Source organism: Protobothrops mucrosquamatus, unplaced genomic scaffold (genome assembly GCF_001527695.2).
Source record: "Protobothrops mucrosquamatus isolate PMUCROS unplaced genomic scaffold, P.Mucros_1.0 scaffold13, whole genome shotgun sequence".
NCBI classification, from domain to species: Eukaryota; Metazoa; Chordata; class Lepidosauria; order Squamata; family Viperidae; genus Protobothrops; species Protobothrops mucrosquamatus.
The window spans coordinates 2,375,628-2,519,806 of NW_015386400.1; the positions used below are offsets into that span (position 1 = coordinate 2,375,628).

General features: G+C 37.0%; 1 protein-coding gene across 1 annotated transcript; it reads left to right on the forward strand.

The window, feature by feature from the left end:
- The first annotated feature begins 27,583 nt into the window (after positions 1-27,583).
- SVIL (supervillin) lies at positions 27,584-100,808 on the forward strand. Its single transcript, XM_015810662.1, has 41 exons — positions 27,584-27,656; positions 30,137-30,206; positions 34,609-34,700; positions 38,623-38,680; positions 38,800-38,951; positions 40,399-41,059; positions 44,560-44,643; positions 46,750-47,625; positions 48,049-48,219; positions 48,849-48,883; positions 51,927-51,988; positions 52,155-52,294; positions 52,939-53,034; positions 54,932-55,184; positions 58,385-58,943; positions 61,234-61,423; positions 64,667-64,802; positions 69,867-69,914; positions 70,485-70,562; positions 71,873-71,938; positions 74,838-74,985; positions 77,199-77,288; positions 77,368-77,454; positions 78,532-78,709; positions 79,550-79,722; positions 80,763-80,918; positions 81,686-81,822; positions 82,267-82,414; positions 82,544-82,689; positions 84,736-84,911; positions 85,827-85,968; positions 86,491-86,767; positions 87,266-87,417; positions 89,131-89,236; positions 90,490-90,697; positions 91,787-91,920; positions 92,523-92,678; positions 93,494-93,637; positions 95,886-96,007; positions 99,569-99,724; positions 99,846-100,808. The coding sequence occupies exons 1-41, from the start codon at positions 27,596-27,598 to the stop codon at positions 99,930-99,932; spliced, it is 7,011 nt and encodes a 2,336-aa protein (XP_015666148.1). The 5' UTR covers positions 27,584-27,595; the 3' UTR covers positions 99,933-100,808.
- The last annotated feature ends 43,371 nt before the right edge of the window (positions 100,809-144,179 follow it).

The following is a 144,179-nucleotide window of genomic DNA, read 5'->3' on the forward strand; positions in this document are numbered from 1 at the left end:
GTGCTCATTTCAATTGCTTTCTGAAGGAAGTCATTGTCTACACCCTAATTAGTGTGTGATTGGCTTAAAGACTATCTGTGTCATGTGAAATCCCTGTTGTGGACCTTCATCCCTGCAATATGCCCTTTTTAATGGAGCTAGAAGTGAGATAGCATGGGAGGTATTGGCAGGCAGGCAGGAGCAATCTCTCAGATCAAGCCGTGGCACTGATTTATTTCACAGAGAGTCATCTGTGCTAAGCATTGAGAAATTCCAAAGAAGCTGTGTGTGGCAAAAGGGAAATTTTAACAGCATGCTGTGAAGTCTGGTGGATGTTGCAAACCCCATGATATAGGTTATTGTGTGGCTATGAAAACTTTTTTCTTAATTTAATTTCATGCTGCATACTTTTTTTTTTAAATAAAGGAAGGGAACAGTTGTAAGAGCAACTTGGGTTACTAGAAACATTTCAAACGACTTCCCCAAAATTGTGCAGAGGGTGTGTTATGAGTAAATATTGTTCTGGTTAAATGGTCATGAAGAAATCACATTTGCTGGATGGCTGTGAACAAAGGCATAATATTGTGCTTGTTTTAGAAGGGAATCTTCTGAAGATGGCACTTAGATCTAATTAAACTCCTTGCTTCTAATATACTTGTTTTGTTTTGCTTACATTTGCTTACATGACTATTGTTCCAGCATTAGCTTTTATGATTTTACTTAAAAGTAAATCCATAATGTTCAGTAGGATAACTGTGGGTAAGGTTGTAATTCTAAGCACAGTTGCTGGAAGCACGTCTTACTGAGCTCTGTTTTAACTCTTAAGTAACACTTAGTTTTAAGTAACACATTTAAGATTATTCTGTTAATGTTATTTCATTGTTTTCAAGGGACCTGGAAGTTATGGTCAGAAGGGGAATAGGAATGATTTTCAATAGCCTCCTCAAAGATGAAACCAGTATGGTGTAATGGTTAAGATGTTAGATTGGCACCCTCAGCCATGGAAGTTCACTTTGCGCCTGTCACTCTTGGCCCATCCTACCTGACAAGGTTATGTGAGGAATAATGGGATGCTTAATGGGCTCCGGTGCAAATGACAACATTATTAAGTTTAACAAACTAATAATTATAAATAATGAAGTTGTAATTCCTAATATTCTTCCCAAGAAACTATTAATTGCTGGTGATTTGGGTTCCATCTTGTGCTGAGTTACCTCTACAAATTGTATTAATAAATACAAGAAGACAGTACTAATATGATTCTTGTTATTTCTATGAAGTTTGAATAAATAAAATTCCCTGACTTGAACTGATTTATCCTGTAGAATCATAGAATCGCTGTAGGTTTGTAGAAACATGAGCATTCCTTAAACCCTTTACTGCAGAGGATAACAAGTCTCTCTTAAGATCTACTGTATTTTAATTTGGCCGGGGTATCTCTGAGTTAATCACAGGAGTTTTCTTTCCTATTCTGCTCTCTGGTAATTTTTTTCCTTACCAATAATGATTTTAATGACTAAGCTGTTTCTTAAACTGCGGGGTGCCCTCTGCAACACAGAAACTCTTTGGGCCCTGCATTCTAGAGGAAAAGGAAAGAGTTAGCCATTTTCTATTAATTTGGTCAAGAAGTGACTTAGTAGACATCACTCTGATCCAAGAGTATTAAACTGCTTACTAAAATGATGCAGACCAGATATGCATCTTTTTATTTCCAAGAAGCATTTTCCTTTTGTTAATCTCTTTCCTCATTGTCCCCGTTTCTGTTTTTTAGGATATTTTCCCCTCCCACCTCATTTTTTATTTGCAGAATGGGGAAGTGCACCCACATTTGAAAAAAAGCCTAAGATTGGAAATTTTGACAGAGGAATAGGATTTGAACTTGCTGCAGACTAGGACTGTTATAACAGCTGACCTGATCCTTCTGCATTTCAAGAGCTATTTATGGTAGATTAGCTGGTATCAAAGCTTCAGTGTTCAGCCCATAAAAGGTTGGTCCTGTGTGAAGCTACCACCCTGCATTTGGCTACGGTTCGGGAGCCTATAGTTGTCTGTGAAGGAATTCTAATGATGGATAGAAATGCTAAACCCAGAGAATTGTTCTGTTGAGAGTTTCAGATGCTGGACAACATTTGAAAGGAAGGTTTTTGCATTAATGTTTTGGCCCAGTTCTTTAGCCCTTGGAATATAACTTTTGCACATGAACTCTGTTTGGTGCGCAGACACTATTGGAAAGCACCTTTCTAAATTCATCTGGCACTTAATCATCTTGGCCAGCCACAGATATACTTCCAGAGCCTATGTGCTAGTAACTTGTTATGTGATGTGTCACTTAGACTTAAATATTTCTTTTTGAGATAATTTTTTGTTGACGTTGCAGCCTCTTCTGACTTAGTTCAATTGAAATGTTTTAGAATAGTAGGAGGTTTTTTTTCCTTTGTGAAAGATTCCCCCCCCCCCTATAATTAAGAAAAATAAGCTAGGTTTATAAAAAACAAGACCAACAAGACTTTTGAAGTAAGTAATTTCTATTTTCTTGAAATGTTTGATAGCAAAAGTGTTCAAAGCCAGTTGTTTGAGAATGTTTGAGCTTTGTCAGCTTGTTATGTGAATGAAGATTTTTGTTTGCCCCCTCCAGAGTTTGTGCATGTCAGTCATTCAAAATGTTTTGAATCTGTTTTTTTCTTTTTGTGTATTGGATAAATTTCATTATGGATGGAATGCTTTCCTCAATGCCTTCTTTGTGTGAAGTGTGTTACAATTAATGATAAATGTGTTGGCCTTTAAATACCAATGAGATACACTACATTAAACATAGCATGGGGGGCTAGTATTTATAGTGGAAGATTTGCATGGCCTTTATTAACACATATATAAGATGAATAAGAACTATCCCCTCTGAAGTGTTAGCAGTACACTTTTTATTCTCATTAAATTTAAATTATATTATGCTGAATCACTTTTTCTTGTAATTTCTGAATTGACATAATCTGGTTTAGCATAGTATGCTGAATTAAACCATGTTTAACCATGGTTTGGTGAATGGACCATAGTTGATTGGGTTCACTGAGTTACAGTTTCTGAATAATGAATTACTAAATAATTGGCTGCTTTACATAACATATTAAGTCCAAAATCATGATTCACAGACTATAATAACTATGCTAAGCCCAAATTAAATAGTTTAGAGCAATTGGTAGCGACAATCAGTCAATTGTTCTCCCTCATTTGGCATTTCTGGGAAAAGAAATGAATAAAGTTTAAAAAAAACCCAAAGAATAAGAATAGCAGCATTAATTATGGAACATAGGCTTTGATATTCTGGCATTCATTTCTTACTTCAAGACTGGCAGTGCAAGCATATATTCATGTAAACACTGCATGATATTCTAATTTACTTAATGTGGTGACTAAAATGTGTGCTCTAAGGTGCCCTAAGTTCAAATTTTGTTCAAATACCAACACATTAGATCTCATAGGTAAGCTGTTGTGGCACATTTGCCTGCTTCTGTTTATATCTCTATGTTATGATTTAAAAAAGACTTGTTCTGTCTTGTAGATCTCCTGTAGAGATCTGGAACAATGAGACATTTGAGATACTAAATATATTAGCACGATCAGTAAACCTATTAGCTAAGTGGAAAATGAAATCAGTCCTTTGTAAAACACACTTACCAGAAAAAGGTGTTACGATGATAAACTATAAAAAAAACAGAATTCCTAAGAAGTCAGTATTTTGAAGATGAGAACATTGAGACACTATTGCATTCACATAAACTTGTTTTCTTTCAGTAATCTCACATATACCTGTCCGCAGATTGTATGTGAAGATGGGCCTTTCTTTGCAGTGCAGTGTAAATTGATTCTATAGGGCCATACAACCAACAAGGTTAATTTATTATTTATTTTATTTATTCAATTTCTATAGTTGCCCAACTCAACCAAATGACTCTGGGTGGCTTACAATTCTAAAATTATAAAACAATTAAAAACATTAAAAGAATAAAAACAAATACAAATAGTTGCAATGATGATTAACCAACTAATAGTAAAACCAAGTAACAGGCCCTTAATACCTTCCAAGGCCTGGGTACATAGCCTACTCAGTCCTCTGCAGCTGGCCTTGTTCATATTGTGGATAATCAGGTATAGACATTGCCCCAAGGGGCTTCTATGCTGCTGTCCATACAAATGTCCAAAATACATCTATATTTTATTTTAAAATGACTCGGATAATAAGCTAATTATAGCTAAAAGTTTTTTCATCTCTTCTTTATCCAAGACTGCTCTTCTATTTCAATTGGCAACATATTATACTAATGAACTTTTATAAAAACTGTCTGAATACACCCATTATCTCCCCTAATATTTCCCTTATTGCTAATGTTTTAGTTTTATTTTTAGTTTTCGACTTACAATCACAATTGAACCCAACATTTCTGTTGCTAAGCAAGATAATTGTTAAGTGAATCTTGCTCCATTTTATGACCTTTCTTGCCACAGATGTTAAGTGAATCACTGCAGTTGTTAAGTTAGTAACTCAGTTGTTACTTCCCCACTGACTTGGTTGTCAGAAAGTTGCAAAAAGTGATCGCATAACTCTGGGACATTGCAACAGTCATAAATACATACCAGTTCCCAAATGCCCAAATTTTGATCACATGACCATGGGGATGCTGCCATAAGTGTAACAGATGGTCATAAGTCACTTTTTTCAGTTCCATTGTTAACTTAGGACAATCACCAAATGAATGGTTATTAACTGAGGACTACCCGCATAGCCCCCTTTTTGCCTTGGTTTAAAACCTATAGTACATTTCTCATATTGATTTATTCTATTTAGATAATTATATTCCTCTCTTGAAACAAGCAAAGGAAAAAAAGTCACACTAGCAGCTAACAGTCGCAACATGAAAAACATGTATTTAATGTATAAGGCCTCAATTGATGAATTAAGAAATTAAGCTGAACCAAAAGCAAAGTTGGTCAGAGTTAAAAAGCTTATTAAGAAAAATAGCAGAAAAAACGGAGATCAGAAAAAAAATTCTCAGAGGAAAGAGCTTAAATCAAAGTGCTTTTAAAATCAGAAAGCATGGAAAGATTCTTACAGAAGAAATTTATATCTTGAGCCCAGACATTCTTAAAGACATCAACAGACTTATGTGTTGTAGGTACCGTATATCTAAGTGGAGAAAGCTAAGACAGCTTCTATAATAGATATACTGCTAACTTCCTAGGTCGCCCTTTCCTAATCATAGCACCTTTCATGTTTGTTGAAATAAAGCTCCCATCATTCCCAAACAGCACACCATGCTATCTCATGAATTGGGATTTGTAGCCAAATGTATTTATTTCTAAATACAGACCATTCTTATGTCAAATGCAGATGTTTTGAATTTTGGGTTCCAGATATCAAATCTTCCCATGGCTAAGTTTTTTAAATATCACGTTTGAGTGGAGCAGAAATTGAATGACTGATTTTGACTAATAATGATAGCAGAACGCTACAGGTAGGCAGAGCTGTACCCTCTGAATGTGGCATATGCTCTTCCTGACCCTCAAGTGAGCAGAAATATCTCAAGCCATGTTCTGTCATAGTCTAATAACCTAATGTCTTGTATTCTCTATCAGTTTCACACCAACAAAGGAATCCCCGCCTTAAAAATACACACACACACACACACACAGACTTCAAGATTACAAATTGGAACCCTTTTGTTTAGTCATTATGGTGGCACATGCCAGAACCTGTGTGCTATAAGCAGTTAAGATGTTGCCCACACACTGGGCAGACCCAAGTTTAGATCTCCAGGTCTGTCTAGTCCTAAATCAATACCTTAATTGGTGATGTTATGCAAGTTCACTCTCTTAGCAAAACCTATCTACAGGATTATTGTTGGGAGGAAGTGTAGAGCATAAGGAAAATGACCTTGATGAAGGTACGGAAGTTCCACTGCCAAAGCAACAAGGAGGAAAACATTTTTTAAGTCTAGAACATCCACATCATGTTTGGAAATGGATCAGATAGGCATCTCCCTAATTCATTGAACTATAAGGAAAAGGAACAGCAAAAGCAGAGTTGCAAGATTCTGTTTTTATAGCCAATTGCAGTAAAAGTTTTTGCACTTTTTGTGGAGTTGATTTCTTGGTCTGGTCTACCTAGTGGAGCAACAGTAAGAAGGGAGAGCTCATAGAAGAAAGTCAAGTTACAAATGTAACATGTAAATATAAATAAATACAACCTTCTCACCTTGCCACTTTCCCCAGAAGACAGGATCATGGAGGTGAGTGTCAAATGTCCATTCCGATTATTGGGTCCGGTGCCCAGTAAAAGAGAGGATTTTGGATTGCAGCTGTTTCTGTAGTGACAATTGCTACTTGCATACAGAAGTTGCCTGTTGCATTGAGCCTTAATAGGGTGATCAATCAACAACTTCATGTCACTCTTTGCCATTAAAGAATGGATGGACTGTTTATTGAATACTTCTTCTGGGAAAATGACAATTTCAAACCGTCATCGAAACTAATGATAAATAATTTCCTTTCCCAAAGCAAAATAAATTTGAAAGCAAACTGAAAAGAAATTAATTTGCTTCATAAAGTGGAAAAATATATTAAAAGCAAATTAGATAAACATGAGTAACATTCCCTTTTTAATAGCACTGATGTGGTTCCATGTATTAAATCATATTTATAGAAAAGGCTTATTCTTGGGATGAGAAGATTCAGCAATATTTGAAGAGCTCTTCTTGATATACACAGCTGGTTGAAGGGACATATAGTCAGAATATTTTATTGTTAACTGTATGCTACACCTGTAATCCAGATGTTACATATAGGGAAAAAAGCATTAGGACATTCCGTTCCATATCACAGAACAGTAAGCATGAATAGCACACAAATAAAACATCTGCTGGTTTTTTTTGCAGAAGAAGAAGCTGATTATTCATTACTCCAAAGCGCTGTTTCTCAATTGCAGCATCTGGGGAATTCTGGGAGTTGAAGTCCACAGTTGTTAAGATTGTAAAGTTATTAAGGTTGAAACATGATCTAGGGAGCTGTCAAACACAAAAGATCAGGTGCACATGTGAAGATTTAATTAAGCTGATTTATTGCTAAAAGCCTGTGCACAAGAATCTTCTCAACTAATAGTCAGCACTTGCTTAGATAAGAATCACTCCAGGGGGCTTGGATTTAGTTTGCTTGTGATGACATAGGGATTCTAAGCTGAACCTTCTTTTAACTCTGCACCCAAGTTCTGCCATCCCTTCTACAGGAACCCATCTAACATCTCTTTTGTCGTTAGGATTCCAGGTAGGCAAGTTAAAATGTAATAATATATAATAATAAACTAAATAATGAATAATACTGTGTTCTGCAATACTTCATAAACTGTAGCTTGCCTTTACCAGATTGGAGAGGCAACCTAAGCGAGCCTTGGCTGCTAGAAGCTAGTATTGCTGGGCATTAAGCTGATGGGAACTGGTTCTCCCATCAGAATTTGGCCATCAGATATTTGCTCATCTGTTTTTACATGTGATGAATTACAGTGGGAATGCCTACTTTGGTTTGATAGTGGAGAATGGATAATGTTTGATGAAAAGTGATTGAATAAGCATATAGGTTACTTGGCTGTGCTGCCTGAAGGATTTTAAGAACTGAAGATGGACCCATTTTGAAACCCCCAGTTTGGAAGGTCTTTCTAAACATATTTCTAAATCAACATCATGAGATGTTGGTTATTAAATATTTGAGCCATAGTTTACAAAAATAGGTGTTTGCAGTTGTTCCATAATCACAACATGGATCAAAATTTAAAAGAGGTCAACACATTTAAATTCTTGCATAGCATGATCCTTTTGATCTACTGATTTTATAATTGATTTAGTTTTGCTGAGAGGGATTATCCTCTCAAAACTGGAACTAACGAGCATAAGCATTTATTTCATTTTTTTCTAATGTGCTGTTATTGCTTGCTTATTTTGTTAATGTTATGTGTGCAAAGTGACTACTTGCTCTTTATTAATTATCATGGAGATAAAACTTTGATAATGTGTCACTGTAGTGGCATCTCTGACCTCCCATCCTCCAGAAATGTTGTTGGCAATGAAGAATCCTAACCCTAAGTTTTCATTTCTTTCAATGAATCTACCCTCTTGTCAGACTGAAGGGTATAATTTCTTCCTTTGACCTGAACTAGTAGGTAAGTTTTGAAAAATTAAAATAATTGCCTACATTTGAAAGTTGTAAAAAGAAACTAAAACATGTTTATATCTGCAGCATGAACAAAAAAAATCATTCTAGTTAAAATATAAAAATATAACCACAGATTAACTGTATAATTAACATTCTGCTGCTAATCATTAACAATAAAAATATTAACTGTATTGCAAAGGTTTGAAATATTAGCATTGCTTATATCCCAGTTACAATATTCACATTCATTGTATTGTATAGTAATGCAATCTGAAAATAAAATTCAGGACCCTTTACCATTGCTATGTAACAGAGTTATCTACCATTGTTATGTCTGCAGAAAAATATACTGGCATGATATTTACTGGCCATTTCACTGAATCCAATCTTGCTCAAATTGTGTGTGTTCTGACTTGCTGCCAAGTATCCTAATTTCTTTGGTTGTGCCAGCTCGTGGGAAAATTGTCTGCCACGTTTTGCACTACTCCAACAAAAAATAGGGTGGGTCAGGCTTCAAGACTCAACCATTCTCTAGACCCTTCCTTTGTCTTTCCTCCTGCACCACAGACCTTCATAAACTAAGCTCAACAAAACAAAACAACCCAGATCAGAGTCAGAAGGAAGCTGAGTGACAACAATACTCTTATTTAAAATTTCTTTCTTCCTCTTTTCTTTTCTTTCTTTCTTTTTTTTTTTTTTGAATAGGCAAAAATGGCACTTTCCAGATTCCTATGCATTCAGTTTGGGAGAGAATTGAGGGGCAGGAACTATCATGGCACAGTTTTGTATTTTAGCTTTGTGTAAATGCAAGTAAAAGTAAAGATAAACTTTTCCCTTGTCCAGTCATGTCTGACTCTAGGGGGCAGTGCTCATCTCCATTTCTTAGCGAAGGGAGCCAGCATTGTCTGAAGACACTTCCGTAGTCATGTGGCCAGCATGACTATATGCCAAGGCGCATGAAACGCTGTTACCTTCCCACCAAAGTGATATCTATTTATCTATTCGCATTTTCTTGCTTTCAAACTGCTAGATGGACAGGAGCTGGAGCAACTAACGAGCTCAATCCATCACACGGTGCTCAGGTCTCAAACTTGGACTATCAGCTTTTCAGCTGACAAGTTCAAGATCTTTAACCACTGAGCCAGAACTATAAAATCTGATAGATGATCCGTGTAGTACTGTCTTATCCAATTTCTTAGAGAGACAAAACACTCATTTGATTGTAGGTGAGATTACCTTAATACCTCTACATTTAAAGGACAGTTTAAGCCTGTCTCACTATTGGATTGGAAAAAAAAGAAAGATGCCATGAGCACATAGCCCAGAAGAAAATATAGAGATAAAGTGTTTAATCAAACTTGATGAGAAAGTATTTAGGATAGAAATATGACATAGTTCATAAAATAGTGGCACCAGGCAGACAGCTGAATCATAGCTTAAGTCATGCGCTGGATTTGAAAGCTACATGGCATGAAAAATTTTCCATCGCCATGGCTGAAGCAAACAACAAACTTGAATAATTTTGCTATAAATTTCATATTTATAAGTCTCGGCAGCTTTCAATCTTTGTGATAGTTCTAAATTCTAATTAAATATGAGCTTTACTAATGAGCCCAGATTGGGCCAATTAAAGGACAGGTGTGGTATGATGCACACTATTCTACATCTGTAGATCACATTCATAGTTAAAATTCAATGTACATTGTCTAGTGCAAATTTCTTTATTGTATGATATAATGGGGAAATTTCTTGAGAGCCCTCCTAAGATCTTGATATTATGGATACTATTGAAGAAAATAAATCCATTTAGAAAGTAGAGCAGCTGATGAATGCATGAGGTTTTCTGAAAGTAGAAATGATCTGGTTGCTTCCTGAAGTATTCAACTGATGTTAAACATATCTGTGGTGTTACTAAGATGTTATGATCTACTGAATTTCACAGCATAATGTGTCAAGAGATTTAAATAATTGCTGTGAATGGGCCAGTTCCTGGCATACTTTTTAGTGTATGGCAGAGCAGCAGACAAACCAAAACAATTGCAGGAATTGGCTATGTCTAGTTTAATGAAAAGAAGGACTAGGGGTGAAATGATAGCAGTGCTCCAATATCACAGGAGTTGCCACAAAGAAGAGAGAGTCAACCTATTCTCCAAAGCATCTGAAGGCAGGACAAGAAGCAATGGATGGAAATTACTCAAGGAGATAATCGACCTAGATCTAAGGAGAAATTTCCTGACAGAACAATTAATCAGTGGAAAGAGTTGCCTCCAGAAGTTGTACGTGCTCCAACACTGGTGGTTTTTAATTGGACAACCATTTTTCTGAAATGGTATAGGGTTTTCTACTTGAGCAAGGGGTTGGACTAGATCTCCAAGGTCCCTTCCAATTCTTGTTATTCTGTTACTGTTAATTGGTTGATGATAGTTTATAGTTTCCATGCGAATTGGCAGAAAAAGAGACTGAGGGGAACAGTCCCAAGAATGCTGTTGTCGATTTAAGCTTGAAAACTTGGAAGAAAGTGAAAAAAGGAAAGAAAAGGGACAGGTCTAGCAAAGGAGGCAGAATAGGGAGAGACATTAGACATATTATCACATTAAGCATCCTGACATCTAGCAGGGGATTAAGCAGGATATTTTTAAGACTCATATTTCAGTTCAGTTGCTAATTTTAAATTTGTGCAAGTGACCTGGAGGGAAGGGCTTGCTATAGACTAATTGCAGACTATAAGACTAAATTAAATTTTCAATCATCCCAAGAGAAAGGAAGAGTGCATAAAAAAACTACTTTGCCAGTGAGCTGCAGCTAGAATTATTCTACCAGCAAATTCATATTAAGTATTCTCTTTATAGGCTACTATAAAATGACAAATTATAAATAAACATAAGCATTATTCAGCCCAGTATGACAAATGTAGAATTTTAACATTGGTGAGAATCTTGTGGTTCTTTTAGAACATTTTCTCACATGGTAAACAACATGAGAAGATGAGCAAACTGAGCCCTTCACATGTAAAAATATGTAAGCATATGATATACTTTACCTCTTAGCTCTTTTGAAAGTGAAGGTTGTGGCAACTACCTATATCATATGTGACTTGACTCTCTGTGTGCGGTGGTAGTGATCGCATGAGATCATACAGCCTGTTATCTACACTCTCTCTTGAAAAGGTTTTGATGACCAGTCTTGCAAGTCAACAGTGGTCTTGTTCAGTGAAGGATATTGTTATGAATGTATGCTGGTCATAATAGATGGGGACTGTTAATGATTTGTACTATATACCATATCTGTCATTTGAAATGGCATAATTTCAAAGTTCAACTGAAGTTTGAAAGTTCAAAGACAACTGAAAAGAAAAACAGTTGGACGATCCTTGTTTAGGATTGTCTCTCACTTTAGAAAGATTTGGCAAACCGTTCCCAATCTGATGCCTTCTAAAACACAACACCCCCACATATCTGCCAGAATGTCTAATAGCATCAGGAGGACACAGACTTGCAGAAGAGTTGTGTGTCAATTATATTGTATCAACTCGGCCAATTCAATTCAACAGGATTGATACACTCCTAGTTGTTGTTGTTTTTATTAAACAATGCCATTTATTGGGACTCCAAAGGCATGGTTTCTCTGTTGCATTGCCTGGCCATTAGAATAAGGTTCCCCTGAGATCTGGGTGGCTCCCACCCTAGGAGCTCCTTGCTTGGAGGGCCCTGAAAACTTGACTCCTCACCCAACTTTTGACAAGAATGGGTATTTGTGTTTTGTTGCTGCCCTCTTTGTTTTTTGTGTTTCTTCTTTTAGTGCTACTTTATTTTTTTATCGTTTTAAAGTTTTCATATTTTCCTGGGATCCACTCAGAGTTATTGGGAGTATGATAGTGTAAAACTTAAATTAAGTAAGTAAATAAATAATAAAGTGATGAAATATTGGGAGAATAATCCAAAATAAAGAAAAAAACTTTCTTATTTATTAATATTTGGTCAGATGAGACATCACTGATCAATAAGTCTTTAGAATTTCATAACTATCCAGTCAGCAAGTTCAAAATAACTCTTCACTCATAGCAATTTATCCAACAATTTCAACCTAGTTTGGTGGGCGCTCTTTTCCTTTTCAAGTCAAAATCTGAAGTCTTTTCAATAACTCCTTAGATACAACTAAATTATTTCTAAACATTTTCAATAAATGAGAGAGAAAGAGTATTTTATTTGTGGCATGCAAGCTGTATCAAAAAAAAATTCTTTCCATCAACTGTTTGGGATCTGAAAGAGTGGGAATTTGTTGTAGCTGGTAGGATTGCATAGGAATTGGCAAACCCTTCTGTCCTGATTTTAAATTATTCTACTAGCAAGTATGATTATGATCGATTAAATATATATCTGCAAATTTGTTGAAAGTTTGGAGTATAAGTTTGCTTCTGGTTTAAATAGCATGTTAAAAATTAGAACATTGTTTTGTGTTAGCAATTCATATTAGAACAATACTTTATGTTGTCTAATTTCAGATAACATCTTTTACATCTGGCATAAATTACCTTTTGAAGCAGAGTGAGCCAATCATTGGCTGTGGATGTGGAAGGAATTTATGAAAATGACTGTCCTATGTTCTTGTAATTTAAGAAGCATTATAAACAGAGATGAAATGCTCTGTAATCCTGGCAGGAAAGAAACAAGAAAATAATAAAAGTGACATTGTGGTTTGGAGAAAAAAGCCAAGCAAACTTAAAAACAATTCACAATGTTTCTGTAGTCTGAAATCCAGATGTTTTATTCACTTGAAGCATTCCAAATTTTAATTTTAGGCATCTGTAGAATAGGGTTGGAGGAGACATTTCTTTGATCCAATTTTTAACAAATATTTTTATCATACTTTTGGAACCCTCTAAATCTGACTGAACCAGTCCACATAATTGGAGAGTGAAATCTGCTATTTTCTCAAATTTGGAATATGACTTGGAATTCAAGAAATACATACATACATACTTATATTTATTCCAGATACACATACTGTATATTAAGTAAGTGGCTCACAAAGATCTATAAATAAAAGTAGATAATGTATTATATTGAGGGGGGAAAATCCTTGGAAAAATGAAAAGCAAACTTCTCAAGAATACATGCATCTTTTATGTCTCCTGTTGGTTTCTCCAGGATTTTATTTTCTCCTTTTAATTCCCTATTCTCACATTTCCTAGTTGTCTCCCATCCAAAGATTAGCCGCACTTCACAATGCTTGCTTTGGAGATCCATTCAGTTAAATTAGAGATTTTTAAATGTTAATCACATCACAAAAGTCTAATTGTTCTTTAACGTATTTTAATTATCATTTGAAGCCAAGATGAAGTCTAATTTGAATATTTCATAGAGGCAATTATTTTTATTAAGAGTTATATCTAGAGGAGTCAGTGAAGTCAGTCAAAAATCAAATCCATTGGGTCCACTTTAACTCTAACAAAATTGTTTGCTCAATTTTGTACAGCTTCAGAATATTTCATTTCATGGATAGATAGTATTTTAGAAAATTACGTTTATTTTTAAAATCATGATAAGCAGCATAAGTGTACTGAGTGTTGATGCCAGCTGAAAGGGTCATTTCTTTGCTTGCCTGTATAACACCAAATGCCATTTATGAAAACAATTCCACATGCTGATTGCTCTTTTTTCTGATAAAAGCACAATTGAAACCCAAGCAAACAGGCCCTTAAGTAGAAAGGGGATCTTATTAATTATGGGCTGAATGCAAGTGATTTGCTCTCTGTATTCCTCTCTAGTAGTTGTAAATTACTAAACTTTGAAATACTGATGTTTTAAATACGTTTTCTTCAACTATAGTGGAGAAGATAAGTTGCAGACCTCTATTTGGTATCCTAGATATGACACTGTTGAGAAACCATCTTTGGAATGACACGTTCAGTGTTTGCATGCTAGAGGTACCGTACATTCTTATGATAAGAAAGATTGTCTAAAATGAAGTCCAGTCTGTAGTACACCCTGTAAGGGTTGGACCATCTATAGAATTTTTGAAGAAGTCACAAGTGAAAGTAAAATATTGACATTTCAGGATTTGAAGATTTGTTTGAAGCAGAGTTTCTTAAGAAGATTAGGAAAAAAAATTATAATGAAAGCCACTTACCCCATATAATGGTTTCCTTGTACTTGTAGGAAAAATAAAGAACATTCAGTTGAATTTAAAAATAAGTATGTATATATATATATACTTATTTTTAAGTGTTCACTTAAAAATAAGTATATATAAATAATAGTCTTAGTATTCAAAGAAACTAAAAGTTACATAACCGAAAATATGAACAAAATTATCTTTTAGGTATATTGAATTGATTTATTTATCAGAAATGAAGAATGGGAATAATTTCATTCTACTCCCTAACATATGAGATCTAATTTGTATCTTTGCAGAATATTGTTTTTATTGGTAATACTATCTGGATGAACATAGAATCATGTTAGTATAGATAGGATTATCAAAATATAGTCTATCAGATGCACTGATACTCAATATTTCCAATTAGTATCGTTCAGGATCAGATTATTTGAATATGCACATGACTGGGTTTTTGGACTGATTTTGACAATCTTTCCTAACAGCAGTTTAGGCTTCTAAATAATTTGTAGTGCATTCCAGTTCAAGGTAATGGATAGTTTTGGTTGAAATAATGTTGAATAGTGTAGTTGATTTCAGTGGTATAATGCTGATACATTAGATCTTTCTGCTGTTGGATTTTTAATACTGTTTTTAAGATTATCTTTTAAATAAACAATATAAATTATTATTAGTAACTGTATTTCTGTATCTGTGGAAGCCATTTAATGGAGGACTGGGCCCTGAACATTTCCAAATAAGTAAGGTTTAATTTTTTCTCTGATACTTTTTCATCTGCTATATATGAGAACTGGCCCATATCTCGCTATAGTTTGAGCCACATATTGTTTGCCTGTCTTTGGTTAGTTCCTTTAGGCCTGTTTTAACTAGTTTAGCTTCCATTTTAAAAGTTTGCTGAGCTGTGTTAGATATCAACTGTATGTACCTTATTAGTAAGATTACTATTGTCTGCATACATGTTTTTTCTGAATATTACAAGAGAAAAACAAAAAGGAAATGTAGCCCAAGTCGGATTGCTGTCAAGATCTTATCCCAGGGTCTATGGATGGGGAGGAAATGACTCGGTTCAACCCCTGACCTAATGAAATAAGCAAAAGGGTTGCATCGTTAGAGCGGAACAGGATCCTACTTGCCTCATTACATTTAGTGTGCAATTCAGGATGGGGGTGAGATGTCTTCTTGAATTCTTAGCTCTTACTCAAGGAACAGGTGGCAGCTTGGCCAAGAAAGCCAAGATTAACAAACAGATTAATCTAATGAGCTGATCGTGATCATACTTGAATCAGAAGGCCCTTAGGGCAGTGCCTGATATTATGATCCTTTGTGTGTAGACTACTGCAATGCAGTCTACATGGGGCTGCCCTTGAAGAGCACTGGAAAGCTGCAGCTTGTCCAGAATGCAGTGACACAGGTTGTTATGGCTATATGCACAAATAGCACCCCTGCTTTGTAAGGTGCACTGATTACTAGGTAGGCTTCCTGGTAAGTTGCTTATTAACACTTTAAAGATAGTCTTAGTTGACTTACAACCATTCATTTAATGACGTTTGAAGTTACATTGGCACTGGAAAACTGACTTAGGACTGGTCCTCATACTTACGACCATCAAAGCTTCCCCCTAGTCACGTAATCAAAATGTATTTATGACGGTTGCAGTATCCTGATGTCAAATCCCTATTTGCAAAAAACAGTTAGTGGGGAAAGCCAGATTTGCTTAACAATTGTGTAATTCACTTAACACCTGCTGTGATTCACTTCACAGCCATGCCAAAAAAGGTCATAAAGTCAGCCGTGACTCACTTAACAGCCACCTTGCTTAGCAATGAAAATTCTGGTCCCAATTGTGGTTATAAGTTGAGGACTATCTTCATAGCCTGCTTGTCTGATGCAACATCTTTATTCTCTAATTTGTGCCCATCCCAAGTCACTGGGCATGCTCTGGGCCCCATTAATTAAACAGTATCGCCTAATGGGGCTAAAGAAGTGCCTCTTCTTTGTAATAGCACCTGCCCTCTAGAACAACATCCTGCCTAAGATCTGTAGAGTCCCCACCCTGGCTTTGTTTAGACAAGCTTTTAAAACCTGGCTCTTCCCTGAGGCTTTGAGATAGAAATGAGAGGCTTATAGGATGAGAAGCCTATTGAAGGTTGTGTTATGTCATTTTATAGTGCTTTGCTTTAAACTGTCTTGTATTGTGTCCTGTATCCAGAGTCAGGATAGAGTTGGGTGGCCTCTGAATTTAAGTTAGTATCTTTCAAATGTTTTGGTTTAATACCCAGAATTTCCTCTTAGCATTCAGCGACGATATTTGGGTTGTAGTCCATTATATCTGAAAGTCATTAAACTGGCTATGTGACCTGGTGGGCTGAATTTATTTTTCATAAGGCAACTTAATTCTAGGAAGCTTATGAAGCAATTGATTTATTTTATGAATAGACTTAAAAGTGGAAGATCTGATATTGATACAGTAATTTTGCAGCTGCCATTTTCTGATTCATAAACACAATGTATCTTCCTAAAATAGCAATTAAAAGATTACCAGAATATGTATAAACCTGTAAATTATAATCATTAAAATTACTCAGAAAGCTGTGGATTTAAAAGAAAATATTGCAGTGGGGAAAACATGCAGAACCTTGATTTAAAAGCAGGTGAGAGAAGAAAAGCTAGTAATAAAAACATATATTTCTCCTGTTACTTATTTAGAATTGATAGATTGATTATCATGCCGAACACTCTGTTGTTGTCCTTTGGTCAGACCATGCTGGCTGGATAATTTTGTGAATTAAAGTCCACCCATTTTAAAACTGATAAAGTTGAGAAACTTTATTATAAATTTGGGGGGGCAGGGCTGAAGAAAAGATCTTAAGACCTTTCAACCAACAAATATTTGGGAGAGAAAGTGCTGCATAGTCTCCCTTGCGTTTGGGCTAATGACAAAGAATGTACTTTATTTCAATACATCAATATGTCATAAAGGAAACGAGTTAATACCTAATTTAGATGAGTCACTGATTACTGAGGCAAAGCAGATGCAAGGATATAATGCCTTTAAGCATGTTTCATGTGTTCTCTCTGAACAATTGTTTGGAGAAAAAATGAAATAAATGTGCTTTGGGGTTTAACAGTTTCTGTCCCTCTTACACGTTAAGTTAGAAATAGGATTTAGGTGACTCAGACTCCTTTCCGATTCTTAGAACTGTGAGGAGTAAATGGTTGGGGCAGACATATGTTACATGAAAGCCTTGGAATATTATGGTCTCATGAGTCCCATGCCAGAGTTTATGATTATACTCCCTTGATAAGTCACGACTAATTGAAATGGATTTTGGCAGAAAAACGAAATCCTAAAGGAATTGTTTGCACACATAGTAAATCATTTAAATATGGCTTTATTGTCCAAAGATGAGAAGGAAATTGAACATCTGCGTAATAAAATTATTCTGATGAGGCTATTCTACCTCAATCAGGCACTCCAGTTTTACTGTTTCATACACATTCACACACAGTTACATTCCTAAGCTGAAATCATACCTGTATGTTTCTCATGTGCAAAACAACCTTATATTTTTCCCTGTGCTAAGTGCACAGGGCAAAAGGCTTGGTGACCATTTGAAGTTACAGTGTATCCTCTAAAAGCTACTTATGAACCAGTTCCAAAGTTATGATGTTTGCGCCCCTCTCCGTGGTCACATGACTGCACTTGGGGCAGCCGGCCCATATGTGATCACAATTTACAATGTTTTTTCTGGAAACTGATATTTACTTCCAGTTTCTGGAAAAACCAGCCTGTAGCAAAAAAAAAAAAAAGGGGGGGGGTTGCTTAATGACCGTATCATTCGCTTAATAGCCATGTGTTCATTTTACTACCATGCTGTTCACTTAACAACCAATGCAAAAAAAGATTGTAAAATCAGGTATGGTCATGTAATGACCCATTTTATGGCTATCAAGACCTACGATCGTAATTGCTAGGCTCAATTTTGGTCATAAGTCGAGGATTACCTGTATGTGTTTCCATCCCTGTGAGATACATTTTATCTCTACCAGGTTAGTGTCAAAGATTGTGTAATTACTCAAATAATATAACTATTCTAGTACCATAATTGGGTAATGTGGTCTAATATGATCACACTCTTGTTTTTGCCTTTCTGTTCTCTGGTGGCTAAGATGTTGCAATAAATTGGGCATTACACTGTGTTCTACTGTTTGTTGTGCATGTCTGAGATGATGCATTTTGGATCTCTGTGGTTGTGGCCAATGCTACCACAATAGTTGCTGCTGGATTCCTTACTCCACTTAAACCTGTGGTAGTGTTTGTGCCAAAAAAAGTTTCCAAAGGCTAACAATTAAAAAAAAAAGATTGGGAATAGGAATTATTTTCTGTCATCAAATACTCTTTGTAATATTATGAAAACTTTTTTTAAATGTATTCAGTCTCTTTAATGGTTATCCCTTCATGTATTATTTCAGACTGTCTCACAGTGTAATCTCTTGCATTTATACTTTAAGGAAATATTAAAAGAAAGATATAGATTTCCAATATGATTAAGAAAACTTTAAAATGACATTTGAGTTTCATATATGTGTAAAAAGGTCAGGTTTGAATAGTGCCCAGCCATCATGCTGCTTGTGGAGTGGAACAGAGCAAAATGGGTTATAGTAGTCCTCACAACCACAATTGGGACCAGACTGTCCATTGCTAAGGCAGTTGTTGAGTCGTGCCCAATTTTATGACCTTTTTGCCACTATTTTAAAGTGAATCACTGCATTTGTTAAGTGAAATGCAGTAGTCAAGCAAATCCACTCTCCTCCATTGACTATGATTGTCAGAAGCTGGGAAGGTCGCACATGGCCATCACATGACCCTGAGATACTGCAACGGAGATATGATTGCCAAGCACCCAAATTTTGATCCCATAATCATGGGGATGCTGGGTTCATAAGTGTTAAGAACCGCTGTAAGTCACTTTTTAAAGTGCCATTGTAACGTCACACAATCACTGAACTAATGGTTGTAAGTCAAAGACCACCTGTATTAAAATTCCTCCCCTTGCCACCCAACAATAATAATGAACAAAATTCAAGTCTCCAAAGAGGAAGGAAACAGACTGTAAGGATAAGTGCTGGGGAAAAAAAATCTGGTCCTGTTCTTTAACAATTGCAGGAGGACATACTGCTGACAAATATAGAAAGCCAAACTGCTTTTGCCATTACTCCATCCTAAATATATTGAGTGTTCTCACTGCTGATCTTGCAGAGCAGACATTAGTAGTTTTTGGGATGACGACAGCTGGCAGAATTAAAATGTCTTTGGAAGCAGTCATATTCTAGGTAAGCTAATGACAGAATGTGGGCCTTATCTGAAAGGCCATGCAGTGAATCTAGAGAAAATGAAGTCAGAGTTGGGTTAGAGTGAAAAGAGTGGGTATTTTAAAAAATGTATCTTTCTACAGTAAATGTGATTCTGGTTTTTTTGGTCCCCAATAGATGCAGATAAAAGCATCTACAACATCCTTATCCAGATGCCCTTTCATTACAAGAGAATGCAATTAAAGTAATCTTTAACAATCCTCTTAAAGAACTTTTGAAAATGACTAAATTCTTACAATATTCTTTGTACTTTATTATATATTACATTCATCTCATAAACTGTTTTGAAAAAGAGCTACTAAAGCAAGCTAGAAACTCTTTAAAGACTTTCCTGCTGTTGATCATAAGATTTAGGGACAGTTTTCATAGCAGATTCAGCATCAATGCTATTTCAGGATTACTTCCACATTAATTTTGCCTTTGATATATTTCATTTTTCGTTTCTACATATACATACAAATGCAACTATTGGATCCATTTCTAAATAAATAGCCAATGCCTTGCACTTTTTAAAGCATGCACTGTTGAAAAAGAAGGAGAGGAGGAGAATTTATTCTCTTTTGGGCATTAATGTATTTGCAATCCTGTTTCATCCTCTTAAACAATTGCACTGTTTCACAATATGATTGCACAGTTGTGTCTTTCCCCATGACTGCTAGCACACATTGTTAATCTGAAAATTTTCTGTGACTTGAGAGCAAATTGTCTATGACCGTTGAGAATGGATAGCTGAGCACCCTCTGCCTGCGAATAGGTAGGATGTCAGTTTCTTATGAGGTAAACATTGCATGACCTATAAGCCAGCCAGTCAGCTCATACATTGCCTTATTAGGTAAACAGCTGGGGATTATGTCTGAGGACAGAATTGACTATAGGGCAAGCTGAACATCCTGAGAGAGAGAGAGAGAGAGAGAGAGAGAGCCCCTAAGGGATGTAGCCCAGTCGAAAGACAATCAAGGTGCTGAGATTTGTTTACATTTGCATTTTCATTGAACATGGAATTATATTGTGTGTGCATTATAAACTAATGAAAATATTCATCCAAAATAGCTCATAAATTCAGGAAAGAATAAAACAGCCCTTTCTCTCACTGTACCTTGAACTAGAAAAGCCTATATTATATGCAGTTTTCCATTACAGTGCTAGTTTTGCTAAAAATATTAATGGATTTCTTTTATTCTCTTTGTTAATTTAATAAGTAATAATTGGAACTTGAAAATAATAGATGTGTAGAGACTAAGAATGGAAAATAGGGCTTTTAGACTGTGATCGATAACTAAAATCTGATGATTTAAACATCTTAAAAAACAAACACAAATATGACCTCAACAATGCAGGATTGCATAAGTACAATGGCCCAAGACCAGGCAAAAATAGTACAAAACTATCAGTGTGATGGCAATATGAGTGATTTGTCTAAGTGAAGAGGATGCTCAGGGTTTAAATTACTATAAACATGAATTGTTTTATTCATGCTGTTTGCAAGAGTCTGACCAAGGGCTCATACTGTTACAATGGCACTGATATGCAATAGAATAGATAGAGCTTCCTCTCCATACAAGGCAGAATTATTCAAAATTGCTCTTGAATAGTATAAATAATTACAATCTGACTTATATTTCTTCCCACATATATAAGTACTATCTAATGACATTTGTAGGCTCTTTAACATGTTGCCTTCTGCCAGCTCTTGATAGCTTACTCATGGGTGAGGTGGTTTAAAGGTATCTTTCCAGGATTTCCAGCAAGAATTTTTTCCAATTCCTCTAGCAAATGCCAGAATGGAGCTTTTTGCACAAAACACATGTCCTGTAACTAAATAATGGCCCCTACTTTTACCTTCTCTCCAGCCAAAGAAACCTATTCCTAAAAATTTCCAGGGGCCAGGAAATTCCTATCACAGCAAATGAAAGTTATTAAGCTCTCAACCAATACAAAGGTTGCTATATTTCTACATTATTATAAGGAGATGAATGTAGAATTGTCTTTAGATGGAAGTTTAGGATAAAAATGCATTAGCTTTGATTCTTCACTCAATATTGAAAGAAACAGTTTTCTTCTTTTTCAAAACAAAAATCAATCTATTGTTTCAATAAAAAAATATCCATATGCATAGTGGTTTGTCAAATGAATAATTCCTCAGACCCAATGAATAATACATTAATATCATATTGCTTTTTGATACTGAATACAGAATTAACTGGATTCAGGGTTTGATATACGCTGAATTCTCAACATTACACTTTGTATAGGCCCAAATCCTCTACTGAATCAGATATCATTCACATGTTTCTATATGTGTGAACATATGCACACACATGTATTTTGTTCTTAAAAACAATTTCAAGTCTGTGAATAATTTCATAGCTGGTAAGATTTCTCCTCCTTCCATGTCTAGATCAAACTCTAAACTGCCAGAATGAAGCCACCTTCCTGGCTTTGTCTTTGACAAAAATAAATCATTAAAAAATGTATAGCTAGTAAGATGAAACTTCAATATGGATTACAAAACTTTTAAAATTTGTGTCTAAAATGCTCCTTTGGTAGAGAAAAAACATAAACACTGGGATATTTAACGTTGAAATGTTAGCGAAAGAAATGAATGTGCAAGTCATTTGTCCTGTTTAGTTTAGTTTTCAGTTATGTTTATGTTTTTTGTTTCCCTAATGGTTATTTTGGGGCAGGGAGTGGGACAATACCTTGTAGCCTGTTTGAAGTAGTAGCTGAAATTGGTTCAGCACAGCCAAATATGGTTTAGAGCAGGGGTCTAAACCAGAATTCCCCAAAGAGCAAGTTAGGAAATTCCTGGTTTAAAGTAATACCAAATTCTAGCTGTAAATGGTTTTGCCCAAAGTTTCAACATTCTCTAAGGCAGTCTTGAATTATTGCCTAGCAATAGATCTGAGTGAAGGAAAATAAAATGCATTAAACATGTTTCCCACTGGAGAAATGATCTCATGTCAGGAAACTTTATACCAGAATGAAACTTACATAAATAATATCCAGTAGGAAAACATCATCTTTTGAGGAGTGAAGCAAAAAAATTCTCCATTATACATTTACACACTCAAATATGTGTTATATTTTAAGTGAATTCCTCCCTTTTCCACATTTGATTGAATGCTTTAGTTGTGGTGTGACCCACCACAGTTAACACTTGGGATTGGAGTTGAAAAATATCCAACGTTTGCTGATTGCCAGCAAGCCCATACAAAATGAGTAGAGCTTGTTTGTCAGATGCATGTGAATCTAATTTGGGAAAAGGAAAACTATGAAAAGCTGTTGCATCTTGCGAATATATATTGTGAGCTGCTAGAAAGCATGTAACTGGACATGTTAATTATTATGGTGGGCTAGATGGCTCTTTTGTTCATGTTTATGTACTTAATGGGCAACTGCAGCAATGTAAGCTTATGGATCAGAACAACTCATAACTGAACTGTAGATCAATTATTACTATCTCTAATAAACTTACCTGGAGTTGGAGTCAGTTGGCCAATTCAGCAGCCAAGGACCAGTCCTCTACAAATAAGTTTCATGGAAAAAAAATATTGCTTTGAATTTTTCTAAGGAATAATGGCCAAGAAACAGAAGGGAAAAGGTCACCACCACACCCCAACCCTCAATTTAGAGTGAAATCTTCTAGGGTGCAGAAAGGAATATAACCAACATAGATTTCTAGGTGCGATGACCATAGTTTGAGCTTGTGTTTCTCAAATTTAGTCTTACTCAGTTGCCTTCTTAGCTTTTTGGATGCCTAATTGTCATCTTAAATTATGGATATGTTTATACTTTCTCTTTTGAAGCATTCATCTTTTCCTTCAGTGTAATACAGATGGACCTCAACTTACAACAGTTCATTTAGTGACAATTCAAAGTTTCAGTGGCACTTAAAAATGTGACTTATGAACATTTTTCACACTTATGACTGTTGCAACATCCCCATAGTCACGTGATTTACATTTGGATGTTTAATAACAGGTTCATATTTATGATAATTGCAGGATTCCCAGGTCATGTGGTCAACTTTTGCAGCCTTCTGACAAGCAAAGTCAATGGGGAAGCCAAATTTACTTAACAACCATGTTACCAACTGAACAACTGCAATGATTCACTTAACAAATGTGGCGGAAAGGTTGCAAAATGAGACAAAACTCAGTTAACAAATGTTTCACTTAGAAACAAATTTTGGGCTCAATTGTGGTTGTAAGTTGAGGACTACTTATACTCATGAAAGCCCTACTTTGTAGTTTATTTTAGGGAGTGCCAGTTTGTGTGTTGGGGTTTGTAATCTGGCAAATGCTTCTCCAAAATGACTAGGAGGCACTAACTATAAGTGTTCCTAGGAAAAGGAAATTTGTGTTTTTTCTTTGGAACTTGGTCCCTTTTATTCCAGTAGAGGAGAGAAAGAAATAGCTGACAGCAAAGACCAGCTGAAGGCAATGACTACTACATCAGATCAGGCTCTCTTAGTAGGATGGGGCAAGCCACTAGCTGAGATACCTGTTTCATTATGCTTCAATCTAAAATGAACTCAGTGTAGATTAGTTCTTACATGCTACTGCAACTTGAAGTATGCAACTCAAGCTTTACTGATGTCAAGTAGATGAGTCTCAAGTTCTTCAGATGCTAAGTGCATCTTTACTTTGATTTAGACATTTTTGAAAATCTCTGCATTAAGTGCACTAAGAAGGAAGTTCACTTTCTTTCTGTCCCACAATAATTTTGTGTTCTTGACTCAGACAGTATACAAGTTTAATGTATTATGATTATTGGTCATACAGTTCTTCCACAACTGGATTTGGTATTTTTCACCACCTATTGAATCCTTCTTAAGCACTTAACTATTATTACTATTGTTGTTTTCTGAAGCACTTCTTGATTTTCTCCTTTGGCTTTCAAATGGCCTTGATTTCTGTTAATCAAACTTATCCTTTGTATTCACACCTGATAGGAGTAACAAGTAGTTATATTTCAACTTTTGCAAAGGCTGTCGGCTGATACTAGTAGAACTCATTGTTGCTGTTATTCTCTTCTCTCCTCACTCTTCTTTTCTGTAGTGACATTATGCCCTAATTTCTACATCTTATGCTGATCGTTGCATGCTTAATCCCCCAAGAAAAGGTCGGGTGCTCTAGTTTAAAAGAAAAAAAAACCTGCTGTGATATACTGTGATGTATTAGAGCTGGCATGCCCTGCCTTTGCCGTGCTTATGTGTCATTGAATAAATAAGCGTTGCTCTTTGTATGTGTGTGAATCCATTCTATGTGAGTAGAAGAATTTTGCTAGCTGCCTTAAGATTTGCACTCCCAGGTGGAATTGGATCATGATTTATATGTCTGCATCAGAGAAGTAGGTTTGACATATGTATGAATAAAAAAAATTATATGCTTGCGTAGTAATTGCATTACAGTGAGCTGTCTGAAATATTTCCTCATACTTCAAGCTATGTTATCTTCTAAATAAACAACTATCAAATTGAAAAGCAATTTAAATTAATTCATCTGAAGGGAAGAGGAATATCATCATTTATGCAGCTTTGGGCCTCTGAGTACGGTAGTTATATCATCCAAGTTTCTCACTTGGAAGGCTACTATGTAAAAACTGGCACCCTGGTAAAATAAGAGACCCTAAGTCAATATGACTGAACCAAGTTTTTCTAAATATAATAGGAATCGTTAGTATGACTTCATTAAGCAAATATAATTACTGACCTGAAGAACAATTCTTCATACAGTGGTAGATAATTATTTTAGAAGATGTGAAATAATTTATCTTTATATTCATAATAGATGTAATATTAACTCTTCGGCCCAATGTCCTTCGTATGTATTGAACTGTAGAACCCATCAGCCTCAGCTATTTAGTGTCCATATAAGTCCTATCTATACAATTAAAAACTTGCAAAATGGCACTAATCAGTGTCTGTCCGTCTATCTGTCTATCTATCATCTATAAGAGATCCTTTAATAGTACCATGAAGTTTGCCCCTGTCACAGCCTGGAAATTCTATAAGTGCTATTTTTTTCAAGAACTCTAGGCACATTTTTATCCTTGGTTCTTCATCTTTACACAAAAGAGGTGGGTTTGAATTAAGCACCCAAGCTAGAAAGCTTAAAATCATCTACTTCTTTCTTTCCACTAGGATTTTCCCTTCCCTAATATTAATACAGAACACATTTTTAATTGTCATCCATTTGAGTATAGGAAACATTTCTCAACCATTGCAAAATCTTTTTATGAAATGGTGACTATGTATGAAATATATGGTATATGGGATGTACTTCCATAAATAAGACACTGAATAGTCTTTATTTTTTGTCTTGATCTATAGGAAAAGAAATGAATAGGAAAAGGAATTCAAAGTGCTGCATTTTTTAGCATTACCAGTTTAAAAAGAAAACAATAGTTGTATTCAGTACCTAGCCCAGTTATTACAATTATTATCTGTGGTTTTAATTATAGTTCATTGGGATTTTTGGAGGAAGAGTTACATGTAAAGCTACATGTATGCCAGATTTTCAGGCCAGTATCTGCCTTTACGCTACAGCCTTTCTCTATAATCAACCAATTAAAGCTTGCTGTGGAGAAGTTTAAATAAAAGGAAAGGCTTACTGCCACTTTTTGAACTGTTTAAGTAATTGAACTTGTTCCCTAGTTTTTTGGGAATGTGAACCACTTTTTCACTTCAAATGGAAAATGGAGAATTCTGACCTGGGAGTTGTGCTCTTGATATATTTCAAAGGGCCAGGATGAGTCTGGCCTAAACACTTGGAACCCTGTGCTTAATTTCTTGTGGTTTTGAGGGTCTGTCTCCTACAAAATTAATTCAAGATGATAGGAATGAGATACACATGCCTTCTGCTTTTCAATTGCTGCAAGGAGAGCCATATTTCATGAAATAAAGTATCTGAATTTGAGTCAAATCTTAAATGTAAAATACATAAAACATTCACTTGTCTTGAGAAGAAACTATATTACCTTTTTTTTAAAAGGAAGTGTAAGATTTAACTGCTTAAAAGCAGCTTATAATATTAAGGTTAAAATGAAGTCACAAATCAGATTAATTTTGTTCCTTCAGTTTTTGCAGCTGCATTCTTAATGCCATGTATCTGGAATGTAAAATATTTTGCAGATGGATGGCTCTTAGAAGTTGTTTAGCTTTTATCCTACACTCTCAATCATAGGTTGCTTTATTCGCATGCCCATAAATTTAAACTTTTAAAATATTTTTTGCTAGTAGCATGTTCTCTAGTGAGACATATCTTTGGCATAATGAATATGAATACCAGCATAAATCTTTCCAGAGTGGAATAATTGGTTGTTAAAGTTTTCTGTTTAAGTTATCACTATGGGACAATTGATGACAAACTAGTTCCAAAATCTTGCCAAGAAAATTGCCAGGACTAGTCCTTGCAGTTACCAGGAGTCAATATTGGCCTGAAGGCATGTGTGCGTGCGCACACACATACACACACACGTATGTATGTGTCTGTGTGTGTCTGTGTATGTGCACGCATTCATATTCACAGTTAAGATGCATAAAAAATTATGGAAAAGATTTTTCTTTTTTCTTAGGAAAAGAATTATATACATTTTTAAAATTCTGGAATATAAATAGCCAGTTAACTAACACTTTGGAAAATCTGTGATATTACCAGTCTAGTCACGATTATCCAATTTGTTTTACCATTCAGGTGCTTAATTTTTTGCTTGAAATATGATTACTGTTTTGAGCTGTTCCAGTTTTCCAGCCTATTACTATGCATTTACTGTACTACCAGGGACGTAACAGCCTCGCAGCTTCAGACCTGGGCTATGCACAATCTCCACACAACGTTGCTAAGATAGGCCTGCTTGGGACTAGGGTTGTCTAAGAATTAGCTGTTTTTGTGGTTTCCTCCTTTGCTAAGTGTCTTTGCTTTCTGCATCCATGTTTCGAAAGCCTTGGATATCCAGCTGTTTGCAAAATGTCAGATATTTGGAACAGGAAGGTAAGAATTATATCCACATCAAAAATAATGCAATTCATTGTCATTTATATGCTTTCTAAATGTAAACAAATTGTTTTATCAAGGTATCCCTTCTCTCCCCCCACCCTAATAGCAACAGAACACATTTGCTTATTCAGTTATCAGCATTCATTTTAGCACTTCGTCTTACTGCTCCTTCAAAGGATTGTCTTTTTTTAAAAAAATCAGATTGTATTAATCATGTAATTAGCTTAGCTAGCCATTAAATTAAGTCCTTGCTGATGCCAAGGTACCTTTAAAGCTTTATTATGATACTGTTCATGTCTTCAAGACATGCTTATAATAAGGGAAGGCTCGGTTGCTGACTTAAACATATTTTTTAAAAAAGGATTGTAAGAGTGAAGAGCTCAAACTTGGAAGCAAGAAACCATATAAAAACCTTTAATAAACTTTGCAAATATGTAAACGTTGCTTGCCAGTGAGTTTAATTAATACAGTTTTAATATCTGTATATGAATGATAAATTATACTTATACTTCTGCAATGGAAAAAGTACTCGATTTGCTTTTTGGATTAGCAGTTAAACCTGTGGAGCATTAAACTTCATTCACCACATTTATGTCGTTTAAATGAAAGGAATTAAATGGGGGGAGGATGAGATTTTTTAAAAAAATATGCTATCAAAAGTGCTACATTATCATTAAAAACTTTACTTATGGAATGTTTTGAGATTATAGCAAATTAAAATATTGTGGAATTTGGTCTAGAAAAAGTATACACCAAATTATGGGCTCAACCATTTTAGTGTGGCTTGGTAATTCATGGGTAATAGTGTGCCAGAATAATCACCTAGACCTTTTCTTCTTCATAACTTTTCTTCATCCTTCTCTGTATTGTCCTTCAGGGATAGAAAAGAACCTACTGTGTGTTCTATGTTGAGACTTTCATGGTGGAGAGCGTTACATTCCAGAACTTGTATTGAGTTATATACCATTTAAAATGTGATGCGTGCCTGGTTCTAATTTAACCAGACACAATGTTATTAACAGTTGCAGTACCAAGTAGATAGTTTTAACATGATTTTTGAGGGGATCCTGAGGCCTTTCCCTTCTGCCAAGATGGATTGTTAGTCGCCATCCTTGAACTGGCACCTAACTATAATTGTTGCCTGTTGTATGACTTCCCTCTAAGGTAAGGTAAACACATATTATATACTTCAGGCTACTGTTAGAAGATATCCAAATAGGGAGACACCAGTGTGTAGTTAAAGGCAACTTAAAATTATCTCATGCATGCAATATTATAAAACTGTGGTAGAAAAAAAAAAGTTGGGAAGATATGATTGTTTCACTGTTAGTGTGAATTCAAAAACCATGATTTTCAAACAGAATCATAACTATATAATATGTAATATAATATATAATCCTTAATTTAATGCATGTTTTCTTTGTTATGGAGTAATGGGAAAAACTTGAAACCTCTTACAGTACAGAGGAAATAAAATGGTTTCTGATTATCCAAATGATTTCTCTTCTGATGAACAGTTAACATTTTATTGATTACTTGCTATTTATATCTCTTTTAATTGAGAATCATGGAAATTGATAAAAATAGAAAATGAGGAGTGATTTGCTCTGCTGGTTTGTAAAAACAATTCAGCAATGTCATCCCATTCTAGTACATATTACATGGATGACTTAATGCCAAATATGGATGCAAAATGGTCAGGTGGCACCATTTTTGGGGATTCAGCCATGTCATGGATTATTGCTGATAAAGGCTGTGCAATTTTTCTTCCATACTTTTTCATATAATCTCTTCTGACAGTTTTGTTTACAGCTTGCCTTCTTAAAAATATCTCTTCATAAGAGATTTTATCAGGGCTCAGGCAAATTTATGTATTTATTATTGTCCTAGACACTCTACAAGATAGTCTGGGATCATTTTGAAGTTAGTATAGACACTGAAGTCTACGGAAAGGGCTTTTATCAGATATGCAGTCTGGTAATCTCTCTTTGTAGTGATTTTTACTTCTTAAAGCTATCCCTACCAAATTGTTTGTGTTAAGAAATATCAGCAAATTGCTAGTTATTAATATCTGCTTATTTATCAAATAGATGATTATTGGGGATTATGAAAGATTATGATTATTTTCATGGAAGTACAATGTACTTCTATAAAGAAGTATGATTTAATACACATACACATACACACTTGCACATTCTACAAATAATTAATGTATATGACTGATTTGTACAGACCAAACATAGGTGAAATAAGATTTAGAAGCATTTTTAAATTCTAAGTCATACTTCATAAGTTTCTACTTTCTTTTATCCCTATACTCTGCCCAATGTTGTCTGCTTTGAAATATGAACATTTAAATCATTTCAGGTTATATGCTAATTTAAGGCTCAAAATGCCATTAACTATTTAAGATTTTTTTTCCTTACCATCAGATTGTGTATTGGTGGATAACTTTTTCCACCACTCTGTTTCAGATTTTGACAAAGAGAATTTGTTTACGTATAAAACTCCAAGATTACTCCAGAGCAGGAGGAGGACTTTAAGGTAAAACATTCTTCACACTTCTTGTGTATAATGAGTCAATTTGCAGTGAGACCAAAGAAGAACAGGTTAATTTCCTTTATTTCATGATAAGCAAAAGTCCCACAGTGATTTGGAAAGAAATTGCTCTATAGTGATTGTATATATGATAGGGTCACACTCACCCCTTAATGTGTGTAATCAATTGACACACAAGCACAAAATTGTTGAAGGAAAAATATTATGCATTTCAAAATGAACATTTGATTTTGTGATATTTTTATGCAATTCTCAAATAGAAGTATGGCAAGTCCTTTGTACTGATTTAAGGTCATGATGTTGGAATCCTGTGCATATACCTCTTTCAGGTAAATATCACATTTTAGGTTCTCAAGGAAGTGGCTTTTGAATCCAAAATCTTATACCACAATAAATACATGGTTTTGTGCAGATCTAGATATGCATGTGTGTCATCTGTCCTATGGGAATTGCAGTGGCTGCCGATTTACTCCGGGTCCAATTCAAGGTGCTAGTTGTCATCTTCAAAGCCCTACATGGTTATTTGAGAGGCCGTTTTCTACTGGACCTTCAGAGTGGGGAGGTAGGGAATCTATGGGTCCTCTCTCCTAAGGAGGTACATCTAGCAGAACCAAGAAGAAGGGCCTTCTCTGTGGTGGCTCCCTCTCTATACAATATCATCCCTGCAGAGATAAAAATTTGCCTCCATTTTTTTGCAAGGCCCCAAAATTTGGTTTTGCCAATCAGCCAAGGAGTCCCAGAATGGGGGAGGGAGCCTGGAAGATTGATTATTGGGAGTTGGAAAGTTATTGCTTTTTTGTTGTCTTCATATTGAGTTTTTATTTTTGTAAGTAACCGTAATCATTGAGAGTGAGTTGGGTAGTCATATAAATTTTCATAAATAAATAAATGGTAGAAGAGATGCATACCTGGTATTTTTATATAAGATTCTTAAATGGTTAGACCTTGAAAAAATATTGTATACTGTAGTATGTTTGCTTTCATCTTGAGATGAAATTAGTTAAACTTTGATACTTTTCCCCATAGGAGTTCAAGGTGATAGCATCTTTTGAAGAGAGATAAAATTAGCTATAATGACACAATATTCTCTCCAGGGTTTATGTTAATCACAATTAGGTTAATAGAAGGGATAAAAGGTTGCATATCACAACATAGTGAGCTCTTTGTCACAATTAATATTTGCAATAGCACAAGAATTTGGCAGGATAACTAAGCAGTTTGCTCAAAACTATCTGGGTTTAAAATGGTAAAGAAAAAAAAATAAAACACATAATTCTGTGGGCTATATTTTATGGTCACTTTTAAAAAAAGAAGGAAAAGGGAGAAATGTGTTTTCATGATCTTTTTGTGAACTGTGAGCTTAGAAAATATTCAATCTGTTTCTTACAATGGATGCTGTAACAGAAAAATATATAATCACTTCTGTTTTTATTTATCTATTAGATTTTTTTAAATCCTTCTTTTATTATTTTTTATAAATAACTCAAGATTGGAAACATGCCTAATGTTCCTTTCTCCTCCTATTTTCTGTACAATAACAATCCTGTCAGATGGGTTGGGCTGAGAATGACTGACCCAGTCACCTAGGCTTTCATGCCTAAGGTAAGACTAGAATTCTAGTCTCCTAGTTTCTAAACCAGTACCTTAACTACAGCAAAAACTGACTCTAGAATTTGTATTTTTTTTCTTATGTTTAATTGTGTCAGAATCTTGGACAAGTCCCTGCAGTTTTCTTGACAAGGTTTTTCAGAAGTGGTTTGCCATTGACTCATTCAACATGTAAGAAAAGTGACTGGCCCAGTCACCTAGCTGGCTTTGTGCCCAGGATGGGGTTAGAAGTCACCAACTCCCAATTTCTAGCATGATACCTTAAGCAACACACTAAACTGGGTCTTACAATTTGTAAATAATTACTTCTAATTAATTGTAATTTGTACTTTCAAAAAATGGAATTAAAGTGAAGTTTGTAAGTAAATTATCTAGGTTATTAAATTACAAGACTGAACTGAAATGCTGCTTGAAATATGACCTATACTACAACAAAATATTAATTTTCCAAGTGATTAATATCCCACTTTCATAACATTAAGAATCTGAGGTAAGTTCATTAAGAATGAGGTAAATTCTGCTATAAGAGACTTCATGCATGATCTAAAGTTTTAAACATACATAAATTTAATAAACATAGAGGAAATATCTTAAACTATATGGAAATAATATAATGATAAAAATAAGTTTAGAAGGTTATCTTCCAGAGGAAAGCTAGTTGTTATCCAGCTTATGGCATACTTGAGGGACCAGGTATCCCTATTTCCTCTATTCACTCCATTCGACCTGGCAGGAGAGGCATCCTGCAGGTCCCAGTGATTAAAGAATGACATCTGGTGTCACAAGGAAGTGTGCCTTTTCTGTCATAGCACCTGCCCTTTGGAACATCTCATTACCCATAATTAGCTTAGCTCAACTTTGCTAGCGTTAAGGAAAGTGCTCAAAACCTAACTGTTCTCCCAGGCATAGGAGTCAGGAGATTAGTGGGGCCTGTGAGGTTTTCTTAACAGCTGTTGAGGAGTTATCCTTAGTTGCCATTTTTTGCCTTCTTATTATATGGCTGTTGTTGGGTTTTTTTTGCCTATATATATATTATTCTGTTATTTTCAAATTATTTTTCCCACCTGAACATGGATGCATTAATGAAGGATATATTAATTGTTTAGACTTTATCACTGTTTATATATGTCTTCATATGTATCTTCAATGAAAATCTGTCAGGGAAGTGTAATCAAGATTGACTTCCAAGTCTCCAGAATAGGAATAGTTGTGGGGTTCTTGGTGTCTTCTGATCTTGGTTATTTTCTTGCAAGCATTTCATTACCCAACTAGATAACAACATCAGTGTTAGAAAAAGGTTGGGTTTTCTTTCTGTTTATATTGTTTATATACAAGTTGGCACAGTATTGTTTTCTTTTTGGTAGTTTCTTGATGTTACCTAGTTGGATAATGAAACATCTGCAAGAAAACAACCAAGCTCAGAGGGCACCAGTATCCCCACAGTTCATCCCTGAGCTACAAATATTCTTTTGTATTGATAGAAATAACTTTTAGAAAGGCAAACTTTCTAGGAATATGTGGACATTTCAAAATCTAATTTGCATTCATTTCTCATATACTCAGCTGGTTGCAATCTGGTTGCAATCAGAATTGGCTCCCAACTGATTACATTAATATATCAAATTACAAAATGGTGTACTGCGTTGCAGATACTTTCAGTACTTAAAAGTATTTGAACTTAGTTTCTTTGTTTTCAGTGTATGGATATAGGCTAAATGAGACTTCAAAATCCATCAATTAGGAATAAAAAAAATCCAAGAACAACACTATCTGAGAATTGAACAACAATGATAGGTGCATTTTGACATCCCAGGATTGCTGTCTGCAGATTTCTTGTAACAGCCTTGGTGTCCTCTATACATACCATGCAGGACAATTGCAAACCAGTTTAGAATAACAGAAGCTAAAATCTCCATAACTTTATATGCCATTTTTCTTTAAACTTTACCCCCAAATACCTCCAAGTTTTGTTGTTACAAAATTTATCTTGCATTTTCATTCAAAGAGCTGAATAGAAATTTACAGTAAAATTAGAGTACAGTAAGAATAGATCAATGTTTATGTTAAAACAAAGGTTGAAAGAGCTCCCCACTTCACCTCCTAAACTATAGAGACGCTTGCAAAGACAGGACTTCAACTAAAAAAACCCCTTGTCCTGATAACCTTCTATTAGCTTTTGATAGGAAATATGCATGGTATGCAGGTTTGTATGAGAGTAGACAGTTGTTTCTTAAGCAATCTCATACCAAACCAGCTGATGTCCCCAAATAATTGGATTGAAACCTTGAAAACCCCTAGCTAGTATGGCTGATATTCAATGGTTATATGAATTATATCCAACATGTCAAATGGATTACCTAGGCAGAACCAACATATTTAATTGTGCTTGGAGCTTTAAGAATCGGAAGTTTTAAGAATTGGGAGGTTTAAGAATTGAAAAATGTCTCACTGTGCCAAGCAAATATTTTGGCTGTTCATTGAATATAGAGAGGATATAAAACATAAAAACATAAAAAGAGAAGTTTCTGAGAAGATTAGTATCTGTGTTATGAGATACTATGTTCCATACTAAAATCAAAAGAATTATCAGCTGCAAAACATGATTATATGGACTATAATTTTGTAATCTCACTTCTTTATTTTTTGGGCAATGTTGAGAACTGGTCCTGATCTTCTTTACTCCATATTATGTGTATGATAAAAATAATCTCTGTGTTTTAATATACTGTAACTAGATTAATATCTGGAGCTTTGTTAAAACAAGATGATGATGCTTCAGTTTTCAGAAAGAGTTTTCGTTTGAAGATAAAGAAGACTTTTCAAACAGCACTAAAGATATTGATGCCAGTCTTTTAGCAGTGTTGCCAAAAGGTACGTACAAGGCTTGTAATAGTCATGTTTTCTTTATAAACAGTATCATAATGTATGTACTATAAGTCACTTAATTTTGGAAGTGAATGTATTTCAGTCCATGCTAAATGTGACAAAGCAGAATAAACATTTAATATATATTCTTCCAACAGTTCAGTTTTAGCATCCAAACAATGAAACTCAAATATCCATCAGCTCTTTGCTATGAATATCATTACTTCATCGTTTGGGTGCAAAAACTAAAATTGGGAGAGCGTTTATTAGATGTTTATTCTGGCATGCCACATGTAAGCTATAAAGGATCAGTTATATTGAGAATCATAAATTATTCTTAAAGAGATTTGTCTTTAAAGTCCATGCCTAATTGCAGTTGTTTAGAATCATATATCTTGTTTCATTCAGTGACTTGCATCCAATTAGATCTTTAAAGTGGACATAATATTATGTGATATCACTGGAATGAGCAGACCTGAAATTTTAAGATTTTTTTTTCATCAGAGAATTTGGGGGGAAATTAAATAATGAACATTTGGCCCTTAATATTCCACTAACACATACATGAACACAAACACACAGAGAGGGAGGGAGGGAAAGGGAGAGAGGTGAGGAGGAGAAATTCAGACAATTTGTTAGGAATTGGGATTTGAGAAGTGTGCTTAATACCTATTTCATGTCTTAAAACTCTTCCAGCTCCCCTCCCACATACAAATTGGTGTAAATATTGACTCCATTCAGAATGGAGACATGCAGCCTTTGTGCACAAATTTCTCACACTCAGTTTAAATGTTCACCCTGGACCTCAGTGTGTTGTAACTACAGATCCACTCCAGATAACATTGTTATGTGATTCACTGCTTATTATAGAAGAAGGCAATTGCTGTTTTGCACAGGTGTAGATGATCAGACTGTAGTTTCCCTTAAGTGCAGCTATTCTGTCTTTGAATCTTTTGACTGTTCTTGATAAATGTTTGTTACCACATTGCTTCCCTGAAATGATTGAGGTTCTCATTGCAACAGGAACTAATCATAAGTGGAGCAATGCATAAAAAGAATGTTCATAGGCTTGTTTATATGAATTTATAGTAATTTTTCTTTATTTTGGACTATCTCAAGATATCATTATTAAACTATGCTATATGCCTTTCTCTTGTGGCTGGAATTACAATAAGGCATTCAGTTTTGCTTTTAAAAGAAATTGAAAAATACTGTCCTGAGATCTGTATCTAAGAGGAAACATTTTATGTCTTAAGAAGTTTCTGCCAGATATTTCTTCCTTAATTATAACAGGGAGACTGTTCCTTTCTGTAATTTAAAGCTCCTTTAAAGACAGTGATGTAGGCCAAAATATGCTCTGTCTTTTATTACTTTGGTATATTTGTGGTGTAGTTGGGATATTCCTGGGGCTTGCATATCTCAACTCCTGAAATGTGTCTGTTGGGTTCATTAAACATACTTTGAACAACATACAGCTTTTAAACAAAATGATTACTAATGGAATATATTTTAGCATAACCCAGTTTATATTATGGAGGCAGCATGCTAAATGAAGTTGCTGCTGACATTCCACATGCAAAATCCATAAGATAAAAAGATTTAAGAAAATCTGGGACAGATCATTACTAAGGCACATACTTTTAAAATGCCTTGTCTTTCTTTTCTAAACATTCTGTTAAATTGTGCTGGCTGGGGAATTCTGGAAATTGAAATCCACATGTCTTAAAGTTGCTAAGGTTAAGAAACACTTGGCTAAACTTTATTTAGCATATCTATATGAAATGACTTACCTTTAATAGAATTGTGAAAGGAGTAAATAGGTGATTTGCACTAGTGTCCTATACTGTACACTGTAGGATGTGCAGAAAAAGCACCGCTTAATGTGTCTTCCAGGATAAGATCGTATGTATATTTTTATATGTAACCTGATGTGAATTTTACTTGTATGAACATATTGTAGAAGTCTGTGTATTAACTTGTATTGACATTAGAATTAAAATATATTAACAATTCTCTATGCAGATAGGATCTAAACTAGGTAATTGATACGACCTCTCTGGAATTTAAAGCATGGAAAATTCATAGCCCTAGATAGATTTGGGTGTGCTATTTTTGTCTCAAGTCTTGCTTAGAAAAGATTTGGGAAATACTACTCAAGGCCACTGCTTTTATTTCGGCCTACAAAATTGCACCATATTTGCCTATAGTACCCAAAGCAAACTTGCATTATTGCATCTGTTCTTCAACGACTCAATTGTGAGTATGGACAAGATGACTGTATGCACGCTGGCTGAGGAATTCTGGGAGTTGAAGTCCACAAGTCATAAAAGGGCCAAGTTTGAAGACGCCTGCTATAGAGATTTGTCCAGGGAATTATCAAAAGTCAAGACTGATTTGAAGACACAAAATGTTAGACTCTCCTGACCATGCATCTAATAATGATCATTTTGATAATATTACTACCATTGCTTATATTGCCAATGTAGTAATATTTATTTATTTAATCAAACTTACATAGCAACCCAACTCTGAACAGTGTACAATTTAAGCAATCATAAAAAGTTATAAAAATATAGACAATTATTATTAAAAAAAATAAAAATCATTAAAAGAATTAAAATTACAGACCATAAACAGAGAAGTATTACCCATCATGAGAGCCATAAACAGAGAAGTATTACCCATAATGAGAGCCATAAACAGAGAAGTATTACCCATAATGAGAGCCACCTTAAAATGTTGCTGGCTCCCTGGAATCCCCAAACCTGGCTAAATAACCAGGTGTTGAGGGACTTCTTAAATGTTAACAAGGACAGAGTTTACCTAAGTTCAGAGGGAAGACCCTATGGGAGAGAGGTCCCACCTCCTAGACCCCATCAAGTATAGGTCCCACTCAGACGAAATCCTTAGCAGATGTCTATCAGATCTTATGGGATGGGCTAAGATAATCAGAAATTCCCTCAGATAACCTGATCCCATGCCATGAAGGGCTTTAAAAGTCAAATCCAGCATCTTGAATTAGCCTGGGGAAAAAAACCTTGCAGAGAAGAGGTGTGACATGGTGTTCTAAAAGTCTTTTGTGGATATCTGCTATGGAAGAAAGACAGTTAAGGTAATTCAAAAAATACATGTTTAAGATAAGGAATAGGTTGTAATGTGTTTTGCTTTTATACATCAAGATTGGTGCATGACTACAGATCATTATGGAACATTTTAGGTATAAGTTAGAGCAGTATTCTTTTAACTCAGTGGTTCTCAACCTTTTTAATGCCGCGACCCCAACCGGTCGTAAGTCGAGGACTAAACCGGTCGTAAGTCGAGGACTAAACCGGTCATAAGTCAAGGACTACCCAACCGGTCGTAAGTCGAGGACTTTCCCTGCCCGGGAGCGCCGCGCATGCGTGGTTCCGCCCCCTGCGCTGGCCGAGGCGTAGCTGGCAAGCGGCAGAGACGGAGCAGGCCGACCACCAGCTGGCCCAGCCCAAGGGACGTAAGGCACCCGCTGGAAAAGGGGGAAAAAATGGCGGACAAAAAAAATGGCGGATAAAAAAATGGCGGACAGCCTTGCTTGGCGACCCCCATGAAATGGTCGATTGACCCCAAATGGGGTCCCGACCCACAGGTTGAGAACCACTGTTTTAACTGGACTTCAACTTCAGCCAGCTTCTCTGACTAAGGTATTCGGAAAGTTGAAGCCCACATATCACAAGGTTGAGAAACACTGAGTTAGAGTGTTAATATTATTCTGGTAGAGTTAGTGGCTTGCAAACTTTTGCATAATACAAATCCCATGGAAAGCATGAAAGATAAACTGAACAAGGAATAATTGGTAGGTATCATTTAATTTATATTTATGAAAACACAAGCATTTCTTTTCACAGCTATATTGTTTCAAATTTCAAATGTTTATTTTATTTTTATTTTTTAGTTTCTGAATTAAGAAAACTCTTTGAACCAAACAGACAGGATATTTTGGAAATGAAAAGGTATTTCTCCATCTTTATGTTAAGCAAAGTATAGATGGTTTTATAAAAATCGTTTCGGCTTCCTTTTCCATAGGTGACATTTATGTTATACTCGCTTATTTTTACCCTCTCTTTTACAGGAAAGAGAGGATAGCTAGGCGTTTAGAAGGAATTGAAAATGATGTTCAACCTGTTCTTTTGCAAAATTGTCCTGGGTTGGTCACCCATCGTTTGTTAGAAGAGGATACACCAAGATACATGCGTGCAACTGATCCATATAGCCCTCATTTTGGTAAGAAATACATTTGTGATATATGTTGATGTTGTCCAAGTGCTGTCATAAGTTTGAGCTCCTAGAAACTTCATTGACTAAGGTGTTACGATATACAGGCTTTGAATGTTACTGTTTTTAATCTTATAAAGACTATTAGAACAGGGTTTTTAAAGGTATATTATCATTGGTTAAATTCAGATATGTCTGTCCATATCAGATCTGAAGAAACGTCTACTAGAAGGATGGAGATAATTTTTGGCTGATTTTGTTTCTTCTTGCAGCACTCACTGGTACTCCCCAACCTCTTCCCAAAGGGTTCTTCAGCTCTCTTTTGTAGATACAAGTGGTTCTAAACTTACAACCACAATTGCTACTGGAATTTTGGTTGTAAGTTGTTTTGATTATAGGTTGAGGAAAAGACATATCCAGGTCCAATTTTCAATGGTTTTTATGGTGGTCATTAAGTAAATCACATGACTGTAAGTCTAAATCATGTGAGCATTAAGAGGATCACATGGTTTTTAAGTGAATCTGTTCTTCCAAATGGGTGCTTTTTTTTGCCAGAAATGAACAAAATACACTGGAAACTGGCAAAAAAGTTTGCAAATTGTGGTCACATGACCCTGAAATGTGATCAAAGGGAGGCAACACAATGTTTTATAATGGCTGCAAGTCCTTTATAGGTAGTAAATCAGTCTTTTTTTGAGACCATTGTAATTTCAAATAGTTGTTAAATGACTGGTCTTAAATTGAGGATTACCTGTAAATATTCATGAAACTGCAAGTCAAAGGAGGTTCAAAGCAAATATTCCTTCTCTTTCTCTAGTGGCACATTGTAAATGCTCATCACCCCCAGCTCACAGTATGTTGTGTCGCACAGTTCAGAGGCATAGATGACTTTATAAGGACCTCAAAAAATCAGTTTCCATCAGCATCACAGTTAGCCTGAATATCGGAAGAAAATAAAGTGTTAAAAGTGTAGGATTGAAAAGCTGTGGTTATGTGCTATTTTTTAAAAAAATACAACTCATATTTAGAAATAGCTGTTCTCTAACCTTAAATACTTAAGCAATTTTTAAATATATTTGCAAAAATATATTTTGTTTTATTCTGAATGCAGTAGAAATCAGAGAATTGCTGACTCTACAGACATAACATAACCAAGATCTGAGGGATTTCCTAACTCAAAAGCAATTGGCAGAAGAGTAAAAGGCTTGTACCCTAATTTTGTTAAGCTTTTTCTCAGATGTGTTGAGAATAAAATTCCTAGAATTTCAGCCAGCAAGGCCAGGTATTTGAAGGACTGTAGGTTGAAGTAAGCTGCCCTGCCTATATTTTCACTATAGCTGTGGTAAATAGCAATGCTTTAAATTCAAATCATTACTTGGATACTTCAAAGTCCAGCATAAACTTTATGCTGAGCATTGGGCCTCTGATACATCTGATTCTTTTTGTGTTGTTATAGGAAGAACAAATGAAAAGGAATTTTCAGATTCTCTATTAGAAAATCAGCCTAGATCCAGGCATCAAGCAGAATCCACTGCAGGAAAAACAAAAACCCCTTCTTACAGCCCCTTAGTCATGGATCCCCAAGGACTTGAATCCAAAGCTGAGAGGATAGCTAGGTACAAGGCAGAAAGACGTCGACAACTGGCTGAAAAGTATGGACTCTCCATCGATTCAGATGTGGATTCAGAATATTTATCCAAATTCACAAGGACAAAGAAGGACCAAGATGTGTCTGAGAAGAAAGTATTGAAAAGTGGGAAAAAAGAGGATGAAAGTAAAGATCACAGTTTTCCATATTCATTGAGATTTGAGAATAAGGAGCTGAGGAATGCTGCTTCTGAGTCAAAGGAGTTTCCTGCCCATGATGACAAAGAGAGTTCTCCGGAAAGAGAAAAACTTCATTTGAATGAAGACAGCGAACGAAAAGCCCCTGAATCTGGTTTGAGCAAATACAATATGCCCTCTGCATCAGAGAATTCCACAGGTTTCTCACTTCAGGGCTATGACTTTTCCATAAATGAAGTGCCAAGTTTACCAAAACAAACTCAAAGTGTTTCCCTTTCCTCAACAAAGCCAGGAACATCACTAAGTCCTTCCCTGACTGACCCCAAATTAGGGTAAGTCTGCTATTACTGCCATTGTTCACTGAGCAGCTTTGATATATATGATCCTATCCATATATCGTGCACTCAGATTTAATATTAGAGGTATAATAATACTTGGAAATAAGTCATATTTTATTTAAATTACTAACAATATAGAAAAAGGAAAGGAGAATGCTTCTAAAATGAGTTTTGAAAAAGAAATTAAAGCAATGATACAGATGAAATGTTATGATTCAAAAGCTCCCTGAAGCATTAGCAGAGAATGCTTGAAAATCTACTGAAGAAGAAGAAAAATATGTATGTATTCTTCTTTGTATTTCTATTAAGAGGGTGAAAAACAAGCATAAATAATAGCAGACCCAATCTTGGGTTATGCAACAGAGACTATCTCCTGTTTTTTAAAGCCTTGTTGAGAATGAAAAGAATTTGAAAAAATCAAATTAACACTTCAAAACATGACAACAGCAATGGATAGTCTCCAATCAACAGGGAAAGTTCACTGGAAGTTATTGTTTAAGAATATCTGAAGGATCAATTTTTCTTCTCTGTATCGTATATTATACATGGGAAATGCATGTTTCATTCTTTAATTACCATTTACAAAAATGTTCTTAAGTGTTTTGTTTTGAGGTAAGAGAGTAATCTATCCTGGAAGATTTGAATAATAACCCTATCACAGGGGATTAAAATATTTTAATAGTGCTGAGATTTATTAAAACCACTCATAGTAGAATTAGTAGATGACAGTACAGGTAGTTCTTGACTTAACTGAGCCCTAAATTGTGGTTGTAAGTCATTCCAGCTATTAAGCTGGTCATCATGTGATTATGCTTGATTTTGCAACATTTTTTGCAGTAGTCATTAAGTGAATACCGCATATGTTAAGCAAATCCATTATCTGCAATGGCTATTTTTTACCAGAAACTAGAAGTAAACACCAGTCCCATGACTATGGGACATTGCAAATGGCCATAAATGCAAGCGAATTGCCATGTGCTCAAAATGCAATCATGGGACTGCCGGGGGGGGCAACTATTAGAATGTTAAATCCAGGTCATAAATACCCTTTTTAGTGTCCAATAAAGTTTCAAACTGTTGCTAAGCAGCCAGTCATAAGTCACATTTACTAACTATATAATTATGGCTATATCAAACATTCAGGACATACGAAGTTCTGTATCAATAATGACATTTCATAGAGCAACAGACAGAAATCAAGATTAGGCGAAGGGTTTCCAGATAGTAGGCCAAGACTTAAGATTTAAGAAGCAAAAGGTACAAGATTGATTCAGGAAAACAATTGATCCAGTTCCATGTGGCTGTCAGGCCAGGAAAAAGATTTATGATAAATAGACTCAGCCTACATCTGAACTCAGCCAGGTCAATCCTGATTGTATAAACTGGATTGCACAGCACAGAGCCCCCAGTACACTCCCAAATACATCTTCCCTCTAAATAAACCTCCTTAGAAGTTGAAATTAGGAAAAAAAAAACTTCAACACTATTTCAGTAAAACAAACAACTTTTGGAATAACCTTTGGAGTTTATCATGATTTTTTTAATTTTGATTCAATACATTGTTTCTTATCTAAAATAATCAGTTGGAGAAGCACTACTTTACAGTGCTTAACATTCACTCCTCCATATAAGTGGTTTGGATTCATTGTATTCAGCAAGGGTTTTAAACTGGCTGCAGCAGACATTATCTTTTTATTACTTTATGGTCCTTTAATATAAATTCTGTAGAGTACATTTGAACAACTTTATCATCACTTTTATTATGCTTTCAGAGATAAAGCAAAAGTGCTAGTTCTTAAAACTGTCAATTATTTTGGATATGCTTCTACTATTCAATTAATCAAAAATTCTAAACCAATTATCAAGAAAATAAAGCTCTAACCATAGATTTTGATCTATACAGATGACAGTTACTGCTTTTTTCAATGAAGCCCTCCATGAATTCACTTCTGTTTTATAAAATTGCCCATAGTCTCGGTAGAATTTTATATATGATCTGAAGAAATTGTTCCTAATTGCATTTCCCCCCATTTCTTTGCCCAGTGTTTCATTCTCTTCAGTTTAAAACAGCGGCCCCCACATTTTGGGCACCAAAGGACCGGTTCCGTGGAGAGAGGGTTTTTCACGGACCAGAGGGGGTGTGGTTTTGCATGCTGCCTGCAGCCTGCCAATAGGGTTTCGCTTGTTTGCACAGCCCAGTTTCTGATGCCCAGTGCCACAGACTGGCGGTTGGGGACTCCTGGTTTAAAGTATTTGTAAAGCAGATTTTCCCAACATGTTCCTTTTATATGTTTTGACTACAAGTCTCGTAATTCCAAGGCCAAATACCCAGGAATACATCAAATACATCTGGAGTACACCTTATTTGGAAACAATTGGATCAAAGTTACCTATCCACAAAGAAGTTATGGGCTAAGAGAAGCATATTGGGAACTCTGTTCCTCTTTTTTGTTATCACTTCAGTCTCGTAATTCAGCATTAGCATTTTACCAGTTTTGTAATTTGAAAAAGTGTAGCTTCTAAATGGCTTCAAAAGCTAACAAAACTTAGTAAGACTATGCAGTGTCTGGATTTGAAGAAGAAAAGATAATTTGATGTGTGCATTGGTATATGTATGTTGCATCTTTGACAATTCCTAAAAAACATACACTATAAAATAGTGCTGATGAATGCACCCCAAATTTCATTTTCACTTTTGTATCCTAATCATACACAAGTATTACTTACTTTCACCAATGTCAGCCAAGAAAAAAGTAGTTGCTATGAGAAGCTGGCCTAAAACAGCTATTCTATAAATCTTATTAATAAAGAATTGAGTGTGTGAATTTTTATTAAAATGTAGTTTTGTTTCAGTTTCAAGGAATGACAAATGGGGCAATCTTACGCATATCTATCTACTTAGATAGATAAAATAAATAAAATTTATTCTCATTTAAATGTATATATTTATTTATTACAATTTAGGTATGTGGAGAAGTAAATAATATTCTTGCATCATAGTTTTTTCAGGTACAGGATATTTAAAAGCTTTGAAAATTATGCGTTTTAAATAAAATATATGTTAAAAAATAAATATTTTTTCTAATAAAAGATTCAGTCTAACTAATAATATGAGAGATTATAAGAAAATGCTTAGGTTTTAATTGTCTTATATCTTGATGTTTAGAATCCCATTCCCCTTTTAAGTCAATGTATCATTTGTTAATTTAGTATTAAGTATTGCCTTATTTTTTCATTATTTCTTATTCAGATTAAACATGTAAGACCTATTTTAGAAAAATATTTTTTTGTGCACACTTCCATATTATGGTCTTGTGTCAGTAGAAGTATCTTTTGTAGATGGATCCCTAGTTATATTCACATACAGCTATTCTTAAGCTGAAACCTGAAATCTTACCATGATTTACCAGTCAGGTTACTAGGGTCAATAGAGGAGTTGAGTGTACATGTTTTGGATATTATCTGAACATTTTCTGAAGTTCTATTTTCTATAGTAGTACAGGGAAAACAAAAGCCGATTGGTTTCTTCAGAAAGATTCAGATGGGGACACAACTTCACTGATCAACTGGCCCTCCAGGTATTCTACCATGTAGATGTGTGGTGTAAATAATAACTCAAGTGTAATCTTTCCTTCTTTTTTCATTCATCCATGATCATTTTAACAAATGTCATTAATATTTATTGATGGCATGGAATCATAAAACATAAAACACTGTTTCTAGTTAATGGACCATTTTGGTGCACAGTGTTCCCTTAGGAAATCCTGCTCACTCACAATTAATTGATGATTTGTTAATAGAAATTGCTCCATAGGTATAGATATAGTGGAACTGTCTAAATTTAAGCTTTCTTTTCACAGTTTTATGTCATTAACTTACTTCTTTGCCTTGCATTCAGTAACACAACAGAATAACAGCCTGTGAAAAGTTGCAAGTACTAAACGCAGAAATGTTTCCATACTGGGTTGTTTCCCATAATATTTAACTCAGTAGCTTTTTTTAGAATTATGAAAATCTTCATGTTTACATATAGATGAGATATCCTCAGTGAAGGAGCCTTCATTGAGTAACAAATGCTAGCACGTGGCTAGCTTTAATAAGCATATGACAAATTCACTATGTTTAAGGATTTCAGTGACTCTTAATCACAATATTGATATATTACTTCCAGAAACATGAGCTGCATTTTTTTCAGTAGCACAAGATTAAGAGAGCCAGTTTGGAATAGTGGTTAAGACACCAGGCTAATAACCAGGAGTTTGTGAGTTCTAGTCCTACTGAGATAGAAAGCCGGTTAGGTAGAAAGCCAGCTAGTTACTTTCTCTCAGCTCTAGAAGAAAAGAAAAAGGCAAATGAGTTCAAAATCTTGCCAAAAAACTGCAGAGAGTTGTCCAGGTAGTTGCCAGGGTCAAAACTAACTTTGGGAGCCCCCGCCCAAAAAAGAGGACACAAGATTGGGAGACTGAATAGGACAGTGCCAACTGAAGTGACATGTCCCAGTTGCAGGCATCTAGGCTGCAATTTTGATAATACCGTAGAATTTTTAAATACATATGCAGTATAATATACAGTGTGCAGTACCTTATTTTTTCTGTTATGATTATTGCATATTTTGTAGAACATGTCTTTCACAAATAACACATTTATATATATATTGAAAATATAATAGTTCTACGTGCATACCAAAATTTAAGGTTCTCTTTCCTCTCTGTTCAGAAACTTGGCATTGTTTATATTTGAAGCAATTAGTCCTAATTATACATATGTTGTCCATAATTTTAGAATTTTAGATTCTTATCAGGAAATCTATTAAGCTCCAATTAGGTGCTAAATTGCCTGCCAACACCTGTGTATGTTCACCAGGTTCCTTTCCCAACAGATTCTACTTGTTTTATATTCTTTTAATTAAAAGTAATAAATGGAAAGTTGCCGAGTATATTTCCAACAATGCTTCAAAGCATTGGGTGTGATGGCTAGGTTTCCAAGATACTATTTGCCAGAAATGGTGGTTGACTGCGCCCACGGCTTCATTAGAATGTGTTCATACCTGCTAAGAGAAAAAAGAGACAATAAGATGAAATGGGAGAGGGAAATTCTAGGAGGTTTCAAAAATTTATAAGAAATATTTTTACCAGCTTGCCTCCTCATAAACAAGTTTGGATACACTTCCGACAGCAGACATTTTATAAGAGTGCATATGACAAGCAGTCAAAAGTGCATGTATTTCCACTGTTCCGCAAGAATCTTGGAGTTTTTTCTACTGCAAACATTAGAAAGTGGCATGTTCAACACATTTGAGAACAAATGGCCTAGTTATGTGTTTCAGGGATGTAGGTAGCTAGACTATACATTTAACTATTCTTAATTTGGCTATATTGGGCTCCGTATCTACCCTAGCAAATTAACACTGTAGACCATAAAAGTTAAAAACACCTTGTTTAGTGCATGAAAATAAAAAAATAGATGGAGAAGTGGCTACACTGAAATCACTGACCAGATGAGATGAGGGGAGTGAAATTGGCAACAAGTAGTTCATGGAAAGTTCTCTGCGAATTCCTGTTTTAACAATATCTAATACTTTAATGTTGCTGTCTCTTCCCAAAGTTGGTGCATGTTTATTTCTCTCTTTCTCTTTTTCTCAGTTACAGCTGAACCACTTTTTAATCCATTTTTCTTTCTTAAAGAGTAAAAGTTAGAGAGAAACTGGTGAAAGACGAAAGTGCTCGTGGAAGCCTTGAACTTCTCACAGACACTATGTCTCAAAGAAAATTTCTCCCAGTACCGGTTAATGTTGTGCCTCTTCAGTCAGAAACATCTGCTTTCCATAGGGTTGCCAGTAAGCCATTTGATTTAGCCTGCCAACCAGCTCATGGCTATGTTCAGCCTGCTGGAATTGCTCATACAGCCCAATTGGTGGCACCTGAAGAACCGGAAAGAAATCCCACTAGCAGGATTCCCATACAGGCCAATGCCAGCTTCATAACTAGATTCCCACCAGATGCTATGATGGACAATGAGAAATGTTCCTTGATTCAGAAATATGGATCATCCAAGCTTGATTATTCTGGATTGGAGGCTGAGAAGGAAAGACAAGCAGTTCGACCTTCGGAGTTGCACAGGCAAATGAAGAGTAGAGAGGCCTACTGTGGAGAAGATGGATTTAAGAAGGATTCAATTGTGAAGCTAAAGTCTGTGAAAGTTGAGAAGGATCTAAAGAGCTTTAAGGAGTGGATGCCTGAACCTAAGATGAAGATTCATGAGAATGTTGAGAAAACCGAAAAGGTTATGTATCTTCGAAGTGCTAGAGGGAGTGTTCAGGCCCCTGAAGAAATTACTGTGAAACCTAAATTCCTTACACGCTCCCTATCTGATCACACTGGATCTCCTAAACTAGAAGTTTTCAAAAGTAAAGAGCATGTTGCAAGGAACATCATGCAGTTTCAAAGCATTGAAGGAAAGATCCCCAATGGTGAGATTTCTGTGGTTGATACAAAAGTCTCTGTGGCCCAACTCCGTAATGCCTTTTTGGAAACTGCTAATGCCAAGAAGAAACCTGAACTGTAGGTGACATTTTCTGGTTATTATTGTTATTACTACTGCTACTATTTAACTGATGTGAACACTTGCACGTCCTTGGCATAAACGGCACTCAAAACTCAACATCAGTTGCATTCTGCAGCACTTCAAATACCCGATGTAATTTCCATCTAGTATGTTTGACACAGTGTTGGCCTTCATCTTCTTGTTCATACATGCTTCTGCTTGCTTAGTGCAAGTTCTGATGTTGGGTGGCTGGAATGGAATGACTTTGTACTTTTTCTGTGCATGGTTTTTCTGGAAGCATGCAGAGTGAGCAAAAATGGACTGATTTGATGGGACACTTACATTTGACCTTCATCTTTCTCTTTTCTCATTCTTCTTTTCTCCCTGTTCGTCCTAATTCTTTGTTGTTCCCTCTCTCTGCTTTCTGCCGTATTAAAAAGTGGGTCTCAGTGTGAGATGCAAACATCAGGTACTGATTTGTCGAGCAGTGCTCAAAGCGAAAAAAGGTCACGAAGGCCAAGGCGGTATTTTTCTCCTGAGGAAAATAGAAAGACTTCTGAGAGATTTAGGACTCAGCCCATAACTTCAGCAGAGCGAAAGGAAACAGATTGGTACGCATTTGTACAGCTGAGATCACTGAATAATAGTCTATATATTGCACGTTATATTAGTAAAATAAACTAGACTCTTCAAGGTCTTTTAGGATTTCTTTCTGGGTTTTTTTAATGAAAGTTAAATATTATTCAGCCAGACTAATAATGCAGTTGCAGGTGGCTGATTTGGAGGGAGTGTTTTTATTATACACATACATACATATGCACACACACACATGTACATAACTACATTCTATTCCATATTAGGTACAGGAAACGGGTTATCTTTAAAAGTTCAGCATGCATTCTAAGATAAAAATAGATTCAATCTATAATGTTTTAAGCAATTATTAAAAAAATCTGACATCAGTGCTAGATGTAATCATTGGGGAATATTTTAAAGTGTTTCATTTTTATTATTTATTTAATGAATTATCTGATTTCATTCTCCTTCATGCAACTTACACCTGGCTGGAATTGCTTGCGATCCTGCTTTCAGGTTATTTGCAAACAAAAGATTATTGCAAACTGAAACACTATCTTATTTGTGGTTTCTCCTGTCCTCCTTGACTTCAAGTGGAATATTTTTTTCCTTTGTAAAAAGAAAGACCATTGATTTATCTTTTTCCTTTGTGCAATTTCCATAGGTCCACTTTCAATCCAGAAATGCCATCTCCTGAAGGTAAGAATTTTTTTACCCATACTTTTTTGTGGCTATTTTCATTTTGCTTTATTCTTATTTATTACACTTATATTCCAGTGTAATATGGCAACTCTTCATGGCTAGCATAATATAAAAACAGTTTAACATCCATAGTAAGTTAAAAATGAATAAGACCAAAATGCATCATAAAACAAATATGAATAAAGCAATATAACAAACAATAAAATGAAAGTTCATTAATTGAATTAAAAGCTCTTTGTAACATCCTGCTAAAAGCTATGAGAAAGGATCCAGTCTGATTCCAAAGCATCATCCCTGCATTCCAAAGCATCTCCTGCAGCCCCCTCACTTCCTGGAAGGGGGAATTATAGAGTTTCATCATTGAAGATCTACCAGATAGTCCAATTTAAGGTGGAATAGATGGTCCTACAGGTACCCAACTCAACACCAGCATTTTAAATCATATCTGGAAGCCAATGAGTAGTCAGCTGAGAATCCTTAGCATAAGATATCACAGGCTTCAGAAAGCCACCACTTTCTTAATAATCTTTAAAGGAAGGCTTATACAGAGTACATTATACTAATCTAACAGATGGTAATGAAGGCATGAATTACTGTAGCCAGCTCCTCCAGCACCAGGGAAGCTGCAAATGGCACACCAGCCAAAAGTGAACCAAAGTCCCTCTAGCCATTCTGTTGAGAAGCCATAGTTCCAGAGGCAACGCTTGCTTAGCCAGAGATAACACTGATATCAGTAGCCACCTTATTACACTTCTATTCTGCTATTGAAGAAGTGAAGGAAACAATTTGAAGGATGGGAATGATGTATCCAACACAGAGGTCATCCGACAGTTTGGAGTGTGGTATTATTATTATGTTGGTCTATCCAACTTTATCTCATCACCCTAACAATATAAAGATGCTGTCAAAGTCTTTTCCAGGTGGCTGGAGACTATGACAATCGGGGTGTAAGAGAACTGGCTGAAGATAAACTTCAGGTGGTGAACAGTTTGGAATGTAAAAGACTGTTCTCATTTCTGTCTTTCTTGAGTTCACCTTCAGCCAGTTCTCTTACACCCAGACTGTCATAGCCTCCAGCCACCTAGAGAAGACATTGACAGCATCTTTATATTGTTGGGGTGATGAGATAACGTTGGACAGACAATATAATAATGATACCACACTCCAAACTATTGGAGGACCTTTCCTGTATTGGATACATGAACCGCATCCTGCAAATTGCTTCCTTCACCTCTTCAACAGCAGAATAGGAGTTGTAACTATTATATATGTATTTTGTGTGTATGTATGCTTATTTGTGTGTTTCATATCTTTCTCTCTCCCTGCTTTTGTTTGCCTTTTATCCTGTTTTTTCCCAGTTCACTGTTTTAATGTTTGCTGATACTTAATAAATAAACATCAGGCTATATGTTTTTGCTAGATGGACTGAGTGGCATGTTTTCCTAATCTCATCTGAATTTAGAGATTAACTGGCAATTAATCTGAACATTACACAAACATCCTCTTGGCTCCATATGGATGTTAAAGAGTGGGAAAGGGGATTCACCCAGCCAATACCACATAAGATATAATGAAACATAAGGATAATATATTCAACACCATGAGGGCAGTTAGTGACGTTCTGGTGAACTAGGTAAAAGGTAAAGATTTCCCCTGTCCAGTCATGTCTGATTGTAGTGGGCGATGCTCATCTCCATTTCTTAGCCGAGGGAACCAGCGTTGTTCGAAGACACTTCAGTGGTCATATGGCCAGCATGACTATGCTGAGGTACACAGAACCCTTATTACTTACCACTGAAATGGTACCTATTTATTTACTTGCATTTGCATGCTTTCAAATAGCTAGATTGACAGGAGCCGGGGAAACACAGGTGCTTACCCCATCACATAGTGCTTGGGTCTCAATCTGCCAAATTTACAGTTGACAAGCCGAGAGTAAATGTTTCAAAAACACCTGTTCTGAAAGCAAAGAGAAAAAAGACAGACTAATTTTCAAAGAGGGATATTTTGACATTAGAGAACTATGTAGGAGACAGTGCTTTTATGCTATAGCCATCAAAAAATACATTCTTCTTTTAACTTTCAAGAGTAAGTCAGGCGGGCCAGGTCTTGCTTCTTTGTTGATGTGATAAGACAATTTTTGGAACTAAAATAAAGGATACCATCAGAAGGGTCAGGGTCTAAGGGCTAATGAATAAATCAAACAGCAACTCTAAAGGCCACATCTGGTCTCAACTTGTGCAAACTTGCTGCAAATGCAGACTGCCCTAGATGCTATCAATTTTGGGAATTGATAAAAAAAAGTTAACATGAAAAAATCCTGACTGCCCTGACTGCTGCTGTTTTAAATGCTTTGCCTCTGGGGACATCAGGTAATAAACTTCAATAAAACTTAAAGATCTGTTGGATGATAGAGGTATCGGGCAGAAAAAGGATTGTGTTGAAGCATTGCCTGTTTATCAGCCCCACAGTATCTCTTGTTCCTGAACTAACTGGAGTAGACTTTAGGATGGTGTTCCAACCTATAGGCAGTGGTTATGCTCAGGTGTTCATGGCCTCTGTGTCAGCCTTACAAGGTAAACCCAGATGAAGACATTGATTCTATAGGGAGATTAGAACTCTATTTAAATAGATTGTAGTACAGAATATTGCAAGTCTGTCCATGTTTTCTCTGCTGTAGTCTGAGGATTTAGGAGAGACAGTCTGAACCTTTCTTCAGTACTTTTCCACCTGCTTGAACTTAACATAGATTGTCCTAACAATTTCTAGATGCCTTCTTCAAGGTCATCTCCATGACTCCATACATTCTGTAGTACCCATGGGTTTTCAGCTGGTATCCATGCCATTCTTTCATCAAGGAACCAAATGGATGGAGTTTCTTGTGATTGCTGGTCATCACTATAATAATTCTTTGTCACAGAGTGATGATTATTTGATGGGGCTTACCTACTGAAACTCAGGGCCTATATTGTATGCAGGAGTTGTGGGGGAGCAATTTAAATTGTCTGTTCTAGAGCCTAATACACCATTTTTTCTGTAGATGAAGAGAAATTAGATGAAAGAGCTAAGCTGAGCGTTGCTGCAAAGAGGTTGCTTTTCAGAGTAAGTATTTTGTTTTTCTGAGAAGATCTAAATTTCTCACTACTTAAGTTTAAGGAGACATTGTATGAGTATAAACTCTCATAATGCACTAGAGATTTCTTCTCTACAAATGTATTGACCTAAGACCCAAGACCTCCTTTTAAATTGACAATATATTTCATTTCAGGAAATGGAAAAATCACTTGATGATAAAAGTGTTCCAAAACCACATTCAAGAAACTCTGCTGTGGAGAGAAGGTTAAGACGGATGCAAGACAGATCACACACGCAACCTGTTACAACGGAAGAGGTGGTCATTGCTGCTACGTAAGTCCTGGAAATATGTTAGCTAAAATATTTGCTTGGCTTGGCTAATTAGACAGTTGTGTTTCCATTCATGAAGTATTTATAGCTAGGTAATTATGAAGGGGTTCTAGCAGAGGGGGAACAATTTTTGGAAAATTATGGTAGCTTAAGGGGAACCACAATCAGTTTTTGGAGTCAGTCATTAAATCAGGACAAAGTATATGTATACTACAATTAATAAATCACAGATGATAACAGGATATACTTGATATTACTTGGTGTTATAAATGAAATCAAATATATCACCTTCCTTGAAAAACTCTGCCAGTGTAATTTCATAATCTACCAGAAGAGCAGAAGCCTTCTAAACGCATGCACCCTCCTAATAATGAATACAGAATCCTGTGACTCTCCTTCAAATCTCTATGCTCTTGTAGATAAGATTTTATAAGAACATGAAAATCAGTTAAATTTTTGGGAAACATTCCTGTGAACAGATAACTTGGCCTTGGAAATGCAATTTTATAAAACATTTATTGAACTTATTCAACTCTGGAAAAGCTATGTATATCATCTTGCATAGTGAAAACTATATGCTTTCCTTAATGCTGTTCTTTTTTCTTTCCTTGTGAATTTTTCCTCCACTTGGCTATTTTTTTTTAAAGTGAATCTACCCCTGCCTCATGTACTGTGAATACCCACACTGTAGTGGCAAGAATACCTAATCCCACTATAGTTAAGAGCACTGTACATCCTACCAGGTACTGAAGGATGCAACTTGCATGTTACAGGGAACGCAAGCGTCATTGCTAGCAAATGCATCTGTAAAAGCAAGCGTACTGTATGATTTGAAGACCTTTAAAGAATGGTTGTCTTTCTTATGAAAACCTTTCTTTGTCTACTGCAAAAGCAATCAAACATTTTTGCTTGTTGCACGCTTGATTCAAGAGCTTTTAGATTAGGCACAGTATCTGGTTTCTTTCTTTTTGGGGGGGAGGGTCCCATTCTCAAACATAAAAGGGGGGGAAACGCATGGAGAAAGTCAGATACACTCATGGACCTTCACTTTCCTGTCTCCAGTCTCTTTAACAGTTAGAAGGATTAATGGAAGGATGAGCAATTGCACCATCTATCGGTGTAAGCATAAATTCCTCTTCTTATTTGGGTTGCCCTTCAGCTGCTTAATACTTGTAAAAAAAGAAACTGGAGAGGTGAAAAAAAAAACAGAATTGAAAGATTAAAATATGACGAGAAGAATTTTCCTAAAGCCTAGTGATTTTATTGGGATTTCTCTTTTTGTTGACCATGCCAGATTGTAATTTTTAGATGGCAAAGATTGATTGATAGATTAACAAATATCTTTTTTTACCCACAAGATAGATCATTGTGGCTCATCCTTCCATCACTCTTGACTGTTTTCCAATGTCTTTGTATATTTATTGGGAAAATGTTTGTGAACAAAATTGCTCAAGAGAAAAGGAATTGGTGAATGCAAGCAGGAGGTTAGCGAGATTGAACATTTAAAAGATAATATAATTCTTAATTTACCCTGCCAGCTATGTAAAGGTTGTGTATAATAAAGTATTCTTGAGGACTTTCTAACTTTTGTATTTAATCACAAGAATAAAATATAGGATTAGAGGAAGTTATAATTATACTGATCCCACAAGCTTATGCTGATTCAACCTGTAAGAATTAATGCCCACTGCTACTTTGCTGACTTCCCGTGAAGTGTGAGAAATCTTGTTGCAGTTTCCTAACACACACACTCCCTCCCTCTCTCCCTCTCTCTCTCTCTCTCTCTCTCACACACACACACACACACACACACACACACACACACACGTATATCCCAGACCAATACAGCAAACATAGAGAATTTGGAATAATTGCCACGTAATAGTATTGCTGTCATTGTTGCCTGTTTTGCATGTAAAAATCGATGCATGTGGTGCTCACTATGGATCTTACGAAACATCTTGCTCAGTCCTTCCTGCTCCCCCCATGAATTGAGCATGCTGCACAAAGATTAATGTTTTCCCCACTTCCTTTTGTGGATAATACCAGCTTGAAAGACCACATAAGCAATAGCAATAGAATAGATATTGTTTTAGCATAGTCACTGTTTTTCTTAAAATGTAAGCAGTGAGTGGAAGCTAGATAAGGTGGAGTATATCCCTCACTCTAAGAATGGATTCCTGCAAAGTGAAAGTAAAATGTGGTTCAAAAGTTTGGGCATTGTACTCTTTTATGCATGTTACTATGAAAATGACCACAAATGTCTTGCTATGTTCACAACAGATAAGAATCAAAATGAGAGTTTTAAAGAAAAATGTTGAATTTAATGGCTAGAGAGTTCAGAAGAGCCTCTCATCAAGATTACATACCCTTTGTCTTACGATGATATTTGGCTACACAATGTAAATTGGTGCATGGCATCGATAATGATTGCTATGACTCTTTTGGGTTGTAAAACACTGCCCTTATATAAGTATGGAATATATGATAAAGAAAAGATAATGCAGATCCAGCTGCACAAAACCAAGTTGCCAACACTTTGTTCCAGTCTTTTCCTAGGTCTTGTTTGAAGCTTTCCTGATTTTTTTTTTAAATGTCTCATTTGTTATTAAAGCTGCTGATTCTGAAGTTTCCTTTAAGGTTGCAAGCATCTGCCCACCAAAAAACATCAGCCAGAGAAGAAATAAAGGAAGCCCAAGATACTGCTGAGCAAGATCAGTCTGGAGAACCAGATTCTTCAACCCTGAGTTTGGCTGAAAAGATGGCCTTATTTAATAAATTGTCTCAACCGATAACAAAGGCAGTCTTTGTAAAGAAGAGAGGGGATCTTAGACAGAGGAGATCGAAAGCTCGTTATCAAACTCAGCCTGTCACTCTTGGAGAAGTTGAGCAGGTACAAATGCAAATGTTTTCTTCTGCTCCCAACTCAGCCATGTCACATTTATTCAGTAGAAATTGTCCACATTGGAATTTAATTTGCCTCATTCACCAAACTTGCTTGCATAAAAATGTGGTCCAGCATGTCATCTGACAGCAGCTTCACTGCTGTTAATCAAGCTGTGTGATTAGTGCCTCAGCATGTAGAGATAACCTCTTATCAAGAGGCAGACTTTAAACACATTTTTCTAATACAAGGTAGCTGTCAGTACAAAATTATTTTTAATTTTGCAACCCAGTGAAGACTGTACAATATCGATGCTACATGATTTTTAATAAGATGGTTATATCGGTATCTGATGGCTGGGTTCTACCTAAACTGACATTTCTAAATAGAAAGGCTGTCCCACATAAATTCTGTAAGTTCTTGAAGTACATGAAACTGGCAGTATCAGTTTCCTGTCTTACAAAGGAAAATATGCAGGTGATGTATTGTCCTAAGCAGATCTAAAGTTCTCATTGTCACAATTCTAGTCCTGAACTCCCAAAGCTATATGCTTGCTCTTTAATTCTAAACATGTTTACTAGGTAAAAAAATAAATCCCTCTTGGTTTAGGTACAAGTACACCATGAATTCTTTCCATATTGGAAATTTAACTTCAGAGGCCCAGCTGTTGCATGGAACCAACTTGCCTATAAATAGGATAAACATGGGCTGTGATTATCTTCAGGGCTTAGATGATTTAGTTTATAGGCAAGTTGTTTGCTGCTGCTGTTCTTATAACCAATAATTGAACACAATTTTTATTAGAGTCAGTAACCAGAGCATATTCAAGAATTGTGTCTATCTTATTTTTATCTGTATGTGACCAATACTGCTATGTTTACAGTTTTTATTAGTTTATAATATAAAATACAGAAATAGTAGGGAAAAAAGGAAGGGAAGAGGGAAAGAAGAAGTGTAGAAAAGAAGGGAAAAAAGAAAAAAAAAGACGTTGATTTCTGACTCCCTCTAGTGCAGTAGAATAAAACAGTAACATCAAACTTCAATTTTTTACTTTTACATAATAGTATAAATTAGCCATTTCTATAACAACGAATCTATCTAATCAGTAAAACCCAAAATCAAAGTTTCATTTTTCCCACTTCAGCACAAAGTCCAGAAGTGGTTTCCAAGTAGAAACATAAGTACATATATTATTTTCTTTGATCAAAGCAGTCAAATTATTTATCTCTTCTAACTCTGTTAGCTTTTGCAGCCACTAGTCCATTGTGGAGATCGAAATGTCCTTCCATTTTTTTCCATAAAATAGTCTTGCTGTCATCAACATATATAACATCAAAGTTCCAGACTTTTTTTTCCAAGTCTTTTTCCATTAAACTAGTTTCTGGTTTTATCTTTATATTTATTTTAAGAATTTTCTGTATCAAAATCTGAATCTTACTCCAACATTTCTTTGGTTTAACACATGTCCACTATAAATGATAAAAGATCCCTTCTTTATATTTATGTTACCAACATTTGAAAAAATACCTTTATACATTCTGGATAACTTATCTGGTATTAAATACCAGTGATACATCATCTTACAGAAATGGTCTTTTAAATTTCAGTTTAATGTAAATTTTAAACCTTTCATCCATATATTCTCCCATTGTTCAAGCATAACATTATATTCAACATTCCTTGCCCACTGACTCATACAATAGTTCACATGTTCACTTTCCAAATTCAGTTTCAGTAACATTTTATAGACTTAGCAATAATATGTTCATCAGTACCACATAGTAAGATTTCCAATTCATTTTTAACTAAATCAAACCCATAACTCTTTTTATATAATTTAAATCTTTCTTTCAATTGTAAATATGTAAACCAATGGCAGACATGTGCTTTTGATTATAACTCTTCCTTAAATTTGAGGGTAGGATCACCAAAATTAAAGGATATTACGTATTTTACCATAAGTCCACCAGTCCAGCTTTGCCACCATTTCTTTTCTGAAAAAGGCTTCCGGGAGGGGAGGGGGGAGGCAGGAAGGAGATACCCAAAGAGGGATCTCTGTAGAAAAAATTGTTTTATATTTATTCCAAACTCTTAGAATGGTATGTCTGTATGTGACCAATATTGCTAAACTAACTTTCAGGGTTGAAAAAAGATACAAATGGAAAATATCTTCTTTTAACATTGAGGGGTGTTTTTCGAGTACAATTGACCTATGATTGCATAGGTGTATTGGGCTAATATGGATATAATCATGTTCTGCAGCAAACAATATTTTAAAAAACCTGTACATTCTATAAATTTTATCTAAAAGTGGTAGCACTAATGATAAACCATACCTGTAGCTGAATTGTAGAATTAAAATGTAAAGGCTAATGCTTGCTGATCATATACATAAATACTTACAAATACAGTATAAAGGTTTTTTTTAAAATTAAACTATTATATTTTTATCTTACAATTTCTCCAACTTGCATACAAGGATCACCCCCAATTCTTTTCCCCCATACTTGTTTCCTGCAACTTTTATAAGCTAGATTGTATGAAGAGAATGAGTTCATACATTGCGCTAAACCAAAATGTGATTTGTTTGTATATTACCATGCTATTCAGTTCTTTATTAATTCAGCTGAAAAGAGTTAAGCAAATGATGACTTGTGATATATATGAACTTAGTTGGAAACTTCAGCTGAAAGTCACCCAGCAAGTTTTCTGCTGAATGAGGATTTGAATCTGAGGGCCAGTTTGCCTTCCTAATCCTCAGCTGGAGAATTTGTGGCCTTCGAGATGAATGCTAGACAGTTAGTCATAATCAGAGATTGGGGCAATAGACGTTCTAATCCAACATCAGGGAAGGACCTAGGTTTTCTACTTCTGTTTTGATGACATTCATCAGCCAGCCTATATGATTGTAGGTTTGTTAAGGTATTAAAGAAAAGTAGTTTGTAAATATATACTTCTCAGTTGATGAAAAGAAATTTTGAATTTCAATTGTTTCCAGAAGCAGCATTTTAAAAATTATGGCAGAAGAGGAGCAGAAAACACAATTGTTCTCTTCTTTCTCATTTTCACTAGTCTCTTATGTTTCTGTACGGTCATGTTGCCAACTCAGCATCTGAAAGGTTACAATAATGAATAGCTAGCATAATTGCTGGTTATTACACAGTTTTTCTTGTAGACAACCAGTTTTAAGTCTCTATCTCGTTCCATAGGTACAAAGTGACAGTGAGAAGATCACTCCTCTGTCTCCAACTACCATAACATCTGTATCAAACATGGTATCTGCCTTGTCACCATTATTTAGTAAAGATCTCCATCTGAAGGCAGCAGAAGATCCGATGGTCGGTAAATCTGATTTCAAATACCACTCTTCAATGGAAAGCATGGATTTGTCATTAAAAAACACCCTGAAAACAGAATTGTGGCAGCCTTCATTAGAAATAAGAGAGAACAATCAGCAGTTGAGAGACCATGAAGAAGCAGAGCCCAAAGAATTTGCAAAATGGGAAATGAATGGTGTAAGAAAGCATAGCTCCATTGAGGAAGAGCCCCCACATCCTGTTCCTGATAAAACAGTGGACTACAACAAAAAGATAAAATATGCATTTCCAAGAAAAAACAGCATGGAATTGCTTAGCCTACACTCTCTTTGTGAGCGTACTGAAGAAAAGGTCACTGACATCCTGCCAGAGAAACAAGGAGTCAAAGGGCAGTCCTTTGAGGAGATGATGGAGTGGGAAGGAATTGTCATGGACTCAACACTGCGAAAAGGTAAATGGTTCACTTCCAGTTCTTTGTCTAAATAAATCTTAATCTCCTCATTATATGAATTTTAATCAGCATCAAGCTCCCGGTGAAGGTGTGTGTGTATTTGTATATGTGTGAGTGAAAATGAAATTATGGAAAAGGGATTAAAGCAACATGCCTTGTAAGCTACAATCTAAAAATAACCTTCCTTCACGTTACAAGTTCTTACACATAAAATCTGCATTTTTAAAAGCTGCCTGATTAACTGGAACTCATTTTTGAGTTAGTTGCCTGATTAATCAATTAAATATTGCTGTCCTAGATTCAGTATGTGATTATAACCTATTAGTACTTATTCTCAGGAAATCTATTTTATTATCAAATGTAACAGTTAGATTTTTTTCCCCTCTTTAATAAAGTCAGTGGTGATATTTTTATATCAATCTTCCATAGTTTTATAGCCTGTCTTGTTCTCCCCAGAGAAAGGGACAAAATCAAGTTATGTTTTTATCTAACTAATTATCTATCTATCTATCTATCTATCTATCTATCTATCTATCTATCTATCTATCTATCTATCTATCTATCTATCTATCTATCTATCAAATTTATTGGCCACCCATTTTATCACAGGGTGTAAAGTAAAGATAAATTACCTTAAAGATGTCTATTGTTCTTTATTCATCTTGTTTTTTTTCCTAATACAAATTTGCTGAAATACATTTATTGTTTTCTGATTTCAAAAACCAATTGAAAATCCTTTCTGTATAAAATAGTGGCTTTATTCAGTGAATACATTATTTGTAAACCATGGTTTATTATTTAATCCATTGTGCAGATCAAGCCCTTAAGATTTAATAAAAGCAAGGTTAAGTAAATCATGACTTGGCATAATATGTGAACCAAGTATTTAAATATTTGTACAAGATATTAAAACATATTTCTTTCTATAAGAATTGGTTGATATTTAGTTCTAAATGTTTACCTTTTTTAAAACAATCATTACACTGTTTGTTTAAGATATAAAAACCTTTCACGCTGCAATTATTTCATTCCCTGGCAATAAAACAATCCCAACCTTATCACTTAGAGTGTTATGGAACAAATTTTTAAAACAAATTAGATAGTATTTCTTTCTGAAGAGTTGAGAAAAGTTGAAAAGTCAGCTTTCAGCCATGGTGCTTTTAATTTTACAAGGAACAAAGAAATTTTTTCACAGCTCCTTTTTTATGTGATATAGGGGGGAATTTTGTTCATCAGGGAAAACCTACTAGATATTTTGCAATCACCTTATGGAGAATCCAACTTTTCATAAATTATCTTAATATAGAGACATATTTTATATATTTAAACCAGAGGTAATACGATTTAGTGACTTTGAATTGGCAGTCTTACAGATCCGAATTCTAATTAAGTTTATCTTCTGCACTATAATGAGCAGAAGTACTAAGCAAGGAACACAGATAATCCATGTTCTTTGGATTGTCCAGTAATCTATCATCCAAAATCTAACCAGGGCTAAAATCACCCCAAATCAATTAAGTGCTGCCACCTGCCGAGAAATATTTGTTATTACTAATCCAGACAGATTGGAAGGTTGCTACAAATATTAACAAAAACAACGAAAATTAGTGCTTGAATAACATAAAAGGTTATCAGAATCATTAACCCATAGTGAATTGGACATTTAAAATTACATTTGTTTTAAAAAAGTAGAAGCGTTATATTACCATTGCTTAGCACTTCAGGCATTTGAAAACAAAGTTATTGTTTTTTAGAGATTATTTTTAGATTATGATTTTTATTGTTTTAGATTACCTCAACTTTATTATTTTTTTAAATCTCAATACTCGTTCCTCTTTCTATTTTCGCCACAACAACCCTTAAGGTAAGTTGGGCAGAGAGGGTGGCCCAAAGTTACCCAGTCAGGTTTAATGCCTCTGAAGGGACTAGAACTCACAGTATCTAGTTTTTAGGCTAGCATTTGTGACTTGGAGCATGCGGAAATGTGAAAATCATACCTGTACGACACATTCAAAGCAGCTGCATCTTTTCCAAGGCACACCAAGATTGAAAATCTGTCTGGAAAGTTGAAAAACCTCCATCCAGACATATAGAGCTCTATGTAATCACCAGGAGTCAATCTTGAAATCTTGGAACATATTTTAAAAGCTGCAGTAATCTATTAACTATGAGGACAAGCATTAGTTTTTAGTTATGAGTAAAAAGTAGAAGTCATTTTTCGATTTAATTGATGCAAAACATGCAGGAGGTTCTTGCAATGAAGCACTAATGATGAATTTCTCCCCTTCAGAGATTGGTGAACCATCTTCAGAGTTTAGAGCAGCTGCAACAGAAAGTGCTTCTCAATCAGCAGCAATGCTATCCTGTAGGCAACAGGAAACCTTTGAGCTGTTAGGAAAAGAAGGCTTTAGTGACAGTAAAGCTGAAATAACAGAGGACACCCTTGATGCATCCAGCAAAACTATGTCCATTAAAGAAAGGTAAATAGACTCTTCTGAGTGTATGATTGTCCTCTTATTTGTAGGAGGAGTCTAGTTCAGTAATGATACAGAAGAACATTCCTTGTGGACAATCTTCATCTATATATAGTGGTGCCTTGGTACTCGCCGTTAATTGGTTCCAGGAGGCGTGACAAGTATTAAAAACGTCGAGTACCAAACAAACCATGTGACTTTAACCCGTGATCCTTTGAAAAGGTAGCAAGTCACGAGGCAGCTGACACCTACAAGTTCTAGCTTGCACGTTGAGAACCAAAAAAATGACAAGCACTAGGACAAAATTTTCACATCAAAATGCGTCAAGTACCAAATTTTATGAGTTTTAAAGCAGTTGAGTACCAAGGTACCACTGCATATTTTAAACCACCTTTTTGACTGCTAAAAATAGAACAACATTATACTCAATTCTGCCGGGTAGTTACTTTTTTAAGTAAGGCATCTTTACAAACATGAGAAAAGTCTGAAATGTGTTTTTAATCAGACAGCTGAATAGATGATTAACTTTAAAAAGAGCAAACCAAGCAATTGCTTATTATACTTATCCTGTTGCCAAAATATAGCTGTTTAGCATTTTGTGAGTCTCCCACTCTTCTTTTTTAAACAAAAAGCTTTTTTTGTGGCATGAAAGTATGTTGTCAGTATCAAACTGAAAAAAAATGTTACGCTTTGCGCTATCCATATGGTGAAACAGAATGAAATATAGCAGTTGAACAAATGCACATATTACAATACACTATTCAGCATCTGTGCAAAATTTAAGTTATCTTGGCATAGTTTCCTTTTAAGCCTACATTATATACAATTCCTAATATAGCTATTGGCCACAACATCTTTTTTTCCATGGCAGGATTACAATGTAAAAACTGTAGTTTGATCACTTTAGTAACATTCAGAAATATGTCAAGTTCTTGATTTTCATACAGTAAGAAATTTGGCTTGGCATAATTCATGGCATATATTTTCTTTTTACTTTTAAGCAAGGAAGTAACATTTGCAGGCTGCATGAAGAACAGGGACTACAGGTAGTTCTCAACTTACAATCATTTGTTTAGTGACCATTCGAGGAAAAAGTGACATGACGATTGTTCACACTTACAACCATTGCAACATCCCCATGGTCATATGATTAAAATTCAGATGGTTAGTAACTAGTTAATATTTGTGATGGTTGCAGTGTCTCGGGGTCATGTGATCACCTTTTGCGACCTTCTGACAAGCAAAGTCAATGGAGCCAGATTCACTTAACAACTGTGTTACTAACATATAAACTGCAATGATTCATTTAACAACTGTGACATGAAAGGTCGTAAAAACTCACTTAAAAACTGTTTCACTTAGCAATAGAAGTGTTGAACTCAATGCAAAGTTTGTCACATTCATACATTTCATGGTGAGGAAATATTGTGTGGTCATCTCAAAAATGTCCCTAAAAGACCAGTATTTTCATGTATTCAATAAAATTTTCCATGGAGGAAAGTCTTGCTCATTACTTCTGGAGGAGGGATTGTGAAAACAATGGCCTGGCAAGGTGACAGAGAATATTAATTTTCATGTCAGTCTATTGCAGCCTGACTTCTCTTGAACTGTTGAATAAGCACATTTTATCCCTCAAAGAGAGGAAAACCAACATCTCTTGGACAAGAAGTGGGCATTATTTCTCCTGGCTTATATCTTTGAACACGATAGAATGTTCAGTTCCACATAACTTAACACTTAGTATAGGAATGAAAACCACAGTATGCGCCCATATTTGTACCAAAACACAAGTGCACATGTAGATTTACTTGCCATGTGATAGAGGTATCAGATTAAGTTCAAATGATTTGCTAATTGGCTGCTGGAATAGATGGTACAGCTGTGTATATTTTTGTCTACATTGTAGATTATATTTTTTTATCCTCTTGTTTATTGATAAGTTGCTCATTACTTTTGCATCATCTGTAATCTGAATATGTCATTTCCTTAAGGACCAAGCTCGGTTTGCTTATAATCATACTGTAATTTTTGTAACGGCAGATAATATTTTATAATGTTTATTTTGTCTTTTAACATTCCTTTTTGTATAATGTCAGTCACTTAAGGTTTTCTTTTCTGTAAGGGAAAACGGGAAGAACAGATAGGCAACATGAAACAAGAGAAGGGTAATATTCCATTTATAACAGAAAAATATGATTGAATTTATTCATCTGTCCTCAGGCTTAGTTTGATGAGGAAAAAGGAGTAAGGAGATATTTTTTTTTAAAAAAAAAGAAGTAGGCTTTCATTTGAGAAAAGTGGGGGGGAAACTCAAGTGGAGACTGGACAGTGTCCTCTGCTGATGAAATTCAGTGGTCCATTTCTCCGTCTTATTTTGAAAATTCTAACAAGCATTGCATTTCTTTAAAAACACTTTTGGTTATATGAGACACTGCGCCATATGTCCCCACCTATACAAACAATTTGGAATTGGGGATGGGATGTGAGCAAGATTGAGATGCCAGTTCTAAACGAAGAATGGGCAGTAAACAAACATCCTAAGTTTGGGGTCTGATGCTCCCACTTCACCACCAGCCACAGCTGCACCAAGGTTCATGCAGCACATTATTCTTTTTGCTGAAATGGAGTAAGTTACTAAAACTAGGACTTAGTAACAAGAGAGTAACTATTCCTCAAAGGGCTTATTTTCAGACCTCACTGCTTGGTAGCGCTTGTCTGAATTTGCTTTAAGTTGTCATTGTCCTTTTTGAACTCCGTGTGATGTCTGAGCAGGGAATAGCAAATCTCCATGCTGTGCTCTTGTTAATACCCAACCCAACAGCAGCAATCTCGTCCTTTCTTTCTCAGTTTTAATTGTCAGTCTGGGCTTCATTAGCTTCTGCCCAAAATAATTCTAAGATGAAAAAGAATGCCATTTTAGTATTTAAAAGAATAAACGCAACTCTTCATATATTTTTCAAAAGAAGAATTTAAGATCACTTATTATTGGATTTTTATTTGTATGTGACATTTAAATGATCCAGGATTCATTGTATCTATGTCAAATTACTTTTATTTAATGACTGTATCATGGATTAGTCACTAAATCTTTTTTTCAGTACAGTATAGACTAAAATATAAAGTATGGTTATGTCAAAAAGTCAGAATCTGCTTTGTCTCCATTATTGATAGAATTCTCAGTGGAATACATTAGGTTACAAATTTACATTAATAGATCTAACCAAGTCCATATATTTTTCTTTTCTTTAGGCTGGCACTCCTAAAGAAAAGAGGTGAGGAAGACTGGAGAAACAGATTGAATAAAAAAACGGAGTATGGACGAGCATCAGGCACCGAACGTAGCCTTCAGCTACAGGAGAGGGAGCAACAACTATTTACAAAAAAGGTACAATTCCCTATATTTAGAAATAGCATTCCTCTTTAAAATTAAAGAAGTTTCCATAGTGGGAAATTCAGAAGTTTCCATAGTGGGAAAGAAGTTCTGAAAAGACAAAAAGTTCCATATACTATAGAATTATTAATCACTCATAGTATTTAGATTGGCTGTACCATAAATTTAAGTGTTTTATGGTTTCCATTGTGTAACCTCATTGGTTTGCCAAAAACAGTAATCTTTATACAATATTTTATGTGATAGTCTGTCAGAAACCATCTATATAAACATATGCTACAATAAATCATGTACTTTTAAACTACTATAAATCCTATACTTTTAAAGTTTAGTATTTTTTTATATTTCTTGAAGTATTGCTGAAGCAATACATTATTTCTCTGGTTTTATAAGAAGGTAAGATATAATCTAAAACTGTTCATATATTAGGATTTTAGCTCTCTCCAAGGTTCAAAACACTCTGAGAATATATTTCTGTATCACATCCTGGATTTGGTTTTATGTAGGTTCTCATCAGTTCCCAGCATGGTATATCCCACTGGTCTGCCCACTTCCAATCTTGCCAGTGTGTTCCTATCCACTCATCCGCTGCCAACATCCTATCATGGCATAGCCACCAACCTACCTACCTTGTTGTATTCTTGCATTCACTTCTCAGCTGCTTCTGCAACTAACATCCTAGTTTGGGATAACCCACTGACTCTGTCCGTTGGCTTTTTTTTTTTCCCCTCCCACCCCATATTTCTGCATCCTATAGACCAGCCCTGCTTTATTCTGTAATTCAAAACTTGTATTTTGGCACCAACCCTCTGAAACTCCTGCACTGTGAGTAGTTTATGGATAGAATGTTTTGGACCTCAGTGGTGAATAGCAGTTAGTCAGTAATTCAGTATACCCTGCCTGGCTCTAATACTGTATGAAATAGTGCTGTGTATCCGAACAGGGAATTTTGAAGACATAGGAGACACTGTGACACATGTCAGCATATGAGCTGTAATGTTGTTGTTGCTGTTGTTCATTGTGAGAGGACAATCATGTTATGGTAGCCAAAAATCAGGACCTGCAAATATCTTTCCTGATTAACCCAAATAGGACATTTACCATAACATGATTTCTTAGAAAGTTATGCTTACATCTTTCTCTTTTAACAGCAGGATGGGTGGTTAAAGTAACTCAGTGCAAAAAAATTGTGCCATTCAGAAGATGCTCTTGGGCTGCTTGTTCCCTGGCATGTGTAAGGGTTAAGTGAGCTATTTTTCTGCCACTGTACCAATCAAGGCAAAAATATCCTTTTGGGGTGGGGGCAGTGCTGAAGCTTGCAAGTGGACCATAGCTCTTTTGGCATAGCTCTCGCCTCATCAGCTTCCCCAACTCTTGGGTGTAAGCAAGTCATTAGTAGTCAACCTTTGTTGCAGCCCAAGCATATAGGGAAATGAAAACAATATCTTGGGATCAGTTGAAAGCAGCAAGTGGAAACAAGATGGTGGAAGGACTAAGTCAGGGGTGTCAAACTGCCAGCCCACGGGCCGGATGCATCACAAGGAAACCGCGCCCACCCCATTGTCGGCAATGGGGAAAAAGCTCCGAAACGTCGGGCAACGTCACATGACATCACGAGTTTGATATGTCTGGACTAAGTAGCTGGCTGAGGAGGTTGACTGTAGGTATTCTCCAGTTATGATGGCAATTGGGACTGAAATTTCTTTTGCTAAGTAATGCAGTCATGAATCTTGATGTCCAATGGCTCTGGTCTGCAAGAAGCTCTGATATGCAGTGCAGCACAAAGTCACAGCCACTGCAGGAAGCCCAGCTGCTCCAGCTCAGCCCCTACTGCCTTCATCACCTACCCCAACTGACCTCTGCTGTCTTCTTGGTCCAACTGCTGACAAATGGGGGACTTAGCACTTCAAAAGCCAGCTGCTGGCCTTGTGAAACCTTCTTCCCCTGGTCTTGCAAGGAAGCCACCATGCACAACTTGTGGAAGAAAGCTTTTCAGCAGCTTCCTGGTGAAGGGCCAAACCTGGCATGCTTTGAGAGCAGTTCCATGGTGACAACAATGACAACCCAGCTTCAGGACAGGTGCTTTCTTTCCTTTCTGTTGCTGCCATATCAAGGCATCTTCATTGCAAATTTCTTATTTTGGCCCCATGACTTTCCCTTAGAATGAAATGTGTTCTAATGGTCTAGAAATCCCCTTTCTTTAAATGTGCAGAAAACTGCACATAATTTCTTCATAGGTGGGCATTGTGCAAACAGCATTCTGCATATCTTTCCTGCTCAGAAGAATTCAACAGCAGATTTTAAAGCTTCACCAATCAGCTTCTTTGCAATTACATAAGTGCAGAAGTGTTTTTAAAAAAGGGTGGACGCTAGCTATTTTCAAAAAATGTTTTTTGTTGTGGAATTTTGATGAGTGGATTTGTTCTTATGAAAGAATCTATGCAGTTCGAAGGACAAGGCTGAATTATGTCTTATTGTCTGGCTTCTGGCGGAAGGCATCTGTTTGCTCATGGAGATTAGAGTATTTTCATTAGATTACTGGACCAATATGGGCCAATATAATCCCATGGCTGGATTCAAAATAGTGTGCAGAAACTCTGGAATGAAATTGGGGCTACATAGAAATGCCCATAAGCATCAGCCGGAAATTTGAAACAGAAACACATTTGTTGAAAACTTATATGAGTTGATTTACTTGTATAGATGTAAATTTAGATTTCCAAATTTGAAGTTGCTTGGGCTCTAAAAAGCAAAATTTTAAATTTGCTCTGAAACTGCAGCCACTGCAGTTGCTTCAGTAGATATGTATCTTGTGAGTGGCCAGGTATCCCATTGCGCAAACTGATCGATGTTTTCTTCACTTTACATAATTTAAATCTCAGTTTATAACAGATTTATTCCTGTTTGGGAATAAATAGATTTATTCCTGTCTGGGAAACCAAATCTGGCAATAGGCAATCCAGATCTTAGAACCTATTTGGTCCCCTGGCCCTGAGACGACCTTAGGAACACATCAGTTGTGTATCTATTCTTTCTGAGAGTGTAAACCCATTTAGAACAGGCAAGTTCTATTGGAATTCAATCTCAATTTATTGACCTTATCCACTATATCAGTACATCAGTATAGATTCTAGTTCAAAACATCCCATTTCTTCTGATTTATAAGGAGAAGAAGAGATGAACGCTGTTAGCTTGCTGACAACATCTAACCTAAATAATGCTACAGATAAGTAGTGGCATGCAACATCTTATGCTATTGTTTGCTGGGTGCAAAGTTAGAGTCACCTAATTCTATTTCCTGAGACCATGCCTAAATATTGGTGGGAAACTAGTACAGCACAACACTTTCAATTCTCCCAAAGAAACAGGCCCAGAGAATATCCTAGTCAACTATAAAAATTGCTGAGCGAACAAGCAACATCAATAAAGCCCCATATCTCTATTTCTCTGTTGGAGGTAACTTCTTTATCTCATTGAACTCAGGGTTGCTGTTAGTTCATGTTATTAGGTAGAGTTGGAGCAGTGAATACTTTTTCTTTGTATGTTTTGCATGTACCTTGATAGAAAAAAATACAATAGCAAGCCGAAGCACCACTAAATAGAAATGTCATTGGAATAAAACTGGAATGGTTTTAAGCAATAAAGTGGTGCCACCAAATGCTTGAATAAACTTGAATAGTAATTTTTAGATTAAGACTGGAAATTATCTAGAAATTAAACACAGTCCTAAAATACTTAGGCATGTTAATATTTTGGAAGAATGTAAGAAACACCACACTTTTAATTGTTTTTAGAGTAGTTATGTAATGGTATGTGGGAATGACTTTGGGAGGAAGAAGAAGGAAAGCCGCAGCCAGCAGAATGATCAAATATGAGGCAGCTGAGTTCATAGAAGAAATGGGGGCATGGCAAATACCTCAGCCCTCGTTTCTTGGGCTATAAGGGTAAAGGGAGGAATGATGTACTTTCAGACTTGCAAGATTCTGTTAATGTAACATTACAATAAAATAGAATTAGTACATATGGATATGCTTCCCATCTGGGCTATCTCGCAATAAAATATTATTTCAAAATGAAGAATTTCAAAAGGTGATAGGTGTAAAGTAACCCTAACTCTTTTAAATGCAAAAATTTTAAATTAAAATTAAGTTGTACGGTACACATTAGTATGGAAATCATTGAGATTTAGGGAAATGCCATTCAGAAATAATAAAATATTTTAAATAAATGCATGCACAATTTTGATAGAAATATATTGACGATTGTATACACCAATCTCCATGGTATCAAAAATAGTTGGTAATAGATGTATATGGATTAATTGTGCCCAACTGCTACAATTGTTGACACAATTGTGGCAGATGGGCACAATTAATCCATATATATCTATTACCAACTATTTTGGTAATTGTGGTTGACACAACTGTGGCATTTTACTGCATTAAGATGGACTAATTGTTAATTCACATGTATAAAGTTGTAATTGGTTTAATATTTTTAAAACATCCAGATAGGAATAAAATTGTATCTGAAGAAGTTTTTTTTTCACATTCTCTTTGTATTTTAAATTCTTTTCCCCTCTTTTCATAGTTTCACAACCATACAAGACCCCCCTCAAAATGTCTCTATTAGATTAACTTTTCCAATATTGAAATGGCCACTCTTTTTTACATTTACATTAGAGCACCACTGAGCTTGGGATCATTACACAGAAAGATTAACCAAACCAAAGGATTTTAATTACATTTTATTTCAGCAAAGGCCTCTTGCAAAAGATTGATTTTTCAAAACCTAACCCAAAACTAAAATTGAACAGAAGAAAAAGTTATGATTGAGAATTATTTATATATAAAGTATGAATATCTCTCTAAAAAAAAAGTGGCTAGTAATTGTTTTGTCTCTGTAGCTATCAGTTGGCAGCCTATTGATATTTGTAGGGGGCTTTTTTTTTTGCACCTCTTAATTAGACAAGGAACCGTACTATCCAGGACACAAGTTCTTTCCAACTTTTCCCTTCTTTCATTCTCTGCAATGTTTCCTATTTGCTTCAACCTGTAGGAAGAAGGAGGAGGTTCAGATGCTAAAGCCATATCTAAGCTGCTTTGGGTAAGCCTGACATGAATGCAGAGCGGCTATGCTAGGCACGCAGGCTTATTGTTTTCTGGGTATGGTCAGCTTCACATTCAAGCTCTATGTGGTATGGTATATCACAATATGGGCACTTCTTTGTTTTTAGCAAGAGCCAAACACATTACTAGCAAAAGTATTGCTGGTGTGATTAAAAGTCATTCTCCATGCTTGCCTTCTTCAAACCTCTCTATCATCACTAATCCTTTCTATGGCTGAATGAGAGTGGCTATAATAAGTGTAACATTCTTGCATGGATTTTCTTGTTTGATTATTACAGCATATTGTCTAGATAGACAAATCCTGAAACACTGTAAGAACTTTCATCAGTTATTTGATGTAAACTCATTTCTTCTCCTCCTTTTCTCTAACTGTCTAACACAGAGGTCTCCGACCTTGGCAACTTTAAGACTTGTGGACTTCAACTCCCAGAATTCTGGGAGTTGAAGTCCACAAGTCTTAAAGTTACCAAGGTCGAGGACCCCTGGTCTAACATATCATTTACATGTCTTTCTAATTCTTTCCTATGCTTCTGCCCCCTGTTCATAGGAACCTGTCTATGCTTCTACTTATTCTCCTGCTATACTTGCTGCCCATAAACTTCATTCCTTCATACCTATTAATCAGGTGAGCAAATCTTGCATATTCTAGGCTAGGTCTTGCAATGATTTATTGAGCACTTATTCAACAAAGTTTTCCCTACCTCCACATATATCAATCAACAGTTTTTCTGTCTGAAAGTTCTAAGAATTGTATAGCAATATATCAATTGTTGGGAAAGGTTGTAGAGTAAGTCTTATTTCTTCTGTTCATTCTCTTTTTTAATGTACTTTCAGTTCTAGCTCTCTTCCTAAACACCACTGACACAAACACAACAGATCATTTATATTGTTTTCCAATATATAGTGGTTTTGCATGGGGGAATGTCTTTGAATCAGCCTTAACACTTTTCTTGACCAAATTTTGAGACGTGGTTATACTATTGCCTTCTTCCTAGGACTGAGAGTGATTGGCCAAGCTGATTTTGTGGCTTGATAGGAACTAGAACTCACAATTTCCAGTTTCTAGCGTGGTGCTTTAACCATTATATCAAACTGGCTCCATATTCTGTAAAATCAATAGTTAAAAAAAATCTGAGTTTACTTTCAGATTAGGAATTCAAAATAAATTTTGAATTGCAATATGGTATAAACCTATATAAAGCATATTTTATATATACAAATTTCTTATATCTTTAATTCTCAGTTAAAGAAGGCAGCAATAGTGGAAGTTATGGTTTGTTTGCTTAACACTGTTTACATAGTCAAAAGTGCTCCAAGAGTGATGTGCATATGATCATTAACAATGTCCACAAGCTGATTAAGTTAGGGACGAAGAAAACAAGCATTCTTGGAACGCATTAATAAACTTACAGTATAAGAATGAAAATAATTTAGTGAAGGAAAAAAGGAGTCCAAGAGACTGTCTTTCAAAAGTACCAGTGGAATTACTTTAATTTCCCTTTTTTTGTCTTCAGAAGTCTGCCTAATCACATTCTCCACAATAAACATCTTCAATCATCATTGTATTATTATTCTGGATATTGTTTACCTCTTTTTCTCTAAAACAAATTCAAGCCTTCTGAATATACCTAGGAACATTTAGTATAAGAATCCAGATATTTGAACCAAGTTTTCATGTTAGTAGCTAGGTTTCAAAATTCTATTTTGCATTATCTTTGAAAATAACATTTATCAGTGTGAGGGCATCATTGTGATATAAGGTGCTTGATCACAAACACAAACAGTTGCTTGATGTCCTAGATTTAAGTTATCTTAAATATACTAGTTTCTCTCTGTATTGCCTTAACAATTCAGACTGGAGATCTTAGACTTCCTGCTTCAATTCTGATCCTGTGCTGTATTTATTTCTGATACTTGGGTTTCTTTTTCCTTAAGGTCAATAGTGCTAGTTTGAGACAGCCAACCTCCATGGAGCTTGAACATCACCCTTGGAGATGGAAGGTGAAATATTGCCTTTTCTGCCTGTTTCTTTAGCTTAGGAAGCAGTGAAATGAAACAGTTTTGAAAAGCAATGATTCCAAATAGGATTGTATTGGGCACAGTTCTAAGCATATGCAGCTGCATTATTTGTGTGGCTGGATTTCACTTGTACAAAATCAGATTCTTTTTAGTCTAGTGACTCAAATGCATACAAATGGCACTTCTGGGTTGTGTGTATATTAAAAATTACTGTAGAAATAGGCCTTACTTTATACAGGAAGGCATTTATTTCACTTTGTTCTGTATTCTTTCTTTAACCTTTGTGACGTAAAGTACCAGCCCAAATTTCTCTTTTTGTGTTTTCCACTATGAAGCATTTCAGCATTGTTTATGTCAGAAATTAATATGATCTTAATTAGATCATCTCTGAGGTATTTAGTAAAATATTCTGAGCTCAAGAATGGATAATCTTAACTTTATGCAACATTTGCCTTCTATTTTATTTAATTCTGAATTGTTTGTACAAGCTGATGATTATGAGACAGGGATAACTTATTCAGGTGATAAGATAAATGTATCTATCCAGAACCTGTGATTGCAAGTTAATGAACCTTACTATAGAATGCATGGGTAGTATTTAAATTGAATTTTAATGCCAAATAGCAATAGCACTTAGACTTATATACCACTTCATAGTGCTTTACAGCACTCTCAACTATTTACAGAATCAGCATATTGCCCCCAACAACCTGGGTCCTCATTTTACTGATCTCAGAAAGATGAAAAGCTGAGTCAACCTTAAGCAGGCAGGATCGAATTTCTGGCAATGGACAGAGTTAGCCTGCAATGCTGCATTCTAACCACTGCACCCCAATGGATTCAAACATATGAGAGTTGTTTGGAGTTGGACAGCATCAAATTGAATAAATAAATTAATAAATTAAGTTTGCCGCTGTAGTCCTATTTGATTCTTTGCCCTAATGTGATTCAATTTCTAAAATATAGCCCTTTGTATACCCCTTAAAGATCAAATGAGATTTTTGTTCAATAGAAGTCCTGCATCCTTCTGGGAGAAAGTTTTAGGTTGTATGATTTTGCTTATTTGAACTATTAGTTGCATAATAGTATATGGCTCATTTGTGTTGTACAGTGGAAATGAATCCAGGGTCTGTGGGAGTGCTTTACGATGCTACAAATACAGAATATTTTGTCAGGCTCTTATAGAAACAGGTTTACTTCAACTGATGGTGGGAACACCTTCTGGTGGGATTACATTGTTTATAACAGAATATATGAATTTGTCTCCTATGTGTATATTTTATCTTGTTTTTATAAAAAGCATATACTTCTGTGGCAATCCTCTTCTTTTTCTGGATTTCGCTGATCTCTTGTTACATTAATAATTTTTGGACTAGTAAATATTGCACATAGCTAATATAAAAATGTACAATATTAATTCTTTTAACATGTCTTTGTATCCAAATAGAAAAAATTCCCAGCTGCTCTAAACCTGTATAAAGTATAAAGTATAAGTATAAAGAAAAAAATAGAGCAGAAAGCAAAATTATCTTTCAAAGATTCTGAAACTGGTATAAGATTCCATACTAGTAAACAGAAAACTGTCTTCAGCTGATTTCATTCTATTAAAAATCCTATACTTTAGCAAAAGAGTTACAGTTAAATATAACAAATATTTTTTATTTTATTTTTATTTTATTCTGCCTTCATTTTTAATAAAATATGTAGCAAGTAAATTGGTTGTGACAGAAAGTGATGACTGAAATAATTTGGAGGAATCAGCTTAGTTAAACACTTACTATTTAATCTATATGCTTCTCCCTAATCTTGACATTGTTGTACAATAGGTGAAATATAGGTTCATTCATTTACCAAGTGGCAACTTATGCCATATACACACAAACTGGGGAGGGGGTGGAATCAGCAGTCTATATATTTAAGAAATTTATTTCTTGTGACATTGGTGCTAAAAGAAAGGTAATACAATTGTCACAGTGTAAGTGAATGCTGCCTGAAGGATTGTTGGTTAAAATGGAAATATGACCACTTGATAAATTGACTGCTGAGAAAAAGGCATAATTTGCATGCTCCCAGCTCTCAACTGCTGTTTTTTCTTTATAAAGATACACTATACATAGTAATCAACCAAATACTAAACATACAAAGGTTATTGGCATTTAAATTAACCAGGTTATTTATTATCACACACTACGCTTATCATATAAAATAGGAATGAGTTTGATTTTACTTGGAAAGAATAAACAGTTTTGTAGTATCACATAGGACAGACTATTTAGAACATTACAAATTCAATATCTGGCACTTCCAGTTAGATTAAATGCCAGATGACAGGAAAATATCGGTGACTGATACCTTGGAGAAGATCATAATATATGAAGCAGATCAAGGCTGTGATACGGTTTGCAGCAATTTTTATAGATGCATTCATTATATCTTGAAGGCCAAAAAAGGAACTTTTGCTCTATTCAATTTGCATTTTAACAGAAAATAAGTACTGAGTAGTTTGAAATCTTCGAAGTTCAAAATTTCAATATAGCCATTTGAAACCTTAATATGATCACGTAATCCTATAAAAAGATATATAAAATACTAGCTGTACCCAGCCACGCGTTGCTGTGGCTCAGTCTGGTAAAAGCGTGTGTTGCTTTTACGTCCAACAGATGGCGCTGTTTTTCAAAAAAAGCATGTTTTTTCCTGTCACAGGTGTGACATCTATATAATAGTAGGGATATAAAAACGCGCGCGTATTCAAATGCAACGTTGTGGCAAAATTTCAAAGCAATCGGTGAAGAACTTTCGGAGATTTAAGATTTTGAACAAACGAACATTTACATTTTTATTTATATAGATTGATAACCAGATTTATTCTTTGAAAAAACAGAAGGATGTGGATAGCTGTGAAAATCAAATGACAATTGAAGAAAGAAAGCAGTTAATAAGTGTTCGAGAAGAAGCTTGGAAAGCTAAAGGCAAAGGAGCATCAAATGATTCTACCCAGTTTACAGTGGCTGGCAGAATGGTAAAGAAAGGTCAGTAAATTCATTTAATTTTATTTATTTATTCAATTTTTATAGCTGCCTTTGTCATCCAAGTGACTCTGGGGAGCTTACAATTCTAAAACTATAAAACAATTAAAAACAATAAAACAGTGAATTTATCCATTGTGTCTGGATTTTTAAAAAGCTAGAAACCTGAAGCAACCAAAAGAGATTTTGCCAAGGATTTATGTTGCTTTCATTTCCAGAAATTACTTTTCATTTTTGATCTGCATATTATTTCAGTTATATTTAAAACTCAATTGGCCAGAATGCCACCATCAGCAGAAGCAGCAAACTATTTCTGTTCTGAAGTCTGCAGTGTTTTTATATCTTGATTGACATAATTGGTTGCCATTGAAATAAGAAACAAAATACAGCATAACTGAGTGAGCAAGCTGATCACATCTCATGAAACCACTTAAACTGAATATCATACTATTTTTAGGATGCATTTATATTTTCTTCTGGCAGCTAAACTGATGGGCTTTTCTATTAGGAATAAAGAAATTTCCATGGTTTCTGTGTGGCTAATGGTTTAAGAGCACAGCTGTCTGTGAAAGCCCAATTAAGAAATAGAAACACATGGCCAGCTTCTTATCTAGTTAACAGCATCCTCTGTTTCTCCAGATGTTGCTTAGTTAGAACATTAATATTCCTTACCAGTAATCATTTGTATACAAGTCTGCCTGGAATTATAGTTTAACAACACCTTAGAGAGCCAGAAATGTCTCAATCTTGGTATACCTTGTTACACCAATCACTTATTTGTCCCAGAGGTATAATGATGAAAATTTTACTTGTATAGTCTAACTTTCTATTCTATCCAATAGCCATATTTGCACACAGAGTGAGTTAACAATCTGCATATGGTAGAATAGAACTGAGCCTCCAGATGCAAATGGCCCTGAATTTATATCTTAAGCACTCTAGAATGAAATTTTTAAAAAGTCCTTAAAAATTCTTCAGGGATTCCTCATTGAGAAAAAAAAGAAGTTAAATTGTGCCAATCACTATTAGATCATCTAAATTATAATGTAAGGAAATGTTGGTAATCCTAGACCATGGAAATGGCAAATTGTAAGATCTAACAAAAACTAGTAATCAATGAGCTACATGTTCTTCTGCTAGCATATTTCAGTGATTTCTGGCATCCGGCCCTCTCAGTTCCTGGCAAATAGATGGGGAAGAAATGGAGGTAGTGACAGATTTTATTTTCCTGGGCTCCAAGATCACCGCAGATGGGGACTGCAGCCAAGAAATTAAAAAGACGCTCCTGGGGAGGAAAGCTATGGCAAATCTAGACACCATACTAAAAAGCAGAGATATCACCCTGCCAACAAAAGTGCGTATAGTCAAGACCATGGTTTTCCCAGTTGCAATGTATGGATGTGAAAGCTGGACCATAAGAAAGGCTGAGCGACAAAGAATGGGAGGCCTTTGAACTGTGGTGCTGGAGAAGACTCTTGCGAGTTCCTTGGACTGCAAGTCGATCAAACCGGTCAGTCCTAGAGGAGATCAACCCTGAGTGCTCTTTAGAAGGCCAGATCCTGAAGCTGAAGCTCAAATACTTTGGCCACCTAATGAGAAGGAAGGACTCACCGGAGAAGGGCCTAATGCTGGGAAAGATTGAGGGCAATAGAAGAAGGGGACGACAGAGAATGAGGTGGCTGGATGGAGTCACTGAAGCAGTAGGAGTGAGCTTAAATGGACTCCAGAAAATGGTAGAGGACAGGAAGGCCTGGAGGAACATTGTCCATGGGGTCGCGATGGGTCGGACACGACTTCGCAACTAACAACAACAACTGGATACTATTGGCAAGACTGCCTTGAAAATATAACTTATGCTTTACCCTAAATATTGTGGAGATTTGCCACAATTGCTCCAGCAAAGATTTTGTCATCTTTTTAATTATCAAAGCAAGGAATTTGATTATTTGTATCTTCAAAAAACCCTCTCTTTCACCCCTAAAAAGCTACCCATATTGCTATCACCCATGGAATCTGAACATTTTGTTTATTTGGCTCATTTAGTGAATGCATAATCTGTGGAGAAATCAAACCTCTTAATGTCCTTCAAGGAATATACTTATGTCTGGCTTTTATGATTGCCTGAAAAGTTCCAGGCATGCCTGAAAACTAGATTGTGCAGAATATTGGAAACATCCATTATCTGATATGAAATTAAGTATTTTATTATTCTGCAGGCTTAGCATCATCAAGTGCCATCGTTCCAGTGACATACCCTTTCTGCAACAGACTAAAATCAACCACACATATTTCAAAACCCCTGGAAGGTAAGTCATTAAAATATATAAGAACAGTTTGAATTCTTCTTTTTAAAAAGTTGATTGTTTTTACTCTTATTTTCTTTAGAAATTGAAGCAAGACCAGATATGCAGTTAGAATCAGACCTGAAGTTGGATAAACTGGAAACTTTCTTAGGAAGACTCAACAACAAAGGTCTGTACAATTTTGAGAAGGCAGCCTGTATTTTAATTTACTGTCCTGTGTAAAGAAGTTTACTCATTATTCCAATAGTGGTCTGTGGACCTATATTAAGAATGATAAATAATGACTAATTAGCAAAAGTAGATAAGAGAGAGTGAGAGCTTCTCACATTTATTTAAAATGATTGATTTCTGTTAAACTACTATCTTAAGAGCTGGAATTAGAGAATATATATTTTTAACCATCTTGTTACTAGCCCTTTCCAATCTGGTGTTTTCAATTGTCCCGGGCAACCATTTCCATAATCCCTAATCATTGAGGCTGTGATTGTTAGCAATTGTCATCTAAAAAAACAGGAAGACACTATATTCACTAGAGAAAATTCTATTCATTACTGCAACCAAATTTTTAAAAAATCTTCTAGGTTGCTTATAAACCTTTGTCTAGCATTATTGACAATAGGAAATTCATGCTCAGGTACCTACTATATCTTTCAGATTAAAATATAAGACCAAGCTATCTAGCTCAACAACTAGTTCTACACTATTGCTGACAAGATACTTCTAGATGGTCTATAACAGGGGTAGGCAACCTTGGCTCTTTTATGACTCGTGAACTTCAACTCCCAGAATTCCTGGGCCAGCATGGCTCAGCTTGGAAACCTCTCCCTTTCCCCCTCAGCATGGCTGGCTCAGGAATTCTGGGAGTTGAAGTCCACGAGTCATAAAAGAGCCAAGGTTGCCTACCCTGGTCTATAAGCAGGACATGAAGGAAGTTGCATTGTCCATTCTTTCTTAATGGCATATTGACTGTGAATTTAAAAATTTCATATCATATGAAAATTAACTAACTAACCGCTAACCGCTGAAAGCCTTTTGTAAACTTTCTATATTTGTCAATTTCTCCTTTATAACTATTTATTAAAACCATCAGTGTTCTTTATTGTCAATCGGGAAGGATAAGGTATGCTTTTATACCAGTACCAAGTTGACAGACAAACATTAAAATGAATGTTTTTGTAATAGAAATTTTAAAGTCAAAGACTGTATAATAAACAGTATTATTCTATAATCTTAATGTGTTCTGTAGTTGCTGGAATGCAGGAGACTGTCCTGACAGTCACAGGAAAATCTGTGAAAGAAGTAATGAAATTGGATGACGAAGAAACATTTTCCAAATTTTACCGATGCACAAATTTTCCAACTCCCTCTTTGCCTATGGAGTTGGATGAAGACTTTGATGCCATATTTAATCTTGATTTGCCAAAGTGAGTAGTTTCCCTTTCATTTCTTTAAAAATAGAGGAAGGGTGAGGATCAAGAATCAGTCATTTCTGAGATAGCATGCTGAAAATTTGGATTATCGCTTCTATTAACTTCTCTTCTGCATATTTATGTTTGGGATATTTCCAGTTCTTCTTCTTTTGTCTTCCTGCATCTTAGTCGTCATTTGAGTCCAGGAGGTGACAGAATAATCAAATTTTCACAAAGGAAATGCTAACAATGTTGAAAAATAAAAAGTCCATAGTTTGAAGAAAATGAGATAGAGACAAAATAGTGGTTGTAACATTTCACTAAATTAATTTTTAGGGAAGTTTCAGCCTAAGTATAACACTTCCATATTTATTCTGTCTTGCTTTTGAGGTTGTCATATCAAATCACAGGATTAAAAGCAGATGCAAGAAAGAGATTGAGTCATCTACCCCTCCTTCCATAAGCATTTACATGTTCCTTTTTCACTGCAGAAGTTATGTCACCACTCACCTTCCACTACTCCACTTTAAGGCCAACCTTAAAGCATTATTGTGAGGGGCCTTAATCACTTTATTAAGATGTTACTCTGTAGCCCCCTCAGAATGATTTATATGGTGTCATAGCAACTCTGATGTGTTCTGTTGTTTAGGCACAATAAAGCAACTGCTTTAGGCACAAGTGAGTATTTGGGCCCAGTTTATCCTCCTAGTTTTGTCTGACAAGCTCTCATTGTTGCCTTTGCTTTTCTGGATGTTGGTTAAGACATTCAGATGTAGCAGTTAGTTGTATTCAGTGCCTTCAATAAAAGCTGATGAAAAAATGGTAGGTTAAGCGGGAAGATCTTTTGCTTTTCAGGTTGATTTCTTCAGTAACAGAGCACAAACGGGCTGTGAGGCCTACACGCAAAGTCCAGGCTTCCAAGAATCCTTTAAAAATGCTAGCAGCAAGAGAGGACATTCTTCATGAATACACGGAGGAGAGATTAAATGTGGCCTTCATGGAGTCAAAGCGGATGAAAGTTGAAAAAAGTAAGTTTAAGATCCCAAACTGCTTTCTGTGTACTTTTATAGATGACTCGTCTACAATATGGTCAAGATTCAGGTACCGTTTGACGAAAACAGCACTAATTGTCTCTGTTTTCCCATGAAGTGTATATCATGATGCTTCTCAATCATAATGGTAAACCATGGTTCATTTGCTTGATAGCAAGTCACGGAAGTTGTATTTCTATCATTGTTATTTTTTTTTATTCCAGTGTTGATGCTGATATTATAGATCATTTAATCCAGTTTACCAATATAAAATCTTCATTTCTTAGAAAGAAGGAATTAAATCAAAGATTTCCATTTGGAATATTAGTGGAAAACTATCTTAAACAAAACATTAATAAGAAAGGTGCCAATCCCTGGTGCACAAAGTCAAAATAGAAGCACTGAAATATAGAGCTTGTTTTCAATTGTTTATTTCTTATTAAGGTCTACAAGAAAACAACCACATTCAGAGAGTACCAAGGACCCCTCAGAACCTGGATTTCCTGGCTCCTAGTGCAATACCTTCACTGCTACCCCACAATACTTAAGAGATGGAAAGAGAATGAGGATGTAATTTCTCATTTTCTATGAAACAATGTCCTTGGCCAGACAAAAAATTGTTTCTTCTCCCTTTCCACAGAACTGCTAACACACCTGGATATATGCAAAGCCAAATAACCATTGGAACTGGACTTGCATATGTTTGAACTTTATTGTTCTTGGTAATATTTAATAATATAATCTATCCATTTTTCATCTTTATCTTGAAATGTTCCTCCTGGAAATGTGAGGGTCTTCAGACTAGGGAGTAATTTGAGCTCAACCTGTTTTTTGTTGTCTCTTTCAGCAGTATCAACAAAACTAAAGGCTGGATATGAGCCATGCATGAAAAAAAAGCTAAATAAATATGGAAACGAAACATAATGTCCTTTCTTTGTTTTATGTGTGTGTGTCTGTCTGCTCTTTTATTTTATTTTTATTTTTTGTTTTCTTTTTTTCCTCTTTCTGTCAATTTTTTCTACTTCATCTGTCTTAAGTGTCTGGAAACTCAAATTTCTCAGAAGTAGCACTTGCTGGTTTAGCGAGTAAAGAGAACTTCAGCAATATTAGTCTGCGTAGTGTCAATTTGACGGAGCAGAATTCAAACAACAGTGCAGTCCCGTACAAGAAGCTGATGCTCTTACAGATCAAAGGTAGATGGAATAAGTACATTTTTTAATTAATCCAAAATGCAACATGTTAAATATTAGCAAGGAGTTTCAATATTTTTTTCAGCTACGGAGAAGATGGGGAGAGGGGAAGAAAGACACCATGTTTAATACATTAATAAATGTACTTGTTATCTAGTAATCATATTCTCTGACAGATAACATTTTTATAAAGCACATTAAAATTTGGCAATAGTAGTAAAAGGAATTTAAAAGTAATTGTTTATTACTTTTACCTTATATTTTTATAAATAACACAAGGCAGCAAACATATCTAATTAATACTCTTTCCTCCTCCTATTTTTCCCACAACAATGACCCTGTAAGTTGGGCTGAGAGAGAATGACTAGTCCAAAGTCATCCAATTGGTTTTCATGCCTAAGGTGGGACTAGAACTCACAGTCTCCTAGTGATTGGCCCAAAATCACCCAGCAGACTTTCATGCATTAAAATGACCTTTAGGTTTTAAGATTGATATCCTAAGATGACCCCAAGGGCTGCTGAAAATTGTGATAGTGACATAATTACAATGCAGAAATAGGATAGGCAAAATTTTCTATCCTTATCAATTTTGAAAAGTTTGAGATAAAAAAACTTGTCTAGATCAATTATTTGAGCTCTCCATTTAAATATAAAAACCCTCTCTACTAAATATGAGCAATTTATTCCCAGGTTTCAAAGATTCACTCTTTAGCTCTGAAAGTTGTCTCTAGTCCCTTATTTATTGTTGGATATATATATATTTTTTTTAGGAAGAAGACATGTCCAAACTAGATTAGTTGAACCAAGGGCTTCATCACTTAACAGCGGTGACTGTTTCTTGCTACTCACGCCACAGTTTTGCTTCCTGTGGGTAGGAGAGTTTGCAAACGTCATAGAAAAAGCCAAGGTTAGTGCTCTGAAGTTCTGAGACAGCCCAACCCTTGGTTATCTTTTTTTGTTAGGATCGTGGGCTTTTCCAAAAATAATCATGCACAAGATTCTTAATGTCTGTAAACATGGTATGAATCTTAATGGGAAAATTCTTACAGCCCACCATCCCCTTCTGGATTTTTCCCCCCTGCTAAAAATCATTAGGGAAAAGAGATCTACATCCAAGAAGAAAAATAAGTCTTGAATGACAGGAAGTGCTTTCTGATTCTTGCAGTTAAATGGGCTGTGTTCTCATTAAAATGGAAACAAGGGAACCTATCTGTATTTGACACAGTTTCCATCTTTCAGTTTATATGTCCTATGAAAATAGCAACAAGTACACATTCATTCTTTTTTGAATAGTCCGATTGTCCCCAAAGCTTAGGCAGTCCTATTCAGCTAATCATGTTCAATTTCTTAGGCTTCAGAGCTTGCAGCTTTAATTCAGACAAAGCGAGAACTTGGCTGCAGAGCTCCTTATATACAGACCATAGAAGAAGGCATCAATACTCATACTCATGCAGCCAAAGAATTCTGGAAACTCCTTGGTGGGCAAACAAGCTATCAGGGTAAGAGTAGGTTTGTTTTTGCCATCTCAGTGCATTTTCCTCTTGTAAGAATATTCTTAAATTGCTTTTTCTAATCTGCCATCCCTGGGCGGCATTGGTAACATGTTTATTTTGTCTGCCTCTTTCAAGAGGTTGGAAGACCAGAGGAAGATGAGATGTATGAAGCTGCAATAATAGAAACAAATTGCATTTACCGGCTTGTTGATGATAAACTTATTCCTGATGATGACTACTGGGGGAAGATGCCAAAGTGTACATTGCTAAACTCAAAAGAGGTATAGTAAGAGGCATTTTCAGGCTTAAGGGCAGCTTAAATGCTGGTGAAAATGAATATACAGGTAATTCTTGAAATGCAACCTTTCGTTTAGTGATTATTCGAAGTTACAATGGCACTGAAAAAAGTTATTTTCTCACACGGCACTTTAGCATCCCCATGGTCACATGATCAAAACTCGGATGCTAGGCAACTGCTTCATATTTATGACCGTTGCAGTGTCCCAGGGTCATGTAATCCTCTTTTGAAGCCTTCTGGCAAGCAAAGTCAATGGGGAAGACAGATTTACTTGATAACCATGTTACTAACAACTTAGCAACAGAAATGTTGGGCTCAATTATGGTCATTAGCTGAGGACTACCTGTATCTTCTTTTCTCATATGCTAATTGTTATTTTCCTCTTTGGGCTCAGAGGTGGTTGTCTTTTTTTTCTGGCAAACATAATGTGTATAAACCTAAAAGCTTCCAGTGAATAAATAAGAAAACGAAGCAGATTGTAATATTTGGGCTTCTAAAGAGAGCCAGTAAGATAGTTACGTCAATAAGCACTATTAAAATGTAATAATTAAACTCATATAATTAAATATACAATAATTAAATATAAAAATTCATGCTGCTTAAACAAAAAAACTAATCTTGTGATTTTTTTTAATTGAAATTATATGACTGTGAACGTTCTGACTTATAGAGAAGGCAGCCAATATGCATTTGTGTAGGAAACTATTAAACAATCGTATCTAAGCTATGCATTACATTTATACAGTTGAATTAATTGTGGAAAAAAACCTTACCCAATACACAACTACATCAACAGCCAGAGGAAATAGAAAAATGCAAAAGTCATATAATTTACCAATACTAAAGTAGAGAGGGATGAAGTAAATTCATATATCAGTTAAGCCATGAAGCATCATATGATTTTGCTTCATTTGCATTTCTATTGTAGAATGTATTTTGTTTTGCAGCAGAAGCAAATGAAATAAATGTCTGTAACATAAAACAAAGAATCATCTTAAAAATGCAAAGCAGACGTGGTAAAGATACCATGGATAACCAGCTCAAGGAACGGTGTGCTTCCTATAGATTGGCCTCCCTCAGATGTATCATTAAACAACAGCTTTGTATTATGAAAACAAGCTTCAGACAGCTTTATTTCTCCTCTTTCTTATCTTTCCATATGAGTTTAAGGAGGAGTTTCAAAGCTCTTACTTCAATTTTAGATCAACCACTAGTCATCGTGCTTCTAGTATTCAAACTTACCTTAGGTAATCTTAAATATAGTTTGTTGGGAAAAAAAATATCCTTCAAATAACAGTATTCAAAACTGGTTTGTTTCATCAAAATACAGTGGAGCTTTAATGCTTTGATGCTGTGCTAAATTTTCAATTAGTCTAAAAACAAAATTATCTTTATGCCTTACTCAGTCTGGCTAAATAAAATGAGGAGAAGGGAAATGGCCAGTATGGGCATTTTTAATTCATTCCAGTATAGACAGTGTTTTGTGGCACCTAGTGTAAGACAAATAAGCATGCATTAAAATATTCATCAAAAGTTCATAAAATCCTCAGATGAAGACTTTATCAATCAATCAATCAATCAATCTAGAGTTTGTCTTTGTTCTGTATCTTTATTTATAGGGCATTTTAATGATTGTTAACAACTGTTACTGCCTGGCTAAAAATTTAATTCATTTATTCATTTATTCAATTTGTATCCCGCCCTTCTCCCGAGGGACTCAGGGCGGCTCACAACATTTTTTAAAACAAAAACAAACCCACAATCCCCACCGAATAAAACCAATTAAAACCCAAATATTTTAAGTTGTGATATTTAAAATTTTCTAAAAATCAACCCGATTTAAAATCCTCCCTAGGCCAGGCCTGCTTGCTGAAAAAGCCATGTCTTGAGGGCACGGCGGAAAGTCAGGAGATCCGGTATCACCCGGATCTGGGGGGGTAGTTCATTCCAGAGGGCGGGGGCACCCAATGTTGTTTCCCCCTGCCCTTTAAAAAAATATTTCTGATTTCCTTGTTGTCTCTCTTTTTAGGTCTTGGTGTTTGACTTTGGTAGTGAAGTATATGTTTGGCATGGGAAAGAGGTCACACTGGCACAAAGGAAAGTTGCCTTCCAGTTAGCCAAACATTTATGGAACGGGACTTTTGACTACGCCAATTGTGACATCAATCCCTTAGATCCTGGTGAATGTAATCCTCTTATTCCAAGGTATCAAACCTAATGACAGTGATGACTTTGCTATCCTTATTTAAGAAAAGAAACGTCAAAATAATAATTTAATACTATTTTTCAAATTATTGGAAATCCTAGATATTTCTCCCACATGTATCTGTGGGACATATATATTAAAACTGACCTATTATAGGCAGGAACACAGCCTAATTAAAACTAGTACAATTGTCCTTAATTGTAACTCCCAGGCCATCATGTACATGTTGAGTGGAAAAAGTAATTTGGATATGGTGCAAAACTCAGCCAAACTAGGTCATCAGAGTTTCAGTCCAGAACACACAAGAAAAGACAGAAAGACCAAGCCAAATTGAGAGGGAGGAAGTTGATTCCAAGAGGCAGGTCATTTCAAGAGTAGATTGAAAATAGCTTCTCACAAAATCATAACTAGCAAAGAAATAGTTTCCAGTATATGATTATCTGCAGATAGGGAGATTTATACAAAGAAGCTTCATAATGTAACTCTAACCCCAGAATAGCTAATATACATATAATTCAGTCCACCTGTAGGATTAAAAGTGACTTCTGGACATATATTTTTACAAGTAGATTTTTCATGCAGTACTGTGCCACTGTACCTTCAGCCCTTCAATTTTCTCTCTGAGATTGAGGTTGTCCTCAGATATCTAGGTCAGAGTCTGTAGTCTCAGATTTATGGAGGCAGAGTCTTCCAAGGTCTCTGTTGGCTTCTCTATTATTATTGTTTTTTTTAAATATTGATCTGCAATTTTCAAAAGTCAAGATTCATGATTGTCAAATTAAGAGATACATATTTTGGCAATACGGTTTATTTAGTTAGTTTTGCTGGACTGGCTTTTCTTTTATAGCATGACATGTTAAATGATGTTGGAACAGTCTATTTATCTATATTTTTTTTTTCTTTTTGTCATGCAGAAAAGGACAAGGGCGGCCAGACTGGGCCATTTTTGGCAGACTCACAGAACACAATGAGACAATACTATTTAAAGAAAAATTTCTTGATTGGACTGAATTGAAGAAACTTGCTGAGAGGAATTCCACTGAATCCACTCAGAAGGTGGAAGACTTTCTTACTTGTTTATAATCATTACATTAGGAATCACTTGATAAATGTATTGCAGATTTTGGCATGAAAGGTATCTTGCTCAAAAAAATCAGCTAGGCAAAAGAAGTTGTTTTAAGTAGATTTATAAACAGCCTAAATTAGTGATTGACCCAGTGAATATATAATTAGGAAACTTTTTCTAATCTAAGCACAGTAATCACTAGATACAGTAAAGATTGATTTAATTTTTTGTTGTTGGTGGTGATGGTAGCGATATCTTATATACATAAATGACATCTTCATGCATGAGACTGTTTATCATTAGAAACCAAGTCCTAATATCTCAGGTAAATTCAGAGAGTAATTGAATTACTTTCAGTTCTTTGGAAATGGAGAGCAGCATGAGTGCATTGTTGATAAAAGCTGTCTGTGCATTAGCACTATAATAAGACTTTGGGTTTTATATCATAATATGAACAATGGACTTTCTGCCTTGCTGCCTAAGACTATAAACTGCTTTGCGTCTTGTTATAGGAAGAAACCAGATCTGACACAAAACCATATGATGTCATGCTCATGGTCCCCGTCCCCCAGGCAACCGTTGGTACTGTCTTGGATGGGATGAATATTGGCCGTGGCTATGGTTTCATTGAGGGAGACGATGGGAGACAATTCGAAATTATCACCATCTCTGTGGACGTCTGGCACATCTTGGAATTTGATTATAGTAGGCTTCCTAAACAAAGTATTGGGCAATTTCATGAAGGCGACACATATGTTGTCAAGTGGAAATACCTAGTGAGCACTTCAGGTCAGTGAAATATCTCCATCTTCTATTATGACTTAAGCTTCTATAAATGATATGCTTGAATAAGGTGAAGATTTCGCTGTATCGCATGTTAAATATAGCTTTATAAGGCCATCAGGAGTTGATTATGGAGTTTACCATGTTAATTTATAGAAAATGCTTTGCTTCTGAGGCAGAAAACAAGTTATGAGTGTACATTTCTCTATGTGATGTCATATATGTGTGTGTGCATATGTTTGTGATAATGTATGCACAAATTAATATAAATCTATACATAAAAACTTGCACATTTTTAATAAGACAGGATTGGCATGCATAACACCACAATCATAATGAATTTGTTTCAAGTGATGCTGATCAATCTCCAAAAGACTTTTGTCCGTCTGAATATTTATCTTCCAGTACTTTTTAACAGCATATTGGTTTGCTTTCATATAATGTTTGCTAGTGCTGCTTTGGATGTGAGTTCTAAGCTACGACCTGTTTGTTTTGATCTTGCAGTTGGAAGCAGACAAAAGGGGGATTTACAGACGAGGGTCGTTGGCAAAGAGAAATGTGTATATTTCTTTTGGCAAGGGAGACATTCTACTGTCAGTGAGAAGGGGACTTCTGCCTTGATGACTGTGGAACTTGATGAAGAAAGAGGAGCTCAGGTGAAGAAAGCAGAGGATTGGCAGAATAATAGGTTTTGCGAGTCTGGTGTCTCCAGCTTCACTCTTTCAAACAGAGCATATTGCCAATCCATCTAATGCAGGGGTCCCCAACCCCCGGTCCATGAACTAATACTGGGCCACGGTATGCCAGCAACCAGTCCGCACAAACAAGCAAAGCCTGATCTATGGGATGCAGGCAACACACAAAACCACGCACCCTGTGGTCCACGGAAAAACCTCTCTCCCCGGAACCGGTTCCTGGTGCCCAAAAGGTTGGGGACCTCTGATCTAACGTGTATAGGCTTCCATGTCTTTAATAGCACAGGGCAACTTACAGAAATGTAATAAAACAATCCTGAAAAAAAACACATAGTAAATTGATAAGGATCAATATCAATATTAAAATTAGTGGGTGGATAAGTATACTTTTAAATTCTTCCTAATGTGTAAGCTCCTAAACAAGGGAGGCTTGTTTTAACTCCACTAGGAATTTCTTTCTTATCTTGGAAAAAATATAATTCACTTTGGCCAGGGATGGACAATCTCTGAGTCATAAATGGCCACCAAATCGTCTTTTAGTACCCTTCTAACCCCAACTGCAAAATATTAGCAGATTTCCCATCATTTTGAGATTGTAGTAGAAGCTCTAAAAAAATTGTTAACCCTTTAAAAAAAACTAAGAAAAATTATGGACAAATTGGGTGACATGCCCGTATGTATGTAGCCCCATTCGATCCAAGCCCTCGGCAAAAATATTTTGAGATAGACCCAGCCATCAAAAGCTTGCCCACTCCCAACTTGGGCAGAATCCTGTATACATAGTGGTTGGGTCTCCATTGTTCTTGAGTTTCATCAAAGAGTATAAGGACCAGTTCAACTGACTCCAGCATTATGACCAACGCAATATTTAAGTTTCAAATATGTGTGAAACTTACATTACATTTTCAGAGCAGATAATAATAAATAGTAAGAATAACCCTATGGCTTGAAAAAAAAAGTTAGGCAGACTTAATTTACTGAACATATGGACTTGCATACCTGTGGTATTGTTCTGCAGTTTGGACAATAGGTCAATGACAGAACTCTTATTTTCTGTGCTAAAGAACCCCGGTTCAATTACCAGTCTCCCGGTAAGGCTAGGAACAATTCTCACCTGAAACTGTAGAGAACCACTGAAATCCAATTTATTATAAACAATACCTAATTAAACAGATTGTCTGGGTTGGTGAAAGGCAACTTCTTGTGCGGAATAGTTTTGTGGGAACAGCCCTGTTGCCAGGGAACATAACTATAAAAGCAAAGGATTTGCCAGCACTTTTTTCTTGCTGTAGTATCAGTGCAGGTTCTCACTAGAAGGAAACTTTTCAAGGGAATCTGCTATAACTGCTCAGAAATTGGGCAGTTCTAAAAGTGATGTAAGGAATGCATGAAAACTAGCTTGCTCATTATTAATGTACATCCATTAATACTCTATTGGATAATTATAATTACACAAGTGGCCTACCAAAGTAGTACATGAAAGGATTTAATGGGGTTAGTATTAGTATTCTAGTGGGGCTGCCACAAATAAGGCCTGTCTTTTTGTTAACCTTTCTTAGTTCAGACATTCTGTGCAAAGCCCTTAATATAGAAAAGTCCACATGTTGCTTTCACTACAATTTTACTGTGGTCTTGCACAAATCTTAATTTGTTGTGATTTTTAATTTTTTTCAGGTGCAAGTTCTTCAAGGAAAAGAGCCTCCATGTTTTCTTCAGTGTTTTCAAGGTGGAATGATTGTTCATACAGGAAGAAGGGAAGAGGAAGAAGAAAATACACAAAGTAAAAACAGCTTCTAGTTGCAATCGTTTTGCCGAAATTTGCAGGGAAAGAAAAGTGATCTTGTGTGATAAATAAACCAGAATGTAATCTTTTTGCCATTTTATTTAGTGTAAATGCTACTTCAGTAGCCATTACAGGTGGTCCTCATTTTGCAATCACAATTGAAGCCAGCAATGCAGTCATTAAGTGAAGCAGTCACTAAGTGAAATAGTGACAGTGCTTATTATTTTAATTCAGCCTTCCTTTACAGACCTGCAGAGTTGGTAAATAGGAGGATTGATCATAAAGTTACTTCTTCATCACCATCTAAATTGTGAGCAGTTGCTATATGAACCAGTTGCTAAACAAGGACTACCTGTAAAATTGGTCATCTCGTGTCTGCACTACTGCAACTAATTTTACATGGGGCTACCCTAGAAGAGTACTTGGAAGTTACAGTTGGCATAGAATGCAGCAGTGCGGACAGTTTGGGAGCCCCTATGGTGGCCCAATTAATACCCCTGGTACTGGTTGCCAGTTTGCTTCCAGGTCCAGTTCAAGATATTTTTAAAAGCACTTTATGGTATGGATCCAGGTTAATTGAGGAACCATTTCATTTCAGTCAGTTTGGACCACTCTCCCACATGATCAGAAAGGGCATGTTGCGTGCCCCGTCAGTCAAGGAATTCCAATTGGTGGGGTCAGGGAGACTGTGGCTCTGCCTTCCTGCACACTGGTACATTGTGTCACTAAAGATGAGATCTTGCCCCACACTCTTGACTTTGTGATCCAATGAGGCATTTCAGGCTGGAGGTCGTTAGTGGATTAAATGAAGACTTCACCTCTACCCCACTGTATATTGCTGCTTTCTTGGCTATTTCATGGCAATATTTATTATTTTGATACTGCCATTTAGCTTTTTGTAGGCTGCCCAGAGTCCCCTAATATAAATTCAATAAATAAATAAGGAAAAGTTCCCTTATAAACATATGAATAAGCCACTGCCAGTCAGTGGATAAACAGTGCTGAAATAAGTAACCCTATGCTTGATTCAGTATAACGTAACTTACTGAACTTTAACCTCTACTTTTAGAGATAGATCATCATTGTGGAATTGGCACATCTACAATCAAGGTGCAAAGCAAGAAAAAATGCAGATTCATTACATAAACAGTTCCTACTGATTTTAGTTTATCCAAGAGAAATTTGTAGATTAATTTATAAGCCAATATGATAAGTGAATAATAAATCTGTGTCTTTAATGTCTGCTGCAGGTGATTGGCGACTGTATTGTGTTCGAGGAGAAGTTCCTGTTGAAGGGAACTTGCTTGAAGTAGCCTGCCACTGCAGCAGCCTAAGATCTAGGACTTCAATGATTGTTCTCAATATCAACAAAGCCCTTATTTATTTGTGGCATGGATGCAAAGCCCAGCCACATACTAAGGAAGTAGGAAGAACAGCGTCCAACAAAATAAAAGAACAGTAAGTAGAAGAACCATTGCTCTATAGTTACTTTTGTAGAACTCATACTTATCAACTCTAGCAGGGGATGAAAAATAATTATGCACTAGGGTAGTATTTAAAATTATGCTACTTATGTAAGAGATTTCTAAACTGGCTTCAAATGTTTTTCCACTTCACTATACAGATATGACTTCATATACATATATAATTAAAATTTAAAATAGCAAAGTCAATAAGCCCTTCTATGTCATCTTTATTCATTGCCATTGCTCCAAGAAATTCAAGATGTTTATACTGTACATGAATTTAATGTTCCATTTAGCTTCTCAACAATCCCATGAAATGGGTCAGGCTGAATAGCGGTGACCCGCTTAAGGTCTTCTCACCAGCTAATGGGGGATTTGAGCCTTAATCTTCCCAATTGTAGTCCATTGTTCTTTAAGTTTTAATGCTTTTTAGCTCTGTAATTGTCTAATTACTAATGGTGGGGAGAAGTTGAATTAAGTGAAGCTTTTCCTTATCTGTTTCTTTAAACTGGAACTCATCTATCCAGTGTAATTAATTAGCAATAGATTTTGAATGGATAAAAATGTTTTTCTTTTCATACGATGAATAATTACTTTATAGCATTTATTGGCTGCCACAAGTTTTGCTGTTCACTAACAAATTGATTAAAAACAAATTATATCCATCTTTTGAAGTCTGTCTATTAGCATTTAATAGTTGTGAGGATTTTATCGAAGTTCTATATTCAGAAGTCAGTACAGCATTATAAAAGAAGAACAGTATTCACAATTCGTTAGAGGGCTTTGCAGCAGCATCTGATTGAACGCTTTAGAGACCTGACTGCTGGACCTTGGGAATGATTCAGAAGGACTGCATTCTTGTCCTTAAATTGGAAAACCAATACAGTCTATGTGATTAAGTGTGCATCACTTGCAAAATGGAACACATGTCCTTTTATGAAAAGAGATAAGAGAAATGATGAAGCTTAGCAAGAGTTTTTTCCTGGTTCCTCCTTAGATTTCTCTCAAAATGATTGGTTCTTGGTATGAATTATGCTACATTACTAATTCTGAATCTAACGGACTGATAATTGCATTGTAGATGTCCGTTGGAAGCAGGATTGCACAGTAGTAGCAAAGTGACAATACATGAATATGATGAAGGAACAGAGCCAATGGGATTCTGGGATGCCTTAGGAAGAAGAGACCGAAAAGCCTATGACTGCATGTTGCAAGGTAGGGTTAGGGTTGTTTTCTTGGGATGTCTTTAAGATGGCCAAGATCTTTTAAGTCTCGTTATTCTTTTTAAAAATCAGTATCTGTCAAAACTTAGGAATGTGATCAAAATGTATTGGATCATATTTTTATATAAAGTGTTTTTATTGAACCCAAGCAATATCTTGCCTGGAAAGACCAGGTTGAAATTTAAAAATTTAAAAATCTGCAAACAAAAACGAATGTATTAAAGTAAAATCAGTACATTAGGGAGGAGAACTTATAAAATCCGTATGTTACAGAAATTTATATACAAAAATAGATATGAGTTTTCATAAGACTTTCTGAAAAAAAAGGAAACTAATGTGAGAACCATCTGATCTGTTTCATAAAAGAAAGTAAACCAATTTATTATATCCATATTAAGTTATTTAAAAAGCTACTCTTTGCAAGAAGTACAATGAAAGTAAGGCAGTCAGATTATGTTTTCAAGAACTTACATCTACATTAATCCTATTCGCCTATTGCCATTATTCATTTTTATAAGATTTGGGCAGAAAAAAAATGTAGCATCCAAATTGTATGTACTTTTCTAATTTAAACATCTTGTTTTCTTTTTAAAGATCCTGGAAAGTTTAATTTTACACCTCGCCTATTTATCTTTGGAAGTTTATCAGGAGAATTCTCAGCCACTGAGTATATTTATCCATCAAGAGAGCCTTCTGTGATTAATTCCATGCCCTTCCTTCAGGAAGACCTCTACACAGCCCCCCAGCCAGGTAAGATGACTGGTAGAGTACAGGAATAGGGAACTATGGCCCTTTTATGCACTGTGGACTTCATACTTCTCAGGAATTCTGGAAGTTGAAGTCCACAAGTCATAAAAGGACCATAGTTTCCCATATCTGGGGTACAGGATTAATAATGATATGAATATATATATATGTTAAACATCTGAAAATCCTTGTTTCTAGAAAGATGCTTTTGTTTAGATGTGAAAACAATGGGATTAATAATGATATGAATATATATATGTTAAACATCTGAAAATCCTTGTTTCTAGAAAGATGCTTTTGTTTAGATGTGAAAACAATGAAAATATGTGTGTAATAGCATGCCAAGTATTATTTTCCTTGCCTTTGTGCCATACATTATTTGTGAATGATTTATATATTTATATTTATATTTATATTCATAACATAGAGAACCAAAACTTACAGTAACAGGCAAAATGACAGTTCTCTAAAGAATTTCTTCTGAGACTTCCAAGGAGAAATCACTATTCCACTTTAGGAAAGGCAACTAATTTGCTGCACAGGCAAGGATAGCAGTTATGCAATAACAAAAAAATGTCCATCTTATGTAAGACAGTGTGGAGAGGCTGTTCATCCTCTCAACTCCTTTTCATATTGCTGCAGAATCCCATTTGATATTATTTCCAAAGTAAAGGTTGCCTTGCCCCAGATACTTAGAGAACTTATAAATGTGCAGACGAGGTATATATCTATCTTGGATTAGGTCATCTGAAATCTTTGCGTGTAGTCTTTGGAATACCTATGCCATTTGAAAAATAACATTGATTTAATCTGTGCAGTTCTCTTCCTTGTTGACAATCACCACGAAGTATATCTCTGGCAAGGTTGGTGGCCAGTCGAAAACAAAATCGCAGGATCTGCCCGAATCCGGTGGGCTTCAGATAGGAAATGTGCCATGGAGACTGTCCTACAGTACTGTAAAGGTAATAATAAATACAGGCATGTTTGAAATGGTGCAGATGCAGCCCAGGAAGAGAGAAAAATGGGCAGCCAAAAATAGTATCATCAAGGTGGAGTTTGCTAATGATGTGGAGGCAGGAATGGGGAACATGCACCATGAAACAATGAAGTGTGTGACAGCTTAATCTCCTTAATTCCTAATCTTCAAATATTAAGGCTGGGAGTTCTGAGTTCTGAGAATGGTGAATGTATGCTGGAGGACACAAGGGGTACAGTATATACAGCAATGAACCAGTTTAGATTGCTGTGTGAGCTGGAGTAGAGTGTACTTCTGAAGATTTCTATCCCTAAGAGGTTGTCCTAACCATTCCAGTAAGTTTTCAGTAATCTTCCTAAAACATTGGCAGGATTAAGAATAGCCTAGAGTTCTTGACATTTCAGACATTTCTGAAAGTTTATTCTAGCATTATCAATTTCTGGAACCCTTGAATGGGAGAAATTTCTAATCCTATTAATACTTTTTTTGAGACTAATAATCAAGACTGAATTATGCAGATAAGTATTGGGAATCATACATTACTTTCAAAAATAGTGTTGCCCTGGACATGAAGAATAGAATAGAATAGAATAGAATAGAATAGAATAGAATAGAATAGAATAGAATAGAATAGAATACTAGTTCGGATTATGTACACATGAGCATGGCGAAAAAAACAAATCTTGTGAGTTTACCAGAGGGATGGCATAGGAAACAAAGCTATTACAGAATCGGGTAGACCTGCCAGAAATACTCCAAAACCTCCTCCCAGAGGGGAGCAACAGAAACAGACGGTAAAGTGGGTGCGTGGGGTCTCTAACAATGCTTTGAGCTCTAAGCACACAGCGCTTATAAGCAGCATCCTGAATACCAGAGAGCGAGTTTCCTATGATCTTCTCGACTGTCCTTACCAATCTCTGTATGGAGCTTCTATCTGAGGCTCTGCTGCCCCCAAACCAGAGAGTGATGCAGCTTATTAAAACGCTCTCAATCGTGCCTCTGTAAAAAGTGACCAGGACAGAAGAGAAAGATGTGCTCTCCTCATCCGATGCAGGAAATGCAGACGCTGGTTTGCACGATTCACTAAAGATGACGTGTGAAGACACCAAATGAATAGCCAAATGAATTTTAGCAGAACTGCATATCAAAATAGAAAACATAATGGAGTTACAGAATATTCCCTGCCAAATCCAAGCACCTTCCTTAGCTATATGTGAACACCAGGTTACTTTTCATTAAACATAAAAATTAAATGCAAATTCAAATGAATTGTTAGTAGCTAACTGCTACTTAACACAATATATAATGTGACATTTCATGTTTAAAAAAAACCCCTAACAAATGCCACATTAATATTTGTTTCATTTTTACAACAAAATGGTAATTCTTCGAGCATTATCATATCTAGAAAAAAAGGAAAAAAAAACCATCTTTCCTGATGAGTGTAGAAGGTTTTAGCATTACATGTTGTTCAGAAAATCTTGAATTATGATATAAGGGAAAGACATCTGTAAATATTTATCCGTAACAAAGTATAATAAATTACAGCATTTTACTTATGTAATGTTGTGCCATAGAATCACATTTATTATATTTATTTTTCATTTTTCATCCAAGCATCTCAACCCTTCATGTATTGAATTTCCTAAATGATTGGTTATCTAGATCCTTGAAATTTAGCATATAAAGTGTTCTGAAACATGAACATTACTTTTTAAATAATAATAACAAAATCTCACAAACTGATTATCTACAATGTCCTGATCGAGTTGCCAAAATCATACATTGGAAGTTTTGCCAGAAGTTTGGGTTCAAATGCCACAAGAATTACCAGGAACACCAAATTGACAAAGTTCTTGAAAATGAACAAGTTAGGATCCTGTGAGGCTTTTGAATCCAAACAGATACATCTGGCCCACAACATGCCTGACATCACTACTGTGGAAAAGAAAAAAGTCTGGTTCACTGATATTGCAATACCAGATGATGCACGAATTAAGGAGAAACAGCTAGAAAAAAAATAACAAAATATTATGATCTGCAAATTGAGGAGAAAGAAATCAATGATTGTACAAATAGTGATAGGAGCCCTTGGAGCAATACCCAAAGGGTTGCCTAGATACATGGAAATTTTGAACATATCAGACCTGACTATTCTGATTTTGCAAAAAATCACCTTGCTAGGAATTGCATTAATTTATTTTGTGTATTAACACGTTTTTCTTAATGTATAGGAAAGAACGTGAAGAATCCTCCTAAATCTTATCTAATCCATGCTGGTCTTGAGCCTTTGACATTTACTAATATGTTTCCCAGCTGGGAACACAGAGATGACATTGCTGAAATCACCGAAATGGTAAATGAACTTTTCTGTTCAACTTTCTCAGTTTTCTATCTGCATTTGGACATGCTGGAACATCATGGTAGGTTAATCCAGGGGGTTAACCTGGATAGGGTGCTTGAAGTTTTTCAGGGCAGTGAGTTTAAAACAATAGGGAGGAGATGGATTCCAACTGATGTTTTATTACCTATTCATTAATTTTCCAAGGCTCAAGGAAATATTTTAGTGATAAAATAACAATGGACTAAAAGCCTATTAAATTGTGGGCCAGGAGCTACTCCTTATCTTTCTCAGGAAATGGATTTCTTGTTTGTGAAAAACTGGAGTTTGCGAGAGTTGCACCTTTTTCCTTGCGATATAATAGAGTGCTTTATTTAGAAATATGAAGGCTAAAATAAAAATTTAAGATAACTACAAGAGAATATTAATTTGTAAATAAAGTATGAAACTTAAGACTGAGCCAGTTAAAGAGAATCTGATGCCAGAGATCTTTTTATAGAATCATAAAATGTGAAGATTCTTTGAGATCATCTCGAACAACCCCCCGCCTCGGTTAAAAAAAAACACTATTACTGAATCTCTGACAGATGGTCTTCCAGCCTTTCTTTAAACATCTCCAGCAAAAGGATGTCCTCCCTTTTCAAGGCCATTTATCAGACAGCTATTACAGTAGAAAATTCTGTTTATCCAATCAAAATCTGCTTTCTTGTAATATAGATCCAGCTATTCTTTTCCTATATTCTGGAATAATTAAGCAAGTCAAGTGTTATTTTCACCCCTTCAAATACTTGAAGACAGCTATCATGTCTTTTCACAAATTTCTTTTTTCCAGATTAAAAATAGCTAGTGTTTCCAACTATTCTCTGTAAATTTTTCCTCTGTTACCATATTTCCTTCTGGTAGTTCAGTTTGTCAAGGCCCACCCTAAAATATGATGCTAGAATCAGGATACAATATTTTAGATGTGGTCTGACCAATGTAGAATAGAAAGAAACACTTCTTTTGATCCTGACATAAGACCTTGGTTTATACAGTGTAGGATATTGTTGCTTTTTTTTCTCCACCTGCATAAAAGTGTTGGCTCCTGCTCAGGTATGAAGCACCCAGACTCTCTGATTCTTTGGCTGATCAGTCTCACATTTATGTCTCTGGCTTTTCTGATCCAAATATAGGACAATGCATTTGTTTCTATTGAAATTCACATTGCTGCTTTCTGCCTATTATACAGTATAGCTGTAATGTTCAATCTAAGTATTTATAAATATGTTGAATGGGATAGGATGTGAAATTGAGCCCTGTGATATGCCACCCAATGGTTCCTTCTAATTTGATTCACAGCCATTGATGTACATTTGCTGAGTAGGATTGTTTAACAATTTTACTTCCATATAATGGCAGTATAGTCCAGCTATTCTTCTTTATTAGGATAGCATGGGAGACTTTGTTGAATGCTTTGGTGAACTCAAGATATGCTTGTGCCCATTGCAATTGTATGATTAGTTAACTGGTCAGTGTTTTTTTTTAAAAAAAATAACATTAGGTTGGTTTGGCATATAAAACATTATTCTTGATAAAGCAGTGTTTGCATTTGCCAAGCAAGCTCTTGTCCTATTAAATATTCAAAGAATAACTAGTAAGAAAAAAACTTATTAAATCCCAGTAAATATTTAGCTCATTTGAAGAGTTCCTAAAAGTTTGAAAGATTCCCTGAACAAGAACAAGTTTTCAGAGAAAATTGAGCAAAATATGGAGAAATATAAGCAAGAAAACTTTCCTCATTAGACTTTCAGGGAGGCAAAAAATACCTCAAAGCAGAAAAGAACAGAAAATTTACTGTTCTCTGGCTTGCCTTGTGTTGGGAAAGTCCACAAACAATTCTACATCGATTTATTTTTGAACCCAAATCTTATTAATTTTCATTCTTTATTAATTTTCATTTTTTCCAGTATTCTCATTGTTCCCTCTTACTTAAATTCCTTTACTAGTAGTTAGAAATCATACATTTCTATGTTTAAATGTTCTCATTTTGTCATGTGGCCTAAAAGTTTGTCTAAAAATGACCAGCCAATAGTGGGAAATTAGTGACCATTGTAAGGAATGTCTTACGGCATTCAGCAAAACTGGAGATTGGGAATGAGTGATTCACAATGCTGTCTCTATACAGGATCAGTAACTTGGAGGCTTTGTACAGATCTGCTAATCTTCCACATGCCTAGTGGTTGCCAATTTTATCACAGACAATATAGAAAAGATTGGGAGAAGGCTGAAAAAGAAACAGGAGGAACTCTAGACATAAGCCATCGATAGATTGCACCATTTTTAACAGCTAATCTCCAACATGGTAGCAAGGCAGGATTGCCAAAAGCCTGGTAGAAAAAGATATAAGACTAATAAAAGAGAGATGGAGGTTCCTAGTGCAGACCTTATCCTTAATTTTTGCATTAAATTTCTTATTGACTTTGTTATGATTTGTGCCACCTTCAATGTGTCCTTTTTGACCCAAAGGTCCCATCCGAGTATTGCTACCTTATATCAGCTGTCTCTGATAGCTTTCTATAACAGGGGTCCCCAACTCCCAGGCCAGGCAAATGGCGAGCGCACATGCCAGTGTATGAATTTCCATTTGCACAAGCAACTGGTGCATGGGAAACCATGTCCTCTCTCCCCTCCCCCACCATCATTACTGCCACCAATGCTGCCAGTCCATAGAGCCAAAAAGGTTGGGGACCGTTGATCTATGCATACCATAGGCAGAGAGAAAGTCAGCTGAAGCTTCCTAATACAAAATATAAAGGGGTTGAGACTGACTCATATATCTCCCCCCCAACCAATATATATTGAAAAACAGTGTACAATGACCTGCTATGTACCACTGATATCTAGGAAGTAGGCTAGAATTAAAAGTAAATAAAAAGAGAGGGAGAATAGAAGAATTAATGCATACTTTACAGTATACAACCTTTCCCAACTATAGATATATTGGAGATATTGGATTAGAATTCTAAGAACTAAGTGTTATAGAAGAGTTGTTGCTTGATATATGTGGTAATATGGGAAACAGGTTGCTGGACAAGAGCTTAACAAATCATTGCAAAATCTGGCCTAGAGTACGCAAGATTTGCTCACCTGATTAATAGGGACAAAGAGATGAAGTTGATGGGCAGCAGGTAGAGCAGGAGAATCAGTAAAAGAATAGGCAGTTTCCTATTGAACACGGGATAGAAACATATGAGAGCATTAGAAAGAAATGGAAATGATATCTAAGATAGTTAAGAGAAAAAGAAGAAATGTGTTTAAATCTCAGCCCTGGGAAGGGCAAACCACATCTAAAAATCATGCTAACCCACAGGGACCAGTCCAGGCAGTTGCCAAGAGTCAACACTGACTTGATGTAAGTAAGCAAGTAAACAAACAAACAAACAAACAAACTTGATTTCTCTGTAGAGATTACTTGGTTGAATTGAGGCTGCTTCCTTAAAGAATTCAAACTTAGTGTGAAACTGTTTGGTTCAGTTTATTTTTGTTTACTGCTTCTGTTTGGATTATTTTCTTCTGTGGTCTCTGGTTCTTCCTCAGGATGCTGAAGCTTCTAATCAGATCATCCTGGTAGAAGATGTGCTGGCCAAGCTGTGCCAAAAGTTTTATCCACTTGCTGATCTCTTAGCAAGGCCTCTTCCTGAGGGAGTAGACCCCCTTAATCTTGAAATCTACCTTTCAAACGAGGACTTTGAGGTAAACTAGAGGAAGTAACTCACTGTTATCTCTCTGCTTTGAATTCCTTTTGTATGTTTGTCTACATTTTTTTAATTCTTACATTCTAATCCTTTTCAATGCCTTCTGGTTTTTAATTCAGACTGCATTACAGTTAACTAGAGAAGAATACAACACACTGCCTTCCTGGAAGCAGGTGAACCTCAAAAAGGCAAAAGGGCTTTTTTGAAAGGGCCAGTATTGTCATCATGGGCTGGAGCTGGAGTGGAACATGACCCGTTGACATTTTCTGCACCTCTTGGCCAAAGTAGCATGCCCATTTTCACCCTCAAAAGAGAGATTCTGCCTGAAGTTACTAGACTCTGCTATCTGTTCTGAAGTCACACCATAATGTAAATGTGCAAGAAGCATCTTTGGAAGACATTTGGTGGGCAACAACTCCAAAGTGCAGGCCAGGTTTAGAATATTATGTTTTTTGTACTCTGAACAGGAACTTTTCTGATTGCTGATCCTTTGGCTACCCACACTACGTGTCATTTGGTTTTTGAAAAATGCTTTTTTTGTAAAGTGTTATTTTGTTCAAGCTGTGGATTTTCAAAAGGATTTGTATTTATGTAAACGCATAGGAGAAGGATGTATTGAACAATTCAGTTTGTATTATTCATTTTCAATACTTTTGTAAAGAAAGTTCCAGGAAAGTAGCTAGACTTATTATTATCTTGTATTATGGCTGATTTTATGGCCCTCTCTCTCTCCCCCACTTTTCTTCCTTCCCTCATTCTGAGTGTTTTAATTGCAAAAGTATTAGTCTCAGAGCTGTTTCAGCTGCTAAACTGAACCAAGAATTATCATAAACATTTCTAGAAAATCCACTGAATCCAAATTTATATCCCAAAAATGTATAGTGCCTTGTTTTGTTGTTGTTGTTTATGTACAGTTTATATACCAAAACAATTGGCCTGCTTTTTAAAATGACTCAGAACATAGTCTACTTTTATAATAGTAGAAACAAAAAAAAACCTCAGTTTATAATAATGTGGCAAACATAAACCATCTTTTGTGATAAAGACTTAAAGCAAGGCTTCAGAATAAATTTTTAGCAATGGACTGGCTCCTTATTCTCTCCTTTGCCATCTTAAGTAGATAACTGGATGGTGCATCTTGATTTATGAATTACAGTGGAAAATGTCTGCATTGCCCTGAGAGCAGACCAGCAAAATGCCTTTAAGAAAAATAAATAAATCCATAGACTCTTTTCATCCATTTTCATGACTAGAACTGTTCTATGTAGGCAATAAAGATTTCTGATTGTACATTTTAAAATGTCATAAGTTAGGGGCTGATTTGTACATAAAAACTGGATGCCTACGTTACAGATTCCCCTGTATACTAAAAGCTCTCTAATTAAATCAAAATGATGTGCCCTCACAACTAGCAGCTTTCATCTCATGGGAGTTGAAGTCCAATAAGATCATGATAATAGAATAATGTCTTGGCCATTAAGTCCTCTCCCTCAGAGTCAATCTTTATTATGTCTTTTATCACTAACAGTACCACAACTGTGTGGCACATAGAGTCAAGTAACTTTCTAGTTGTTATTTGTAGAGGAAAGGAGGCTAAGGAACAAAAAAATTTTTTTGAAGGAGCAGATAAACATTACTTTCTGGGAATGGTTTAAAATAGCATTGCAATGGAATATATATGAAATATAACATTTGGTACTCCAGACTTAGAATATGTATGATTAACCTAAGTCCCATTAATTTTGTTGATCCATAAGCATGATATATGTCTGGATCCAACTCAGACTCTTGTGTCAACTTTTCCTTATATGTAAAGCTGTAAGCATAATTTATTGTGTGTTCAGTAATGCAAATGGTGGCTACATAAATTTAATTTGAAGTTCAGATTCAGTCCATGGAACATATGGCTAAACCTTGATTCTGGCAAGCTTCTGTGAAATGTCAAACTTGCAAAGGGATTATTTCATTATGAGAAATTAATGAACCCCTATTTCTGTGGCATTAAATTTAATATTGATTTGAACAAAGGATGTTTGACCACATTTGTATACTCTGTAAGCCTGTAATGTTTATTCTAATACACAAGATGTTTCTCTCCTTTTTCTCTGCAACATCACAAATAAAGTATTCAATTTTTAGCTTTTAATTTCAGAAAAGTATTCAATAGATTATGATAACTGAAAAAAATCACCTTTAGACAAGGAAAGTGTACGAGCCATTAAGATAAGTGACATGATGAATTCTTCAGATATTGTTCTTAATCTGATCAAACCAAATGCAGGCAAAGCCTACTGAATTGCCATATCAAATAAATTTGGACTAGTTTTAAAAACATAAACTTTAAAAAAGTCTCATATCAAGTACTGTCTGAAGACGCCACCAAATACCAACCTTAAAAGGGAATAACTAGAAGTTAAGTACAATGCACTGATATATCTATATGTTTGAGGTTAAGCTGTGTGTTTAGGACATTTATCCTGAGTTGCTTGCACTTTTGGTCAGAATTATTTGCTAGAAAAAGCTTGAGTCATGTTACTGCTTAGAATATTATATTAGAAAAATTCATACCAGGTTCTACAATTCAGTCATTATGGCCCTGCAGCTTCCTATTTCTATTAGCTTGTGTAATAAGCCCTTAATTCCACTGTAGCACCAACAGTAAAGAATCTAGTGGCTCTTTTCTGAGGGGGCTTTTGTGCTCTCTGAGCTTGGTTGTTTTCTTGCAGATGTTTCATTACTCAAACTAGATAACATCAATGGTGCTGGTAGGGAGTGGAGAACTCCAGTCCTTACCAGAACTGATTATGTTACCTATTTTGGGTCATGAAACATCTGCAAGTAGACAACCAACTCAGGGAGCACCAAGGATCTCTCATTTCAACCCTGAGGTACAAATATTTTTTTCTGTTGACTCTTTAAAGTAACATTGTAGCATGTCACTTCATTCCATTTATTAAATGATTAAAATGCAGAAAGAATTGAAGCTGAAAGCTTAAGTAGTGTAAATGTAAGATAGGCATATTGTGCTGAGTAAGTTTCTCATTTCCAACCAGATTACGGTAAGTCTTTAAGGTGAGCTACTAGAAGGAACACAGAGATTGCTAGGGTCTTGCAATTTGTTTGGCAGTTCAACCATTTTTCTGTTCGGCCAAATGCAGTTCTTTCCTATCTCCTGTTTTCCAAATCTATTCCTCCCCATTGTGGCATTTCCCTTCTCAATATTTTCAACTAGCAATTCTGAGGATCATCCAACAACACATCTGGACAGATAAACACCGGACAACTCCTTTTGAACTTACAAATAAAATTCAAATTTGTGTACACATAACCTGCTAAAGGAGGCTTATGCAAAGCAAAGCAAAATGGAAAGCAATCAAGTTTGTTTCATCAGATTCGTACAAGATATTCGCTACACTGTAAGGGAATCGCCTTTACTATTGAAAGCTGTGACTTTCACATCGTTGACTATAATTTGTAAGATTGATTGCGGAAGAGAGGGTACATCTGGTTTGTATCACCAAGACATCATCCATGTGTCAGGACTGCATCAGCCAAGATCTCATAGCAGGAAAGGATGGGGATAATGAATTGGATCCTGCTTGTGTGCTTGAGCTAAGGGACAATCTGGGTGTGTTGAAGTCCATTAACCTTATTAATCCAGATTCTAGTCATAAATGATTTCCATATGCTTTCCTTGAGGGAGGAGTCAAGGGCAATTCAAGAATTCACGCTAGCTCATAGTCATAAGTGAGGTCCCAGCCATTTCAGAAAAACTTTGAAGATGGAACTGACCATTCTTTGTCTGCAGTTAAGGAGCTGCATGATGGATCACATGATGGATTTTTGATTATTTGTCTTATACTTTAATGCTATTTTTTTGTACATTCCCAACCTTAATACTGTAGGCAGGAGTGTAACCTCAGAATTGCTTAGCTTGGAACAACATAGTGATCTTAGTAATAAATAAAAAAGTCAGTGATCTTAGATGACCATGCATTAGCTCAGTTCAGGCATCATAAAAACCAAAGCACCACCATGCTGCTTTACTGCTCTCACTCAAATTATGTCTTTCTTCTGAAGTCATTAATGTGTTCACTGGAAATGTCTGCAGAATAAAAGAGATCTACCTAGCTTCTAGGTTGGTGTTTTTCAACCTTGGCAACTTTAAGAGGTGTAAACTTAAAATCCCAGAATTTTTCAGCCAGCAGAGTTGCCTGGGGAATTTGGGAAGTTAAAAGTTATTATTATTATTATTATTATTATTATTATTAATTGCATTTATATCCCGCCCTTCTCCTTTCGGACTCAGGGCGGCTGACAGATTAGATAAAAAGCTAACATAAATACATATTACACCTAATTAAAATTTAATTAAAACGAAATATTTGAAAGTGTCCAATTAAAAGTAATTAAAACCCCTATAAAATCCCCTAGGCCAGTCCCGCTTGCTGGAACAACCACGTCTTGAGGGCGTGGCGGAAGGAAGGGAGATCAGGGATCACCCTGATCTCCGGGGGCAGTTCGTTCCAGAGGGTGGGAGCTCCCACAGAGAAGGCCCTCCCCCTTGGGGTCGCCAGCCAGCACTGCCTGGCCGACGGTACCCTGAGGAGACCCACTCTGTGAGAGCGTACAGGTCGGTGGGGGGTAATCTGTGGCAGGAGGCGGTCTCGAAGTTAACTCTTCTTAAAGAGTTATGGTTGAAAAACATTTCTAGGTGAGCAGTAGGTGAGCACAAATGCATATAAGGCAAGGCACAAATGCATATAGTGCAAGATACATATAATATCAGTGCATATAAATTTGGTATGTAGGGAAATCAATATGTACATGCCTGTGCAAAGATGTTTCTCTTGGCAAAAATTTGCAGTGAATATCTTCAGGAGAAAGACCTTATTTGCAAAATGTCAGCAAGAGCAGGCTAATGGGAACACTCCCATGAAAAGCTGCTCACATTTCATAATGCCTGAGCAAGGTTCTCTCCTTTTCAGAATCGAGATAGTAGGACCCAATATCATTAAAATAAATGGGGCAGCAAAGAAAGTAGTGAGGCAGATCTTCAGTCTGGACTGGCAGCTGGATTGTGCCAGCAGGATTTGATATTAATCTTCCATCAATCAATACCACCCATGCAGTTTGAAATCTCTGAACGCCAAGCACAGTTAATTTGAAATTATGTTATCCGGGAGACATGCTCCCTTGTGATTGCACAGCTTTTAGTATGGAATGGATTCAGAGTGTGTGACAGCTACCTGTCAGCCCTAGAATCATTGGAGTATAAATGTGGCTTTGTAGCTTCTCATAATGATCCAACAGAGGCATAGCCATGACTGAAAGCGGATATGTTTACAAGAGACTAACAAGTGCTTTATTTCCATGTTTTCTGATGCTTCAGCTTTCCAAAACCTTGGCTGAATGGGAGTTTGCTATCTCTCAGCAAGATGCTCCCTTTTTGTCCCTTTTAGGTCAGGATTGATGCTTGGCAGCTGCCTGGACAGATACCTTCAGTTTTCTCAGCAGGATTTCCATAGTGGTTTGCCTTTGCCTTCTTCCTAAGACCGAAAGAAAGTGACTGGCCCAAAACCATCCAACTTCTGGCTTTGTGCCTAAGGCAGAACTAGAACTTCCAGTTTCTAGCCTGGTGCCTTAACCACTACACCAAAAAGATGCATTTAGTGAAAAGTGCTGTGAATCCATATCCTTATTCAAGATGGGACAAGCTCTGCTTGGGAATAGGCCATTTGGATTTCTGGTGAAAGACTCAACAGTCATTTTAAGTTATATATGATTTCCAGAGCCAATTTGAATGTTCTCTTCTAATCCTAAAATTCAGCTTCATACTGTAATTCGAAATTAAATCTTTATCTGGCAAAGTTTTTTTTTAAGGATTGATCAAAAGACAAGCTGTATTACCAAAACTTCTGGATAACAATATTTTAAAATAAATTCTGCTATATTATTAATGTAATCTGCATCACTAAACCAAGGGATTGGCTCATTGAAATCAGAGCTAAATCCTTATACTGTTTACACATTTCTCTGCTAGATTCTGGAACCCATCCTGACAGGTGTCAGAAGATAGTGGGCAAAAAAGTCAAAGATCATAGAGGAGGTTTATGTATAGCCATGATGGTGCTATTAAAGCTCTGTCTGGTTTTTATATGTATTGCATTTTTTAAAACCATACTCTGCAGACATCACTGGTTGATCATTTTCCAAAACTCTAATGTTTATTAAGGCTATATTTTTCTTTCTTGTAGTACCATCCAACTTGGATAACATTCTGTCCAATTCTCAACTGAGGGGAGGCTCAAGGCAACTGCATGAAATAAACAAGACTCAACAAAAGGAAAATAAAATCAGTTAAGGTTTAATATCATTAACAAATAACTTGAAAAATGAAGGTATTAAAAAGCATCGCTGTTCAGAATACCGGGAGGCCTTACCAGCCGTAATAGAGACTGGCAACTTTGTCAGTTGCTAGTGAAAGGCAGAAAGTCAGATAATTAATTTTACTTGCCCTTATATTTATTAAGTTATGTTCATTCTTGTATATTGAGCTGGAAAAATGATTCAGACTTACTGCATGTGAAAAAATCGTCCTTTATTAGAGTATGCTGTAAAAGTTATTCTGATATAGGCTCTTCTGTTGAGAAACCATATCTCTAGTGATAATCCTAATTTGATTAAACTCCTGTAAAGTACTAGGTATTAGGAAAGAGAGTTATATTTTGGTCACACATTAAAATGCTGCCTTTCTAGATGCAAAAATCTCCTAGCCCAACGTGTCACAAATCATCCTAAGTGTCAACCTCCGGCCTGAAATCCCCACCAAGAAACACACCGGAGTCAAAAAGTCCTCTAATGTTACCTTTAATGGGCTGAATCATAGCCGCAAGTTAAAAAGCAAAAGCTGGCTCCAACGAAAAGGTGGGAAGTGATTAATTAAAAGAGTAGCTCTCCTCCTCTCCTCTGACCGGTCAAGTCACACTGTCCAATAGAATTCCCAATAATTGTTATAAAAAGCATGTTTGGTTCGCCAAAAGAGAACTTTCACCTTTATCATGATGATAAACCACCTGTGGATTCCACTCTCTCCCCATCTTCCGTCCCTGCTCTGTACGCAATCTGAAGTCATGCAGCGGTCCTAAAGGCAGCCGGGTTCATAGCTTTGACACTAAGCACTTTGAAATGCCATTTGATCTGCTAAAATTCCTGTAAAGTAAAGAGGGAATAAAGTGCCTCCTGTTCTGCTGGCAAGAATTGAAACCTTCCATATGGGAGTCAGAACTGAAGTTGGAACACTAATATCAGATTAAAGGCTTCTTTCTTGACTTTCTCATTCTGCAGAATAGGCCTCCAACTCTGTTATGCTCCTATTCTGTTTATTCTGTTTTATTCTGTTAATTCTGTTATTCTGTTGTTGTGTTTCATTCTGTTATTCTGTTGTTCTGTTTTGTTATTCTGTATTCTGTATTCTGATTCTAGCCTGAAAAACCTGCAGGCCATAAAGTTCCTGCTATAAAGTCTCTGTCTTCTCTCTCTCTCTCTCTCTCTCTCTCTCTCTCTCTGTGTGTGTGTGTGTGTGTGTGTGTGTTGGGATGGGATGGGATGAGCTCTAACTAAATTGTTTATTGCTATCTTTCTTGAGTTTTATCTGCTAAGTGATTTTAGTTTAATCTGTATGGGAAAGAGAAAAACTGCCACGTCACACAGCTTCCAGGATTATGGATCTAAATTAAACTTACATTTCAAGGCCTCATTGCTGTCACATGCCTAGCCAGAAATACAGCCTCTTGCAGATCCTCTGTGCCTGCCAGCAACCCTGTCATTCTAGGCAGCGCCCACCAGCTTAGCTGCAGGAAGGCACTCTGGGCTACCAGCCAGGGAATTGTGGCTGTTAAATCTGCTTCTCCTAAGGGTATAATTTAACTGTTTCACTCCTGCCAAATTCCAGTAATAAAATAGGGATTGTACTTGGTGTGTCACTCCCATCTGCCTGCAGGGCTGGAAGTGTGAGTCAAAACATTTCTTTTCACTTTTTTCTTTTTCCTTTTAACATAGAGCCTGACAGAACTGAGGCATGGACACCACCATTAGTTCTGTTTTAGCTTGGGCTCATTAACAACCCAATGCATGGTCTCACTGCCATGTTCCTCCAGGCTGAGATCACTGGATCATGCACTATCTGTGAACATTGAGCCCTCAGCAGAGAAGTTCATACACGATGCTCAGTCATGGTTGATTGAAAAAGACAAAAAGGGTATTCAGATGTGCTAACCATGGATTTGGCTTAAACAATGTGAACTCAAATACCCGTATATACTCGAGTATAAGTCGACCCGACTATAAGCTGAGGGACCTATTTTGCCACAAAGAACTGGGAAAAAATGGTGACTCGCGTATAAGCCAAGGGGGCATTTTTCAGCACACACATTTTTCCGCCTGGGCTAATCGGCCTCTTTGCAACCCCATCCCTCTGGTAACCGCGCGATTGTAGCACTTTGCACAAAGGAGTAATAGTTGATAACACGCCCCACGTCAGCTGGAAGGGTATTCTTGGATAGTGAGAAGCTGGAACCGGGCGGGCGGGCGAGAGAGGCGGGCAGAAAAAAGAAAGGGGGGGGAATCCACACACGCTCGCGCAGGGAAAGGGGGAAACGGGTAAGCCGGCCGGCTCCCCTCTCCTCTTTGTGTGTGTGTGTGTTTGTCTCTCTCTCTCTCTCTCAATTCTCCCCCACCCCAAAAGCGGGGAGGGGGCGACCTTGCAAAAGGGAGGGGGCTTCTCCCGGTTGCGCAGAAGGCTGGAGGTGCGCCTTTCTCAGCCAGCCCGGGTAAATTCGGCCGTATTCTTCAATACGGGCCGGCCCCAGCAGTTCCGGCTGGTTGCCGGCAGTTGGCTGTTCCTCCCTGGCCACCTCGGCCCCCCGGTGAGCGCCCGGTAGGGCGCAGCGTCGCCAGGCCTCCCCCCTTCGCGCGAGGCATCTGGCATTCCCCCTCGCGCTTGGCTGCAGCGGCCCGGGGTATTCCATCCCGGCCTCGACACGCAGCACCGCAGGGAACGGAAGGGAAGTGGGGAGGGCCGTATCTGGAGCATCACATGAAGAATTGGCTGAAGAATACGGCCGAATTTACCCGGGCTGGCCGAGAAAGGTGCACCTCCAGCCTTCCGCGCAACCGGGAGAAGCCCCCTCCCTTTTGCAAGGTCGCCCCCTCCCCGCTTTTGGGGTGGGGGAGAATTGAGAGAGAGAGAGAGACAAACACACACACACAAAGAGGAGAGGGGAGCCGGCCGGCCCACCCGTTTCCCCCTTTCCCTGCGCGAGCGTGTGTGGATTTCCCCCCCTTTTTTTCTGCCCGCCTCTCTCACCCGCCCGCCCGCTTCCAGCTTCTCACTATCCAGGCGTTTCTGCAAAGCGGTCGAGGGAGGGGGGGGCGGTTGGTGGGAAAAGAAAAGATGGAGCAGCGGCCAAGGGTTTATAAAGCAAGCGGCGGAGTCCTGCAGCTCAGAGGCGACACAGGGGGAGGGAATCGGAGCTAACCGAGGAAGGAGGCGCTGCTGCTGCTGTTTCTGCTGCCGCCGCCGCCAGCTGGGGCATAATACAGTAAATAAATACGAGTGTAGGGGATCCGCGCGTGAACGAAGCCCCACTCCCCCGCCTTTTGCTTTCGCTCCCGAGCCGGCGCTTTTGAAAAGGGCTTGACTCCAGCCTGGGATTTGGAGTGGGAGACGACGACGCTGCTGCCGCCGCCCGCACTGCTGTGGACTTACAATATCTGAGCAAAAGACTTTGCAAAAGACCACCCCGCCAAGGGGGAAAGGCGCGCAGTTGGGCACCGTCTTCCTTCGGTGTCTCTTTAAACGGTGCTCGGATATTGTAAGTCCACAAAGAACTGGGGAAAAATATTGACCCGAGTATAAGCCTAGGGGGGCATTTTTCAGCTCAAAAAATGGGCTGAAAAACTCGGCTTATACTCGAGTATATACGGTAGTTTACTCGGGGGGGGGGAGTTAAAAAATGATGACTTGTTCCTAGGCTACAATCTATCCTTTATAGATTCCTGCAATAAGCAGAGCTCTCCAAACTTGACAACCTTAAGACTTGTAGACTTTAAATCCCAGAATTCCTCAGCCAGCCATGCTGACTGGGGAATTCTGGGAGTTGGAGTCCATAAAGTTGCCAAGTTTGGAAACCTCTGCTCTAAACTAAAATCAACCAAAGCACATTGTAACTTGGTGTGATGAGTAGTCTCAGCTACTATATTATCTGATTTCCAAATAGGTGTGAACAATATGGGAAAGAGTTCCCACTGATGTTGACCAGGGCTGCTGAAATTATCTCCATGAACATCATCAGCGTCTAAGCCATGGCTCTCTCTCTCATCCTGCCTAGTATTTTGTCTCCTATATCCCCAAACCCCCTTATTTCCCATATCCAACTCCATATCGATGAATGTCTGGTGTGATTCAAGAACAGTTGCTGGATTATTATGCTCCAAATACACCATATGTAGCTGGTTTGGGCTTCCTGTCCCATATACAACTCTTGATGTGCTATTGACATTTACAGTTTCTAAAGAGTTAAAATACATGGAGAGGATTTTATCCCAATCATGCTAGCACATGCAACAATATGGGATACAGACTTACTAGGCTCCTGTCTTTATAACCAAGTCACCTGATTTCTGATTGGTTTTCATCAAGTTGGTGTCTGATGGTTGCAGGTTAGTGAGGCTAGTCCTTCATCAGTTCTTTTTGTGTCCAATCCTGATTGGCCATTCTGGTGGTGAAAATGAAGACAGAAATTCAGTTGATCTCTGTTGTCTGAGGTCTACATAGCAGGCGACTTTGCCTTTGAAGCTGTTGGCAAAATATCAGTATATCTGCTGTCTAGATCGGAGTCAATAAATCTGAAGCTCAACACTGCTCAACAGAACTAGAACTCTTTGAGGGACTTCAGTCTGCATTCTTCTGTTGCATTTGTAATAAAATTAAAGCATGCTCCTTTTTACATTAAAGTCAAATTAAATATAAAACAGCAATCCAGTTGGGCAAGCAACTATGTACATATTTATATTGCCTGAAATATAATTGACCTCAGTGGATGCAGCACCTGGCTGACCTGACCTGAGTCAGACCTGGTTAGAATTTGAGGAGAAATTATCAGGCATTTGCAAAGCTGTAAGCTAGATTGGAGAGTTGAAAATACTTTCCTGGAAAAAACAATTAAAAGTTGCTTCTGTACCCCATGAAATCCATGAAGTATCCAGAAGATGAACTTGAAGAACATTTTAGATGTTGCTGACCTAAAAAAAGCTTTGAGTTTTTTGCAGTAAATTCCATCATTTATCTATGCAGGATGCCAAGCACAACAAGACCTGATGGCTTACATCCCAAAATTCTAAAGAAGCTGGCAAATGTCATCTCAGAACCACTGAACCATCTCTTTCAAAAAAAATCCTGGAGCACCGGGGAACTACCAGAGGATTGGAAAAGAGCTGATGTGGTTCCCATCTTCAAAAAAGGAAGGAAAAAAAAACAGGCCTAGGAATCTACAGACCAATCAGCCAAACATCAATACCTGGGAAGATATTGGAAAAGATAATAAAAAAACAGATCTGCGAACATCTAGAAACAAACAAAGTTATAACTAGAAGCCAGCATGGGTTTGTTAAAAACAGATCATACCAAACCAATCTTATTTCATTCTTTGACCAAGTAACTAAATTAGTAGACCAGCGAAATGCAATGGACATAGAATACTTAGACTTTAGCAAGACATTTGACAAAGTAGACCACAACCTACTTCTTAGAAAGCTAAAAAAAAAAAAAGTGGGATAAACAGCATCACCATCAGATGGATTTTTAACTGGCTGACAAACCATACTCAATAAATAGTCTTAATGGTACTACGTCTATATGGAGGGAAGTAAGCAATGGGTACACAAGGTTCTGTCCTAGGCCCAGTACTCTTCAACATACTCATAAATGACTTAGAAGAGGGAATAGAAGGTAAATTTATCACATTTGCAGATACTAAGCTGGCAGGAATAGCTAACACCCTAGATCAGGTATGTCAAGCTCGCGACGTCACGTGACGTTGCGCGATGTATTGCAACTTTTTTCCCCATTGCTGGCAATGGGGTGGGCGCGGTTTCGGCATCATTCATCTGGCCTGTGGGCCAGCAGTTTGACATGCCTGACCTAGATGACAGGCTCAAGATCCTGATGGATTTAGACAGACTTGAACACTGGGCCCTAACAAAATAAAATTCAATGTAGAGGAAAAGTAAAGTCTTACACTTAGGTAGGAAAAACCAAAAGTACGCATATAGATTGGGTGAAACCAGGCTTAATAGCAGTAACTGTGAGAGGGCATCTTGGAGTTTTAATGGACAATCAAATAAATATGAGCCAACAGAGGGATTCAGTTAAGATCACATGAGTGATCTACAGCAGCCAAAAAACCAGTGCAATCCTAAGTTGCATTAACAGAGGGATTCAATCAAGATCACCTGAGGTACTAATACCACTCTGTAAAGCCTTAGTAAAACCACACCTGGAATACTGCAACCAATTTTGGTCTCCACACTATAAAAAATAGGTTGAGACTCTAGAAAAAGTGCAGAGAAGAGCAACAAAGATGATTAGGGGACTGGAGGCTAAAACATATAAGGAACGGTTGCTGGAATTGGGCATGGCTAGTCTAGTGAAGAGAAGGGCCAGGGGAGACATGAGAACAGTGTTCCAATATTTGAAGGATTGTTATAGAGAGGAGGTGATCAGCCTATTTTCCAAGGCACCTGAAGGCCAGACAAGGAATAATGGATGGAAGCTGATCAAGGAGAGATTCAGCCTAGAGATAAGGAGAAATTTTCTGACAGTGAGAACAATCAACCAGTGGAACAGTTTGCCTTCAGATGTTGTGGGAGTTTCATCACTGGAAGCTTTCAAGAAAAGACTGGATTGCCACCTGTCAGAAATGGTTTAGGGCAGGGGTCTCCAACCTTTTTGGGTTGGCGGCCCAGTGGGAGAGGGAGGGGCAGGTGCCTTATGTGCACATGCGCAAACATGAATGTGGCCACATATGTGTGTGCATATACGAACAGCTATAAGCATGTGCACCACACAAATGGGGCTGTGAGCATGCGCACGAGGCTCTCAGCAACAGCAGCACTTGTGAGGTTTGTGATGCCACTGCCGCCAGGCTCGTAGCAATGCTATCACCAGTGCAAGAATTGCATTGTGGTCCACAGCAATGCTGCCCCTGCACGAGGATCGCACCATTGCCCCTGCATGAGAATCGTGCCGCAGCCCCCCACACAAGGTTCATGGCACCGGCCCGCCCACATGATACTAATGACGCTGGCGCCACCCGCACAACAGTTGCGGCAACAGTGGCATAAAGGGGGTGAACACGCACATATGCATGTGCACTTCCCAGCTACTCACATGGCCCAGCGGCCAAGAGGCTGCAGCCCAGTAGTGAGCCATGGCCCATAGGTTGAGGACCTCTGGTGTAGGCTCTTCTGCTTGGGTGGGGGGGTTAGACTAGATGACTACAAAGTCCCTTCCAACTCTGTTATTCTGATTCTGATTCTTCTTATTACCAATCCTGAATTGCCTACCATTCAGCTTCATTGGATAATCTTAGATTATGAGAGAAAGAGAAAGTAGGCTCTCATGCCATCCTCCATTTTCCCTAATCACATAATGCCTAATTATGTTATTTCGTAGCATTCTCCCCCAAAAGTGTACCCTTTCCTCATAAGGTAATTATGAGGAAAAGGAAGGAAGCTCTTTTATTTACCTTTTCTAGATCTGCAGTAGCCTTTGAAAGGTACAGTGACTAGATCTGTGCACAACAATTCTAGTCAGTTTGAATACAAATAGTACTCAACGTACAACTATAATGGTGCCTGCTCATTATGGTCTGCAAGTCATGATAGTCGTAAAATAGGTTAGTTATGTGACTTACCCAGTGCTTTTTTTGTAAAAAAAAAAAAAAAAAAGGTTCCGGAACTCACACACGTCATACAACCCGCCTTGCCTACCCTACAAGGTTCCATCCAAAAAAGGTGCCGGAACTCCGTTCTGTGTGTTCTATGACAAAAAGAGCCCTGGACTTACCAGATTTTATGATCTTTTTTGTGGTCGTAATTAAGTGAATGTGATAGATGTAAAGTACCTAACATGGTTGTCAAGCAACACAATCTACACAAAACCATTCACTATGGACATGCTTTTGCTGAAACCAAAAGTGATAGTTTTCAGCAAAAGCGTCATAAAACAGTCATGTAACTGTGGGACGCTGCAAACAGCAGTAAAAGTTACTTTTCCACTAAGCACCTGAAACTCAGTCACATGATTGCAAAGACGGCCTGATCATTGCCTTAACTTAGGTCCATTGTAACTTTGAATGATCACTAAACAACCAGTTGTAAGTTGAGGATTACCTGTAAAACATTGAGAGCCAGTTTGGTGTAATTACTGTATTAAAGCATCAAGCCAGCTGGGTGACCATGGGCCAGTCATTCTCTCTTAGCCTAGGAAAGAGGCAGTGACAAACACTTCCAAAATACTGTGAAAAAAACTGAAAGGACAGGATCAGGCGGTCCACAGGATCAAAGATATTTATAGTTTTATAACCATTCTTGAGGGTACCTGTGACAGGATGTTGTGTTGATATTTTCATGGTCTGTTTCCCAGTCTTGAGATATTTTTACCTGATCGTGATCTGCAACCCAGGTGTCTATCAGTCTATATGTGAAGTTAAGAAGTTAAGTCTCTTCCAACTAGTACTACTACTACTACTACTACTACTACTACTTATTATTGTTATTGTTGTTGTTGTTGTTGTTGTTATTATTATTATTATTATTATTATTATTATTATTATTATTAAGATCATTATTTCACAGAACTGCATTTGCTGCTTTAACACTCACCTCCCAATTTGGACATTTATCAATTCTTCTCTAGAAAATGTGCTATGTTATAAAAATAGATGTGGGCCATTATTAGATGAGGCTATGAAATTTAATCAGATTTCATTTCTATAGTTGTGAATCTGTTTTGCTGGTTACTGTAAAGCAGAAAGCTATCATGCTTTCTGTTTTTATAATCCATTCATAGTAGCGGTGACATATTGTTAGAAAGGCATCAGCATCTTAACTCCATAAATTAGATGCTGTGGTCTAATAGTTAGAGCTGTCAATAATTTATCATAACTGTTTCAGTTTCAAAGGAAAATTTAAGTTTTAATGCATATTTTATGATAAATGGGCACTATGCTGGAGAGTAGGGGATGAGAAAAGAAATTGATTTGGCTGCTTTTATTTACCAAACACTTGTGTGATATTTTACCTTCTAACCAAAATGTTATTTATTGAGTATGTCCTATGCAATTCATTCAAATAAAGAGGTTTTGCTCTAGTAATGTTTGAATGAATTTTATCATGTGCTTTCTCTTTTCTGGCATATTCTTGGGTGAGATCATCCGTGGTTTCGGGGTGGAGTTTCATCAGTACGCAGATGACACCTAGCTGTACATCTCCACCCCGGACCACCCCAACGATGCCGCAGAAGTGATGTCCCGGTGCCTGGAGGCCGTGCAAGTCTGGATGGGGAGGAACAGGCTTCGACTCAACCCGTCCAAGACCGAGTGGCTGTGGTTTCCGGCGTCACGACATAGCCAGTTGGCTCCATCCCTGGCTATCGGGGGCAAGTCATTAGCCTCCGCGGAGAGGGCCCGCAACCTGGGCGTCCTCCTGGATACTCGGCTGTCTTTAGACGACCATGTGACGGCCGTGGCCAGGGGGGCTTTTCATCAGGTTCGCCTGATACACCAGTTGCGCCCCTTTCTGGATCGTGACGCTCTACGCACGGTCACTCAAGCCCTCGTTGTTTCCCGCCTGGACTATTGCAACGCTCTCTACATGGGGCTCCCCTTGAGGTGCACCTGGAGGCTCCAGCTAGTTCAGAATGCGGCCGTGCGGGGGATCCTGGGGGCCTCTAGATACTCCCATGTAACACCTCTCCTGCGCGAGCTGCACTGGCTGCCTGTGGCCTTCCGGGTGCACTTCAAGGTATTAGTAACAACCTTTAAAGCACTCTGTGGCAATGGACCTAGGTACTTGCAAGACCGCCTCCTACCAAACACCTCCCTTCGACCAGTCCGCTCCCACAGAGAGGGCCTCCTTAGGGTGCCATCGGCCAGACAATGCCGGCTGGCGACCCCCAGGGGGAGAGCCTTCTCTGTGGCAGCTCCTGCCCTCTGGAATGACCTACCCCCCGACCTATGTACAGTTGCAGACCTGCGCCTTTTTCGCCGAGCCCTGAAGGTCCATCTATTCCGTGCGGCTGGCCTGGCGTAGTTTGATTATGTTTTAGTGGGGGTTTTGTATGGGGTACTTTTAGAGCAGGCCTGTTATTTAATTTGATTTTAGAACAGAAACTTGTGTATATTTATCGTGGTTTTTATTATCGCCTGCTCATCGCCCTGAGTCCCGTAAGGGAGATAGGGCGGTATATAAATTCAATAAATAAATAAATAAATAAATAAATAAATAAATAAATAAATAAATAAATAAATAAATAAATAAACAAACTAAACTAGCCTTACTGGGTAGTTAAAATATTGCTATGAAAACTTTTCCAGTTTTCAATTTTTAATATTCAGAGAGACAAGGGATGTTTTCTCCCAAAATTATTATATAAGAAGGGAGATGGGTTTAGCAGATGAACAATCATGGCATTTTATTTAAAGTGCAATTAAAGTTCATGTGTAGTGCAGTGAAAGCAGACGTGGTACTAGATTAACCTTGCCCAACCTGGTGCCTTAAGTCAGGGGTGTCAAGCTGCTGGCCCACGGGCCGGATGCATCATGGCAAAACCGCGCCCATCCCATTGCTGGCAATGGAAAAAAATTGCGATACATCACGACACCTCACATGACGTTGCGAGTTTGACACTCCTGCTTTAAGTGTTTCAAAAGTTCTCAGAATTCTGTGCAAGTTAGTAGAAAATTCAGTCCATTGTGAACCCAGTTCTTACATCTGAAAATGCACAAAGTTTGCCGAGAAACATCAGTTTGCTTGTGTTTATGAAGCAATATATCACTGTAGAAAAGAAGAATCATATTGTGATGGTTTATAACTGTTCAATTTCTTTAAATCTCATTAAGAACTGAAAGATCAATACAATGTGATTGTACTTTATTTTGCCTATATTTGCATTACATATTGCAAATGGTACGCTTGGGGTTAACATACCTAAGCTGCAAAATTCCTGATGACCTACAAGATCAGGGGTGTCAAACTGCCAGCCTGCGAGCCAGTTGCATCATGCGGAGGCCATGCCCACCACAGCTCCGGTAATGCAAAAAAAGTTGTGATACATCGCAACATGTCACATGACACTGCGAATTTGACACCCGTATACTAGATGAAGGCAAAGAGCAGCAGAGTAATTCTTTCGTTTCCCTCTAGTGGTCATAGTGGTTTTTGCAGGTTAGATATGATAGCCCTTATAATGCTATCATACATCTTACAATTTAAGGCACATTTCTCAGTTATTAACTATTGTGCATACATAAGTTTAAAGTGCTGCCATCATTCTTTCTCCATCTGTCTTCGCTGCTAAAAGTTCTCCAGCTTTGTTTTTTAGCTTTACTTTTGGAATATCATATGTGATAACATTGCCCAGGAGTAATGGGTAATGGTCAGTGGTGGGATTCAAATATGTGAACAACCGGTTCTCTTTGTGGATGCCTCTTTCAGAAGTCCATTCTGGGCCTGGGCAACAAAAAATTAGCTACCGGTTCTGCCAAACTGGTGCGAACTGGCTGAATCCCACCACTGGTAATGGTGATAGGTAAAGAAGGCCGGAACAGGAATTAATATCCTGAGGAACACTTAAAAAATTAAAACTTGGGAAAAGATGGTTGGGACTGGGAAGCATTGGATTACTTCATAGAGCATTAGAAACTTGTTCAAACTCAAATTCCATACCCAGAGGATCCCATGTTTTGGGGTTTTTTTTCAATCATATAACACCCAATCGCAAGAGCCAGTTTGGCTAAAACTACGAGGCTTGAAACCAGGAAATTATGAGTTCTAGTCCTGCCTTAAGCATAAAGCTAACTGATGACCTTGGGCCAATCCATCTCCCTCAGCCCTAGGAGGGAACAAGGGTAAAACCACCCCTAAAAATGTTACCTGGGAAACTGCAGGAACTTGTCATGGCAGTTATCAGGAGTTAGGACTGATTCAAAGGCATGCACAGACCCACATCCCCCCCACACACAAATAAAATAAAATAAACTGTAATAAAAGAAGCAAAAGGAACAAAAGCAGGAGAGGATGGGAAATAGTTGTTCTTATTTTAATGAAGCTCAGAAACTTAAGATCAAAGTTTGTGGCTACAAACATCCTACAAGGCTACCATTAAAAAGTTTTAATTTAATAGGTTATATGACTTCAATCCCTGTGATTTCACAACCTTGTTTGCTAACATGGATGGCCGACTCTCGGTGGTCAAGAACTGTACCAAATATTTAGGTAGGGCTGGACTTACAAGCATAATTGCACCCAAAATTTATGTTGCTAAGCAAGACAGTTCTTAAGTGAGTTTTTATGACTTTTGTCAAAATTGTTAAGTGAGTCACTGCAGATGTTAAGTTAGTAACATGGTTGTTACTAACAACCATGGATCTGGCTTCCCCATTGACTTTGCTTGTTAGGAGATTGCAAAAGGTGATCACATGACCTTGGGACACAGCAACCATCAAAAATATGAACTAGTTGCAACTTCCAGTTCCGGTACGCGATGACACCGGTTGTGTCTGGAGACTCGTCTCCACTCCGGCCGGGTTTTCTTTGCCGGTAGACCTCTTAATGGGTCGAAAGTCGCCCTGGAGGGGCAACCACCAAGAAGGAGGCTTGCTGGTGACTGCAGGAGGGCGGCAGCTTCTTCCGTGGCTCCAGCTATCTCCTTAGGGTCGACGGAGCAAAGATCGTCCTGCAAGATGGCCGATTACCCTGCTGCACCAGCCGAAAGTCACAATTACATCTAAGCATAATAGACCCACCGTGGATGATCCGGGTGAGACCCCTTCTGCTCCTCTCTTCACCCTATTCTGTTTTTTTTTTATTGCCTGTAAAAGCTTTGTTGGAATTATTTCCGTCTTGAAAAAGCAGCTTTTGTATGCATGGGAAGAAAGGCGCTGAACAAAAGGATAGAACAAAAAAATTTAAAGACTACACTTTATTCTCATTTACTTTGGGGTACAGAAAAAACTCTTTTCTGAGCTGTACTATTATTTTATACTGGAAGATTATTTCTTTTTCCAATTTTTCCTTTAAAAGACAGAAAAAAGGGGGGGAAATGGTGTCTGAATTTTTTTTTTAATCTACTGAGGACATCTAGTGACGGACAGTTAACATTGCAACTGCTGATTATTGTTTGGAGATGAGATGGACTTGACCTTCAAACTACTCTTGAAGAGAAAAGATAAGCTGATGCAGCTGTGGGAATTGTGGGGGTGGATATTGCTTAACTTTTATTAATTACAACCTCCACTAAAAGAAAAAAGGGATTCTCTTCAATTACTATTAAAATGGAGAAACCTTATTCACAATTAAACTGTAAACTTATATTAGAAAAGATTTATGAGGCTACTGAAGAAATATGTGCTACAATGAAAGAGATTACTACAGAATTAAGAGCCAGAAACTCTACCCCAAACCTTCAAACTTTCAGACTACATCTGACCATTCTACAAACCAAAACATACTAGAAGAGGAATCAATTGAGATTAAAGAGGAAATATTTTACCTTACAAGCATTTCATCTATATCTTTGAGGATCAGAAAAATCAAAGACTGAGATTTGAACCTTTAAAGCAATGAGGCTTTAAGGATAAGAGAAATAGATGTCCAATGCAGAGGTCAGGATGCTTTTTACTGTCTCAAATGATATTACAAGCAACAAAGAGAGACCTATCGGCTGAAAGGAAAGCTTTGTTATGGAAACCTGCCTGGCACAAAAAGAATAAGACTGAAAAGAGAAATTTAAAATTATATATAATGGATCAAAGACACTGTAGAATTATGGATTGATTTAAGGATTAAGATTTTGAGTTAGAAGTAAGAGAAAAATGGGTGATTATTAGAATATATATATTAAATAGATTAGGAATGTATTCTTGGGAATAATAGGTTTATTTGTATGAAAACTATTATGTAATGGAATGAAGAAAATTGAAGAGGTGTTCTAGATCTGGATTGACTTAATAATTAATTGAATGTTAATTTAATAAGATGATGTTTATGTTTGATAATATGGATGTTATTAGGTATGATAATTAACTGGATGAAATTTGAATCTCGTTCAATGGACTGAAATGATTTAAGGTTTGATATTATCTTGTTATCTTAAAGAGATTGATGGATTGATGGATTAGATATGTATAAGATAGACTAATATTTTATTTTAATTAGGAGATATTAGTGGAAGAAGAAATAAACAAGACTTATGATAAAATTAAGGAACTAGAATATACTTGGAAGGGATACCTGAATTGATAATGTGTTTATTTAAAGTTAAATTTGATTATGGTAATTGTAAATTCATAAAGCTTCAAAACAGGTTTAGGATTAATAGAAATTTAAATTAGAAATGGATTATCTTAAATATATTAAGCTATTTGAGGGAAATAGAGAGGGAATATTTGATGTATTGATTTGAGTTATCCATATATGGTTTTAATTCTGGATGTTTGATTACCCCAGCACCACGGTGTGTCTTGAGCACTTTGTTCTAAGAATTAAAAAACCAATAAAAATTGTTTAAAAAAAATGAACTAGTTGCCAAGCATCCAAATTTTGATCACATGATCATGGAGTAGTGCAATAATCATGGGGATGTAAAGATAGGGCTGTTATAAGTTTGATTGGTCACTAAGCAAAAGGCTGTACGTTGAAGGCTACCTGCCCTACTGGGAGAAAGATAATCAACAATTCCTTAATAGTCAGTATAACTCTGTGTACCCAAAATGCAAATAAATAGATTTTCAATGCTCTCTTGAAGGGAGGTAAGGTTGGAACTACGTGGATCTCAGATGGAGGGTGGTGACTTCCCAGGTCCCATGAGATGACACTGATGCTAGATGGAACTTGAAGCCTGCTAACTTGGTTTGAACTTGCAATGTAGGCAGACGCAATGGGAGATAGTAGGTCTTACAAACATTCAGGATCTTTGCCACCATTTATGTGGTCATATGCTTTTATGGGAAGCCAGGTGTCAGGTCTTTCCTGTCACCCACCCCAAATGGCTATGGAGAGAAGGTCACACCTCTGACAATGTCAGCAATGGCATCATGCTTGAGGTTTGCAGGGGAATATTCAAGATAAAAATGGTGCTGAGTAAAAGGGGAAAACCAAAACTGGAACAGCTGAAGATGACTGCCTCAGGCTCAGGATGAGACATGAGCCGTGTCATGAGAGCATGGCACAAAAAAAAAAAAATCATTTCCAGGCACCCTCCAGCCAGTTTTCAGAAAAAAAGGGTGAGGCCTGGTAATGACATAAAGAGCTTATCTTTTTCAGAAAGATGCATGACATGTTCTATAACAACGTTTTTGTGACTTCAGGTTGATGTTGATTCTTGGAGAGTTCCTGGATTGGACCCTGCAGTTTCCTTGACAAGATTTTTGGAAATGACTTGCCTTCATCTTCCTAGGGCTGAGGGAGAAGGACAGGCCCAAACTAATCCAGATGGCTTTGGGCCTAAGGTGGGAGTAGGACTCACAGTCCCCCGGTGTCTAGCCTAGTGCCTTCACCACTACACCAAACCAAACTGGCTTTCTCACTCCTCACTTCACGCCAATTAACAGGCTGAGTTCTGGTTTCCTGTGTACTTCTGTAAGGTCCCTTACAGCATGGCCAATAACTGTGTCACGAACGGCCATTGTTAATACAATCAAGATCATTTTTGCATCTTCTGTAGTTCATGTTCCCCAAACTAGGAGACTATGGTAAAAGCCAATTGTCTCTCCTGGTAGAACTTAACACTACAGAGACACAACCAATGGTGGGATTCAGTCGGTTTGCACCACTTCGGCAGAACCGGTAGCTAATTTTTTGTTGCCCAGGCCCAGAATGGACTTCCGGAAGCAGCATCCACACAGAGAACCGGTTGTTCACATATTTGAATCCCACCACTGGACACAACCATGTTATTTTCTGGGCCACAGTTTGGAAATGGGCTCCTACAGTACTCTTATGGGCTGTTTTTAGTTTTTCAGATTAATCAATCACTCAGGGATGTGCTGGTAATCTTCCAACCATGTACTATCTGATTCCAACTTTATTTAGGTTTTTTTTTTAGATTACTCAGAATCCATTGAGTATTATAACAAGCATGTATCCCCCCTACATACACATGCACACACACACACACACACACACACACACACACACACACACATACCAGTCATAACTACAATTTCATTACATTTCCAAAAAGTAGATAATGTTACAATATCAATGAAAGTTTATTCTGGAATTATATTAAGACACCAGAAGTTTTTCTTTTGCTTAGTATAGTACGAATAGTCCTTGACTTACAACTATTTGTTTAGTGACCACTTGAAGATACAACACCACTGAAAAAAGTAATCTAAAACTGGTCCTCACACTTATGACTGTCATAACATCACCACAGACAGACAGGTGATTAAAATTTGGGCACTTGGGAACTGGCATGTATTTACAACAATTACTGTGTCTTGGGGGTCATGTGATCACCATCTGTGACTTTTCCAGCAGGCTTGTTAGTCAATGGGGAAAGCTGGAGTTTGCTTAACAACCTCATGATTCACTTAAGAAGTGCAGTGATTTGCTTAATAATCATGGGCAGGAAGGATCATAAAATCAGGCACATCTCAATTAAAAACTGCTTTGTTTTGTAATGGAAATTCTAGTCCCAGTTGTGGTTGAGGACTGCCTATATCAGGGGTCTTCAAACTTGGCAACTTTAAAAGTTGCCAAATTTGAAGACCCCTGGCCTATATTGTGCTTCTCTGTAGCCTGGAAAAAAATGTTTAGTACCCAGATTTTTTATTCAAGTGGCCTGCAATTCTCACACACTACCACTAGATGGTGGTTCAGGCCAATTGAGGAGCTAGATTAGTTCTTGGCATGAGACAGCTGTCTTTTTTTGGAAAATGGGGCTGTATTTGCTGTCACATCAGCAAGTCAGAGACTGATTTCACACAATAGTTCATGTTTCCATGTCAGGAAAAAATGTGCAACTGATTGGAGTGCTGCAAATAAAGTCTACGGCTCATTTAACACCATGAAACACAAGCTATTGAAAAGTGAACAACGTGGAATATGACTCGGCAGAGGACATGGGCCTAGTTCCAGCCATTAGCATTTCCCCATGAGAAATTCTGGGACTCCCAGCATTTCAAGCTTGTGATTCAGCAGCCATAGATGTGTTTTCCTCTCTCTCTCTCTCTCTCTCTCTCTCTCTCTCTCTCTCTCTCTCTCTCTCTCTCTTTCTGTGTGTGTGTGTGTGCACATGTACACACAGACACGTATGCAATTGTTTAATATCCATTTCTCTTCTTACTTGGCAGAAGAACTACAAATGTTCTATACTGTTAAGTTGTGAGTTTGATCATGCACATTTTGTTGGACAGACAGTCCAGCTTTTTAAAAGCCCTGGTTTCTAGGTTTAGTACAGAGAATCCTTGATTACTGACGGTAATTAGATCTGGGAACTCTGTTGCTAAGTAATGCAGTTGCAAGGCATGAGTCAAATGACCTCACCAGGCTACAACAGCAGTTCCAGCAGCCCCAGCTGCTGTCATTAGGCAAATCCTGCACAGGCTCCATATCCTCATCACATGACCACAAGTTACAAGCTCTTTCCAGCTTCCCCATTGACTTGGCTTGTTGGAAGCTGGCAGTGAAGGTCACAAAAGGTGGCCATTGTAATTGTGAGCCAGTTGCCTAGTGCCTGAATTGCAATAATGTAGCCACGGAGAAGCCGTAATGGCCACCCACAGAAGGATCAATAGAATAGAAAATCTTTATTGTCATTGTGTAACTTACAATGAAATTAAGTATCATAAGTGCTCCTCATTTAGCACTATCACAACTGAGCAGTCATTGAACGAGTGGATGTTAAATGAGGAATGCTTGTATCTCTCTCTTCATTTCTGAACCCATTCACCCTCTCACCACGTCCCTGCAGAAGTCACAAATGTTGAGGTAACAACATCAAACCCAGTCTGAGAATGATTGTTTCCCATCCTTTTCTGATAAAGTCGAATTTTCGACTCCTTTCCAGCCATTTTGCAAATAAAAATGGCCCTCTTTCCAAAGCACTGATGGGGGATGTGATTTAAACAGGGCTATATGGATGGATCCTAACCACAGGGATGGTTTTGTGGAAGCTGCAATTGCTTCCCTTCCAGTTGATGCTCTCAAAACATATTGGGCTTGAATTCTCAGACAGTCCATCCTCGAGAGAGGAGACAGTCAGGCTTCTCAACTTCCAAAGTGTTTTATTCTAAGTCTGGGTTATCCAATCTTGGCAATTTTAAGACCTGTGAGACTTCCACTTCCAGAATTCCCCAGGCAACTATGGGGAATTCTGGGAGCTGAAGTCCACAGGTCTTAAAGTTGCCAAAGTAGAACACCCTTGTCCTAAGTCAGGGGTAGGCAACCTTGGCTCTTTTATGACTCATGGACTTCAACTCCCAGAATTCCTGAGCCAGCTATGCTGGCTCAGGAATTCTGGGAGTTGAAGTCCATGAGTCATAAAAGAGCCGAGGTTGCCTTCCCCTGTCCTAAGTATTTCAATAGTCATACCTTTTCAGACTCCATCCTAATTACACTAATTATGTTCTAGGACAGTGGTTCTCAACCTTTTTAATGCCACGACCCCAACCGGTCGTAAGTCGAGGACTAAACCGGTCGTAAGTCGAGGACTAAACCGATCGTAAGTCGAGGACTACCCAACCGGTCGTAAGTCGAGGCCTTTCCCTGCCCGGGAGCGCCGCGCATGCGTGGTTCCGCCCCCTGTGCCGGCCGAGGCGTAGCTGGCAAGTGGCAGAGACGGAGCAGGCCGACCACCAGCTGGCCCAGCCCAAGGGAAGTAAGGCACCCGCCGGAAAAGGGGAAAAAATGGCAGACAAAAAAAATGGCAGACAAAAAAAATGGCGGACAGCCTTGCTTGGCGACCCCCCATGAAATCGATCGACCCCAAATGGGGTCCCGACCCACAGGTTGAGAACCACTGTTCTAGGAGGTCTGCAGGAGCCTCGGAAATATCAAGATGGAAGCTGCAACTGTGCCAGCAAAGCCCCACCCTCTTTTTGGTAATGAATATTTTTAATATTCTTTAATTCAAAGAAATTGGAGTCACAGTAATGGTCCAGGAACATTTGTGGATCCTAAAAGTGTTTGGTTTGGAAGCATGACCCTAGAAAAAAAAATATTCTTTGTACTTAATTCCAAGTATTTCACTTCTATTTCCTTACAGGAATGCAACAAGATAAACCTTTCTTTTGCCATCAGCCTGCTCCAGATTGTGGGCTAAGGCTGAGAATGACTTGTTTCAGGCCCATACAAGGTACGTTCAAGGCTGAGCTTCATTTTCAGTCTGAAAATCCCCCACTCGCTCTTTCAGTTGACCTCATGAGATTGGAAGCTATAGTCAATTTGCAGGAATTGGCTGGAATATAAAGAGAAGAGAGGAGAGATTTCTTGAGAGTAGATTAAAGCAACAGCAGCTTAATCAGGAGATAACTTTGTTTTATTTTTATTTTTTCTGTGCGGCAATTCTGTGGGACTGGGGATTTTTGCTATTCTCAGGAAGATGTTTTTATCACCTAACTTACTGGTGAGCACTGAGGAGTTCATTAAAATGCTTAGAGATAACTTAAAGAAAGGAGGGCCCGTAGCATTTGGTGAGAGTTTCCTTTCCTTTTCATGATGCAGCATGACACAATTGGACAGGAACTAGGTGGAGGGGGGAATATTTCCCTTCGCTGAGGCCCAGTAGGGCAACAAGTCTTAAACAGTTCCTGACGCCTCACCAGGCAGATTCAGGGCCCTGCAAGATCTCCCAGGACAGCCACGAAAAATGTGTCCCATAAAGCTTTAAGCATATGTCTATTTGAAGAACAGCAATTCTTAAAGTCTGACCTGGGGACCTCTAGACCACAAAGTCAAATCAATTAATCCTTTAAAATCTCTCTGATTTCTAATACAGTAAATATTGACAGATCTAACCCTGAAAATCAAAGCTCTGTGGGGTCCTGAGACCAAAATGTTTGAGATCTTACAAGGGTGCTTTGAATACAGAAGGCTATTGCCCTGGGTTTAATGAACAGCATCTTGTAGGGGTGAGAAAAACGGAAGTCTAAAATTCCTGGAGTGACCTCTGGGCCAGTCTGGGTGATATACAAGACAGATCCAGGGTTAAGGCAGCTTCATGTGTCGCTAAGCCTGTTATTTTTGTTCCTGTTCCTTTCACAACAACGCAGTAAAAAGAAGAAATCAACCTATAAACCATTTCTTGTTTAAATCTATCACAGACTGGCTGAAGCAGGCAGTGGGCAACTTTGCCAAAGAAAAAGCCAAAACATTTGGAGAGTCACAGATTTATACATCTGACCTAAAATCTACCAGACAGCCCCTCCAGGAGTCCCACCATCTTGAAAGTTAGAAGTGTTCCTAGAGAATTATAGACATTTTTTATTATTATTCCTTGATTACATGTTAAGCATTCAGGGGACATAGGAAAGACAAAGAGACTCAGTACGACTATTAACTAAGTCTGTTTTGCATAAAATAGAGGTTCTGAACTTTAAAGAAAAAATTATATTAAATTTAAAAGAAACAAAGACATGAGAATAATCAATATTATTTAACCTTAAATGGAAAACATAAATTGATGGATTGGATCCAGATTCCGTTACATTGAGAGTACATTCACAGAAATTAATGGGGATTTCCACTGACTGTAATGGGTCTGTTTTACATATCATCAAATCTGGCCTCAGCCCAGGAAGATATTCTTCCAAGGAAAAAAAAATAGGCATTTAAGTTATGATTCAGAAAGGAAGTGAGAACATGGTACTTAAAAAACCCAGGAGGAGAAGGAAGATTGAGTGGAAGAAAACAGCTGAACTAAGACAGAAAGACACCGCATATCAATATATATTACTGTTTGTTTTTGAATGGGTGTGAGTGGGTGTGAGTGTGTGCATGCGTTTGTATGTGCATGTATGTATTTGTATACATACATACATATACTCTTTTGCTCAGAAGCCTTTCTCCAAGTAGCTTGGAGCTCCATCCATAGAAACAGCAATTCTCATCTGGAATGTATCAGCCCAGAATTTTGGCTCTGACTGCAGTTGTGGAGGGAATGGCTACATATTTTAGAGTCTTCAGATGCCCTGGGACAGGTTTCCATCTGCCCATATCTGACACTAAATATAACAACCATCTCTGCATTCTTGCCAGATTCTCAGCCCTGCTCCTGTTCTCAGTCACCAGCGTAGAGTTCAGTTTCCACCCAGCTAGGGGATATTTTCAGCCACAGAGGAAGTGAAAGGAGGGGGTAGGAATAAAGAGAATTATTATTACCATGTTCGCTTCTAAAGAGGGAAGCACCTGTGCCTAAAGCACCATCTGCCTCATTTACTCCCAGTTTTGCAGATGGATACGGTAGGTGAAAATTCCCTGGTTAATGCAATGGGACATCAGGCACTTTTTCTCCAATAATTTTGTTTCATTAAGATATCCTTCCTAGCATTTACATGGCTTCAGAAATCAGGTGGATGGTTAAACAGGGCCTTCTCTGTGGCAGCACCACATTTTCCCCAAACATTATCTTAACTGTCCATCTCATGGCTTGTTAAGATTTGATTTATGTTATGGGTGAGAAGAACAATACAAAGGCAGCAGGAAACAGAGAATCCAAATCATTCGTACTGAGCAGAGGCCAAGCAGGGAGGGCAGCTATAGGAAATACATATAGGTTGAACACAGGGCTGGTATATCTTACACATACATACCAATCCATAGGGCTATACTGGAAAATAGGGGGTTTTTGATTCTAGGAGCTCTTGTCATGATCAACTAAAGTCTTTTATTGATAATAATGGCCATATGACTAGAAGAACAGGAGGAGCAGTTGAACAAATTTACAAGCCCCAAATCAAAAGAGTCATGTAGCACCTTTTCCAATTAATAAATGTTGTTAAAAAGTGTATCAGTCAGAAAAGGTGCCGCAAGACTCTTTCTGATTTTATAGATAAACACAGCTCTCCTCCTACAGATGATATCAAGCTAGAGAAAGCAGAAGAAACAGAAAAGTTTGAATAACATTGTTGCAACATAGCCAAGCTGAATAAGTTCATCTATACATTTCCTAGGAGAAAATCCAAGGCTGGAACATGGAAATCTTAACCCAACTTTCACTGCCTTTGGCCATATAGATGGAGAATTAAGAGATGAAGATATCAGATTTGGATAGGCTTTAACTTTGGCTCCAACAGACCTGGCATGAAAAATTGGCTATATTTTTGGGTCGAAAGAAATGTTGAAATAAAAATGCAGAATTTGCATCATTTCTCCTTTACAGATGTTATTAGGCAAAAGCGTATTCAACCGTATAATCAGAAATGCTTATACTTACAAGAATGTATACGAGCCCAGCCCTGTAGTTAATTAAACTCAAGGGGGAAAAGTTTTTCTGCCCCTCCCATCATATCTGGATGGAAAAGCAAAAATTAAAACATATTTTCCAACACGCACCTGATATGCTTTCTTTTATTCCCTAAGTTATTGCCTGTGTTTTAGGGGTTGACATTCAAATCCTATTTCCAAGACAATGTTCCTGCCTAGATTTAGCCGAGGTTTTGATTTCAATTATTCACACAACTCTTTTATAGATTACTTTTCTTTGAAAGCTTTATCAATGGAAATCTAGAGATGTATGAGGAGCATCAGCTCTCCCCAAATGGGTTATGACTTTGCAAGTTTCCACAGCTTGTTTCCACAAGGAAATGTTCCTCTGAAATTGACTCTTTGCTATATCCAAGGTTATCCAGGGAAAAGAAGGGTGGAAGAAACAAGGGGAACATTTGTGGGAAAATAGCAAGGAATAGTTTTCACCTTGACTGTGCTCACATAATCAGTACACGAAATGAACACTTCTCATTAGAGTAATGTCATAGTGAAGATGGAAACAAAACCTGACACACATTTTCCATGGAGATAAGTTTAGGACCTTCACCAAAATGAACTACTGTATACTTTGGTTTCCACCTAGATATGGAATGCAAACTCTGCTAAGAATCAGCACCCAAAATCCATTTGTATATGAAAGTGTTGTCTGAAAAAACTCCCACACATATTTCAACAAATGCATGCTCAACCAAGTCTGATGGTGTCCTGCATCTCTTCAAAGTTTGGGTGCACCTGTTCTGAGGCCCTCCTGACATCATTTAAAGAGATATCTATGCCTGAATAAAAGACACTTTCACTGGGTTAGTCACCTAAGTGAAAGTGTTCATCAAGCAGCTTGTGCAAGTGCAGGCAACGTGGGAAAGTCTTTCAGAGGATGGAGTTCTGACATAGGTCAGAGAGTTCAAAGGAAGTCTTTGCAAAGTGGCCTCTTCCCACAACCTTAGGAGTAAGGTTCTATGGAAATGAATTATTTTAAAAGCCTATATCAGGAAAGTTTACATCAGAAAGAATGAAAGATGTTTGCATTAGAACACCACCTAAAAAAATGTACATGCACAACTTATACATTATGGGAAATTGCATATAAAAGTTCTGTATATTACAGAAAGTTATGAATAAAAACAGGCATAGATTTTTTAATCTACTAAAAACTAAAATGGATTAGATTTAATGGATCGACATCATAGCCCTGGCTTGAAAGTTTGCCAACTCTCCTATAGAAATTTCTGTTTCTTGTTTGGTTCCAAAATATAGAGTTGCAAATCTCTTGTGAGAAATTACAGTTCTGTGTAATGAGTAATGTATTTATTATTTATTTTGATTTGATATGATTCATTCGGAAGTCTTATCTTCATTGCTCAGATGAAGATAAATAATTTAGAAAATGTTTCTCATTAGATCTGAGACTCATCATCATAACATTAAAACCAAAAACAAAACTGAATGTCATGATTTATTTCCATTTTCTTTTCTTCTTGCTTATTTGCTTGTTTTTATCTTTGGTCTGTAAATGTTTCTTCTAACATTTATGGGAGCTGTTTACAGGTTCATTTCTAAGGGTCTCAGTCTCTGATCACAAGTATCTGCCAGCAAGTCTTTCCTGGCACAAGAAAAATGGTTGGCTGACATCCAAGATTTACATTTCCGGTCTGTCTTTTTATCTGAACTATTGGGTCAACAAATATGATAGATGAACAGAAGAGTAGGGAAACCTTTAATAAGACATATTGGTAGTGGGGAGAGATTATTCCCATGGAATTGATTTCAGGGCCAGTGTCAGCAGTGATTCTATCCCCAACCCCTTATACTGTAGTTCTATGTCCATTTTTGGCTGAACAACAGCTGCTGGAGGCAAGAAAGTCCATTCTGGTTTTGGATTTTTACCAAAATAGGCCCATAAGGAAATCCAACAAATAACAAACAAACAAAAAAAAGTGAGCTCAGCTTTGCATTCAGCTTGCAGCTGCTCCAGAAACCAGCTGCACTCCAGCCTTCCATGAAAACTCAAATGGTCTATATTAGGTAGTACAAACAGGAAGGAGAGTTGTGTTTTTGTGGGAGCAGTATCTCTCTTTGTTTTCTTTTTTCCTGGAAAAGAACACACAGGATGATGCATCTCTTTGCAAATTATTTTCTTTAATTAAAAAAAATAATAAAGTAATTGATAGAAATTTTCCATAGAGCTTGACTTCTGGTGACTAAGGTAAAGGTAAAAGTTTTCCTTATCCAACTATAGGGATATGTGCTCATCTCTGTTTCTTAGCTAATGTAGTCAGGATTGTCCGAAGATGCTTCTGTGGTCATGTGGCCAGCATGACTATATGCCAAGATGCATAGAACACTATTACCTTCCCATTGAAGTGGTACCTATTAATCTACTTGCCTTTGCATGCTTTTGAACTGCTAGGTGGGCAGGTGCTGTGGCACGTAATGAGAGCATATCCTGTCATGTGGCACTCGAGTCTCAAACCTGGGCTGTCAGCTTTCCAGCTGGCAAGTTCAGCATCTTTAACTGCTGAGCCATTGCGCCACCTTCTGATGGCTATTTAGTCACATCTATGAAGTTTTTTGGGGGGAACAATATTGAAATAGCTTACCATAGCCTTCCTCTAGGACACTGTTAGGTGCTTAGGTCCACTGGTCTCACTTCTGGATATCTCATGTATACATCAGTATAGGTCAGGGGTAGGCAACCTTGGCTCTTTTATGACTCATGGACTTCAACTCCCAGAATTCCTGAGCCAGCATGGCTGGCTCAGGAATTCTGGGAGTTGAAGTTCACGAGTCATAAAAGAGCCAAGATTGCCTACCCCTGGTATAGGTGAAGGACACCTGATTTTCTTTAACAGAGGATCAGCAAATGAATCATTTGGCAATGGAATGGAATAGAATAGAATGTATTGTACAACATATTTGGCTTATATAACATAAGATTGTGTAGGAAAACCAGCTTGTTGTAGTGGTTAAGGTGCTAGCCTACAGATCCCGGATACTGGGAGTTTCTAGTCCCACCTTATGCATGAAAACAAGCTGGATGACTTTGGGCCAGTCACTATCAGTCCAACCCACTTTATGTTATAGGAAAAGGAGGAGGAGGAAAGAGTATTATGTATGTTTGTTACCTTGTAAAATAATGAAAGTGGGATAAAAATCTAACAAACAAAATATGGAAATCAATAGCAGATATGTTTGTCAATGAGAAAAACCTTCTATCCTCTCTTGAAGGGCAGTGTCCTTATATAAATCAATTTAAATGATACAAAAATATCATTTTGGGAAATTCTGAAATTCACTGGAATTCTCAGGAGAACATTGAAGTTCAAAATGGAAGGTTTGCAGGTTACTGTAAGTTCTGTCTCAAGATACAGATGGTAAACAGAATGCATTAAGTATTGGCAGCTGTTGCTTAATTCAGGTTATACATAGCATTCAAGCAAATAGTACCTTACTAACAAAAATATAACATCACTTCTCTTTTAGAACTGAAACCTTTGTTTGCCCAAGAATTTGGAAAGGTGTTGACACTGAGCCCATATCATACTGAGGTACTGGTTTGAATTTGCCCATTTGATGTGTTCCTAGGAAGCAGACCATCGGATTTCTTTGGTCCAGAAGTATCTACTTTGATACTTCTTGGATGAGCACAGATTTTTCAAGCAATAACCTTTGCTTTAAAGAACTGGAGCTTTGTGAGATGTGTAAGTGTGTGAGAAAGCTAGAGAGAAAAGAAGAGAGGGGGAGACACAATTCAAGCAGAGAATTCCCATCCTTGAACTATCATTTTCTATGATTATTTAGAGAAATAAAAATTGGCATAACTCATGGAAGAATTTGAAATTGTAAGCACACACGTGTGAAATAAATAGTTCTGAATGTAGATTTTATGGAAGTGCTCTTCTATTATAACACCAACCTTCCTCTCTCATAACCCTTTCCCTTTCTTTATTAGCCACAGCAGTTAATTAAGCAATTATTTCATTTTCTGAAAAATCCTGATAAGGTATCATCACCTGTCTTACATAGCCTGCACTACTGGGAAATTACTGGCTAATGGGAACCCCCTTTACCTTCCATTACATCAACCAAATTCCACAAATGCTTGTGAAGCTACACAATTGAAGACACTTTACCTGGAGCAAGGCTTGGAAAAAGTATGATGGTTTAATAGTTGATAAGTGCTCATGTAGGAATGCCCTTTGCCAAGAAGAAAGCTATCATTTTTGACCTTCAACTAATTACAGTTACAGATTCCCTTCCTCCTTGCCTCATTTCATAGTTATTTTGTTTCTCAGTGAAAGTGTTCCTATTGGCTATCAGTCCAAACAACATTGGTGACTTAGATCAACTTGATAATAGTGGAAATTATTACATTTGCTGTTCAATATAGTTCTTTGGCCTGTAAGAAGATTTAGATTTTTCTTCCAAATGTAGAAAGAAATCAATAATTAATGCCAATATTGGGACATCTATTCTGTTAAAATCTTTTCTCTGATGTCTAAGAAAAAGAAGGTGTGCAGTGATTGCATGGACTTCAAAAGATAGCTAGTTCCTGATTTCATGGCTCAAAACCATCAAAGTAAAATGACTGTGTCTCATGGAAGATATGATGATGATGATGATGATGATGATGATGATGATGATGATGATGATGATGATGATGATGATGATGATAAAAGTTGGAAGGGACCTTGGAGGCCATCTAGTCCAACCCCCTGTTCAGGCAGGAAATCCTATACCATTTCGGACAAATGGCTGTCCAGTTTCTTCTTAAAAACTTCCAGTGTTGGCGCGTTCACCGCTTCCGGAGGCAGGTTGTTCCACTGGTTAATTGTTCTAACTGTCAGGAAGTTTCTCCTTAGTTCTAGGTTGCTTCTCTCTTTGATTAGTTTCCATCCGTTGCTTCTTGTCCTGCCTTCAGGCGCCTTGGAGAATAGCTTGACTCCCTCTTCTTTGTGGCAGCCCCTGAGATATTGGAACACGGCTATCATGTCCCCCCTCGTCTTTCTCTCCATTAAACTAGACATACCCAATTCCAGCAATTAGGAAGGATACATTTCTTTTCTCCTCCTTTTAGTAAGTTTTTAAGGCAGACAGTAGGACTGTGATCCATTTATAACATTTACTACATTTGAATAGTTAAATCATAATCTTTTTCTTGACAAGCTTAACGGAAGTTGCAACAATTTTTTAAAAAATCAAACAACTAGACACAAAGACAGCTTTTTACCCCATGCCATCACTCTAATTCCCAGAGTACTGTCCCTGCCTAAGGATATCTAACCATGTAGCAAGACTATATTACTATTATCCTTCTCACATTTCCTATTATGTACTCCTGTTGGTATCTTATGACTATCACTTGGTTGCATTTTATGATTTATGATTGCATCTTATGATTTACAATTTATCCCTTTGTTGTTTATATGTACACTGAGAGCTTATGCACTGAGACAAATTCTTTGTGTGTCCAATCGCACTTGGCCAATAAAGAACTATTCTATTCTATTCTATTCTATTCTGTTCTGTTCTGTTCTGTTCTGTTCTGTTCTGTTCCGTTCCGTTCCGTTCCGTTCCGTTCCATTCCATACTAACCACAAGGCAGAATGTATCAGCAAAATTAGACAGAAGAAAAATACAGCAAAGCATCCAAACTAACTTTGCCAACCACTAATGCCTTCTGAAAACCTGATTTTTCACATCTAGGAAATCCAATACTGATGCAGCACAAGTCCTCTGTAGGTGGGCATTTCAAGGCACTACTATTCCTAATATCTTCCCTACAACATCAGTGAGAAATAATATATTACAGCAGGGCCATAAGTTGGAAAAAGTAACATTTAAGTAGGAAAAAAAGTCATTTAGCTCTCCTAAGGCCCTTGAATACAGTAAACTTGGAATCCAATGGCTACTCTATGTGAGTTATCAGATTTCTGAATGAAGGACATGTTCTATCATGCAGGCAATTGTACAGAATTGGATTAATTGATACTTACTGCCCCCCCTCCCAAAAAAAGAAGCTTCCTGGCTTTGTTGGAAAGACTGATTGAGTTTGCTTCTTCTGCTTATAGTCATTAGAAGCATTCCACTGGAGACCATGATTTTGTATTACTAGAATTGGGGGAATAATTTTTTTTAATGTTTCTGAAGATTAGACATAATCTAAAAACAGCAGTTAATAGGGCCATAACTCCATATTGGGAGTTATTCTGAGCAGGACACCAAGTGGTTTAAATGGGGCTTTCAAATAATTAACCAAGGATTTGGACTTATTTTTTCCCCTATTCCATCCTTTTAACAGCATCTTGCCTGATAAAGAAACCTGGAGAAAGAACACACACCCTGCTGTGTTATGTTAGTTGATCTTAATAAAGATAATTACTTTGCTACTAATACAGAGCAAAGAGCATCACTGTACTTGCTGCACAAGTGACTCAGTCCACTCAGTGTGCATGTATGATTGAATCATTATACAACAGGAGCAAAGAATGAATCAGCACTGACTTGTTGACCTCTGGAACTGCACTGTCAATGACACAGCTTGTGGATGAATCTAGAAACTGCTGTCCTGACAGAGCTGGATGCCAAAATATTCTAAGCTACGCCCATTAAGCAAATGTGAAAACTACCCCTTGTTTTCTTATCAATTCAGATATTACTTCCCAAATACAAATTTAACATCATAATTTCCTATGTATTGAATCGATGATAACACAAGTCTTTGGACCTGTTTTCTAAATGAAATGAAATTAAATTAAAACTATACAAAAATTCTCTTAAGTTCATATTTCTTCCATGTACAATTTCCAGCTAGATTACATCTTACTTCACACATCATAAAGCCTGACCCTATCAAAATATTGTTATTTTTACGACAAACCTATCTCATAAAATTGCCTTTAAATTGGTACCTAATGGCTGCTGGTAAATGTCAAAAATTGGTTTGCTGATGGCCGATTACAAGATATTTGGAATTGTTAAATTTCAGTTAAATGCTTTGTTAAAATGGTGTGATAATCTTTTAAACTAAACTTCACAGCTGACTGTTTTAAGTCATTTTCAATATCACAGATGCTGTCAAATACTTTGATTTTTCTCTTGGTGATATCATTTTTTATAGGTAAATCTGATCAAATCTGCACTGTATGTCAGAATTTAGACATTGTTTTGCTATAATGAGATTAAAAATAGGAAACATTCAAGAAGGTAGAAGAATGTTTCCCTAAAAAAAGCAATAAAATCAGTACTTATTTAATTTATTTTAATCAGACAAAAGGCAGTCAACTGGAAAAGTACAATACAGGCAGTTTTATATAATTTATCAAGAAAGTTTCTTGATTACTTCATAAATTAGCTAGGAGGGCTGCATGTCTTGGACCACTGCTGCTGTTGTTGTTGTTGTTGTTGTTAGTTGCGAAGTCATGTCTGACCCATCGCGACCCCATGGACAACGTTCCTCCAGGCCTTCCTGTCCTCTACCATCTTCTGGAGTCCATTTAAGCTCATGCCTACTGCTTCAGTGACTCCATCCAGCCACCTCATTCTCTGTTGTCCCCTTCTTCTATTGCCCTCAATCTTTCCCAGCATTAGGCTCTTCTCCAGTGAGTCCTTCCTTCTCATTAGGTGGCCAAAGTACTTGAGTTTCAACTTCAGGATCTGGCTTTCTAAAGAGCAGTCAGGGTTGATCTCCTCTAGGACTGACTGGTTTCATCACCTTGCAGTCCAGGGGACTCGCAAGAGTCTTCTCCAGCACCATAGTTCAAAGGCCTCAATTCTTTTGCACTCAGCCTTTTTTATGGTCCAACTTTCACAGCCATACATTGCAATGGACCACTGTATTAATACTAAATAAATGAATAAATTGATACATATCGATCTGAATAAGTGTATATATTTGTTTAAAGGATCCTATTGATAAATAACTAGCTATCATCCCAGATTAAAAGAACACTGGAATTTAAGGTTCTTTCTTGTTGCAGTCATATCCTTTCCTACCTTTGAGAATCACATTTGCTCAAATAAATGAAGCATAACCTGTAAATGTAAAGAATGTCCAGGCTAAATTGTGGAAAAACTATGGACTTTAGATTTTGTAGGGCTCTGACTTTCATTGATCCCTGTCATTATATAGACAGTTTGATGTAGTGGACAAGGTGCTGGCTAGAAACCAGGATACTGTAAATTCTAGTCTTCCCTTAGGTATGAAAACTGGTTGAGTGACTTTGGAATAGTCATTCTCTCTCAACTCAATTCATCTCATAATGTTCTGGGTTTGGGGAAAATAGGGTAACTATTAAGAGGAAGTATTAAGTATATGGATCACTTTGAGTTGACACAAAATAAAGGGATAAAAATGCCACAAATAAATACATAAATTTATTCTGAAAGGTCAAACAAGAAGAATAGTTAAAATGTGCCACTCTGGTCCACACAAGCCAGCTTTCATTTGAGTTGTTTTCTTCCTCAATTCTTCATTTATCTTCTCTCAAAAAGGCATTTCCTTGCCCAGACTCTATGAAACCAGGGGACCCTTGAAATATTGTAGGAATCTGTTTGGTAGAAGGGAATATCTGGTCAAGCTCACTGTAGTTGAGGATAGGCAAGCAGAGAGAAGTCAGCTGAAGAGATCCTCAGTAATATGATTGGAGTAGATAAATCTGAGTAAAAAAACCCATTCAAAGCTAGAAACAAGTTTATCCTTCCCATAATTACTGACCCATAATTACCGAGATTACATATAAGGAACTTGATGGCTCAGCAGTTAAAGATACTAAGCTTGTCAGCTGGAAAATTGATAGCCAGGGTTCCAGTTCCAAGCCCTCTACAATGGGGTAAGCTCCCGTTACCTGCCCTGGCTCACCTAGCAATTCGAAAACATGTGAATGCAAGTAGATAAAGAGCTACCACTTTGGTAGGAAGGTAACGACATTCCATGTACCTCAGCTGACCACATGACCACAGAAATGTCTTTGGACGACCTTGCCTTCATTGGCCAAGAAACGGAATTGAGTGCTAGAGTCAAAACGATTGGAAAGGGGAAAACCTTTACATTTACCCATAATTACTGAGAAACATATGGAAGCGAGAAAGCAAAGAAAGATTAAAATTCGGACCTCTTTCTAATCTCCTGAGATAATAAGGGGCCCATTTTCCCAATATATACTATACCAGTGGTGGCGAACCTATGGCACGGGTGCCAAAGGTGGCACTCAGAGCCCTCTCTGTGGACACATGAGCCATCGCCCCAGTCCTAGGTCTTCAGCTGGGTTTTATAAAACCTTTTTGCTTTAGGCCTCCGCCGCTGTGTGCAAAAAAAAAAAAGGTTCAATCAATCAGACAATTTCAACTTCTTGCGGGGAAAAAAAAAGATCTTGCAAAGTTGGAATTGATTGATTGAACTTTTTAGTCCCACCCAGTCTGCCATTACCACCGCAGCCACGCCCACCCATTGGGCCACACCCACCCAATTGGCCACACCCACCCGGCACCCGACGATGCATAAGTGGGTTTTGGGTTGCAGTTTGGGCACTCGGTCTCTAAAAGGTTCGCCATCACTGTACTATACTATCATTATTTATACAGTACAGGTAGTCCTCAACGTAGGATCACAAGTGGACCCAAAATTTCTATTGTTAAGTGAAAGATTTGCTAAGTGAGTTTTGTTCCATTTTACGACCTTTCTTGCCACAGTTGTTAAGTGAATCACTGCAGTTGTTAAGTTAGCAACCCAACTGTTAAGTGAACCTGGCTTCCCCCACTGACTTTGCTTGTCAAAAGTTTACAGAAGGAGATCACATGCCTTGGAACACAGCAATGGTCACAAGTATGAACCAACTGCCAAACATCTGAATTTTGATCACATGATCAAAATGCTACAAAGATTGTAATTGTGAAAAATGGTGATAAGTCACTTTTTCCAGTGCTGCTGTAATTTTGAACTGTCACTAAATGAAGTGCCATAAGTCGAGGATTACCTGTAATGGGTTTCTTTTTCATGCATGGAATTGGTAGTTGTTAACACGGAAAACCTTATACAGTCAGTATTTGGATGATCAAAATGGTGCAATTTAGGAAAAATAATCATAGTATTTCTGAACATATGCATTGGGTCTTACTGGTCCCATAATATTTCAAAAACATAAATGTGATTAAATATTATCTAGATCAAACTTTCCCAAGTTGAACCCTTTGGGTGCTGAATTATAGATCCCCAAACTGCTGTAGTTACTAAGCTAAACTTTCTCATGTGGAACAGCAGGTTTGAGATTATCTATGGCCAAACTGAAACATTCGTATTTAGTTTATGTATTAGTTTATATATTGAACAAAGTAGTACTGCTTTGTCCCAGCTATGGAGTGAAAATAATTTGGAAAGACAAAAATTAAAAAAAAGAAAGCCAGAGATTTGGGTGCAATGATGTACTGAGAAAATAGAACATAGAATAACACAGTTGGAAGGTAACTTGAAGGAAGGAAGGAAGGAAGGAAGGAAGGAAGGAAGGAAGGAAGGAAGGAAGGAAGGAAGGAAGGAAGGAAGGAAGGAAGGAAGGAAGGAAGGAAGGAAGGAAGGAAAAGATGCTTGCAAACAATGCATAGGCCATTTTGAGGAGGAGGAAGAAAAGTGGGGGTATGTTAACATTAGTTTAGTACCTATTCAGATTTTGTTTCCAATATGTGTACTGAAACTTACATTTTCTTTTGAGTTCAAAACAAAATATATTTTCCACTTTGTGCAAAACTCTAGTAATTAGCAGTATTCGGGTATTCAGAGTTGGAATGCAAAATATGGTGAGCATACTAGTTGAAGAATGGTTGGCGAGGTAATTATAGTTATTATTTTCCTATGCTGAAATATTTTTCAGAATAAACTGGGAAGAATTAAAATACGCAAGAGAGTTTCAAGTTAATTGCTTTCCAAGTAACTCTGTAATTATCTTTGTATCTATCTCTACTATATATATCCTGCTTTTCTCTAAGAAAGCTAGCATACATAACCATGATTCATTAATAATGTAACTGGCTAGATGTGTACCACACACTGAACCATAGACAAGCACACTATGTATCAGTCTTGATAAAATACAATTAATTTGAGGCTCAATGCATTATGCAAAGTCAGGGTCTCTGAATGGTTTTTCATCTTGGTCAGTGACGCATTTAAGTCTTGACTGATTTGTAAAATAGTCCTACAAGGGTGTTTTTTGAGATAGTATTCTACATTAATTCATTTACTTCCAAATTAGACAAGATGTTTGTTCATTCTGCACTGCGCAGAAACCTGATTTGCCCATGCCTTTGGAAGTGTGACATATTTCTTTTTTCCTTCTTACCTTCAGATCCGAATGCTGCACAGTGGGGTGAGGTCCTGTTACTTGCCCCAGCTTCTGCCTTCCTAGAAGTTTGAAAGGATGCAAATGAGAGTAGTTAAATAGGTATCATTTCTGTGGAAAGGTAATAGCGTTCCGTGCGCCTCGGCATGTAGTCATGCTGGCCACATGACCACAGAAATGTCTTTGGATAACACTGGCTCCCTTGGCTAAGAAATGGAGATGACCACTGTCCCCTAGAGCTGGATATGACTGGACAGGGGAAAACTTTACTATTACTTTTGATTTTCTACTCTTATTTTTAAATTTTTTAATAAATTATATTGAAAAAAGGAAGTTTGGCAAATTATTAATTTATACCAATTACTGCACAAAATCAGATTCACTTGAACCATATGCTAGTTTGATAATCTGGCCTGTATTTGGGAAGCTTTTCATTTTAAACTCTGATAAAAATAAAACATATTGATTCATCTGGCACTTAACAGATAGTTGAAGACTTTTTATTTACTGCAGGGATAATTACTACTGTTTTCATTTAGGGTTATTTTTATGATTACATCTGGTTTCATTCATTTTACTGTCATTTAGTTTTTATAGCTCAATTATATATGGTCCATAGACCTATCCAGATTAAAGTAGTTTAACATAAATGTCTATGGAATTTCTCTGTCATCCAAGTCCTGCTTGTCCCAAAGATGCTTTTTCAAGAGATAACTGAAATTTCTTGTTTTTCTTTGAAGATGTTTTACTTCTCATCCAAGAGCTGAAGAAGCTTCATGGATAAGAAGTAAAACGTCTTTAACAGAAATATTTTTTAATTGAGAGATAGTCTCAGTATGCATGATAAATACAGAAGCGAACAGTCTGGAGTTGTCTATCAGGACAGTGATACATCTAACAAATAACATATACAGCAGTCTTTGAATATTTGAACTCCACTGTTTAAATGAAATATCAGTATCAATGAGATGTCTTCTTATTAGAGGGAAATATTTTATGCTGCAGATGGAGTGAGAGGAAGTAAATTCCAAATGGTAAAGAAATGTATGTGAGCTTGTTATGTGAAAAGCAGCTGGGACCCACTAAATATCTCATTCATTCATTCATTCATTTATCAGATTTGTATGGTCACACATCTCACAAAAAATTTACTCTGGGCAGTGTACAATGCTTAATTAAAAAAAACCCAATGCAGTAAATATATAAAAACATTCATGCAAGATCCAATCTGGGTCGGTTACCAGAACCAGAGGTTTAGTCTTCTGAGATTTCAGTCCAGTGCTGGAGCCCATCCTTAGGAAACTTCTCTCTCACCAGAATGTGTGCTATGGGCACCAGTGGTGGGATTCAGGCTGTTCGCGCCGGTTCGGCAGAACTGGTAGCTAAATTTTGCTGAGTTTGGAGAACTGGCTGAATGCACACTGCTTCCGGAAGTCCAGTCTAGGCCTTGGAGGCCTGGAGGAGCCCTCCCAGACCTAGAACGGCCCGCCAGAAGTGTATGGATGCCATTTCCGGAAGTCTGTTCTAGGCCTCGGAGGCCCAGGCCTGCATCCAATAAGAGAATCAGTTGTTCAGGTACTTGAATCCCACCACTGATGGGCACACACAACCAGGCACCACATAAATACTGTGCATAGAAAAGCCCAAAGCAGATATTCTGGTGAGAGAAGAGTTCCCTGAGGATGGGCTTCAGCATGAATCCGAAAGCTTAGAAGACTAAATCTCTGGGTGGTGACTGATCCAGATTGGATCCTGCAACATTATCCTCAAACACATATATTTACCTTCATTCGAGAAAAACATTCATTGCTAAATGCTATAAAAAACACAAAATAATAGAGGATTTCCTAGTCTGATGCCCTTCAAATGTGTGGGCTTGACATTCCCATGATTCTGTGCTGGCTGGGGATTTTGGGGTTGAACTTAAATAGATCTGGAAGAGAAGCCCTGCCAGTTTTCAATTTGTGTTATTATCCATCCCTTCTTTGGTTGGGTTATTCCCTACTATGCTGTCTTTTCCTCATCCCACTGCTTCTATATTTCTCCTCCTAAATTAACAAGCAAGGAATTCCCATTTAGTTCAGCAAACAACTCTTCTATTCTTCTCTTCTCAATAAAGCTGGAAACAAGAGTCTTTTCTCAGAAAATAGTAAATAGGCACCATATTTATTTATTTTATTTATTTATTAATTGTATTTATATCCCGCCCTTCTCCTTTCGGACTCAGGGCGGCTGACAAATGATAAAAAGCTAACATATTACACCTAGTTAAAATTTGATTAAAATGAAATATTTGAGAATGTCAAATTTAAAAGTAATTAAAACCCCTATAAAATCCCCTAGGCCAGTCCCGCTTGTCATCTAACAAACTTCTGTCTTCATACATATGTGAACCTGGGCTAACTGGCCTGCCAGAATATTTTAAACCATCTGGTTGAACATAGCTGGTTTTGAGAAATTATGTTTACCATGCTAATTTAATTTATTGTCAACAATATTAAGTAACACAGTTGTTGCTAAAGAACAACCTTGAATGGGGGGGGGAGTGTTATATTTGTCAGTGTGTGTGCATATGTGTGTGTAGATAGCCACTGCTTTCTTAGCCCAGAACAAGCAGGCTTCTGCTTCTTCCATTTAAGTGCAGCTGGAATAAATATAGAGTACAATATCAATGCATTGTAAACATATCACAGGACGATAATACATTTGCCCATATCAACAGGGCTCTAGTTGATAGAAAGAAGGTGTCTCAGATAAGCAGTAAGGTGGCGTAAGAAGAAAAGGTTGCCAGATAAAACTGAATTTCTGTGTTCAACCAAAAAGACAGGAGTCAAAAGCAGAGGCCATGGACAGAAATAGAGGAATGGTCAGTTTTATAATTTGCATCAACATGCAACATCACTGCATCAACATGCAACAAGATCTATCTTCAACTTCTCAACTTGATTCTTGGCTAGCATCTAGATTTTGGATCTCCACAGTGGTGCCCGGTATTTATCTCCTTCAGTATCTGCTAGACCAGTGATGGCGAACATTTTAGAGATTGAGTGCCCAAACTGCAATCCAAAACCCACGTATGTATCGACGGGTGCCGGGTGGGCATGGCCCATTGGGTGGGCATGGCTCATTGGGTAGGCGTGGCTTTGGTGGTAACAGCAGACTGGGTGGGACTAAAAAGTTCAATCAATCCCAACTTTGCGAAATCTTTTTTTTTCCCCAAGAGAAGTTGAAATTGATTTTTTGTTTGTTTTGCACATGGCAGTGGAGGCCTAAAGTGAAAAGGTTTTATATAACCCAGCTGAAGGCCTAGGACTGGGGTGACGGTGCACGTCCCCACAGAGAGGGCTCTGCGTGCCACCTGTGGCATGCGTGCCATAGGTTCGCCACCACGGTGCTAGGCTATATTCCTTAGCTAACTTTATTGTTTAAAACTATTATTTACACTTTTAAATGGTTTATTTTTGATATGCTTGGAATCCCTTAATAATTCAGAGACATTCTTTGGGGAAAATATAAAATAGGTATTTGTAGCTTATTGAACTGTACTGAGACTTGTAGTTAGCTGGGATGGGGAGCCTCACTATCTTTCTGACAATGGATGGGGTTTTTGAGTGTGCCCATAACATGCTCTCAATAGTCAACGGGGCCAAACATTCCACTAGCTTCCAGATGTTGTTCCACTCCAATTCCCAGCATGGCCAATAGTAAGGAATGGTGGGAGTTGTAATTCAGCAACATCTGGAGGACCCTGAATGATTCTCTATTCCTAAATCCCTAATCAAATCAAGCACCTAAGATATATAAAACAAATGGACAATGCATGGCCCATCAAACATTGTTGAGATAGGTGGCAAATAATTTTAACAAATAAATACATAAATAAACGTTTACTCCCAAGATTCCTAGGAAGATAGCAGCATGATATCAGAATATAGAATAATAAAGTTGGAAGGGACTTTGTAGGTCATCTAGTCCAACCCCCTGCTCAGGCAGGAAACTCTATACCATTTCAGACAAATGGTTGTCCAGTCTCTTCTTTAAAACTTCCGGTGTTGGAGCATCCACAACTTCTGGAAGCAGGTTGTTCCATTGATTAATTCTTCTGTCAGGAAATTTCTTCTTAGTTTTAGGTTACTTCTCTCCTTGATTAGTTTCCATCCATTGCTTCTTGTCCTGCCTTCAGGTGCTTTGGAGAATAGCTTGACTCCCTCTTCTTTGTGGTAACCCCTTAGACTTTTACTCCCAGAATTCCTGGGAAGATAGCAGGTATGAAAGCTAATATGGAAAATACAAAGCATGGGATCAGAATACAGAATAACAGAGTTGAAAGGGAGCTTGGAGGTCTTCTAG

Bases quoted from the DNA above. Each gene is read 5' to 3' on its own strand.
- SVIL (XM_015810662.1), top strand. From the start codon at position 27,596: ATGTTTCGAAAGCCTTGGATATCCAGCTGTTTGCAAAATGTCAGATAT. The intron at 58,944-61,233 runs GTAAATGGTTCA...TCTCCCCTTCAG, and splicing joins GGACTCAACACTGCGAAAAG to AGATTGGTGAACCATCTTCA. The intron at 91,921-92,522 runs GTAGGGTTAGGG...TTCTTTTTAAAG, and splicing joins CTATGACTGCATGTTGCAAG to ATCCTGGAAAGTTTAATTTT.